The sequence below is a fragment of the Podarcis muralis genome, chromosome 2 (assembly GCF_964188315.1).
Source record: "Podarcis muralis chromosome 2, rPodMur119.hap1.1, whole genome shotgun sequence".
Taxonomy (NCBI): domain Eukaryota; kingdom Metazoa; phylum Chordata; class Lepidosauria; order Squamata; family Lacertidae; genus Podarcis; species Podarcis muralis.
This window is the reverse complement of record NC_135656.1, coordinates 109,331,170-109,474,991: the sequence shown is the minus strand read 5'-3', so window position 1 is coordinate 109,474,991 and position 143,822 is coordinate 109,331,170. Positions and strand designations below refer to the sequence as shown.

The 143,822-nt window shown below is 47.5% G+C and overlaps 3 protein-coding genes across 3 annotated transcripts; 1 reads left to right on the top strand and 2 right to left on the bottom strand.

The window, feature by feature from the left end:
• Positions 1-33,805: 33,805 nt before the first annotated feature.
• Positions 33,806-39,429, bottom strand: LOC114591963 (uncharacterized). Its single transcript, XM_077923533.1, has 3 exons — positions 39,423-39,429; positions 38,960-39,274; positions 33,806-34,159 (listed from the first exon to the last, which is right to left on the bottom strand). The coding sequence occupies exons 1-3, from the start codon at positions 39,427-39,429 to the stop codon at positions 33,900-33,902; spliced, it is 582 nt and encodes a 193-aa protein (XP_077779659.1). The 3' UTR covers positions 33,806-33,899.
• A 22,176-nt stretch (positions 39,430-61,605) lies between these two features.
• LOC114592787 (uncharacterized) lies at positions 61,606-130,583 on the top strand. The gene is made up of 7 exons (XM_077925200.1): positions 61,606-65,039; positions 67,754-67,858; positions 117,419-117,586; positions 119,864-120,013; positions 124,757-124,935; positions 126,358-126,455; positions 128,017-130,583. The coding sequence occupies exons 2-7, from the start codon at positions 67,762-67,764 to the stop codon at positions 128,126-128,128; spliced, it is 804 nt and encodes a 267-aa protein (XP_077781326.1). The 5' UTR covers positions 61,606-65,039; positions 67,754-67,761; the 3' UTR covers positions 128,129-130,583.
• Positions 76,282-87,535, bottom strand: LOC114590946 (killer cell lectin-like receptor subfamily B member 1B allele B). Its single transcript, XM_077925201.1, has 5 exons — positions 87,203-87,535; positions 83,220-83,360; positions 82,510-82,664; positions 78,787-78,899; positions 76,282-77,319 (listed from the first exon to the last, which is right to left on the bottom strand). The coding sequence occupies exons 1-5, from the start codon at positions 87,366-87,368 to the stop codon at positions 77,196-77,198; spliced, it is 699 nt and encodes a 232-aa protein (XP_077781327.1). The 5' UTR covers positions 87,369-87,535; the 3' UTR covers positions 76,282-77,195.
• Positions 130,584-143,822: the final 13,239 nt, after the last annotated feature.

The following is a 143,822-nucleotide window of genomic DNA, read 5'->3' as shown; positions in this document are numbered from 1 at the left end:
AGACCCTGTGTGAGCAGAATGCTGTCCAGTCTAGACACTGTACCATGGCGTCCAGATTGGAATGTATGGCTGGTGTCTCCTGGGTTTTGCTCACCCCAAATGTCTTGGGGCCCCCTGTTTTTTAGCATTTTTAGTAACTTGTAAGAGTCCCTAGTTGTTGGGGGTTTCCTTCCGAGGAATGTTGCCCATGGGGTTGTAGGGTGGATGTCTTTCAGGGATATACCTTTCATATTTAGATTGAGGTCCCCTCCTAGGATTGCTTCCCCTTCGGAGAAGGAGAGGAACTTGTTTAGTGTTTTCTGGGTGAATTCTAATTGTTTTGAGTTTGGGGCATATATGGAGCCGATTGTCAGTTTAATTTTGCCATCTAGTGTCCCTTTAGCAAAATTGAATCTGCCTCTTTCATCTTTTAGGACTGTCGTGGCTTTGAAGTTCAGGTCTCTACTAACTATTATGGCTACTCCCTGAGCCTGCTACAGCCCAATGTTGACTGAAGAGGGGGTCGCTCAGGAATTCGCTTCCTTTGGGTGGGTTGTCTATCTCTTGTAGGAAGCTGATGTGTGGTTTCATGGTGTTTATGTATGAGGTGATGCGTTTTCTTTTGATGGGGTTTCCCAGCCCCCTCACATTCAGTGTAATTGCTTTTAGGCTAGCCATCTTGCTTATCTATTATGTAGGGTGATTCCTTGCCAACCCATCGAGGTTGTCCTGTGTCTCTCACGTTGTGTTGTTTAACAAACCAATGAGGTTGCGCTGACCTAGCGTGTGATGGGTGGGGGATTAGTGGGATTAGGATCAGATTTGGGTTAAAGAGCAGGGGATAGATTATAGAGAGTATCCTATATGTAATCATATAAATGTTTGTTATGGGTATTTTGGGCCATCTGGCGTTTAGCCAGTTGGTCCTAGGTCTCAGCTGGTGTGGATGGCCTTGTTCAGGGGCAGACCATCCTCCCTGTCATTTGCGATAGGGGGTGGTCAGTGAGACGGTGTTAAGCATCTTTGTGAAGCCAATGTCGGGTATAGGGCTCATAAGCAGTGTTGCCAGTGATATTAGCAACATGATTGGTAAGAAAGAAAGAGAGAGAGAGAGAGAGAGAGAGAGAGAGAGAGAGAGAGAGAGAAGGAAGGAAGGAAGGAAGGAAGGAAGGAAGGAAGGAAGGAAGGAAGGAAGGAAGGAAGGAAGGAAGGAAGGGGGGGAGACAAAGAAAGATGAAAATGCTTGGTTGCAGTGGTGGTTCTAGTTATAGTATGAGGTAAAAGACCACTGGAGAGGGGGGATTGCTAATGAAAGTGTGTGGGGAGGCATGTGTATGTAGATTTTAGGGTTAGGAGGGTAAGAGGGACTAGAAAAGCAGACTAAATCAAAGAAGGAAAGGGGGGAGAGATGAGGGACCTGAAGAGGTCGAAGTTGTGGTGCCTGGCAGTAGTATTTGTATATCAAATGCCAAAAGTAAAAATAATGTAGAAATGAAAATATGTATAGAGCCCTTTTGAGAGGGGCAAATATAATATAATAATGTGTGTGTGTGTTTGTGTGAGTGTATGTATGTGTTCTTTTAAACAGAAGGAGGAGGGAAAGGGGGAGAGAAAAAGAAAGGGGGAGAGGGAAGGAGGAAAGGAAAGGAAAGGAAAGGAAAGGAAAGGAAAGGAAAGGAAAAGGGGGGAAGGGCACCACTAGCAATAGCACTGATATGGGGGGAATATTATTTTTAAAAATTTTTTTAGAGAGGATGGTAATAGTAGCAGGACGATGGAGGGAGGTAAGGCTCCCCCCTCAAAAACAGACAAACTAAGAAACAAAAGGTGGACTAAAAGGAAAAGAGAAATAATAATGATAATAATAATGAAAAGGATTAAAATATATAAAATAATTGTAATAATAATGATAAAAAATAGTAATTAAAAAAAAGAATTTCCCCCTTTTTTAAAAATAGAAATGAGAGTAGAAAATGGGATAAAAATAAAACAAAATAGGGAAAATAAGCTAGAGAGGGGCAGCTTGTCTGGTAAAAATAAAGTTAAAAATATTGGGAAGGAAGGAAAGAGGACAACAGCAACAAAAAGCCTCCCCCCCCTTTTTTTGGCGGGATGGAAAATGTGTTTTTAAGTAATATACGGATGTATTTTTAAAATGGTAGTAATAGTAATTTAGTGAAAGGGCTGAAGACTTAGGGAAGGGGGAAAGGTGAGTGGGGTAAAGGGGGGTTTAAAAAGGGGGTTAAAATATATGAAAGGGGGGGAGTTTTATATATTAAAACATAGAGGATAGAGTTAATGATAATAATATAATATTATAAATATATATACGTGTATTTTTTTTAAAAAAATAGAAGTAGAAAAAACAGAATTTAAAAAATAAAGGAAATAAAGAATAAAAAAATAGAAAAGGGTGAGGTCTTTTCCCAGTGGGTTTCCCACTGGCTTCAGCCTGCTTCTGGTGCACTAGCCATCCGGATGGCCGGGCGTCCCTCTCCTCCGTTTCCTCAGCACGGAGGCAGTGACAGGGTTTGCGCAACCTTCCTCTTGCTTCCTCTGCCTGCTTTTAGCCACAGCTGGGGAGGGGAGGCTGAGGTGGGGCTCAGACGCGTGTCTTTTCACGGCTTCCCTTTCCCTTCACAGCAGCAGCGCTGGCCATAGCAGCAGCAAGGTCTTTCTTTGCTCAGTGTTTCTCTCTCCTCTCTCCTCTTCTCCCCTGCGCCAGCTTCGGGATCCTCTTGGTCCCAGATCGTCGCTGGGCAGTCAGCAGGGTGGCTGGGTGTCCTTGCTTTCTTTCCCGGCTCGGCCTGGGAGGAGGGGTCGCCGGCTCCCTCAGTTGGTCCGCCGGGTGCACCCGGTTCCCTGTTGGTTGTGGCGGCGGCAGCAGCAATCCCAGCGGTCCGGGAGCCAGCCAAGGAGCCCAATTGGTTCTGGCCGGCATCAGGAGCTGCTCACTGCCATCATTGCCTCAACTTTCTAAGCATTTGGGTAGGCTTGTCTTATCAAGAATGTTTTTAGCTGGCGCTGAAAAGTGTACAGTGAAGGCATCTGCTTCATCTCAAAAGGCAGGGAGTTCCATAGTCTGCCGCATTAAATAATGGAGTTATTACAGATGCAGAATGGATATTATGTAGCACTAGTGATACCAGGAAGGCAGCTTCCCTGTATTCTTTACAGCACCTTCTGAAGATATTTGTACTTAGACAATCCTACATATCTAAATGTGTATTCATATTTAGGCAAGTGTACTTGGTTGTTTAGGCAAACATACTTGGTTGTTTCTTAAACCCTAAAAGCCTTCCGCCGGAAAGCATATTTTGCCCAAGGCAGCCACAAAACTCTGTGAGTTAGCTGGAGTGTGAACTTGGCTTTTTCTGGGCTACATGCCATGCTCAATTGTGGGAGTGGGAAAGTATTTACGAGGACTGTTGTGAATCTGAATAGCTTAACAGCCATAGAGCTCTGCTGTTTACTCACTAGCATGAGTAAGGAGGGATAATATCAAAACAATATATCCTCTCCTACCTTCTTTAACATCCTCACATGTTCAGGATGCTGAGAATTGTTAGGAGAGCCCTCCTATCACCCTCACAAGAACTACCGTTTCCAGAATTCTCTGGGAAGAAGAATTGATCATCAAGCCCCTTTAAAACTGTGGTATGGACACCCTAGTACACTCCCCGCCGTCTTAACACCGGCCTCTTCGTCTGTCCAGCACTGGTTTGGACACTAAAATACGTGGACAACTTGCCAGGGAAGACAGAGCAAAACCTGTGAGAGATTCGGGATTGTAGAAACTCTGAGTTACATATCTTGCTGAACGAATATCGCGTAGCTCTTTCCCATCTCTCTCTTTCCCTCTTTCCACTCCCTGGGCGTTTAATCCCCTCGTCTTTGTCAGCCCACAAGGACACCCTCCGCGCCACGGCCCCCTCGGGAGCGCATAGGCTCCGCCGCTGCAGTCCAGCGCTGGCTCCCTTGGAACAAGCATAGCTGTAACTTCCCAGCCACGTGTTTTACGCAGTGGGTTTTCTTTCTAAAGGCTGTTTTTCGTGCCTTCCCGCGGCTGTGTGCCTGGGTGGCCAGTCTCGCCAGCAAGCCCCCAAGCTTGCAAATCGCCCACTGCAGTGAGAGCAAGGCAGAGCGAGAGCGAGCGAGCGAGCGAGCGAGCGAGAGAGAGAGAGAGAGAGAGAGAGAGAGATCACCAACCTGCTTTTGCCTCCTTAGTCCCTGACGCGCAGGGCACGAGCCACCCCAGCCACAGAACGCCGAAGAATCCGGCGGCGAGCGCTTTCCTTGTGCCTCGCTCCCAGCCAGCCCGTCGCAGCAGCGTCGCCGGCATCCTTCTTCCAAAGTCCTTAAACTAGCAACAGGTAGCAAGCGGGGAGAGCCGGGAGAAGAGGAGGATGAGTAAGAGGCGAGAGTATTTAAGCGCATTCGAGAAGAAAAAAATTCACTTCCGGATTTCCGGCTTCATCTTCTGAAACCTTTGGCATCCGTGACGCTCAAAGCCGAGGTTTAACTGTACGGTGCAAGAAATAATGTATTTTTGTTGTTGTTGTAAACTGCCCTGAGATCTGTACTCTTACATTACCATATATTAATATACAGATGTGTATATTCTTAAAATCTTATTACTTTTTTTCTTTTTCATTTCAACTTCCTTTCTTTCTCACTCTATATTTTTAATAAATGAAATTCTTATAACAGAATATTAATTTTTATTTTTATTTTTTTAAAAAAACCCTACCCTGAGATCTTACAGAGAAGTGTAGGTAGTAAATTCGATTATTAAGAATAATAACTAATAGGAACAAATGCAAACCAAAAATAAATTAATGCAAGCAGCCCTCCACACCCCCTCATTAATATATTAAAAAATAATGTTAATTAATACAATGTGCAATTATATTTGGAGTTTGGTGATAAAGATAGAATATAGCTTGATGTAGATAGGGTCAAATAAATTCATCTCCTTTACAGTTGGTGGCTATCTTGGCTATATAATTTGCTCTAATTTTCCTAGCGGCAGTTGCAAAGAGTGCTACACGCCAGGTCACATACTTATCTGTGTCTGCAAGGAGTTATAAAATCGTGTCAGAGAGGTTCTGGCCAGGGGACTTTGTCATTATAGGTGCTAAAAATCATTCTCTTGCTTCATTATATAAGGGGCAGCGCAAGATATAATGCATAAGGGCCTCTACTTCATGACATCCCCTAATGCAAACACGTTCGTTTGTTGGTATGGCTCTGTGTCTCCCATCTCTATAAGCAGAGTTTATTGTATTTAATCGTAACTCCGTAAAAGCTTTCTGAAGTTGTACAAAAGTCAATTCATTGAAATAAGGTGTATGTTCGTGGGCCTCTCTAAGCTTAAAATATAATGGGCCGCATGTGGATGTGTAGAGTTTAGGTCATTTTTAATTGCCACTGCCCTTATGGTTTGTTTGAAAATATTTTTCCGGGAATATAAGGGAAGTCCTTTGATCTCGGTCACTGAGAGGTCATATTTGCCCATCAGTTGGGCAGCGTGATGTACCCAGTTTTTAAGAAGTAATCCATCTGAGAGCTCAATCAGGCATTTTTTTTGTTAGCCTAGTGTTGTCCATCTGTTGAATTCTAATCCAGTAGCAGAGGATTCTTTTATCTATTTCGCTCTCTATGCTCAACATGTGAGTTTCCAAACTGACCATGGCAGATTGCAAGTCTTTGGGTAAACCTAAAAGGACTCTTAAAAATAATTCTGTGGGAGTTCCAAACCAGAGACTTTTGAGGTACCCCAAACCTCTGCACCATATAAAATCTGAGCCATTGATTTTGCTTTATACACAGAGAGGTAAAGGTAAAGGGACCCCTGACCATTAGGTCCAGTCGTGGCTGACTCTGGGGTTGCGGCGCTCATCTCGCTTTATTGGCCGAGGGAGCCGGCGTACAGCTTCCGGGTCATGTGGCCAGCATGACTAAGCCGCTTCTGGCAAACCAGAGCAGCTGTTTATCTACTTGCACTTTGACATGCTTTCGAACTGCTAGGTTGGCAGGAGCAGGGACTGAGCAACGGGAGCTCACCCCATTGCAGGGATTCGAACCGCCGACCCTCTGATCAGCAAGTCCTAGGCTCTGTGGTTTAACACACAGCACCACCCGTGTCCCATTTATACACAGATAGAGCTGGGTTAACCAGATTTCCACCTTTACAAGCAGCACATTTCAAAATAGCTTTTGCTGATTTAAAGGCTTGCAATTTAAGTGCCTGGCGTGCTCTGGTCCATGGGGTCATGAATAGTCGGACATGACTAAACAACTAAACAACAACAACAAAATTTAATATTGGATAGCTGTATATTCCAAGATGCCGTTTCTGAATAAACCAGTCCCAGATACTTAAATGCACCATATTTTCCGCTCTATAGGACGCACCGGACCACAAGATGCACCTAGTTTTTAGAGAGGGAAATCAAGAAATCAAGAAAAAAAATATTATTCTCCCCCCCCCCCCCAGCCCCAAAGAGCAAAGAAGCCAAGACAGCGAGCGTGATCCATCCCGCTGGCTGTCTTGGCTTCTGCCATAGCCTCACAACCTCTCCAGCTGGGAGCTAAAACTCTCCAGGGCAGCTAAAGAAGAGTAGCTAAAGAAGCCAAGGCATCAAGCGCGATCCATTCTGCTCGCTACCTTGGCTTCCTCTTTAGCCTTGCGCAGCCTCTCCCGGCTGGAGAGGCTGGTCGCGGCTATGGCAATTCCTCCACCTCCCGCAAAAGCCCACAGGAGCTGTGCACCCTTTAAGGAGTGCGTGGCTCCTGCAGGCTTTTCTATGAGGAGGGAGAAGGGACTGACTGGCCTCGTCAGTCCCTTCTCCCTCCTGGGGAAAAGCCCACAAGAGCGAAGCTTGTGTGCGGCTCTTGGGGGCTTTTCCTGCCTGCCTCCCCCCTGCATTCGCTCCATAGGACGCACAGACTTTTCCCCTTAGTTTTTAAGAAGGAAAAAGTGTGTCCTATGGAGTGAAAAATATGGTATTTACTTGGTTTATGATATGTTGATCCAGGTGCCAAATATGCTTTTGAGGGTGCTTCCCAAATACAATGACCTGCGTCTTATTGTAGTTTATAGATAAAGCATTCCTCGTGCAATATGAACTTAATTTTGCAAGCAGCCGTCTCAGGCCCACCTGGGTTCTAGATACAAGTACTAGGTCATCAGCATACATTAAGACTGAGAGTTTTTGGTCAAGAATTGTGACAGGAGCAAAGTGTAGGCCCTCCAGTTCTTTAACCAACAAGAAAGGCACCAAAATGCATCCCTGTTTGACTCCAGTAATGTCTTAATTCTAGTAGTAAGATGGCCAGCCAGATTCACCTTTACTTGTATTGATGTGTCAGTATATAATGTTTTGATGAGAAATAATAGACGGCGGTCTATATTTGTCTTTTCCAATTTCTGCCACAATGCGTGTCTAGGGACCATATTGAAAGCTGACTTTAGATCAATAAAAGCAACTGTCAGAGACTTCCTCCAGGTCCCAGCTCACAGAAGACCAACGCTAGCCAGCAGAACTGTACAAAAGTCTTTATTGAAGTTTAGTTCCCATTTTCAAGCTCTAGCGTGCGTCTCTACGTCTAGACCCTAGACCAGCGAAGCCTCGTCTGAGTCTCCGCCCCCTGTACACCAGTTTAAGACTCTAGCCTTACTCCACCTTCTTCGTTTCTCCTTCCGCCTCTGGGTCCTACTACCCCCCGGGGTGCCTTCCTTCCTGGACGCCTCGGATGCGGACCCCTCGGACTCCTCCCCCTCTCTTCGGCGGGCTTTGGGACCCGGCTCCCTCTCCGGGCTGCTCATTGCGCCACCCTCTTGTACATTTGAACTTGGCGCGCGCGCGCTGCCCCTGACCTTCCTTCTGACCGTTTCCCCGCTCTCTGATGCAGGCGTGGCTAGCCCTGACTCATGTTCTTCCGCTGACGGAAAGCTGCCTGCTGCCGATGCCTGGGGCTCCTCCCCCCTACTGCTCTCCGGTGGGGAAGCTGGTCCCGATTTCCAGCTGCTGCTCTCTGAGTCCCCTCTGGCCCCTCCTTCCTGAGGTGTTCCCTCTGGCAACCCCCTAGCTCTGACCACGGGAGCCCCTTTCTGTGAATCCTCTGATTCGCTGGAGAGACTTAGAGACCTCGGACGGCTATCATCGCTGACCTCTCCCTCGGATTCCTCTCCCTCGGTCTCTAATTCCTCCCTTTCCTGTCCCTCTGCTCCTGAACCCCTGACATCCATCCCCCCCTCGAAGCCCCCCCTTCCCCCCTCCCCTCCTTCCGGTGTGGGTACTGGGTGCTCCGTCGTAGCGGGGGTGCGTGCAGGATACAGTTCGTCCCCCATGTACTCGTCGACGTCGCTCTCCTCTGCTTCCATCTCTCTGTCTCCGTGCTCGAACCCCACGTCTTCCCCCAACACGTCCATGTCCGTCTCGCCCCCCTCCCCCTCTTCGGGTGGTCCCAGCCAAGGACCCCTCAGCCACTTCTTGCGCCACTGCTCCTCTTGTCGATCGTCCCACCAATAAGAGCTGTCTGAGGCAGACCCCGGTGGCGAACCCACCTGGGAGCTCGTGACTGGGGCCTGTTCTTCGTCCGAGGCGAACCCCTGGAATCTGCTGGCCGAAAGAGTGGGTGTGAAGAGCCAGTCGTCGAAATACTCGGCTGGCATGGGCCTGTGTGGGAAGAGGGCATGAAACTCCTCTTTGAGCAGAGGCTCCTCCAAAGCATAGTCCGGTACCCAGCTGTTGGCACTGGCCGGGGTACCCTCTCTGGCTAGGAGATATTCTACTCCCTCTTCCCCCCATCTCGAGTCTAAAATCTCTGTGACCTCGTTGATGTGCCCCCTCCTTGGCGACCCCCCCTTCCTGGGCCCTTCTCTGAGCGGGTCTGGTGCTGTGTCTGGCTCCTGAAATCTATGAGGTGCTTTGTAGGGCGTGAGCACCGATCTATGGAACACCGGATGCATTCTGGAACCCTCCGGAAGAGCCAACCGGAAGGCCACTGGATTGACCTGTGCCTGGACTTGGTAAGGTCCTATCTGCTTATGCCCTAGCTTCTTCTTCACTAACGATCTGGTCGGCACTGCTTGCGCTGCTAACCAGACCCAGTCTCCCACCTGTATGTCTTCCCCAACTCTTCTGTGTCTATCGGCCTGCACTTTGTATGCGTGTTTTGCTAGTTCTAACTGCCTCCTGAGCTGTTCGTGGACTTCCTGCAACTCCGACGCTAAGGCTTCCGCTGCCTGTGGCTCCCCCTCCCCCACTCTCTCTAAACTCGGGAAGGTTCTGGGATGCCTCCCGTTGTTGGCGAAGAACGGCGTCACCCCCGTCGACACGTGCTTCGTATTGTTGTAAGCGAATTCGGCGAGTGGCAGGTAGTCCACCCATGTCGTGGGCTGCTGATTGGTGTAGCATCTCAGGTACTGTTGCATGATGGCGTTGACCCTCTCCGCTTGCCCGTTGGTCTGTGGGTGTCTCGCCGACGCCAAATTGACTTTGACATTCAGAATGCCCATCAGCTTCTGCCAGAAGTTCGAGATGAACTGTCGCCCCCGGTCGGAGAGAATAGACCGTGGCAGACCGTGGACTTTGAACACGTGGTCTATGAACAGTTTGGCGGTCTGCTCTGCCGTGGCTACCTTCGCACACGGAATGAAGTGTGCCATTTTAGTAAACATGTCCACCACTACTAGCACTGCTGTCTTTCCCCTCGAACTGGGCAGATCCGTGACGAAGTCCAGGGCTACCCTCTCCCACGGTTCAGACGGTGTCTGCAGCGGTTCCAGCAGTCCCGCCGGCGGTTTGTGAACTGACTTGGCCCTCTGGCAGGTGTCACATCTCGAGACGTAATCCGCTACTTCCCCCCGCATCTTGGGCATGGGGAAGGCTGAGGGCTTGGTTTTCGAGTTTAAAATTCGATAGTCCACGACCAGCCTCCTTTGGGGCGTGTCCCGCTTCTTCACAAAGAATACTGGACTGCCTCCCACCGCTTTTGACTCCCGGATGAACCCACGCTTCAAATTGTGATCTATGAACTCCCTGAGTTCCTGCAGTTCATCCTCAGACATGGAGTACAGTTTCCCAGTTGGCAGCGTCGCCCCCGGCAGGAGGTCAATCTTGCAGTCATAGGGCCTGTGAGGAGGTAGCTTGTCCGCCTCCTTCTCGCAGAATACCTCCAAAAACTCCGCATACTTGAGGGGTACTGCTTGCAGCGTGCCCAACTGTAACCGCGGGTCTTCCTCTTCCCCTTCTGGGCTGGGTATAATACAGTGTTCCGCACAGTAGGAGGAGCCAAAAGTCAGTTGGCGCTGGTACCAAGCCAATGCTGGGCTGTGCCTGTGCAGCCAACTCATGCCTAATACTACAGGCGTGTCTGACAGTTGGGTGACATTGAAGCTGATGACCTCCCGGTGATTCCCAATTTGCATCACCATTGGCGGCGTCTGCTGTACCACTTGCCCCCCTAGCAGTTCCCTGCCATCCACCGTGACAACCTTCAGGGGCAGCGTAGCTGGCAGTAACGCTACGTTGTGTTGTTGGATGAACTCCAGTCCTATAAAGTCTGCATTACTGCCAGAGTCAATTGTAATAGGCACTTCTAAGGTGAGTCCATTGGGCAGCTGGAGCGATGCGGTGAGCTGCACCACTGGTTTGGGTGGGAGGGGGTCTGTGGGCTGCAAAATCTCTGGGGACTTCCTCACTGACTCGTCTGGCTGGGCCCCAGTGCCTCCGTTTCCAGCCAGACTCCGTCGTTTCCCTGCTGTGGTTCTCTCTGCTGAGTTTTTTCCAGTACTGTCACTGAAGCTGCAGTGTGCTTGTGGAGCCTCTGGGGACACTCTTTCGCCATGTGCTGTCCACTATCACATATATAGCACTTCCTGTTCCCTCTAGGCAGCTTCGGTTTGACTGCTCCCGGTGTTAAGGCTCTGGTAGCTGAGTGAGCCCTAGCACCGCCAATTTCCATCTGCTCTTCGCCCCCTCCCTGTGGAGGCGTGGACTGCGCACGCGCTGCATCTCTGGGCAAGAGGGGGGGCACTCTCCCTGGTGTGCGTCCCCAACGCCCTTCTTCTTTGCTCCATGGCCGTTCTTCCTGCCTCACCCCAATCGATAGCACTCTTTCCACCACTTGCTGAGTGGTTGTGGGTCTCTCTCCCCGTGCCATCTCATCCTTGATCTGTGGGCTCAATCCCTCCAAAAAAGGGTCTCTAACTGGCGGAGAATCCTTATCCCAATTCAGCGCGTTGACCAATGCAAAAAACCGGGAATGATACTGCCTGACGCTGGCTTTCCCTTGTCTTAGCCCAAATATGTCTTTCCGGGCAATGTCAATGTCTATGTTTGATAAGAAACAGGAATCCATTGCCTTAATGAATGCATTTGCGCTTTGGAGCGCTGGATCCTTATCCCTCCACAGATTGCGCAGCCATGCTTTCGCGTCCCCATGCAAATGGGACAGGATGAACCCCACTTTCTCTTGCTCATCTCTAAAGTCTCTATCCAACAGCTGCAGCGCAAACAGCACGTCTGCTCGGAAATTGGGGTACTGCTGCAAATTCCCATCAAAATGAGATACAATGCTGCCTCCTCTCTTCCCCAACCCAATCCCCTCGGATCTGGGTCCCGGTAGCCCCTGCTTCGCAAGCCCTTCCAACCTGGCTTGAAGATCTTTGCAGGCAGCCGCCGCTTCTTCCTCTCTCTTCCTGGATGCGACTATCTCAGCGCTGAGTTGTGTCACCGCTTCTTGCAGGGCAGCTATTTTCTGTTCTGTAGTCATCTCGCCTGACTTTTGTGAGCTCGCAAGGCACCAGTCTTCTGCCCTCCCTGCCTCGCTCCCGTAGCGATGCTTGAGGCGAAGAAAACCGATGAAAAACTGAGACGAGGCTTACTGTCAGAGACTGCCTCCAGGTCCCAGCTCACAGAAGACCAATGCTAGCCAGCAGAACTGTACAAAAGTCTTTATTGAAGTTTAGTTCCCATTTTCAAGCTCTAGCGTGCGTCTCTACGTCTAGACCCTAGACCAGCGAAGCCTCGTCTGAGTCTCCGCCCCCTGTACACCAGTTTAAGACTCTAGCCTTACTCCACCTTCTTCGTTTCTCCTTCCGCCTCTGGGTCCTACTACCCCCCGGGGTGCCTTCCTTCCTGGACGCCTCGGATGCGGACCCCTCGGACTCCTCCCCCTCTCTTCGGCGGGCTTTGGGACCCGGCTCCCTCTCCGGGCTGCTCATTGCGCCACCCTCTTGTACATTTGAACTTGGCGCGCGCGCGCTGCCCCTGACCTTCCTTCTGACCGTTTCCTCGCTCTCTGATGCAGGCGTGGCTAGCCCTGACTCATGTTCTTCCGCTGACGGAAAGCTGCCTGCTGCCGATGCCTGGGGCTCCTCCCCCCTACTGCTCTCCGGTGGGGAAGCTGGTCCCGATTTCCAGCTGCTGCTCTCTGAGTCCCCTCTGGCCCCTCCTTCCTGAGGTGTTCCCTCTGGCAACCCCCTAGCTCTGACCACGGGAGCCCCTTTCTGTGAATCCTCTGATTCGCTGGAGAGACTTAGAGACCTCGGACGGCTATCATCGCTGACCTCTCCCTCGGATTCCTCTCCCTCGGTCTCTAATTCCTCCCTTTCCTGTCCCTCTGCTCCTGAACCCCTGACAGCAACATATAGTTTTTGCGTCAAATTATGGATGTATTTACACAGCAGAAAGTTCATCACAAGGCACTGGTCCAATGCGGATTTCCCTCTTTGGAAACCAGCCTGGACTTCATATATTGCCTTATTTGTATCTGCCCATTCTTCCAATCTCCCAAGGAGGAGCCTGGCATATAGTTCAGAGGCTACATCTAACAAACTAATGGGTCTATAATTAGCAGGATTTTTCTTCTCACGCTTTTTATATATCAGGGCAAATGTACTCAGCTTCCACCCTTCTGGTATGCAACCTGAGCTGTTAATGTATGAAAACAGTTTTGCAAAAATGGGTGACCAGAAGTCCAGTCTCATCTCCATTGGGTGAGGGGGATTGGATATGTGGGTGAATGTTGAAGCACATAGCCTCAGATTTTGCAAAGTTTACTTGCAGGCCGGCTACCATTGCAAATGTGTTGAGTTCATTGGTTAGGATGGTTGCTGTATTTATGGGGTCTGGTGTTGTGGCCTTTAGGTCATTTGTAATTTGTAAGTTCTGCCTTTTATTTCCACTCCCTTGATGTCTGTGGCTGCTTGGATTTCGACTGCTAGAGGTTCCAGAGCCAGGATAAATAGAAAGGGAGACACTGGGCATCCTTGTTTTGAGCCTCTCTGGATTGCTATGGTATTAGAGTCTTGCATTTTGCTGACGCTTGGGAGTAGATTTGTTTGAGGGTTTGTAAGAAGTTGGGACCAAATTTCATGCTAGTTAGTACTGGGAATAGGTATTTCCATTCTAGGAAATCAAAAGATTTGAGGGTGTCTAGGGACATAATTAAGGGGACGCAGGTGGCGCTGTGGGTTAAACCACAGAGCCTAGGACTTGCAGATCAGAAGGTCGGTGGTTCGAATCCCTGTGACGGGTGAGCTCCCGTTGCTCAGTCCCAGCTCCTGCCAACCTAGCAGTTCAAAAGCAAGTGAAAGTGCAAGTAGATAAATAGGTACTGCTCCAGCAGGAAGGTAAACGACGTTTCTGTGCACTGCTCTGGTTTTGACAGAAGTGACTTAGTCATGCTGGCCACATGACCTAGAAAAACTATCTGCCGACAAACGCCAGCTGCTTCGGCCAGTAAAGGGAGATGAGCGCACAACCCCAGAGTTGTCCGCAACTGGACCTAACTGTCAGGGGTACATTTACCTTTACTAAGGGACATAATTGTCAGTGGGAGTTTAGTTGCTCCGCTGCTGTTGCTGCACCGTGAGTTGGGAAGGCCGCTCCCTCCTCAGGCTAATGCCACCTGGCCCAGGGGGCAGGGCCCAGACTGACTCACCACCACCATACCTTAAGAGGCCTCATTGAGGCACTGGGACACCGCTGCTGCTGCTGAACTGTGAGTTGGGGAAGGCCGCTCCCTCCTCAGGCTAATTCCACCTGGCCCAGGGGGCGGGGCCCAGACTGACTCACCACCAACATACCTTAAGAGGCCTCATTGAGGCACTGGGACACCGCTGCTGTTGCTTCACCGTGAGTTGGGAAGGCCGCTCCCTCCTCAGGCTAATTCCACGTGGCCCAGGGGGCAGGGCCCAGACTGACTCACCACCGCCACAGCTTAAGAGGCCTCATTGAGGCACTGGGACACCGCTGCTGCTGCTGAACTGTGAGTTGGGGCAGGCCACTCCCACCTCAGGCTAATTCCACCTGGCCCAGGGGGCGGGGACCAGACTGACTCACCAACACCATACCTTAAGAGGCCTCATTGAGGCACTGGGACACCGCTGCTGTTGCTTCACCGTGAGTTGGGAAGGCCGCTCACTCCTCAGGCTAATTCCACCTGGCTCAGGGGGCGGGGCCCAGACTGACTCACCACCGCCACACCTTAAGAGGCCTCATTGAGGCACTGGGACACCGCTGCTGCTGATGCACCATGAGTTAGGAAGGCCGCTCCCTCCTCAGGCTAATTCCACCTGGCCTAGGGGGCGGGGCCTAGACTGACTCACCACCACCATATCTTAAGAGACCTCATTGAGGTACTGGGACACCGCTGCTGTTGCTTCACTGTGAGTTGGGAAGGCCGCTCCCTCCTCAGGCTAATTCCACCTGGCCCAGGGGGCAGGGCCCAGACTGACTCACCACCGCCACAGCTTAAGAGGCCTCATTGAGGCACTGGGACACCGCTGCTGTTGCTTCACTGTGAGTTGGGAAAGGCCGCTCCCTCCTCAGGCTAATTCCACCTGGCCCAGGGGGCAGGGCCCAGACTGACTCACCACCGCCACAGCTTAAGAGGCCTCATTGAGGCACTGGGACACCGCTGCTGTTGCTGCACCCTGAGTTGGGAAGGCCGCTCCCTCCTCTGGCTAATTCCACCTGGCCCAGGGGGCGGGGCCCAGACTGACTCACCACCGCCACAGCTTAAGAGGCCTCATTGAGGCACCGGGACACCGCTGCTGCTGCTGCACCCTGAGTTGGGAAGGCCGCTCCCTCCTCAGGCTAATTCCACCTGGCCCAGGGGGCGGGGCCCAGACTGACTCACCACCGCCACAGCTTAAGAGGCCTCATTGAGGCACTGGGACACCGCTGCTGCTGCTGCACCGAGAGTTGGGGAAGGCCGCTCCCTCCTTAGGCCAATGCCACCTGGCCCAGGGGACGGGGCCCAGACTGACTCATCACCGCCACACCTTAAGAGGCCTCATTGAGGCACTGGGACACAGCTGCTGTTGCTGCACTGTGTGTTGGGGAAGGCCGCTCCCTCCTCAGGCTAATTCCACCTGGCTCAGGGGGCGGGGTCTAGACTGACTCATCACCGCCACACCTTAAGAGGCCTCATTGAGGCACTGGGACACCGCTGCTGTTGCTACACTGTGTGTTGGGGAAGGCCGCTCCCTCCTTAGGCCAATGCCACCTGGCTCAGGGGGCGGGGCCCAGACTGACTCACCACCGCCACAGCTTAAGAGCCCTCATTGAGGCACTGGGACACCGCTGCTGTTGCTTCACCGTGAGTTGGAAAGGCCGCTCCCTCCTCAGGCTAATTCCACCTGGCTCAGGTGGCGGGGCCCAGACTGACTCACCACCGCCACAGCTTAAGAGGCCTCATTGAGGCAGTGGGACACCGCTGCTGTTGCTGCACTGTGTGTTGGGGAAGGCCGCTCCCTCCTCAGGCTAATTCCACCTGGCTCAGGGGGCGGGGCCTAGACTGACTCATCACCGCCACACCTTAAGAGGCCTCATTGAGGCACTGGGACACCGCTGCTGTTGCTGAACTGTGTGTTGGGGAAGGCCGCTCCCTCCTTAGGCCAATGCCACCTGGCTCAGGGGGCGGGGCCCAGACTGACTCACCACCGCCACAGCTTAAGAGCCCTCATTGAGGCACTGGGACACCGCTGCTGTTGCTTCACTGTGAGTTGGGGAAGGCCACTCGCTCCTCAGGCTAATTCCACCTGGCCCAGGGGGCGGGGCCCAGACTGACACACCACCGCCACACCTTAAGAGGCCTCATTGAGGCACTGGGACACCGCTGCTGTTCCTTCACTGTGAGTTGGGAAGGCTGCTCCCTCCTCAGGCTAATTCCACCTGGCTCAGGGGGCGGGGCCCAGACTGACTCACCACCGCCACAGCGTAAGAGGCCTCATTGAGGCACTGGGACACCACTGCTGTTGCTTCACTGTGAGTTGGGAAGGCCACTCCCTCCTCAGGCTAATTCCACCTGCCCCAGGGGGCGGGGCCCAGACTGACTCACCACCGCCACAGCTTAAGAGGCCTCATTGAGGCACTGGGACACCGCTGCTGCTGCTGAACTGTGAGTTGGGGCAGGCCGCTCCCTCCTCAGGCTAATTCCACCTGGCCCAGGGGGCGGGGACCAGACTGACTCACCACCACCATACCTTAAGAGGCCTCATTGAGGCACTGGGACACCGCTGCTGTTGCTTCACTGTGAGTTGGAAAGGCCGCTCCCTCCTCAGGCTAATTCCACCTGGCTCAGGTGGCGGGGCCCAGACTGACTCACCACCGCCACACCTTAAGAGGCCTCATTGAGGCACTGGGATACCGCTGCTGCTGCTGCACCATGAGTTGGGAAGGCCGCTCCCTCCTCAGGCTAATTCCACCTGGCTCAGGTGGCGGGGCCCAGACTGACTCACCACCGCCACACCTTAAGAGGCCTCATTGAGGCACTGGGATACCGCTGCTGCTGCTGCACCATGAGTTGGGAAGGCCGCTCCCTCCTCAGGCTAATTCCACCTGGCCCAGGGGGCGGGGACCAGACTGACTCACCACCACCATACCTTAAGTGGCCTCATTGAGGTACTGGGACACCGCTGCTGTTGCTTCACTGTGAGTTGGGAAGGCCGCTCCCTCCTCAGGCTAATTCCCCCTGGCCCAGGGGGCAGGGCCCAGACTGACTCACCACCGCCACAGCTTAAGAGGCCTCATTGAGGCACTGGGACACCGCTGCTGTTGCTGCACTGTGTGTTGGGGAAGGCCGCTCCCTCCTCAGGCTAATTCCACCTGGCCCAGGGGGCGGGACCCAGACTGACTCACCACCGCCACAGCTTAAGAAGCCTCATTGAGGCACTGGGACACCGCTGCTGCTGCTGCTGCTGAACTGTGAGTTGGGGCAGGCCGCTCCCTCCTCAGGCTAATTCCACCTGGCCCAGGGGGCGGGGACCAGACTGACTCACCACCACCATACCTTAAGAGGCCTCATTGAGGCACTGGGACACCACTGCTGTTGCTTCACCGTGAGTTGGAAAGGCCGCTCCCTCCTCAGGCTAATTCCACCTGGCTCAGGTGGCGGGGCCCAGACTGACTCACCACCGCCACACCTTAAGAGGCCTCATTGAGGCACTGGGACACCGCTGCTGTTGCTTCACTGTGAGTTGGGAAGGCCACTCCCTCCTCAGGCTAATTCCACCTGCCCCAGGGGGCGGGGACCAGACTGACTCACCACCACCATACCTTAAGAGGCCTCATTGAGGCCCTGGGACACCGCTGCTGTTGCTTCACTGTGAGTTCGAAAGGCCGCTCCCTCCTCAGGCTAATTCCACCTGGCTCAGGTGGCGGGGCCCAGACTGACTCACCACCGCCACACCTTAAGAGGCCTCATTGAGGCACTGGGATACCGCTGCTGCTGCTGCACCATGAGTTGGGAAGGCCGCTCCCTCCTCAGGCTAATTCCACCTGGCCCAGGGGGCGGGGACCAGACTGACTCACCACCACCATACCTTAAGAGGCCTCATTGAGGTACTGGGACACCGCTGCTGTTGCTTCACTGTGAGTTGGGAAGGCCGCTCCCTCCTCAGGCTAATTCCCCCTGGCCCAGGGGGCAGGGCCCAGACTGACTCACCACCGCCACAGCTTAAGAGGCCTCATTGAGGCACTGGGACACCGCTGCTGTTGCTGCACCCTGAGTTGGGAAGGCTGCTCCCTCCTCAGGCTAATTCCACCTGGCCCAGGGGGCGGGGCCCAGACTGACTCACCACCGCCACAGCTTAAGAAGCCTCATTGAGGCACTGGGACACCGCTGCTGCTGCTGCTGCTGAACTGTGAGTTGGGGCAGGCCGCTCCCTCCTCAGGCTAATTCCACCTGGCCCAGGGGGCGGGGACCAGACTGACTCACCACCACCATACCTTAAGAGGCCTCATTGAGGCACTGGGACACCACTGCTGTTGCTTCACCGTGAGTTGGAAAGGCCGCTCCCTCCTCAGGCTAATTCCACCTGGCTCAGGTGGCGGGGCCCAGACTGACTCACCACCGCCACACCTTAAGAGGCCTCATTGAGGCACTGGGACACCGCTGCTGTTGCTGCACTGTGTGTTGGGGAAGGCAGCTCCCTCCTTAGGCCAATGCCACCTGGCTCAGGGGGCGGGGCCCAGACTGACTCACCACCGCCACAGCTTAAGAGCCCTCATTGAGGCACTGGGACACCGCTGCTGTTGCTTCACTGTGAGTTGGGGAAGGCCACTCCCTCCTCAGGCTAATTCCACCTGGCCCAGGGGGCAGGGCCCAGACTGACTCACCACCGCCACAGCTTAAGAGGCCTCATTGAGGCACTGGGACACCGCTGCTGTTGCTGCACCCTGAGTTGGGAAGGCCGCTCCCTCCTCAGGCTAATTCCACCTGGCCCAGGGGGCGGGGCCCAGACTGACTCACCACCGCCACAGCTTAAGAGGCCTCATTGAGGCACTGGGCCACCGCTGCTGCTGCTGCTGCTGAACTGTGAGTTGGGGCAGGCCGCTCCCTCCTCAGGCTAATTCCACCTGGCCCACGGGGCGGGGACCAGACTGACTCACCACCACCATACCTTAAGAGGCCTCATTGAGGCACTGGGACACCGCTGCTGTTGCTTCACTGTGAGTTGGAAAGGCCGCTCCCTCCTCAGGCTAATTCCACCTGGCTCAGGTGGCGGGGCCCAGACTGACTCACCACCGCCACACCTTAAGAGGCCTCATTGAGGCACTGGGATACCGCTGCTGCTGCTGCACCATGAGTTGGGAAGGCCGCTCCCTCCTCAGGCTAATTCCACCTGGCCCAGGGGGCGGGGACCAGACTGACTCACCACCACCATACCTTAAGAGGCCTCATTGAGGTACTGGGACACCGCTGCTGTTGCTTCACTGTGAGTTGGGAAGGCCGCTCCCTCCTCAGGCTAATTCCCCCTGGCCCAGGGGGCAGGGCCCAGACTGACTCACCACCGCCACAGCTTAAGAGGCCTCATTGAGGCACTGGGACACCGCTGCTGTTGCTGCACCCTGAGTTGGGAAGGCCGCTCCCTCCTCAGGCTAATTCCACCTGGCCCAGGGGGCGGGGCCCAGACTGACTCACCACCGCCACAGCTTAAGAAGCCTCATTGAGGCACTGGGACACCGCTGCTGCTGCTGCTGCTGAACTGTGAGTTGGGGCAGGCCGCTCCCTCCTCAGGCTAATTCCACCTGGCCCAGGGGGCGGGGACCAGACTGACTCACCACCACCATACCTTAAGAGGCCTCATTGAGGCACTGGGACACCACTGCTGTTGCTTCACCGTGAGTTGGAAAGGCCGCTCCCTCCTCAGGCTAATTCCACCTGGCTCAGGTGGCGGGGCCCAGACTGACTCACCACCGCCACACCTTAAGAGGCCTCATTGAGGCACTGGGACACCGCTGCTGTTGCTGCACTGTGTGTTGGGGAAGGCAGCTCCCTCCTTAGGCCAATGCCACCTGGCTCAGGGGGCGGGGCCCAGACTGACTCACCACCGCCACAGCTTAAGAGCCCTCATTGAGGCACTGGGACACCGCTGCTGTTGCTTCACTGTGAGTTGGGGAAGGCCACTCCCTCCTCAGGCTAATTCCACCTGGCCCAGGGGGCAGGGCCCAGACTGACTCACCACCGCCACAGCTTAAGAGGCCTCATTGAGGCACTGGGACACCGCTGCTGTTGCTGCACCCTGAGTTGGGAAGGCCGCTCCCTCCTCAGGCTAATTCCACCTGGCCCAGGGGGCGGGGCCCAGACTGACTCACCACCGCCACAGCTTAAGAGGCCTCATTGAGGCACTGGGACACCGCTGCTGCTGCTGCTGCTGCTGAACTGTGAGTTGGGGCAGGCCGCTCCCTCCTCAGGCTAATTCCACCTGGCCCAGGGGGCGGGGACCAGACTGACTCACCACCACCATACCTTAAGAGGCCTCATTGAGGCACTGGGACACCGCTGCTGTTGCTTCACTGTGAGTTGGGGCAGGCCGCTCCCTCCTCAGGCTAATTCCACCTGGCCCAGGGGGCGGGGCCCAGACTGACTCACCACCGCCACAGCTTAAGAAGCCTCATTGAGGCACTGGGACACCGCTGCTGCTGCTGCTGCTGCTGAACTGTGAGTTGGGGCAGGCCGCTCCCTCCTCAGGCTAATTCCACCTGGCCCAGGGGGCGGGGACCAGACTGACTCACCACCACCATACCTTAAGAGGCCTCATTGAGGCACTGGGACACCGCTGCTGTTGCTTCACTGTGAGTTGGGAAGGCCACTCCCTCCTCAGGCTAATTCCACCTGGCCCAGGGGGCGGGGCCCAGACTGACTCACCACCGCCACAGCTTAAGAGGCCTCATTGAGGCACTGGGACACAGCTGCTGTTGCTGAACTGTGAGTTGGGGAAGGCCGCTACCTCCTCAGGCTAATTCCACCTGGCCCAGGGGGCGGGGACCAGACTGACTCACCACCACCATACCTTAAGAGGCCTCATTGAGGCACTGGGACACCGCTGCTGTTGCTTCACTGTGAGTTGGGGAAGGCCACTCCCTCCTCAGGCTAATTCCACCTGGCCCAGGGGGCAGGGCCCAGACTGACTCACCACCGCCACAGCTTAAGAGGCCTCTTTGAGGCACTGGGACACCGCTGCTGTTGCTGCACCCTGAGTTGGGAAGGCCGCTCCCTCCTCAGGCTAATTCCACCTGGCCCAGGGGGCGGGGCCCAGACTGACTCACCACCGCCACAGCTTAAGAGGCCTCATTGAGGCACTGGGACACCGCTGCTGCTGCTGCTGCTGAACTGTGAGTTGGGGCAGGCCGCTCCCTCCTCAGGCTAATTCCACCTGGCCCGGGGGCGGGGACCAGACTGACTCACCACCACCATACCTTAAGAGGCCTCATTGAGGCACTGGGACACCGCTGCTGTTGCTTCACTGTGAGTTGGGAAGGCCACTCCCTCCTCAGGCTAATTCCACCTGGCCCAGGGGGCGGGGCCCAGACTGACTCACCACCGCCACAGCTTAAGAGGCCTCATTGAGGCACTGGGACACCGCTGCTGCTGCTGAACTGTGAGTTGGGGAAGGCCGCTCCCTCCTCAGGCTAATTCCACCTGGCCCAGGGGGCGGGGACCAGACTGACTCACCACCACCATACCTTAAGAGGCCTCATTGAGGCACTGGGACACCGCTGCTGTTGCTTCACCGTGAGTTGGAAAGGCCGCTCCCTCCTCAGGCTAATTCCACCTGGCTCAGGTGGCGGGGCCCAGACTGACTCACCACCGCCACACCTTAAGAGGCCTCATTGAGGCACTGGGATACCGCTGCTGCTGCTGCACCATGAGTTGGGAAGGCCGCTCCCTCCTCAGGCTAATTCCACCTGGCCCAGGGGGCGGGGCCCAGACTGACTCACCACCACCATACCTTGAGAGGCCTCATTGAGGTACTGGGACACCGCTGCTGTTGCTTCACTGTGAGTTGGGAAGGCCGCTCCCTCCTCAGGCTAATTCCCCCTGGCCCAGGGGGCAGGGCCCAGACTGACTCACCACCGCCACAGCTTAAGAGGCCTCATTGAGGCACTGGGACACCGCTGCTGTTGATGCACCCTGAGTTGGGAAGGCCGCTCCCTCCTCAGGCTAATTCCACCTGGCCCAGGGGGCGGGGCCCAGACTGACTCACCACCGCCACAGCTTAAGAGGCCTCATTGAGGCACTGGGACACCGCTGCTGCTGCTGCTGCTGAACTGTGAGTTGGGGCAGGCCGCTCCCTCCTCAGGCTAATTCCACCTGGCTCAGGTGGCGGGGCCCAGACTGACTCACCACCGCCACACCTTAAGAGGCCTCATTGAGGCACCGGGATACCGCTGCTGCTGCTGCACCATGAGTTGGGAAGGCCGCTCCCTCCTCAGGCTAATTCCACCTGGCCCAGGGGGCGGGGCCCAGACTGACTCACCACCACCATACCTTAAGAGGCCTCATTGAGGTACTGGGACACCGCTGCTGTTGCTTCACTGTGAGTTGGGAAGGCCGCTCCCTCCTCAGGCTAATTCCACCTGGCCCAGGGGGCAGGGCCCAGACTGACTCACCACCGCCACAGCTTAAGAGGCCCCATTGAGGCACTGGGACACCGCTGCTGCTGCTGCACCGAGAGTTGGGGAAGGCCGCTCCCTCCTTAGGCCAATGCCACCTGGCCCAGGGGACGGGGCCCAGACTGACTCATCACCGCCACACCTTAAGAGGCCTCATTGAGGCACTGGGACACCGCTGCTGTTGCTTCACTGTGAGTTGGGAAGGCCTCTCCCTCCTCAGGCTAATTCCACCTGGCCCAGGGGGTGGGGCCCAGATTGACTCACCACCGCCACAGCTTAAGAGGCCTCATTGAGGCACTGGGACACCGCTGCTGTTGCTTCAATGAGTGCCTCAATGGGATGGCCACTCCCTTCTCAGGCTAGTTCCACCTGGCCCAGGGGGCGGGACCCAGACTGACTCACCACCGCCACAGCTTAAGAGGCCTCATTGAGGCACTGGGACACCGCTGCTGTTGCTGCACCGTGAGTGGGGAAGGCCGCTCCCTCCTCAGGCTAATTCCACCTGGCCCAGGGGGCGAGGCCCAGACTGACACACCTCTGCCACAGCTTAAGAGTCCTCATTGAGGCACTGGGACACCACTTCTGTTGCTGCACCGAGAGTTGGGAAGGCCGCTCCCTCCTCAGGCTAAATCCACCTGGCCCAGGGGCGGGGCCCAGACTGACTCACCACCGCCACAGCTTAAGAGCCCTCATTGAGGCACTGGGACACCGCTGCTGTTGCTGCACCGTGAGTTGGGAAGGCCGTTCCCTCCTCAGGCTAATTCCACCTGGCTCAGGGGGCGGGGCCCAGACTGACTCACCACCACCGTACCTTAAGAGGCCTCATTGAGGCACTGGGACACCGCTGCTGTTGCTGCACCCTGAGTTGGGAAGGCCGCTACCTCCTCAGGCTAATTCCACCTGGCCCAGGGGGCGGGGCCCAGACTGACTCACCACCGCCACAGCTTAAGAGGCCTCATTGAGGCACTGGGACACCGCTGCTGCTGCTGCACTGTGAGTTGGGGAAGGCCGCTCCTTCCTCAGGCTAATGTCACCGGGCTTAGGGGGCGGTGCCCAGACTTACTCATCACCGCCGCACCTTAAGAGGCCTCATTGAGGCACTGGGACACTGCTGCTGCTGCTGCTGCACTGTGAGTTGGGGAAGGCCGCTCCCTCCTCAGGCTAATGCCACCTGGCTCAGGGGGCGGGGCCTAGACTGACTCATCACCGCCGCAGCTTAAGAGGCCTCATTCAGGCACTGGGACACCGCTGCTGTTGCTGCACCCTGAGTTGGGAAGGCCGCTCCCTCCTCAGGCTAATTCCACCTGGCCCAGGGGGTGGGGCCCAGACTGACTCACCACCGCCACAGCTTAAGAGGCCTCATTGAGGCACTGGGACACCGCTGCTGCTGCTGCACTGTGAGTTGGGGAAGGCCCCTCCCTCCTCAGGCTAATTCCACCTGGCCCAAGGGGCGGGGCCCAGACTGACTCATCACCGCCACAGCTTAAGAGGCCTCATTGAGGCACTGGGACACCGCTGCTGTTGCTGCACCCTGAGTTGGGAAGGCCGCTCCCTCCTCAGGCTAATTCCACCTGGCCCATTGGGCGGGGCCGAGATTGACTCACCAGCACCATACATTAAGAGGCCTCATTGAGGCACTGGGACACCGCTGCTGCTGCTGCACTGTGAGTTGGGGAAGGCCGCTCTTCTCAGGCTAATTCCACCTGGCCCAGGGGGCGGGGCCCAGACTGACTCATCACCGCCACACCTTAATAGGCCTCATTGAGGCACTGGGACACCGCTGCTGTTGCTGCACTGTGAGTTGGGGAAGGCTGCTCCCTCCTCAGGCTAATTCCACCTGGCCCAGGGGGCGGGGCCCAGACTGACTCACCACCGCCACAGCCTAAGAGGCCTCATTGAGGCACTGGGACACCGCTGCTGTTGCTGCACCGTGAGTTGGGAAGGCCTCTCCCTCCTCAGGCTAATTCCACCTGGCCCAGGGGGTGGGGCCCAGATTGACTCACCACCGCCACAGCTTAAGAGGCCTCATTGAGGCACTGGGACACCGCTGCTGTTGCTTCAATGAGTGCCTCAATGGGATGGCCGCTCCCTCCTCAGGCTAGTTCCACCTGGCCCAGGGGGCGGGACCCAGACTGACTCACCACCGCCACAGCTTAAGAGGCCTCATTGAGGCACTGGGACACCGCTGCTGTTGCTGCACCCTGAGTTGGGAAGGCCGCTCCCTCCTCAGGCTAATTCCACCTGGCCCAGGGGCGGGGCCCAGACTGACACACCACCACCGTGCCTTAAGAGGCCTCATTGAGGCACTGGGACACCGCTGCTGTTGCTGCACCCTGAGTTGGGAAGGCCGCTCCCTCCTCAGGCAAATTCCACCTGGCCCATTGGGCGGAGCCGAGACTGACTCATCACCGCCACACCTTAAGAGGCCTCATTGAGGCACAGGGACACCGTTGCTGTTGCTGCACTGTGAGTTGGGGAAGGCCGCTCCCTCCTCAGGCTAATGCCACCTGGCTCAGGGGGCGGGGCCCAGACTGACTCATCACCGCCACAGCTTAAGAGGCCTCATTGAGGCACTGGGACACCGCTGCTGTTGCTTCACTGTGAGTTGGGAAGGCCGCTCCCTCCTCAGGCTAATTCCACCTGGCCCAGGGGGCGGGGCCCAGACTGACTCACCACCGCCACAGCTTAAGAGGCCTCATTGAGGCACTGGGACACCGCTGCTGCTGCTGTACTGTGAGTTGGGGAAGGCCGCTCCTTCCTCAGGCTAATGTCACCTGGCTTAGGGGGCGGTGCCCAGACTTACTCATCACCGCCGCACCTTAAGAGGCCACATTGAGGCACTGGGACACTGCTGCTGCTGCTGCTGCACTGTGGGTTGGGGAAGGCCGCTCCCTCCTCAGGCTAATGCCACCTGGCTCAGGGGGCGGGGCCTAGACTGACTCATCACCGCCGCAGCTTAAGAGGCCTCATTGAGGCTCTGGGACACCGCTGCTGTTGCTGCACCCTGAGTTGGGAAGGCCGCTCCCTCCTCAGGCTAATTCCACCTGGCCCAGGGGGTGGGGCCCAGACTGACTCACCACCGCCACAGCTTAAGAGGCCTCATTGAGGCACTGGGACACTGCTGCTGCTGCTGCACTGTGAGTTGGGGAAGGCCCCTCCCTCCTCAGGCTAATTCCACCTGGCCCAAGGGGCGGGGCCCAGACTGACTCATCACCGCCACAGCTTAAGAGGCCTCATTGAGGCACTGGGACACCGCTGCTGTTGCTGCACCCTGAGTTGGGAAGGCCGCTCCCTCCTCAGGCTAATTCCACCTGGCCCAGGGGGCGGCGCCAAGACTGACTCACCACCGCCACAGCTTAAGAGGCCTCATTGAGGCACTGGGACACCGCTGCTGTTGCTGCACCCTGAGTTGGGAAAGCCGCTCCCTCCTCAGGCTAATTCCACTTGGCTCAGGGGGCGGGGCCCAGACTGACTCACCACCGCCACAGCTTAAGAGGCCTCATTGAGGCACTGGGACACCGCTGCTGTTGCTGCACCCTGAGTTGGGAAGGCCGCTCCCTCCTCAGGCTAATTCCACCTGGCTCAGGGGGCGGGGCCCAGACTGACTCACCACCACCACAGCTTAAGAGGCCTCATTGAGGCACTGGGACACCGCTGCTGTTGCTGCACCGTGTGTTGGGAAGTCCGCTCCCTCCTCAGGCTAATTCCACCTGGCCCAGGGGGCAGGGCCCAGACTGACTCACCACCGCCACACCTTAAGAGGCCTCATTGAGGCACTGGGACACCACTGCTGTTGCTGCACTGTGAGTTGGGGAAGGCCGCTCCCTCCTCAGGCTAATGCCACCTGACCCAGGGGGCAGGGCCCAGACTGACTCACCACCGCCATGGCTTTGGGAGGCTGCTGACACTGCTTTGACACTGCTGCTGCTGCTGCACCGTGGGTGTTGAGGAAGGCCACTCCCTCCTGTAGGCCCACTCCACCAGGCCTAGGGGGCAGGGCCCACACTCGCCACCGCTACAATTTTAAGGACACTGGTGTTGCTGCAGCAAATGTTAAAAATGTTTTTATATATTTTAAAGTGTTTTCAAGGGGTTTTTACTTTTTACTTTGTTGTACCACCGTGAACGGTGGCTTTTATTTTGTTCCGTTTTATTTTGGTTTGGGGTTGTATATTGAGTGGGGTGGGGATTTGTTTTGTTTGGTACAATTGTTTTTGGTTTGATTTGTTTTTCTATTTTGTAAATGGAGGTTGGTTTGAGGCCGTAGTGGGGCGAGGGAGGTATGGCGGTGGGGGCAGATGTCATAGGCGAAGGGGATCGAGATACAGATATGCTCGTACCCCTTCCAATCTTCACCCCATTCCGAGGGACGAAGGTAGGGTGAGCAAGGATTACTCACCTCCGTCACTGGTGTTGTGCAATGCCAGGTCTATAGGCAACAAAACCGCCACCCTGCGAGATTTCTTTATCTCTCAGGGGGTCGACCTGGCCTGTGTGACGGAGACCTGGGTGCGCGAAGGGGAAACTGTTACCTTACGAGAGATGGCGCCCCTGGGTTTCTCCGTCCTCCACCAGTCGCAGACTGTGGGCCGGGGGGGAGGGGTGGCATTATTAATCCGGGAAGATTGTTCTTTCAGGGCTCTACCATCGCCATCGATCCCTGGCATTGAATGTGTTGGCCTGGTGTGGGGCTCCGAGGTGAGCTTGGCTGTCTGGCTGGTGTACCAGCGGGCTCGCCCGCAGAGGCTGATGGACCCTGATAGATTCCGTCAGGCCTTGCGGGACCTTGCTCCCCCTGGCGACTCATTGACTGAGCTTGTTGAGGGCTGGAATATCCAGCTCCTAGCAGCCATCGATGAGATCGCACCTAAGCGCCCTCTGCGACCCCGCAGAAACCAGGCTCCCTGGTTTACCGAGGAGCTCCGGAAAATGAAGCGGGACCTCAGACAGCTAAAGCGAGTATTGCGGGGTGCCCGTGACGGAGCCTCAAGAACATCTTATACGGTTTTTATGAAAACCTACGAGATGGCAGTGAAGGCCGCTAAGAAGTCCTACTTCTCGGCCTCCATTGCCTCCGCTAGCTCTCGCCCAGCGCAATTATTTAGTATAATTAGGTCTTTAACGTCCCTTGAAGGACAGCCAAATTTAAATAATAATTTGACACACAGCTGTGAAGCATTTGCGAGCTTTTTTGCAGAGAAGGTCCTGTTGCTCCGCCATGACCTCCCTGCCAATTTGGATACAATAAAGGAACTGGAGGCCCCTCGACTGTCCTCGGGTCCAGTATTGGACCACTTCGACCGGATATCCCCAGCCGATGTGGACAGACTCCTCCGAGCTGGAAAGCCCACCACCTGTCCTCTTGACCCGTGCCCGTCTTGGCTGATTAGAGCGTGTCCAGATGAGGTGCAGGCCCCCCTGGGTGATATCATCAATTTGTCCCTTGGCACCGGGATATTCCCAGGGGAACTGAAGGAGGCAGTGTTGTGCCCACTCTTAAAGAAAACATCATTAGATCCCTTAGATCTATCCAATTACCGCCCGGTTTCGAATCTGGGTAAGGTGATTGAGAGAGCGGTTGCTGAACAGCTTGGTAGGTTTCTCGATGAAACATCGGCTCTGGATCCATTCCAGTCCGGCTTCCGCGCTGGTCATGGGACCAAGACGGCTCTGGTGGCCCTAACAGATGATCTCCGCAGGCAGCTGGATCGAGGCGGGTTGGGGCTGCTGATTCTTCTAGACCTGTCAGCAGCCTTCGACATGGTCAATCACAAACTCCTGGACCACCGCCTTGCTGACGTGGGGATCCAGGGCACAGTCCTTCAATGGCTGTGCTCGTTTCTCTCTGGTCGGGGACAGAGGGTGGCACTTGGGGGGGAATTGTCATCGCGCCACTCCTTGGTGTGTGGAGTGCCTCAGGGTGCGATTCTCTCCCTGATGCTTTTTAATATCTTTATGCGCCCCCTCGCCCAGCTTGTCCGGAGTTTTGGGCTGGGTTGCCATCTGTATGCCGATGACACCCAACTCTATCTGTTGATGTATGGCCATCCTGACTCGGCCCCAGACACACTGACCAGATGTCTGGAGGCTGTGGCTGGATGGTTACGTGGGAGCCGGTTGAAGTTAAATCCTTCGAAGACAGAGGTCCTCTGTCTGGGACGGGGCAATATAGGATTGAGGGGGCAACTCCCATCTCTTGTGGGGGTGCAATTAGTGCCAGCATCATTCGTTAAGAGTTTGGGTGTAATCTTCAATACCTCCCTCTCTATGGAGGCACAGATTACAGCTATAACAAAGGCGGCATTTTTTCATCTCCGCCAAGCTAAGCAGTTGGCTCCATATGTCTCTCGCCCTGACCTAGCCACTGTGATCCACGTGACGGTCACCTCCAGACTGGATTATTGTAACTCGCTCTACGTGGTGCTGCCCTTGAGACTGACCCAGAAACTCCAGCGGGTGCAGAATGCTGCAGCGAGACTCCTTACAGTGCTATACCAGCTGCACTGGCTCCCGGTGGAGTACAGGATCAGGTTTAAGGTGCTGGTTTTAACCTTTAATGCCCTATATGGTCTAGGATCCTCATACCTACGGGACCGCCACTCCTGGTATGTCCCACAGAGACATTTACGGTCTGTAAATAAAAACATCTTGAAGATCCCAGGCCACAGAGAGGTTAGGCTGGCCTCAACTAGAGCCAGGGCTTTCTCGGCTGCGGCTCCAATCTGGTGGAACGCTCTGTCACAAGAGACTAGGGCCCTGCAGGACCTGACATCTTTCCGCAGGGCCTGCTAGACAGAGCTGTTCCACCAGGCCTTTGGTCAGGGCGCAGCCTGACCCCCTCCTCTGGCAATCTGCACAGAATGTTGCTTAATGGTTGCCATTAATTTGATTTTAATTAATTTTATAATGAATGTTTTTAGAATGTTGGATTATTTTGATTGTTGTTAGCCGCCCTGAGCCCAGCTTCGGCTGGGGAGGGCGGGATATAAATAAAAATTTATTTTTATTATTATTATTATTATTATTTATTATAGTTGCCTTGCTGTGTTCAATCAGTTTCAGTTGTTTCCTGATGGGGTCTGTTTTATTGCGACCAGGGACGAAGGCCGTCTGGTCTAGGACTATTAATTTGTACAGGACTTTAGGAAAAATTTTAGGCGGTTAGCCGAGATTGATGTGAAAATCTTGTAGTCTTGGTTTATTAGTGAGATCAGGCGGTATGATTCTACTTTGAGTTTGTCTTTGAGTGGTTTGGGAATAGACATTGCTTTGATGTTGTTAAATAGGCAGGTCATGTAAGGCATTAGAGGTTTGTAGTGATCAGGTGGGATTGCTGTGAGGAATTATAACAAACATAGAGTAAGCCATCTGTGTCAGCATTGCGTTGGCTGGGTTTAAACTATGGTATTTTGATATGATTTTTGATCAATCCATACTTCTGCATCCCTGTTCCATTTCTCTTTCTTGACAAGTCATGTACACAGCCCAGCTGCCAGTTGCTGCATCAGGCATCCTGGGTCATAAAGATGATACTTAGCTTTGACGTAGCCTTCCTGATTTTGTTAATCTTAGGGCCAGGAAACAGACTTTCAAATGAAGGTGATAAAGATCCCTATCCTCCTTGCCATCCTTCTTATCATGTATATTGCTTGTTTATGACCTCCGGGGGTTGCCAAATGCACTCCTTTGTAGTTTTGTTTTATTTACCCCAGAAGTATGTATGCTTAATTAGCTTTTGTAGTGTAACTTTGTCCCCACGTGGGGTTTGTTGAAATGCTCAGAGGAAATCTGATTCGTTCTTACGAACATGGTGTAAAAAGTTCTTTTGTGAATAAAACGACCTGGGCCGACTGGCTCATACATACTGTTGCTGTATGTAGGTTTTATTTTATTTGTTTTTTATCCTATATTTTTTATCCTATATTTTGGAAATGTACATCCAGGGGTTTTTTTTTCCCTTTAAATTTTTTGGGTCTCCTAAGAGAGTGGGGCCCTAAGCTACAGCTTGTTTTGCTTATATGGTGGTACCTCGGGTTAAGAACTTAATTCATTCTGGAGGTCTGTTCTTAACCTGAAACTGTTCTTAACCTGAAGCACCACTTTAGCTAATGGGGGCCTCCCCCTGCTGCCACACCGCTGCTGCGCGATTTCTCTCATCCTGAAGCAAAGTTCTTAACGTGTCGTAATATTTCTGGGTTAGCGGAGTTTGTAACCTGCAGCGTATGTAACTTGGGCCAGCGAGGAGGCCAGGGGAGAATTAGCTGTAGGGTCTCAAAACGGGTGATCTTCATAAAAATGGAGGGGGAGGGAAGAGAAGGGAAATAAAAGAACAGGCTGAATTCAAATTAAAGGTCAGTCGCAATAGCTCTGTCTTACAGGCCTGGTGGAAGGAGGTTAAATCCTGCAGGGCCCTAGTCTCATGGGCCAGAGCATTCCACCAGGTCGGAGCCATCACTGAAAAGGCCCTGGTGGAGGATAGTCTGACTTCCTTAGGGCCCGGGACCTCTAAACTATGGTTATTCATGGACCTTAAGGTCCTCTGTGGGGCATACCAGGAGAGGTGTTCCTGTAAATATGAGGGCCATAATAATAATAATAATAATAATAATAATAATAATAATAATAATAATAGTGATAATGATGATGAAACTCAAAAAAGGGAGGGGAGGGAAGTTGAGGGGAAAGTACAGTAGATTTGTACTGGCTAAAATGTTTGTAAAAGTTGGAGGGGTACATTTTGGTGCACGTCCAGCCTCTGTTAGAGGAATTTCCTCACTTGGAGCTTCCTGTGTTGTTGGCCTACTTCACTGGCTCTTGCTGGATTAAAACATGACTGAGATGCGAGGGACCATGCAGTTGTTTGGACACAAGAGCCACCTTGAACTCTGAGAATCCTCAGTTTAGAAGCCTGCTGGACCATCTCAAAACATCTATTGCAAAGGAAACTTCTGTCATTTTATTAATGGTAAATGCATTACTATTTCTTCTCAGCTTTTCCAGTCCAAATAAAAATTCCAGGTCTCAACCCAGAGATAAAAAAGGGGGTTGCAAACATCGTGCAAAGCAAAGGGAATGTTATTTTCAGACTAATAGTAATTTTATTATTTATACCCTGCCCATCTGGCTGGGTTTCCCTAGCCACTCTGGGTCGCTTACAACATATCTAAAAACATAATAAAAACATTAATCTTCCCTAAACAGGGCTGCCTTCAGATGTCTTCTAAAATAAGATAGTTGTTTATTTCCTTGACATCTGATGGGAGGGCGTTCCACAGGGCGGGCACCACTACCGAGAAGGCCCTCTGCCTGGTTCCCTGCAACCTTACATCTTGCAGTGAGGGAACTGCCAGAAGGCCCTCGGAGCTGGACCTCAGTGTCCGGGCAGAATGCTGGGGGTGGAGATGCACTTTGGGTATACTGGGCAGAGGCCGTTTAGGGCTTTAAAAGTCAGACCCAACACTTTGATTTGTGCTCGGAAATGTACGGGGAGCCAGGTAAGATAATAATAATAATAATAATAATAATAATAATAATAATAATAATAATAAATTTTATTTATATCCCGCCCTCCCCAGCCAAAGCCAGGCTCAGGGCGGCTAACAACAATAAAAACAGTACAACAGTACAACACAACACTCTAAAATCATTCATTATAAAATTAATTCAAAACAAACCACTGACAACCATTGGGCCAGAGCTCCGCGAAGATTGCCAAAGGAGGGAGTCAGACTGTGCCCTGGCCAAAGGCCTGGTGGAACAACTCTGTCTTGCAGGCCCTGCGGAAAGATGTCAAGTCCCGCAGGGCCCTAGTCTCTTGTGACAGAGTGTTCCACCAGATCAGAGCCACAGCCGAAAAAGCCCTGGCTCTAGTTGAGGCCAGCCTAACCTCTCTGTGGCCTGGGACCTTCAAGATGTTTTTATTTGAAGACTGTAAGTTTCTCTGTGGGACATACCAGGAGAGGCGGTCCCGTAGGTACGAGGGTCCTAGGCCGTATAGGGCTTTAAAGGTTAAAACCAGCACCTTAAACCTGATCCTGTACTCCAGAGAGAGAGCCAGTGTGGTGTAGTGGTTAAGAGCGGTAGTCTCCTAATCTGGGGAACCGGGTTCACGTCTCCGCTCCTCCACTTGCAGCTGCTGGGTGACCTTGGGCCAGTCACACTTCCCCACTCACCTCACAGAGTGTTTGTTGTGGGGGAGGAAGGGAAAGGAGAATGTTAGCCGCTTTGAGACTCCTTAAAGGGAGTGAAAGGCGGGATATCAAATCCAAACTCTTCTTCTTCTTCTTCTTCCACCGGGAGCCAGTGCAGCTGGTATAGCACAGGATGAATGTGATCTCGCAGCGAGGACCCCGTAAGGAATCTCGCTGCAGCATTCTGCACCCGCTGGAGTTTCTGGGTCAGTCTCAAGGGCAGCCCCACGTAGAGCGAGTTACAATAATCCAGTCTGGAGGTGACCGTTGCATGGATCACAGTGGCTAGGTCAGGGCGAGAGATCCTTTAAGACCGGTGCTATATAGTCCCAGTGGCCACTCCCAGACACTAGTCTAGCTGCTGCATTCTGGATTAGTTGTAGTTTCCAGGTCACCTTCAAAGGTAGCCCCATGTAGAGCACATTGCAGTAGTCCAAGCAGGAGATAACCAGAGCATGCACCCCTCTGGCGAGAAAGTCTGCGGGCAGGTAGGGTCTCAGCCTGCATACCAGATGGAGTTGGTAGACAGCTGCCCTGGACACAGAATCGACCTGTGCCTCCACGGAAAGCTGTGAGTTCAGAATGACTCCCAGGCTGCGCACCTGGTCCTTCAGGTCCTTTCTGTTGGGATGCATCCGGGGAGATGGGGGCAATTGGCAGAGCTCCAGCTGGCTCCAGCAGCCGGGTGAACCAGAGTTCTTGGAACAACATTAAAACTGTGACTCAAGCCTCAGAAACCTTTAGAGACTGAGCACACAAGCCAGCAGAGATAAGAACTCTTTGCAACGGAAGGGCAGACAGAGGCATATGTAAGCATATTTACAAGCATTTAATTCAGCATTAGGACAAAGGAAAAACATGTCCGCTTCCCTTCATGTCCAAGCAAAAGCTTCCAGCAGGCTGTGCTGGAAGTAAACAGACATGTGACATACAACAACTCCACATGCCTGTTCTAAATGTGGAACAGAACAATAGCATAACACTTTCTGTTTGAGTCAGTGTCTCATAGGAGCAGGCTCTGCATGAGTTGGCACCAGGGTCTCCTCCAACGGGAGAGCGTGAGGCTTCCTTGCTTGGGGGAAATGAACTCAAATGCTGGTCTTTCAACAGAGCTGATGCCCTCAAACTGCTTCCCATCGTTTTGTGCAATTCACAAGAAAATAGACTTCAAGGCCACTTGGTTTTTTTAAAAAAAATGGTACAGGCAGGAGGGTGAAGGTTTCCTTTGGGGGGGGTGATATCAGAGTATGTACATTGCACATGGCCACCATCTTAAAGAGCATATGGCTAGAAAAATGAAAGGAGCAGTCCTTCAAGGCAGAAAGGCATTTGTTTCAGGGTTGCATTCATGAGGAAAAGAGTTCCCATTTTCTCTCCTGGGTGGGTCTGCGCTGCTTTCTTGCACCTCTGGTGACCCAGGAGGCAGAAATCCATTTGCCAAGCCACCAGCAAGTTGAGTAATGTCATTGACTCTCCTTTTCCGTTTCCGACATATACACACTGTGAAACAGAGCACCAAAAAGATGGCAAGCCCTACTGCGGCGTAAGCACAATCATGTCTGCGTCCTGAAACTGGAAAATAGAAAAAGTCAGCGGTCATGCTTCTGACACCCTTTAAGTGCAGCTGTACCGTGGAAAGAGCTATGTGTGGCATCATTCCACACCAAGAAGGCTAGATAGAACCAGACCTATGTGCCTTAAAATCATAGATCTGTAGAGTTGGAAGGGACCACAGAGGTCATCTAGCCCAACCTCATGCAAAGTAGGAGTCTTTGGCCCAACTTTAACCCGTGACCCTGACATCAAGAGTCTCATACTCTACCATATGAGCTTTCAGCCATTATGGCAGGAGGCACAACAAACCTGTTTTAATGTCTACTGGTATGAGTCTATGATTTATTTTGTGTTGCCTTTATAGCATGCCTCTCCTTCAAAGGTTAGGTTTAGGTTTATATGTCACTTCCCATGACAACAAGCCCCCAAAGGATTTACAGCTAAAGTAAAAATACAATAAAAATACACAGACATATTACTAATAGGGCTGACTTCCCACCTCACACTCCATTCCCAAGTAAGACAGATGCTGGTGCCAGGAGCCAGGGCCGAATTTAGGTTTGATGAGGCCCAAAGCTACTGAAGGTAATGGGGTCCTTTATATGTCCAGCTGCCCTTTGTCAACAACAAATTGTTGCTGATTTTTGTGTTGAATATATGCTATATGGTAATTTATGTTCCTAATAGGTCCACACAACAAAAAAAACACTGTTGCTGTATGTAGGTTTTATTTTATTGGTTTTTTATCTTATATGTTGGAAATGTACATCCAGGTTCTTTTTCCTTTAAGTTGTTTTGGAGGCCCCCAAGTGAGTGGGGCGTAAATCCGGCACTGACCAGGAGGCCCAGTGGAATGCTAAGCTCCTTCCCACCAGTGTCTCCTGCATACAGGGCAACCAAGGCCATCTCAGGGCCAGAAATGGGCCTAAGTACAACATTAATCTCATCCAAGTAGTCTGGAGTTCAGGAACCGCCTGCTCAAAAACCTTGCCTAGGAAGAGACATTTGCAAGCAGGCTATCATGATTCAGATCTTCTGAGCTCAGGGAGGGTTTCTTAAGGGGTGGTCTCTCCTGTCAGAGAGGCATTTGTTTACTTCCTTGGCATCACTAGTGTCCCATCCCTGTCAGATATGATGAGCCATGAAGCGTTGTAGCCACCATCCAAGCACCTTGTCCACATCCTTGAGCCTTATCAATGGGGAATCGCCCATTAACACCCGGCCAGAATACTGCCTGGACACCTCAAAGTGACTTGCTATAATAGCAGAATCTGGGTCCCTACAAGTGATTGTATCCTCAATATTACTGAGAGAACTACTGGGGGATCCACCTTTCGGCCAGCATATAAAAAGGTCTCACACTGCCTGTAAGGTGTGCTAGACATCAAGGACACAACTGAAGAAGAGAAGGAAGTCTTTTTCATTGCCTTTGCCACCACAAAATAGGCTTGACAGTGAGCACACAATTGGGTTTGATTGTATTTACTGGGAGTCTTCGCCCACTTGCATTATTGCCATCTTCCTGCTTGTTCCATTGCCCTCAGCTATTGGGTTCAGCGGGACGCAGGTGGCGCTGTGGGTTAAAGCCTCAGCACCTAGGACTTGCCGATTGAAAGGTTGGCGGTTTGAATCCCCGCGGCGGGGTGCGCTCCCGTTGCTCGGTCCCAGCGCCTGCCAACCTAGCAGTTCAAAAGCACCTTCGGGTGCAAGTAGATAAATAGGGACCGCTTACTAGCGGGAAGGTAAACGGCGTTCCGTGTGCTGCGCTGGCTTGCCAGATGCAGCTTGTCACGCTGGCCACATGACCCGGAAGTGTCTCCGGACAGCGCTGGCCCCCGGCCTATAGAGTGAGATGGGCGCACAACCCTAGAGTCTGGCAAGACTGGCCCGTACGGGCAGGGGTACCTTTACCTTTTTATTGGGTTCAGCAAGCTGGAAGCCTTGAGAGGAAGACTGGATTTCTATGGACTACAGCAACTTCCCCACCCTGATCCTCCAGGTCTGCTCTAATGCTGCACTGAAAACCCAGAAGGAATTAAGTGGGACAGGCAAATTCTCCTTGTTGCCCCACTCAGGTCTCAGTTATAGATGGCGCGTAAGAGAGCAAGCATGCCTCCCTCCAAGATCCATTTTATTATTCCTACAACAATGTGAGGTGGGCTGAAGAGTTAGTGACTAGCTAAGGATCACACAATGATCTTCATGTCTGAGCAGGGATTTGAACCTTGATTTTCTCAGTTCTAGTGTGACATTCTGACCACTTATCCACCCTGGCTTTTAAAAGTAAAGGTAAAGGGACCCCTGACCGTTAGGTCCAGTCATGGACGATTCTGGGGTTGTGGCGCTCATCTCGCTTTACTGGCCGAGGGAGCCAGCATACAGCTTCCAGGTCATGTGGCCAGCATCTGGCAAACCAGAGCAGCGCACGGAAATGCCATTTACCTTCCCGCCAGAGCGGTACCTATTTATCTATTTGCACTTCATGCTTTCAAACTGCTAGGTGGGTAGGAGCAGGGACTGAGGAACGGGAGCTCACCCCGTCGTGGGGATTCGAACTGCCAACCTTTCGATCGGCAAGACCCAGGCTCTGCGGTTTAGAGCACAGCGCCACCCGCATTCCCTACAAAAACTGACAACCACCCCAAATGCCTGCCAGACCATAGAGTTCCTTCCAATGCTAGTCATAGCAGACCCATTCAAATGAACAGAAGTGATTAACATAGGTCCATTCATTTCAGTGAGTCTATCTGAGTAAAAAGTATTTTGATGCAGTCCGTAATACATCGCTAGTGATCTGTGGTTCATCTTTTCATCTTTTAATAAATAAAATTCTTATAATAGAATACTGTTATTTTAAAAAAAACCTGCCCTGAGATTTTATGGAGAAGTGTGGGTAGTAAATTCTATTATTAATAATAAAACTGATAGGAACAAATGCAAACCAAAAAGAAATTCATGCAAGCAGCCGTCCTCACCCCGACCTCTTCCCCCACCCTCAACCCCAGTGGTGAATCCATTTGACAGTAACTTCAGAACCTCACCAGGTACGCTAAGGAAGACTCGATGGAAACAAATGTTTCCCATGAAATCTTCAAGTTGGTATACTCCAGCAAGCTGTTTGTTGGTGTCATTATAATAATAATATAGTCTCTCTTTTTTTAGGGACTTCTCTTGTTAACATTCCCAAGAAGAACGTCTCAGCCTTTTTTGAGGAAGGTTTTCTTTTTTAATATCTTTTTAAATTTAGCGTGGCAACATCAACACATTGGAAGTTGCTGCTGCTTGATTGTTAAAAACATGCAATCCCGCAAAGCGGTTTACAAAAGATTAAACTGGTAAAAGCAAGCAATACTTGAAAACATACAAAAGTTAAAATACTCAAGCAGATCAAAATTACCTCAGCTTTCTAAGCAATTGGGTAGGCTTGTCTAATCAAGAAAGTGTACAGTGAAGGCATGTGCTTCATCTCAAAAGGCAGGGAGTTCCAAAGTCTAAGTAAGTGCTGCCACAATAAATGATGGAGTTATTACAGATGCAGAACGGATATTATGTAGCACTAGTGATACCAGGAAGGCAGCTTCCCTGTATTCTTTTCAGCACCTTCTGAAGATATTGGTACTTTGACAATCCTACACATCTAAATGTGCATTCATATTTAGGCAAACATACTTGATTGTTTAGGCAAGCATACTTGGTTGCTTCTTAATCCCTAAAAACCTTCCACCTGTAAGAATATTTTGCCTAGGGTAGCCACACAACTCTGTGAGTTAGTTGTGGTGTGAACTTGGTTTTTTCTGGGCTACATGCCATGCTCAGTTGTGGAAGTGGCAAAGTATTTAAGAGAACGGACATGTTCTGTACTGTGATCAGAATAGTTTAATAGCCCTACAGCTCTGCTGTTTACTCACTAGCATGAGTGAGGAGGGATAATATCAAAACAATATACCCTCTCCTACCTTCTTTAACATCCTCATATGTTCAGGATGCTGAGAATTGTTAGGAGAGCCCTCCTATCACCCACACAAGAACTACCATTTCCAGAATTCTCCGGAATTATCTCTAGGCAGATTCCTTCCATGTTCTGTATTCCCATGCTGTGGAGACTCTAATTGCAAACTTGCAAAGCTGCCTGCAAATCATGGATTCCAACACAACCACCTGCCAGACCATAGAGTTGGGTCCAATGCTAGTCATAGCAGACCCGTTCAAAAAAACAGATGTGATTAACATAGGTCCATTCATTTCAGTGAGCCTACTCTGAGTAAAAGGTATTTGGATACAGTTCATAATACGTCGCTGGTGATCTGTGGTTCATCTTGGTGGGTCACAAGTTATTTGCAAGCCTATGTAATCAACTGCTGACCTTTATAGCAGGTTTTACTTTTGTATTTGTTTTTTAAGAAAAATATTTGTACCATGAATTAGGGGCTGAATTATATCAGATATGGGGAGTTTGTAGCAGGGAATGGATTGATATATTAGAAATGATCATCCTAGAGGAACCTTCTAGTATGGAGAAGTTTTCAGAAGGACAAATCATGGAAAGTGCAGATAGAAGGCAACTTATTAATGGTATTCATATGAAACTATGAATAGGACAAAGTGGATCACATCTTAAGAGATACATGATTTTATTGCACTATGAAGGGCACCTTTGTCCAGAAACAAAAACTCTAGGAGCATCCTTCCTTGAATCTAGGAAACCTCTAAAGCTCCTTGAACAGAACAAATATATAACAAACAGAAATGAATAAAAGGAACCAGTGTCTCCTCCCCCAGTGGCTGTGAATCTAGATGTCAATCACATCAGAAACTTACCAGGTATATTAAGGAAGAACTGAAGCACACAGGATCCATTTTGCTGATGAACAAGCTGGTACTCTCCAGCGAGTCCTTCATAAGCATATTTGATAGTAAGGCCACTGTCAGATATATAGAATTGCTCTGCATCCGGGTTGACACTGTGATTCAGGTGCCCCTTGTCTGTGCTCAAGATGTATTGCCAAGAAGAGGAGGAATGGTTCTTCTTGGATAAAGCAAGACTATTGGAATGGTTCAATATATTATTAGGAATGATCGTCCCAGAGGCACCTTCTGGTATGGAAAGATTAGCTGAAGGGCACTGCCCAGGGTCTAGAAATAAAAAAAAAAAGATGCATTTATTTAAAATAGGGCAAGAGTAGCTATCAAAATAGTAGGGAAGCATGATGTGAAAATACGATGCAAGAAATGTATTTTTGTTTTATTGCAAACTATCCTGAGATCTGTGCTCTTACCTTACCGTACATCAGTATACAGGTAGGTGTATTCCTACTATCTTGTTACTTTTTTGTTTTTCTTTTCAACTCTCTTTCTTTCTTTCTTTCTCACTCTGTCTTTGAATAAATGAAATTCTTATAATAGAATATTGTTATTTTTAAAAAAAACCCTGCCCTGAGATTTTATGGAGAAGTGTGGGTAGTAAATTCTATTATTAATAATGATAACTGATAGGAACAAATGCAAACCAAAAAGAAATTCATGCAAGCAGCCGTCCTCACCCCGAACTCTTCCCCCACCCAAACCCCCAGTGGTGAATCCATTTGACAGTAACTTCAGAACCTCACCACGTTGGAAGTTCCTGCCTATTTATTTATATACCGCTTGATTGTTAAAAACAAACAATCCCACAAAGCGGTTTACAAAAGATAAACCGGTAAAAGCAAGGAATACTTGAAAACATACATAAGTCAAAATACTCAAGCAGATCAAAATTACCTCAACTATCTAAGCATTTGGGTAGGCTTGTCTAATCAAGAATGTTTTTAGTGTACAAGAATGTTTTGAAAAGTGTACAGTGAAGGCATCGGCTTCATCTCAACAGGCAGGGAGTTCCAAAGTCTAAGGAAGTGCTGCCACACTAAATGATTGAGTTATTACAGATGCAGAATGGATATTATGTAGCACTAGTGTACCATAGCATACCATAGCAGACCCGTTGAAATTAACAGATGTGATTAACATAGGTCCATTCATTTCAGTGAGTCTACTCTGAGTAAAAAGTATTTGGATACAGTCCATAATACATCGCTAGTGTTCTGTGGTTCTTCTTGGTGGGTCACAAGTTATTTGCAAGCCTATGGATTCAACTGCTGGCCTTTATAGCAGGTTTTAGTTTTGTATTTGCTTTTTAAGAAAAATATCCATGCCATGAATTAGGGGCTGAATTATATCAGATATGGGGAGCTTGTAGCAGGGAATGGATTGATATCTTAGAAATGATCATCCTAGAGGAACCTTCTAGTATGGAGAAGTTTTCAGAAGGACAAATCATGGAAAGTGCAGATAGAAGGCAACTTATTAATGGTATTCATATGAAACTATGAATAGGACAAAGTGGATCACATCTTAAGAGATACATGATTTTATTGCACTATGAAGGGCACCTTTGTCCAGAAACAAAAACTCTAGGAGCATCCTTCCTTGAATCTAGGAAACCTCTAAAGCTCCTTGAACAGAACAAATATATAACAAACAGAAATGAATAAAAGGAACCAGTGTCTCCTCCCCCAGTGGCTGTGAATCTAGATGTCAATCACATCAGAAACTTACCAGGTATATTAAGGAAGAACTGAAGCACACAGGATCCATTTTGCTGATGAACAAGCTGGTACTCTCCAGCAAGTCCTTCATAAGCATATTTGATAGTAAGGCCACTGTCAGATATATAGAATTGCTCTTCATACGGGTTGACACTGTGATTCAGGTGCCCCTTGTCTGTGCTCAAGATGTATTGCCAAGAAGAGGAGGAATGGTTCTTCTTGGATAAAGCAAGACTATTGGAATGGTTCAATATATTATTAGGAATGATCGTCCCAGAGGCACCTTCTGGTATGGAAAGATTAGCTGAAGGGCAGTGCCAAGGGTCTAGAAATAAAAAAAAGATGCATTTATTTAAAATAGGGCAAGAGTAGCTATCAAAATAGTAGGGAAGCATGATATGAAAATACGATGCAAGAAATGTATTTTTGTTTTATTGCAAACTATCCTGAGATCTGTGCTCTTACCTTACCATACATCAGTATACAGGTGTGTGTATTCCTACTATCTTGTTACTTCTTTGTTTTTGTTTTCAACTCTCTTTCTTTCTTTCTTTCTTTCTTTCTTTCTTTCTTTCTCACTTTGTCTTTGAATAAATGAAATTCTTATAATAGAATATTGTTATTTTAAAAAAAAACCCTGCCCTGAGATTTTATGGAGAAGTGTGGGTAGTAAATTCTATTATTAATAATGATAACTGATAGGAACAAATGCAAACCAAAAAGAAATTCATGCAAGCAGCCGTCCTCACCCCGACCTCTTCCCCCCACCCCCAGTGGTGAATCCATTTGACAGTAACTTCAGAACCTCACCAGGTATGCTAAGGAAGACTCGATGGAAACATTTTTTTATCAAAGTATCTTTAAGTTGGTATTCTCCAGCAAGTTGTTTGTTGGTGTTCTTGATAAAGAGGTCATTTCCCCATAGATAGAAGTGTTTCTTGAATGAGCTCTTGTAGAATTGCAGTTCTCCTCCAGTTATGAGTAAAATGTCAACATCAGGATCAGATGAACGTCTCTTATGAATTAAAATTGAAATGTTGGCATAACTGGAAACTTTAGCAAAGATCATCCCGGATGAACCTTCTGCTATGGAGACGTTAGCAGAAGGGCAGTGTGTGGAACCTGGAAGAAAATGAGGGCAACTCATTAATGGAATTCTACCACCAACCAGACAGATTAGATCTCACATCTTAAGAGAGGCAGGATATCATTACACCATACAAAAAATGGCACCTTTGCAATTGCACATTTGGTAAAGGTCATATTACACTTGTTGAAGGCAGTTTGGAAGCTTACAGGATCCCATCATCTTTGGGGGGCAGACTATGCTCATTGGCATGGCAGGTTCGGTTCACCCTCTGAGCCCCAGGTGCTGGCAAATGCCACATCACATACAACATTTTACAAACTTGTCTTAAGAGACCTTACACTTTGAGGCATATACTTGCAACACTGAACAAGCAAATCTAGTTCCACACTTTTCCTGGTTTCTTTACTTTTCTACTAAATCGCATATTCCAAAATTTGTAATCTTCAAATTTCTTCCTCTGTTCATTTCTGTTAGCTGCTATTCTGCAGGATTTACTCAAGACCTGCTAGGTTATTTACTTGTTTATAAAAGTAAAGGTAAAGGGTCATGTTCTGTACTGTGATCTGAATAGTTTAATAGCCCTACAGCTCTGCTGTTTACTCACTAGCATGAGTGAGGAGGAATAAAATCAAAACAATATACCCTCTCCTACCTTCTTTAACATCCTCACATGTTCAGGATGCTGAGAATTGTTAGGAGAGCTCTCCTGTCACCCTCACAAGAACTACCATTTCCAGAATTCTCCGGAATTATCTCTAGGCAGATTCCTTCCATGTTCTGTATTCCCATGCTGTGGAGACTCTAATTGCAAACTTGCAAAGCTGCCTGCAAATCATGGATTCCAACACAACCACCTGCCAGACCATAGAGTTGGGTCCAATGCTAGTCATAGCAGACCCGTTCAAAAAAACAGATGTGATTAACATAGGTCCATTCATTTCAGTGAGCCTACTCTGAGTAAAAGGTATTTGGATACAGTTCATAATACGTCGCTGGTGATCTGTGGTTCATCTTGGTGGGTCACAAGTTATTTGCAAGCCTATGTAATCAACTGCTGACCTTTATAGCAGGTTTTACTTTTGTATTTGCTTTTTAAGAAAAATATTTGTACCATGAATTAGGGGCTGAATTATATCAGATATGGGGAGTTTGTAGCAGGGAATGGATTGATATATTAGAAATGATCATCCTAGAGGAACTTTCTAGTATGGAGAAGTTTTCAGAAGGACAAATCATGGAAAGTGCAGATAGAAGGCAACTTATTAATGGTATTCATATGAAACTATGAATAGGACAAAGTGGATCACATCTTAAGAGATACATGATTTTATTGCACTATGAAGGGCACCTTTGTCCAGAAACAAAAACTCTAGGAGCATCCTTCCTTGAATCTAGGAAACCTCTAAAGCCCCTTGAACAGAACAAATATATAACAAACAGAAATGAATAAAAGGAACCAGTGTCTCCTCCCCCAGTGGCTGTGAATCTAGATGTCAGTCACATCAGAAACTTACCAGGTATATTAAGGAAGAACTGAAGCACACAGGATCCATTTTGCTGATGAACAAGCTGGTACTCTCCAGCGAGTCCTTCATAAGCATATTTGATAGTAAGGCCACTGTCAGATATATAGAATTGCTCTGCATCCAGGTTGACACTGTGGTTCAGGTGCCCCTTGTCTGTGCTCAAGATGTATTGCCAAGAAGAGGAGGAATGGTTCTTCTTGGATAAAGCAAGACTATTGGAATGGTTCAATATATGATTAGGAATGATCGTCCCAGAGGCACCTTCTGGTATGGAAAGATTAGCTGAAGGGCACTGCCCAGGGTCTAGAAATAAAAAAAAAAAGATGCATTTATTTAAAATAGGGCAAGAGTAGCTATCAAAATAGTAGGGAAGCATGATATGAAAATACGATGCAAGAAATGTATTTTTGTTTTGTTGTAAACTACCCTGAGATCTGTACTCTTACCTTACCATACATCAGTATACAGGTGTGTGTATTCCTACTATCTTGTTACTTCTTTGTTTTTGTTTTCAACTCTCTTTCTTTCTTTCTTTCTTTCTTTCTCACTTTGTCTTTTAATAAATGAAATTCTTATAATAGAATATTTTTATATTTTTAAAAAACCTACCCTGAGATTTTATGGAGAAGTGTGGGTAGTAAATTCTATTATTAATAATGATAACTGATAGGAACAAATGCAAACCAAAAAGAAATTCATGCAAGCAGCCGTCCTCACCCCGAACTCTTCCCCCACCCAAACCCCCAGTGGTGAATCCATTTGACAGTAACTTCAGAACCTCACCAGGTATGCTAAGGAAGACTCGATGGAAACAAATGTTTCCCAAGAAATCTTCAACTTGGTATTCTCCAGCAAGCTGTTTGTTGGTGTTATTGATAAAGAGGTCATTTCCCCATAGATAGAAGTATATATTGTTTGTGCTGTTGTAGATTCTCAGTTTTCCTCCAGTTATGGCTAATATGGCATCATCATGATCAGATGAACTGCTCTTATGTAATAAACGAATGTTGGGATAACTGGAAACATTAGCAAAGATCATCCCAGATGAACCTTCTGCTATGGAGACGTTAGCAGAAGGGCAGTGTGTGGAACCTGGAAGAAAATGAGGGCAACTCATTAATAGAATTCTACCACCAGCCAGACAGATTAGATCTCACATCTTAAGAGAGGCAGGATATCATTACACCATACAAAAAATGGCACCTTTGCAATTCCACATTTGGTAAAGGTCATATTACACTTGTTGAAGGCAGTTTGGAAGCTTACAGGATCCGGTCATCTTTGGGGGGCAGACTATGCTCATTGACATGGCAGGTTTGGTTCACGCTCTGTGCCCCAGGTGCCGTCAAATGCCACATCGCTCCTGCTACTGGGTTGAATACAACATTTTACAAACTTGTCTTAAGAGACCTTACACTTTGAGGCATATACTTGCAACATCGAACTAGCAAATCTAGTTCCACACTTTTCCTGGTTTCTTTACTTTTCTACTGAATCACGTATTCCAAAATTTGTAATCGTCAAATTTCTTCCTCTGTTAATTTCTATTAGCTGCTATTCTGCAGGATTTACTCAAGACCTGCTAGGTTATTTACTTGTTTATAAAAGTAAAGGTAAAGGTACCCCTGACTATTAGGTTCAGTCGTAGCCGACTCTGGGGTTTTGGCGCTCATCTCGCTTTATTGGCCGAGGGAGCCAGCGTACAGCTTTCGGGTCATGTAGCCAGCTTGACTAAGCCGCTTCTGGCAAACCAGAGCAGCGGAAACGCCGTTTACCTTCCCTCCGGAGCGGTACCTATTTATCTACTTGCACTTTGACGTGCTTTCGAACTGCTAGGTTGGCAGGAGCAGGGACCGAGCAATGGGAGCTCACCCCGTTGCAAGGATTCAAACCACCGACCTTCTAATCGGCAAGTCCTAGGCTCTGAGGTTTAACCCACAGCACCACCCACGTCCCTTACTTGTTTATACTGGTTCTTAAAATCTTCAATAAACATTTTCCAGTCCTTCTTATTTTCTTGATCATCCTTTTCTCTTACCCTGTTTGTTATGCCTGCCAATTCAGCATATTCAAGCATTTTAAACAGCCACTTTTCCTTAGTTGGCACCATACCCACAGCGGCAGAGCAAGCCGATCGGGCGCCTGGGACTGTGCACATGCCCTGCACCCAGGGGCAGGGCCAGCCGCCTGTGTGGGTGGGGCCAGACTCCCACAGGATGGGGTGAGCCGGGGCAGGAGGCTCCGTGGGGCCTCCAAGGAGCCTGCCTGCCTCCTCACATTCAGCCACCCTACAGCTGAGGGCAAGGCAGCAGGCGGACCATTTGGGGCAGCGTGGAGCCTGCGGGCGCCCAAGCCACCGCATCTCTCCTGGACGCACTGGAGGTCCCGCCGTGAGTGGCGCCAGGCATTTTGTCACCCCCCCTTAGTGGTGACAGCCAGGGCAGCCCACCCCCACTGCACCCCCTTCCTATGCCCCTTCTTACTCATTCTCCACCTTGTGTAAATAAGACTCTAGCCACAGTGGTGGCATATAATAATAAATTATTTTGCTTTTTAGGGACTTCTGTTGTTACCATTCCCAAGAAGAATGCCTCAGCCTTTTTTGAGGAAGGTTTTCTTTTTTAATATCTTTTTTAATTTAGCGGGGCAACATCAACACGTTGGAAGTTCCTGCCTATACACACACACACACACACACGCACACATATATACACACAACTTGATTGTTAAAAACAAACAATCCCGCAAAGCGGTTCACAAAAGATTAAGCCGGTAAAAGCAAGCAATACTTAAAAACATACAAAAGTCAAAATACTTAAGCAGATCAAAATTACCACCACTATCTAAGCATTTGGGTAGGCTTGTCTAATCAAGAATGTTTTTAGCTGGCGCTGAAAAGTGTACAGTGAAGGCATCTGCTTCATCTCAACAGGCAGGGAGTTCCAAAGTCTAAATAAGTCCTGCCACACTAAATGATTGAGTTATTACAGATGCATATTATGTAACACTAGTGCAGGGGTCGTTTAACTAGCCCACGAGCCGTTCCCAAACTGAGCCGCCCACTCGGCGAGTTCCCGCGCGCTGTGCTAAACCAGTGCAGCACAGCGCGGGGACTCACTTCCGTGGCACAGGAAATTGCATCTGTGCATGTGCATATGCCGGAAATTGCATCGGCACAGACACAAATGCCAAAAATTGTGGGCATGCGCACTTATGTGTGCGCACAATCCGGCCCACAGAGGGATCTCCACTGGAGTGAACCGGCCCACCCCTGCACTAGTGATATCAGGCAGGCAGCTTCCCTGTATTTTTTCCAGCACCTTCTGAAGATATTCATACTTAGACATATTAGGGAAGCGTACTTGGTTGCTTGAGGGATGCGGGTGGCGCTGTGGGTTAAACCACAGGGCCTAGGGCTTGCCGATGGCGGTTTGAATCCCTGCGGCGGGGTGAGCTCCCGTTGCTCAGTCCCTGCTCCTGACAACCCTGACAACCAGAGCTGGTCACATGACCCAGAAGCTGTACGCCAGCTCCCTCGGCCAGTAAAGCGAAATGAGCGCTGCAACCCCAGAGTCAGTCACGACTGGACCTAATGGTCAGGGGTCCCTTTACCTTTACCTTTACTTAGTTGTTTAGGATGTTTTATGAGTTTTAATTTGCTCCAGTCTCATCTTATTGCACTTTTAAATGGTTGTAACTTTTTAGTGATAATATTATTGTTCTATCTTTTTTATAAGGTTTTAGGAAGCTTTTTTTTCTACAATCCAGTGGTATATGAATTTTACGAAGTAAATAAGTAAATTCAGCGCAACACACCCGCGAGTAAACTGTAACTGTTTTTCTTATTCCTGCTATTTCTTAATCCCTAAAAACCTTCCACCTGAAAGTGTTTTTTGCCCAGGGCAGCCACACAACTGTGAGTTAGCTGGGGTGTGAACTCAGCTTTTTCTGGGCTGCATGCCATGCTCAGCTGTGGAAGTGGAAAAGTATTTAAGAGAACGGTCATATTCTGTAATGTGATCTGAATATCTTAATAGCCCTACAGCTCTGCTGTTTACTCACTAGCATGAGCGAGGAGGGATAATATTAAAACAATATATTCTCTCCTACCTTCCTTAACATTCTCACATGTTCAGGATGCTGAGAATTGTTAGGAGAGTCCTCCTATCACGCGCACAAGAACTACCATTTCCAGAATTCTCTGGGAAGAAGAATTGATCATCAAGCCCCTTTAAAACTGTGGTATGGATACCCTGCACTCCCCACCTTCTAACGACAGCCTCTTCGTCTGTCCTACACTGGTCTAGACACTAAAATATGTTGACAACTTGCCAAGGAAGACATAGCAAAAACCTGTGAGAGATTCAGGATTGTGGAAACTCAGAGTTCCATATCTTGCTGAACGGATTTCTCTTGCCAAAAGGCTTGTTTCTTGCAAAAGAAAATCTTATCCCAAGGCGAGTTGGCTTCCACAAGAAAGACAGCGGAGTTCCCAGTTTATCATGCAAGCGATTCACAGATAGTTCTTGAATATCCCATAGTTCTTTCCCATGGGTCTTAATAGCTCTGTTGATTAGAATGTGGCGCTGATAACACCAAAGCAGCCTGCAGGTTGAATACCCATAGAGGACAGCTACGAATTTCTGCCTTGCAGTGCAGCTGGACTTAGGTGATCCTCAGGGTTCTTTCCAACCCTACATACAAGTCTATGATTATATGAACATTTGCACACCTCTCCTGATGAAATCAGCTGCCAACGGTTCTCCCTCTCCCCACATTCACCCCATCAGAGTTTTGCTCTTGCTTACCCATTTGTTGTCTCTGGGCAAGGTGGGGAGAATACACCGAACCACACAGCTGATGTCTAAGCACCTGACCTCGGCTTAATGTGGACCCTAAGCCCCTCCTTTGGGACGCAGGTGGCACTGTGGGTTAAACCACAGGGCCTAGGGCTTGCCGATCAGAAGGTCGGCGGTTCGAATCCCTGTGACGGGGTGAGCTCCCGTTGCTCAGTCCCTGCTCCTGCCAACCTAGCAGTTCAAAAGCACGTCAAAGTGCAAGTAGATCAATAGGTACCATTCTGGCGGGAAGGTAAATGGCGTTTCCGTGCGCTGCTCTGGTTCGCCAGAAGCGGCTTAGTCATGCTGGCCACATGACCTGGAAGCTGTACGCCGGCTCCCTTGGCCAATAAAGCGAGATGAGCGCCACAACCCCAGAGTCGGTCACAACTGGACCTTTACCTTTAAGCCCCTCCTTCCTCCTTTAATTCCCCTGTGCACATGAGGTGTTCCTCCATCAACTTCTGCTCTCCCACATCTCCTCCTCCCTAAATCCAGTCAGATATCCCCTATGAGGTTGATGTAGCTCCCTAAGTCAGATTTTTCAAAGCATAGCACAGGAGGAGAATGCTTGAAGGACAAGGGGGGATTTAAGACAGGAGCTTGCCAGCGCCGTGGTTCAAAGATCCCTCTGCCCCCCCCTTTCCCAGAGTTGACGACCTTTTTCAAGGGGGGGGGGACCCCAAAGTTGTTGACCTTTTTAGTAAAGGTTCACCAGAGTTGCTGACCTTTTTTTAAGGGAGCTGGCACCACGCTTACACATTATCTCTAACAAGCCCCTAGAACAAAATAAAATGGAAAAGCAGAAGAAAATCTAATGAAGTCCTCAATTCCAATGCGAAACACATTCAAGACTGAGCAGTTCTTCCAATTCATCCTCATGATTCAAATCACTACATATCAAAAAGTTAAAGCAATCACCAGTTTGTTGTTCTTTAAATAAATTAATAAAGTCACAGACAATGAAGTTCCCGGCCAATTTGTGTTTAAGTACGAAGCTGACGTTTTCAAATATTGGGGTGTGTGTGTGTGTGTGTAAAGCAGTGACACCCTGAACCTAAAAAGGACCCAAAACTTGGGTCACAAAGGCTGCAGGCCTAACTGCACTTACCTGAGAGTAAGCCCTGCTGAATCAAATAGGACCTTACTTCTGAGTAGACTGTAGGACTGCAGCAAGAAACACAGTTGGGAATTAGGGCCTTCTGTTTTAAGTCTCATCCAGAGGAAAATGTAATATTGGAGATTAGGGAGAAAGGAATATGAATAGATTGGGGGGAGGGGGCTGAAGAGAGACCAGAAACCACAGGTAGCAAGACAAGGCACACTTTCTGGGGAGCAAGTCTCACACACAGTTGCTTGGGGCAAGGACTGCAGAGGGACCATAGTTGGGTTGTGCGTGTGTGTTTTTCAGAAAAACGTAGAATTGGAAGGGACCCTGCGGGTCATCTAGCCCAACGCCCTGCGACGCTTTTTAGCTTGCATTGATCTCAAAAACCTTCAGTGCCTTTTTTTTTTTTTTTTTTTTTTTAGTTAAATAGGCAGTTAACAGGTTTGTTTCACAAATAAGGGAGAAGGAGGGTTGCTGGCTTGGTTTGGTTTGCCTTTGTTCTAGTTTTTAGCATGTGCTTAGTACCGTAGTTTCAGGCTGTGAGCCGCCCTGATATCTATGGGTGGAGGGCAGTAGTAGTAGTAGTAATGGTGATGATGATGATATTTTTCGCAGGGCTTAGAGTGAGCGCGTGATGGCCAGCTGCTGGAATGAATGGGGTTGGTGCTAAATGGTCTGGCTTGCTTTACAACCCCTAGGGACCTTGTTGGGGGCGGGCGGAGAAGGAGCCCACCGAAGAAGGAGGAGGAGGAGGAGGAGGAGGAGGAGGAGGAAGGGGGCTTTCCTGCCCGGGATAGAGTTGCCCTTAACATTAAGCACATGGCAGGATTCCAGGGAGAGAAACCAGGGCAGCTGCTGCTGCTACTACTCATGGCTTGGGCTAGATGTAGCTGAACAGGACAGGGCAGCGGGTGCCTGCAGGCTAAATGGGAAAAAACCAAGGCAACTCTCCGCAGGAGCGGCTCCTATGAGCAAGACGTCCCTGCCTCTGTCTCGAGAGACGATGAAGTGTGCCTCCAGGGAGAAGTCAAACAGTTGCATTAGCAACTTCCTATGTAAAGCACATCCCAACACTCCACCCTAACCTGCCAAGGGAGACAAGGCAAATCCTTGATAAGTTCGAGGAGGGGGGCTGGGTTGGACCCAAGACTACCAATCTTGCCCAGTTACAGCGCCATAAAAAATGGCCACGTGGTGATGGTGGGGGCAGTATATTTCTAGGTAGTCGAGTTGTGTCCCGCATGTTGAGATCTCTGAAAGCAGGGGTGGTAAACTTGAATAAAATTGGGGGGGGGGGGAATCGATCGCATGACCAGGTGCACAGACACCATTTGAATGGCAATGCCGATCAACTTTGGGAGTGCCGGCCCCTCAAATATTTTATTGGGGGCGGGGGCAAAGGGACCTCGGCCCCTAGGAGTTTGTTCTATGGCTTAAAGTAACGGCATATCTTAATGACAGGAGTTCAGCAGTGGAGGGGTAAGGGGGGGAGTGTTTTGCAGCGCGGGTGAGTCATCCTCGCCCTCTAACTCCCACAGGAGGGAAGCATCCGATCAGGAGTACGAAGGGAGTACGAAGGGAGCTTTAAAGAGTCCCCCCCCCCCATGCCCACGCCACCGTCCCAACCGTCCAGTTCCCAACCTGACCCTGGGGCCCCTCACATCTCACTCGGCCGTCGGCAATTGCCTACGAACCCGAAACGTCCGCCAGCCTCGACGGGCAGGATAGCAGCAGCAGGAGCAGGGCTGGGAGAAGGCCTTCGCCCCCGGCTCCTTCTCGCACCAGCACTGCCGCCATCGCCCGCTCCTTCCGACACACTCTTCACCACTGATACCACGAACTACCGTAACCTCCGACGAGGCCCCGAGGAAAGGAAAAGGGAGGGCAGAAGTTGCCGGAAAAGGGGCGGGAGCGGGAGCCCGTGAAGCCGTGGCAGCCCGCTGGGCTATGCGCAGAAGCGGTGCCTGCTCTGTTGGCGGCATATGTGCCAACTCCCTGGGGGACATGGGTCCCCAAGCACCCGCAAAACTCCCCATGAAGGAGCTGGGCACCCACAAATTTCGGGGCACGCTCCATGGCATCCACAACCCCCGGCACCTACGGTAGCCTAGGGAACAGCATCCCAAGTTGCGCTTAAAGAAGTTGCGCCCAATCGAAAACAGCAACTGATCTTAAATACAATAAACGACTTGTTCGTTTATTATATTTTAGAATAGAATAGATGGGAAGTGACGCTGACATAAAACCCCCCACAAATGCACTAAGTATTACCCTCCCTCTCCACCCCACTTCTTCTTCCACAACCTTATTCAGGATATAACACTATTGTCTCACTTCAGATGTAAAAAAAAAAAAAAAAAGACTCTACAACCTGAAAAGAGATAGAATGCATGTACTTTCATAAACCAAGAAAATCTTTCATAAAATTATTTAATAAAGGAGTCCCTGGGAATGGATCACCAATGGGTCATCAATGGCTACCACATGAAGTTCACATCCCAGCTAACTTTGCTGCGCTGGTATAAAGTGTGATGAGTGGAGAAAGGGGGGGTTACAATTAGATTTGGATTAAAGAGTGGGAGGTAGGATCCAGAAAGTAGCCTATATGTAGTCCTATAGGTGTTTACTTGGGGCGTTTTGGACCATCTGACTTAAGCACCTTTGTGGCGCTTGTGTTGGGTATAAATGTTTATAAGCAATGTTGTCAGTGTTGTTCACAACATTCTGGATTTGTTGGGGTAGACATATGGGTATTGGCACGCTCTGGCGCCAACATTGTGCTGGTTGTGTGTCAAAGTCTAGCCTGCTGAGTTGGCCATGCATACCAAGTTAACAACAACAACAACAACAAAGTTATTTATACCCTGCCCATCTGGCTGGGTTTCCCCAGCCACTCTGAGCAGCTCCCAACAGAATGAAAAAGTGATAAAATATCAAACAATACAAACTTCCCTAAACAGTTACCAACTTTGGGGCTTCAAAGCGCCAAATCACCGAGAGTTGGCTGCACCAGCCTATCAGGTAGGGATGCTAGGCCAATCCTGATAAGAATCTGGCCTTTGGAGCCAAAAAGGTTTTCTAGTCCACATTTAGAGAAAGCAGCTTTTCTGTCTCTGCTTGTTTTATTCAGCGTCTTACAGACTATCTGTAGCACAGTGGTACCTCAGGTCACCTCTTCAGATTACATAGGCTTCAGGTTACAGACTCCGCTAACCCAGAAATAGTACCTCGGGTTAAGAACTTTGCTTCAGGATGAGAACAGAAATCGTGCGGTGGCGGTGCGGCAGCAGCGGGAGGCGCCATTAGCTAAAGTGGTGCTTCAGGTTAAGAACAGTTTCAGGTTAAGAACGGACTTCCGGAACGAATTAAGTACTTAACCCGAGGTACCACTGTATTGACTAAGTGATTAAGATCTATAGCAGGAATGGTGAAATTCTCTTAATATCAGTTTGTAAATCCCTTAACAAACTTTTTTAAAAAAATTGCATTTTTAATACAGAAACAAAAAACTGATGGGGGTGGTGGAACCCAAGGCTACCAATTTCGCCCAGTTACAGCACCAAACAAAATAGTGAACTGGTGGGGGGGCAGAAAGGGCAAAATATATTTCTAGGTGGTCGAGTTGTGTCCCGCATGTTGAGATCTCTGAAAGCAGGGGTGGAAACTTGAATAAAATATTGGGGGGGGGGATCGATCACATGACCAGGGGCACAGACACCATTTGAATGGCAAAGGCGATCAACTTTGAGAGTGTCGGCCCCTCAAATATTTTATTGGGGGCGGGGGCAAAGGGACCTCGGGCTCCTAGGAGTTTGTTCTATGGCTTAAAGAAACAGCACATCTCCATTGACAGGAGTCCAGCAGTGGAGGGGGAGGGGCAAGCGGGGGAGGCATCCTCGCCCTCTAACGCCCACAGGAGGGAAGCTTCCGATCAGGACTGCCCCCCCCCCCGAAGGCGGGCAGGGTTTTTAAGAGCCCCCCCCCCTCTGCCCACGCCACAGTCCCAACCGGCCAGTTCCTATCCTGGGACACACACACACCCCACATCTCACTCGGCCGTCGGCAATCGGCTACGAACCCGAAATGTCCGCCAGCCTCAACGGGCAGAATAGCAGCAGCCGCTGCAGCAGCAGCAGGGCTCGGATGAAGCCTCCACCTCGCCGTGCGCCCCCGGCTCCCTCTCGGACCAGCACTGCCGCCATCTCCTCGCCTTCCGACACGCTCTTCACCAATGAAGCCGCGACAAAGGGAAGGAGGAAGTGGCGGGAGCCGGTGAAGCCCGCTGGGCTCTGCCAAGAGAGGCGGTGCCTACTCTGTTGCAACATAGAAAGCGGCGTGGGTCCCGGTGCAACAACAAATTTCGGTGCCAGGGCCATGGATGCCCGGGCACCTACGGTGGGGGGGGGGGCGGTGCGGCCAAGCTGCCGCACCTGGACATCGGAATGCAGTGCAGGTGCGTTTTGGAGAATGGAAACTCGCCGGGACGGACGGCACCGCCGCGCGCCTCTGTGCCTATCCTTAGTCATAGCCCAGGGAACAGCATCCCAAGTTGCGCTTAAAGAAGTCCATCTATCCAAACGAAAACAGCAATTGATCTTCTTTCGTTTGTGAATTGTTCGTTTATTGTATTAAAGAACAGAATAGAAAAGAGAGGCAATGCATGTACAGCGGTGCCTCAGGTTACATACGCTTCAGGTAACAGACTCCGCTAACCCAGAAATAGTACCTCGGGTTAAGAACTTTGCTTCAGGATGAGAACAGAAATCGTGCGGCGGCAGCGGGAGGCCCCCATTAGCTAAAGTGGTACCTCAGGTTAAGAACAGTTTCAGGTTAAGAACGGACCTCTGTACTTTCTTAAACCAAGAAAATATGTAATAAAATTACTTTATAAAGGAGCCCCTAGCCTGGGAACGGATCATCGATTGCTTTGAAGAGGACGCACACACTTGTTTGGAACTTTCCAAGGGAGGTATCCTGAGGGAGCTATTTTCTTTTGATAGGGTTTCCCAACCCCTTCACGTTTAGTGTACAATTTCTTTTAAGCTAGCCATTCTGCGTGTCTGCTTTATAGGATGATTCCCTGCCAACCCGCCTGGGTTGCCCTTTGTCTCTCCCCTTAGATTGTCTATCAAACCTATATTGTTGCACTGGAATAAAGTGTGATGGGTGGGGAAAGAGGGGGGTTAGAATTAGATTTGGGTTAAAGAGCAGGGGTAGCCTATATAGGTGTTTGTCTGGGGTAATTTGGAGCATCTAATTTGGCCAGTTAGTCCTGGGTCTCAGCTGGCATGGGAGACCTTGTTTAAGAACAGGCCATTCGCTCTGTGGCTTGTGATAGGGAATGGTCATCGAGACGTGTTAAGCACCTTTGTGATGCTAGTATTGGGCAAAAGGTTTATAAGCAATGTTGTCAGTGTTGTTACAACCTTATTGGTTTGTTAGGTTAGGGATTGTGCTGGTTGTGTGTCAGATTCTAGCCTGTTTGTGAATTGTTTTATTGAGATCGGGAGTTTCGTTTTAGTAGGTATGGGTCCCCCCCCCCTTGTTTTCCTTTTATTTACCCACTGATTTTATTTGTTGCTTTTGTGTGGTGAAGAAAGAGACGGTGAGGTTGGCGGGGGTGTTTGTCTATCATTGTTTGTGTGATGGTTCCTTTTGAAATACTTTATTGTCACTTGTAGAACTTGTATACAGTGAGATTACACGAGCAGCCCCCACTCAGCTCTCTTAGTCAAAATTAATTCCCCTCGTTTACTGACGCACACCCACCAAACCCAAAAGTCAGTTGCCCTGTTGTGATCTTTTCATTCAGCAGCCTAACAGCCCACGGATAGAAGCTGTTCTTTACCCTGTTGGTGCGACTAATCATGCTTCTATATCTTCTGCCCGAGGGCAGGAGATCAAGAAAGTGCCGGCCAGGGTGTGAACCATCCCTGAGAATTTTCCTCACTCTCCTGAGGCAACGTGCTATGGGTAGAGTCCTTGGGAGGGGGGCTGAGAGGGGGGGTTGTTGGGGTGATTGGGGAGTGGAGAGGGTGAATTGTTGTCATCTGGGTTGGGATTGAGGTGGGACAGTCATCTTGAACAGTCATGTGGGCTCCTTTGCAACCAGCAATGGGGTCTGGGTAACCGCGGTTCTCTTCTTCAGTGAGGTTGCTCCATGACTGATCATCACACTTTTACAACATCGGTGCTGCTGAGTCTCAAACTTTGGGATGATTGAAATATACACAACAACAAAAACGATCAATTTGAGTTGTGCTATTCAAATTGGGTCTACTAGACCCATTTTTTTAAAAAAGCAATGTGGACTTAAGTCACTTCTGTGGCCCCGAAGCTTATGCTTCATTAGTTTCATAGTAGAGCCATCCCTGTGCACACCTACATTGGAAGACATGCCGGAGAGTAACGCAGGAGTTACTGCTTCTTCTGAGAGGAGTACGGCAGCTTCAGGAACTGATTCCAGAGCCTTCCTTGTACACAGATCGCTTCTGTGTAATATATACCCAGATACATGCATCTATTAATTTTCACAATTCTCTTTTCATGTATCTTCGTGAGTATGGGTCTTCATAACACATTTAGCTTAAAATGAAAATCAGCTCTCATCCTGTAAATACTTAAGCAAGATAGGAAGGTGACAGCGGGGAGGAAGAATCAATTGTGAGGCTGTTTGTTTCATTGCCTATCTTGAGAGCACAAAACCACCCCATGGAGGAGGTAAAGTGTCCAGGCTGTACCTCAGGGTTGGGTTTGGGATTTGGGTTTGGGATTGGGGGGTCTCTATGAAGGGGCAGAGTGGGGGGGGGATAGTGGTAATGCTGGCAATATTAATGTCATGGGGGGACAGGTGAAAGGGAAGGGGGTCATCCATTCGAGGTGATTTCCGGATACACAACAAACACTCTGTGAGGTGAGTGGGGCTGAGAGACTTCAAAGAAGTGTGACTAGCCCAAGGTCACCCAGCAGCTGCATGTGGAGGAGCGGAGACGCGAACCCGGTTCCCCAGATTACTTGACTACCACTCTTAACCACTACACCACACTGGTTCCCAGAGAGAGAAACAGAATCCGTGTAGAAGGGAAAATAAAATAAATATAAACTGTATATTTTGCAAGGTTGTTACTGTCCTTCACCAAATCATAACCTGTTGCAATATTTTTAAGAATGGCTTTATGACTAACAACAATGGGAAGTGAAGTGTGGCGAGGTGACTAATCCTGGAAGCTTTGCTTATCTCTTTTAAGAAAAGGTTGGTTTGGGGTTTAATTTGTTTTGATTTGTTGGAAGCAGCTCAGAGAGGATGAGGGTCCCTGATTTTGCATGCCAAACCCCTGCTCTGACTGTTGCCGTTCGTAATTCTACGACTGAGCTGAGACCTGAACCCAGATTTCCAGGCTAACATAGACTCTCACATGCGGATCTGTTATTTTTGGATAACAGATTGGCAAATTAAATTACAGGAATTTGTGGAGATGGCTCAATTGACTAGCAAACTCAGAGGAAACACAAAGCAAAAATTTGCGGGAAAATGGGATGGTTATAAAAGATATGTTCAAATGTACAATAATAGTTTTGACTCCGTGCTAGCGTTTGAGTGACAAAGGAAGTAAAAGCAGGTGGATAACAATTAAGGATTTATTATGTTTTCTGGATGTATTGGAAAATTTATATAGAAAGGTTTATTCATGATAACGAATGGGCGTAGGGAAGGGAGAAAGGCACTTTTATTTATGGGGCTTGGGGTTAAGTGTGGTCCTTGTGCAACGGTGTGGGGGCTGAGGGGTCCATGTAGGGCCGGGTGCCCTTGAGGTCATCGCCTCGGACCCTCTGGTGACCGTCGGAAGGGGTGAAGAAGACATGCCCTCCCTTCCGTATCAGAAGCATTGTAAAAATGGATAAGGGTATGTTCGTAGCAAAAGGAAGAACAAAGAAACAGTGGGGTCACTCAAAGGAGAAGATGATGAAATGCAAACAGGGGACACAGAAAGGGCTGAACTCCTCAATGCCTTCTTTGCCTCAGTCTTCTTCTTCTTCTTCTTCTTCTTCTTCTTCTTCTTCTTCTTCTTCTTCTTCTTCTTGCACTTGTTGACCAAAGTCCCTGAAGGCAGTTTGGAAACTTACTGGATCCCATCATCCTTTGGCCACAGACCATCCCCATGTGGACTCAACCCTACAGAATCCCAAAGATGCCAGGATTCCAAAACTCCTTGGGACAGGACACGAGTCACCAAGGCAGTGAACGTGGATACATGGAAGCCCTGAAGGGTTCCAGTGAGCAGGTTCCCTGGATTCTGGACCATTTTTAAAAAAGAAAAACCCTCTATCCCTCCTAGAAAGATGGTTATGCTGCTGGTAATGTCTAAGAGGTTTCTGAGAAGCAAGAGTGGCTTCCTCGTGCATTTTTTCTGGTATCGAGTTATGCTTCATGTTGCTATTCGACAGTAACGACATCGGTGTGTGTGAGGGAGAGATGGCTACTATTAGGACGAGCAGGGCATAGTTAACGTCCCATGGTATGCATCCGTTTTTTGGTGGGGTGGGGTTCTCTCTCTTTAATTTGGTGTTATGCCACACTTTTCATGGCAGCCACTTTTGTGTTAAGCCGTTGCCTGTGCATGACAGCCGCTCCAGAAGAGTCTAGCACTGGAGGGGGCGGGGCAAGTGGGGGAGAGTTTTCTTTGGGGCGGGGGAAGACATCCTCGATCTCGTAGGAGGGAAGCTTCCGATCAGGACTACGAAGGGCGGCAGGGATTAAAGAACCCCCCCCCCCCGCCCACGCCACGGTCCCAAACGGACACTTCCCAACCTGACCCCCACCCTGGGGCCCCTCACATCTCAATCGGCTACGAACCCGAACCGTCCGCCAGCGTCGACGGGCAGGACAGCAGCAGGAGGAGGAGGAGGAAGGCTTGGGAGAAGCCTCCTCGTCGCCGTGCGCCCCCGTTGCCTTCACGTCCGGATCCTTCTCGCACCAGCACTGCCGCCATCGCCCGCTCCTTCCGACGCGATCTTGTACTTCCCACTGACAGGAGAGGATCAAGCCCCACCCCCAATCTCACCCAGGGGCAGAGCCGGTCCCACGCCTCCCACACGGGGGCGGAGCCAGCCCAACCCCCGTGGAGGCGGAGCCGGAGCCGGAGCCGGTCCCACCCCGTGCAGAGGCGGAGCCAGTCACACCCCTCCCACACTGGGCGGAGCCAGTCCTACTCCCGTTCAGAGGCGGTGCCAGTCTCACCCCTCCAACATGTGGGCGGAGCTAGTCCCACCCCCGAAAGAGACGGTGAGGTTGGCGGGGGTGTATGTCTATTTTTGTTTGTGCGGTGCTTCTTTTTGAAATACTTTATTGTCACTTGTAGAACTTGTATACAGTGAGATTACACGAGCACCCCCCACTCAGCTCTCTTAGTCAAAATTAATTCCCCTCGTTTACTGACGCACACCCACCAAACCCAAAAGTCAGTTGCCCTGTTGTGATCTTTTCATTCAGCAGCCTAACAGCCCACGGATAGAAGCTGTTCTTTACCCTGTTGGTGTGACTAATCACGCTTCTATGTCTTCTGCCCGAGGGCAGGAGATCAAGAAAGTGCCGGCCAGGGTGTGAACCATCCCTGAGAATTTTCCTCACTCTCCTGAGGCAACGTGCTATGGGTAGAGTCCTTGGGAGGGGGGCTGAGAGGGGGGGTTGTTGGGGTGATTGGGGAGTAGAGAGGGTGAATTGTTGTCATCTGGGTTGGGATTGGGGTGGGACAGTCATCTTGAACAGTCATGTGGGCTCCTTTGCAACCAGCAATGGGGTCTGGGTAACCGCGGTTCTCTTCTTCAGTGGGGTTGCTCCATGACTGATCATCACACTTTTACAACATCTGTGCTGCTGAGTCTCAAACTTTGGGATGATTGAAATATACACAACAACAAAAACGATCAATTTCAGTTGTGCTATTCAAATTGGGTCTACTAGACCCATTTTTTAAAAAAAGCAATGTGGACTTAAGTCACTTCTGTGGCCCCGAAGCTTATGCTTCATTAGTTTCATAGTAGAGCCATCCCTGTGCACACCTACATTGGAAGACATGCCGGAGAGTAACGCAGGAGTTTCTGCTTCTTCTGAGAGAAGTACGGCAGCTTCAGGAACTGATTCCAGAGCCTTCCTTGTACACAGATCGCTTCTGTGTAATATATACCCAGATACATGCATCTATTAATTTTCACAATTCTCTTTTCATGTATCTTCGTGAGTGTGGGTCTTCATAACACATTTAGCTTAAAATGAAAAACAGCTCTCATCCTGTAAATACTTAAGCAAGATAGGAAGGTGACAGCGGGGAGGAAGAATCAATTGTGAGGCTGTTTGTTTCATTGCCTATCTTGCGAGCACAAAACCACCCCATGGAGGAGGTAAAGTGTCCAGGATGTACCTCAGGTTTGGGATTGGGGGGTCTCTATGGAGGGGCAGAGTGGGGGGGGGATAGTGGTAATGCTGGCAATATTAATGTCATGGGGGGACAGGTGAAAGGGAAGGGGGTCACCAGTCCATCCATTCGAGGTGATTTCCGGATACTTCATTCAGCTCATCACATGCCAGTTGGGTTGTTTTCCATACCGTATCAGAAAAGCGGCAGTGTGGCTAGGAAACAAAGAAACTTTCAACTGTAACATTTTAAACAGCTCTTAGCTTTCCCTTCCCAAACGTGGTCTCAAACGGCAGATACAACGGCAGAGTGAACCTTCCCTCCCCCCCCATTAAAAAGTATCTTCCCTCCCCCCCATTAAAAAGGCAGAATGGCTCCCCCCACTTTATCGAAAGTTCAAAAAATACATAATTATATGTGCACTAAACATGGCCAGACGTAAATAAAAGAGAGAGAAACAAAACCCGTGTAGAAGGGAAAATAATATAAATATAAACTGTATATTTTGCAAGGTTGTTACTGTCCTTCACCAAATCATAACCTGTTGCAATATTTGTAAGAATGGCTTTATGACTAACAACAATGGGAAGTGAAGTGTGGCGAGGTGACTAATCCTGGAAGCTTTGCTGATCTCTTTTAAGAAAAGGTTGGTTTGGGGTTTGATTCGTTTTGATTTGTTGGAAGCAGCTTAGAGAGGATGAGGGTCCCTGATTTTGCATGCCCAACCCCTGCTCTGACTGTTGCCGGTCGTAATTCTACGACTGAGCTGGGACGTGAACCCAGATTTCCAGGCTAACATAGACTCTCACATGCGGATCTGTTATTTTTCGAAAACAGATTGGCAAATTTAATTACAGGAAGTTGTGGAGATTGCTCAATTGACTAGCAAACTCAAAGGAAACTCACAGCAAAAATTTGGGGGAAAATGGGATGGTTATAGAAGATATGTTCAAATATACAATAATAGTTTTGACTCCGTGCTAGCGTTTGAGTGACAAAGGAAGTAAAAGCAGGTGGATAACAATTAAGGATTTATTATGTTTTCTGGATGTATTGGAAAATTTATATAGAAAGGTTTATTGTTTTGTGTACGTTCAATTGTAAGTTAAAACATATGCGAAGGGACTTGACAGGAATTCAAAAATGAAGAAAAGATTTTGTAAGATATAAGGGGGGAAATATTTATTTTCATTATTTTCATTATTAGTATTATTATTTTCTGTGTGTGTGCCGAGGTGTGTTTCGTATGGAATGTTTGGGAGGAAAGAAGACCGTAAATAACAAACAAAATATTGATGTATGCAATTTTTATTTCTCAATTATATTTTGTGGTAGTATGGTTGTAATGCTTTTTGTGACATAAAATCACTCAATAAAAATTATTTTTTAAAAAAGACTCTCACATGCGGAAGTGGTTTTTTACTGTACTATATACTCTTAGATAAACTGCCACCACTCTTTATTGGGGTTATAGCTGCTGCCGATAGTAATGGGGTTTCCTCCTTCCTTTCCTTGTTCTGCTGCTGTCGTAAATTATGTAAACCCGCAGCGCACGGCTCGCACCAACCTCTTTAGCCGCTCAGCAGTCATTTTAAACACACCGCCTGTACAAATCTTACCCCCAGAAAAGCCGCCGCCCCGATCCTTAAAAACTCATTGGCTTTTTTTTTCTTTTTCTTTTTGTTCTATGCATTGGACCTTATTTTATTATACCCCGCCTTTTCCCCTGATGGACCAAAGGACCAACAGTGAAATAATTAAGTCTCTAAAAATGTTTTCAGCAGATGACCAAACATCACTGTAGGTGCCTGTCTAATTGAAATAGGAACATTGTTAAAAAGTACTTGCTGAAACCATAGACTCTAGTTCTTTCCTTCTTTTCCCCCCCCCCCCAACTTTAATATTTTATTTAGGATTTTCTTGTTTTACAGAAGTGTAATGCCTCGTATTTTTTTTTTCCCATGTAACATTTTTACAAATCCGTTTCATTTGTCGAGGCATTAGGGGGAGAAGAAAAAAAAAAGGAAAAAGAAAGGGGGTGGAAGGAGACAATGACAATAATCCACCAACAGCATACAAATCAATATGGCTAACCTGATCCAAAACACCCACCCACCCCACTCACACACGAAAACAAAGATCACCACAGCCAATCACAAACAAACAATCACACCCTAGGCCAACCCCAAACTCTCTCACCACCAAAGGAACACAAGTGAACAACTCATTGGCTTTTCAGGTTAGTTACCTTCTGCAGGAAGAATAGTGAGAGCGATCATTCCTCCGCAGCCATTCCTGAGATTTTGAGTCCCTATGAATTTGTACTGGGTTGTATTAATGGTTTGATGAGTTTGCTTATTTGGCCTGATTATTCTGCTGTTGTGCTTTTAACCTGATTCCAGGTATTGCGACGTTTGTTACTTTTTTAAATGCACTTGTTGTTATGAGCCACTTTGAGCTCAAATTTGGGGTTGGAAAAGGGGAATGCAAATATTGAATCAAATCGGTAGTTCATGCGTTGGTAGTTCGTGTAAGTCTGGATTTGACGCCTGAGAGAGACGTTTTTAGGACCCACCCTATTCCGTGATAGTAATTTGTTTTCAGGATTGAATTTTAAATTGTTGCAACGCTCCCTAGGATCTTAGGGTTTGGGTGGAGTGAATAAGAACAGTCTCAGGTTTGCAAAATAGATGGAGCCTTAACAAAAGATCTTCAGTCTGGCGAAATGTAACCTGGACCTTTTTGTTAAAAAAAAAATCAGACAATCTTGCAGTACAGTGGTACCTCGGGTTACATACACTTCAGGTTACATACGCTTCAGGTTACAGACTCCGCTAACCCAGAAATAGTGCTTCAGGTTAAGAACTTTGCTTCAGGATGAGAACAGAAATTGTGCTCCGGCGGCTTGGCAGCAGCGGGAGGCCCCATTAGCTAAAGTGGTGCTTCAGGTTAAGAACAGTTTCCTGTTAAGAACGGACCTCCGGAACGAATTAAGTACTTAACCCGAGGTAGCACTGTACTCCAGAAAAGGGAGGGATCCTGTAAGTTTCTTTATTTGCTTTTAAACGATGGAACTATACAGTCAGACATAAGCACAATCGCAGAATTCGTTGGGGCCAGTGGGCAGAATTGCAAGCACGGCGTTCCCAATTAGCTCAATATTGTCGTTTGTGCTGTGAAGTGCTGCTATTTGGAGTGTGAAAGTGTATTTGTCAATCAACCAGCAGCTGCCTGCATTTTGGGACTCGTTTTCCAGTGTCACAAACTCTTGCGCGGGCGGGGAGGCGGCTATGGAATCTTTCACGATGAGCTGGCGCACTTCAGGTTTCACGACACCACTTCGCCACTTAGCGGGACTTAACAACAGAGACAAGAGAATATTAACCCAGTAAATTTAGGGGAAGAGTAGGCACAGAGAGCTACAGACCTTTTCAACCTCACATCCATTGATCGCTTTTTGCAGACTGCCGGAGCTTCATTGACATGTGACCCCCAAATTTTGGGTCCCCTCCAAACCAAAGTTTGGTGCTATTTTTATTCCTCGCCAGAGTTTCAGACCAGAGGCTTTCTCTGGGATTGGAACTGCGGTTTGCTGCATGTAAACCGTGTTATCCGCCACTGAAATGTAGGTCTCAGACCTCATGCGATTTTTCCGTTTCCACCACCTCCGAATATTATGAAAAATAAAAGCAGTGGTCGTTTCTTGGGTTCAAGTTCCCGGCCCCTGAGTCTGAGTGCCTTTGAGAACGTGCAAAAATGCCCTCTCTCTAGGGGAGCAAATTTTTTCTTTATTCTTAAAAGGTTCTAGGGACAAAATGCCTCTGAACAGGCGCGGCGAGTCTTTGTAAAGTAAATGCTTCCTTCTCCGGTGAGAGATTGGCTCAGTGCTGGTACCCTAGAAGCCTGATTATCCTTGGCAAAAACACCAACCACCCCATGGGAAATGAATTTGCATATGCATGCACTCTCCCCAAATGCAAATAACTTCCATAGCCTTCTAGTTATAAGACGCATTTCCCCACGCAATACAAATACAGCAGCTAACCTTCATTAACGTGTAACCCCGAAATTTTGGACCCCCTCCAAACTGATGCCAAAGTTTTGTGCTCATTTTTGCGCGGTGTTGTGTCAATTACTCCGTTGGGGAGCAGCTCAAAAACACGGGGTCTCCCCCCCCCTTCTCGTTTTGCAAACTAATTGCAAAATTGTTTGAGCATCTTGTAAACGGTATGGCTGTGCTATAAGTCATCTGCTACAGGTGTCATTTTACTTGCTGGTCAGACTTGCTTTGAACAGTTTAATACAGACTGTAGGACAAATAATATAATTTATTTCACACACACACACACTTCCCATTAAATATATTTAAGTGTTTTGACAATTAAAAACACCAGCAACGAACACAACTAAATATACAAAACAAAGCAATTTGTTATATTTAAAAAAATCAGGTCCAATACAGATGTACCTCCAGATGACATGGGGTCTGTGGTGTGTGCCCCCCCCCCCCGCAGCGAAAAACGCAGTACATGACTGAGTATATAAGGAGTGCTACCAACATGAGTGTGACCAAACTGCGGGAGGCAGTGGAAGACAGAAGTGCCTGGCGTGCTCTGGTCCATGGGGTCACGAAGAGTCGGACACAACTAAACGACTAAACAACAACAAGAGTTTTCAGCAACTTTGAGCACAGGCGACCCCACTCGACGAACTAGACTAAGTTGGGGGTTTCCGTTCCGAGCACGGACCACCGAACAGAACTGCACCACCTACTCCCTCAAATTGGATGGGCTGTGACTTTCCACCATCTTTTCTTTCTTTCTTTCTTTCTTTCTTTCTTTCTTTCTTTCTTTCTTTCTTTCTTTCTTTCTTTCTTTCTTTCTTTCTTTCTTTCTCTCTCTCTCTCTCTCTCTCTCTGCCCCTCCTTCCCACACCTCTAAAGGAGCTGCCCCCATGCTGGTCTTGCCAGCCAGTCGCCCTTCAGTCCCGGAATCAGGAGAGGCTGACTGTCAAGGCACCTGCACCACCTCTCTCCCGACGTGAACCACGGGGTTGCGCTACGGCTCCGGTTCCGGGTTCGAGAGAAGCCTCCGGTCCCCGCCCCGCCGCCCCAATGGCTGAGCGTCATCGTCTGAAAGCGAAACCTCTCTGTCACTTTTCTGTGCGCTTCACCGCGGGTGGATGTAACCGGCGCGCTGCTTCTGCAGGCTTCGAGGGACGCGGGCCTAACTCTGCTAAGGACGAGCTCGGCTCGGCGGAGGAAGACGAGGGATCTCAGAGCGAAGACTCCGCTTGCAGAAAGAACCGACCCGCTTCAGTTGCGCAGAGCGAGCGAAAGTTCAGGTATGCGGTGGAATCCCTCGCGCAAAATCCCGGAGGCGGGCGACCCCGAGGTGTCAAGCGCACCTTCAGGCTCGGAAGCGGGGGCTGGAGGGAAGAAGGTTTCCTTCTGATTTTTTTTCTGCTTTCTCTGGTCGCTGTTGCATTTTAGGTGCTGGTTCTTGCACGCGCGTCCATGTCTCCCGACTGCTGTTTCCTAACTAGTTTTCATTTTATTGCTTTGCATTTTATATTCGTGTTTTGAGATGTTGGGAGCCGCCTTGAATCCCAACTTGGGAGAAAGGCGGGATACTCTGGAGACACCAGGGGTTGTTCCAGAGATCTCCAGTCTGTATAGCATGGCGGGCTGTTTCTTTAAAGAAGCTGGATGTGTGCCAAGGTGGCGGCTAACCCTTAACCCATACTGTTTTCCTCACTGTCAATCATGGAATTGTAGAGTTGGAAGGGACCCCGCAGGACATCAACCTCCTGAATTGCAGAAATCTCAACACGTGGTCCCTCGACCAATTTCAAACAGGCTTGGACGCTGCTTAGCTTTGCAGATATGCTAGTAGTTTTATTGCTGCTTCACCGCTAGGAAGCCTTCATCCCCTTCTCTGCTTTCTTTGATTCACTTAACTGAAATTGCCATGTGGGGTAAACTGGTATAAGGGACTGTAAAATCAAGGCAGGTGTCAACACTGATAGCAAGGCTTTTTTTCAGCCAGAACTCAGTTCCGGCACCTCTTAGGTTGGTGCCATTATAAGAGAACATGGGAGGGTTGGTTTTTTGTTTTGGTATTTTATTTATTTATTAACGTTCTTATGTTACATGGGTAAAGAATATCATATTACAATACAATGCTTATGATCATATAATTTTCAACATGTATACAAAATTTATATACAAAGTTTATATACCTAAGGATAACAAAAAAAGGGGGGGACAAGGACAAAAAACTATTCCAAAGTCATATCTGTACCAACACTTTGGACCTTCAGGAACTTAGGGCCTCATCAAACCTAAATCCGACATAGACTGGATGCATTTTGAACACAGTTCTGGCTCCTCTCAGGTGGGTGCCATTGCCAGTTCCAAGAGAACGAGGGAGGTGTTCATGGTGAGCTCTGGCACTTGTTTTTCTAGAAAAATAGGACTGGTTTTATGGTGTGAATTTGCCCACGGGGCTAAAATTGGAAAGTCCCTTGTAGTTCATGTTGAGGCATGCCCTTGCCACAGTGTAGCTGCTACCTTAAGCAGCTTCCCATCCCATGCCACATCCTGCCTCACCTGCAATAAAGACTTTAAACAAGCCTTCAGGAGTGGTTTTTTATTGTTATTATCTTGTTCAGCATCTGGGTTTGTGTTTTAAATTGTGTTGTGCAGAGGCACAAGGATACATTACCTCCACCCACACATACAACAACTCCAAGCCGCTTCCTTCTTTGCTTCAGACTTCTCCAACTCCTTTACTTAATATTTCTTGCTGTTTGTCTCCTTGCTTTAATTCCTTATTTTGAATCTCTTAAATCCTGTATATATCTTTAACAATTTCAGTTAATACCCCCATCTCCCTCCTCCAAAACCCATTGCTTCCCTCCACCCGTGTGTGATCTTATTTACCTAATATTATTTTTGTTATTGTTGCATTACTTACTGTTTATATTTGTTGTTATCCTATCTCCTTGCGCCCTTTAAGCTATTGCATATTAATTTTTAAGCTCCAGCAGCTTACCTATAGAGGCTAGTGACATGGGGTGCCGGGGTGCCAAGTTCTGGAGAGCGCCAGGGAAGAGGTGGAGGCTGGACATGGCGCCTCCCGGCCCCAGTTTGCCACCCTCACCCACCTCCGCCATGCCTCGCCAAAGCAGGGCAGCGCCCAGAGCCTCCATCTGCTGTGGCCACCGCAGCCAGGCCCAGATGGGGGGGGGCATATGGGCCACTTGGCCCGGGCCTCCGATTCCAAAGGGGGCCTCGGTCAGCATATTTATCTATATTTTCCATTTTGTCTTTATATGCAGATACGGTCAATCATTGAAATAAAATTATTTGTCAGCATAACTTTTCTGAAAATTTTTTATATACTTATTTATAAGACTTCAGTTATCCCCAGGGTAAAAAAAGGGGGCACATTATCTACCTGGCCTGGACCTCTGCCTGGCTCTGCAAGGCCTGACCACAGCATGAAGCTGCCAGCTGAGCCAGGAGGCACTGCATCCAGCCCCCTCTTCCCCGCTGGAGAAGCAGGCCTCCAGACACTGGCCGCCTCCTCCAGCCCCGCCAGCAGCACCCTCCTCCCTAAAAAACTCTGGGAAACAGGGTGGGGGCAGGCGCCTGAGGGAGCTTTGCACCACAACGCCGGATATGCTTAAGATGGCCCTTTGTGGACTCAACAAGGTTGAAAACCTTTGGGCTAAGAGATGGTGACTGGCTCAAGGTCACCCAGTGAGCTTTATGGCTGAGTGAGGATTTGACCCCTAGTCTCCCAGATCAGTCCAACACTCTAACCATTATGCCACACTGGCATCACTCAGACACAGATTTCTCCCTTGTCTATCACTGCCCTCCCTTCCCCCTCCAGTTCCACTGGCTGAAATGGATTTCTTCACCTTTGGTTCTTGGTAGGGCTTTGATGAATAGGGTGGTGGGTTGGTGGAGACCCTGACAAGACTTACATCTCCTTTCCTTTCCTTGGCTCAGGAGCACTCATAGGATTGTGCTTGTTTTTCCCTTGTAGTTAACAAGATGAGCTGCAAATGTCCATCAGGTAATAAAAAAGCATTCGTTGTTTTTTCTGTCATTGCTGCCCTTGGAATCGGAATCGGAATTGGTGTTGGAATTGGTAAGTTGTCCAAACTGTTGCTACCTTAAATGAACAAACAAAATGAGCTGTGTTAGATGGGTTTCCCTTTCCCCCAGCAAGTTGCCTCCCTCTTCCTTGGTGTGTGTGTGTGGGGAGGGAAGCTTTGGAAAGGGCAAAATAGGGGAAATGATAATGACAATAATTTTATTATTTGTACCCACCTGAATGTGTGTTCGCCTTTAGCATGGGTTTAGCTGTGGGTGCACAGATAAACAATGGCCTTGGGTAGGGATTTTTCAGGGAAGTGTCAGCAGGGAAAGGGTTGTGTCCCCCTAACTCATGGGTAGGCAAACTAAGGCCCGGGGGCCGGATCTGGCCCAAGAGCCTTCTCAATCAGGCCCAGTGTTATTTAGGCAGTCTGAGATGGTTGTCTCAGGTGGCAGAATCCTGGGGGGATCCAGGAACAGTAGATCCTGCTGCTGCACCCGCTGCTTCTGAGGTGCCAGCTTTGGAGGCAGCTGAGATCTGCACCTGCTTCTCTTCTCTGCCCTTGGTGGCAGGACTGAGGACAGAGAACAGCAGCAGCTGGAGAAGCAGCCCAAAGACCAAACTACAGTTTCTTCAATAGTCTTCGGGCTTCCGACTCACCTGATTGGTTTGCCTCTTCTTTCTGGCTCCTCTGATTGTTTCTTTTTTTCCTGGGCTTCCATTCATTTTGTGTCTGCTGCTTCCGGAAGCAACAAGGAGTTACTTTTCCCTGCTGCGCTGAGAGGTGCAGGTATATTGATGCTTTTAAGAAAACTATGCATTTACTCAGAAGTAAGCCCAGCTGATTGCACTGAAATTTGTTTTCCACTCCCAGTAAAAGTGCATGATCATCATCATTTTATTACCTCACCCCTCTGACTGGGTTGCCCCAGCCACTCCGGGTGGCTTCCAGCAGAAGGTTAAAGCTTGACTTGGGGGCATGTATAGACATGTATAGGACTGGGATGATGCAAGGCTCCACTCTGGTCCCAGTACAATACAAACACACTTCTTATTCTTGTGGTTCTGACTGTAGCAGATGTATGTTCCCCTGGGTTGTGTGGGTGGGTGTGCTCAGTATTTTAGAAATAACGAAAAGTATGTCCCCCCCCTGACTTAATGTATTCCACGGCCAGAGCTGGTGAGTAACTATGTGCTATGGACAAATTTGGTGGGGGCAATTTAGTGTCCGTTAAGCATTCAATGTCCTTCTCAGGTCAGGTTATATTATTTTGTGAGGTTTATGGGGGGGCACTACAGAGTGGTGTGTTTTGGAGGGTTTTTGTTGTTTTAGAAGCCTTGTACTTTTTCCAGATAAGCAAAACAACAAGTCTATGGTTACGTGAAACATACTCAATAAACACACAAGACGTAACTGGCTGTACTTTTGAATAAATAAGGTATGCTATTCATTGTATCAAATTGTAGGTTACAACGGAAGTCTCATAAAATTCAACGAAAAAAGCAGAAGACCCAGTGGATTGGTTCATTCTCTAGTCAATTCATGAATAAGGTCCATACATGTATAAGTGTCTATTCCACCTGTCTGTTCATAGAATCCAATAATCCACATGAAGAGTTGTTACAGTTCCACAGAATCCTTTCACAGAGTCTAAGACAAGGATTTCCGGAATATTAGCCTTGTTTCCCCATCCTAGGTTTCATCAGTAGTACAGGCTCATGTGTAATATTACAGGATAGTGGATCTTATAGCATAGTAGTGGCTATAAATTTTCAATTTTACGTTCGCACATATCAACGAAAATGTGGGTTTAACATCGACTTCCCTTCCCCCTCCCTTCCGTATTCCTGCTGCCATGCTTTAGCAAATATATCATTGGAAGAAAATACTAAACCACATTGTTTGCTTTCTGGAATGCATCGAAGCTCATTCAGATAGCCCTTACAGCAACAGCTAATCTTATCCCCTCTGTTTTTCATCAGAGAGGTCCAACGAGAGAAAATGCAATGAGACAGGTTCTGAACTAAAATCTGCTCTGCCTGCACACAGCATCCCACCATGTCCACCTTTGTGGTTTGGGTATGAGGGAATATGCTATTTCTTCTCCAATAAAGAAAAGAGCTGGATGTCTAGCCAGGAATACTGCTTGTCATTTAATGCTTCCTTGGCTGTTATTCCAAACAATGAAAAGGTGAGAGGTGTAACTGATTATATTTTCTGGGGTGACATGCAAAGCAAGGCATGGGCGGATCATGTTGAGTTTAGGACCCCCTGCGGCAAACATTTGCCATGCTATAAAATTGTTGGCTAATTCTAAACGCCTGTGAGTGAGTTACAGTTAACTAGCATAAAGGGTGTGTGTGTGTGTGTGTGTGTGTGTGTGTGTGTGTGTGTGTGTTAAAATGACATTTATTTATTTATTTAATTAAACAATCAATCTATATGCCGTGTGACTGCAATAGTCTCTAAGCAGTTTACAAGGATACAATACGAAAAATGAAGATCAGGTCAAACTATAAAATCTAACATCAATTAAAATGCCTACCGGAAAAAGAAAAAAAGTCTCCAGCAGGCAACAGAAATATAGATAGATAGAACTGGGTGAGAAATATTGCAAGTCAGGGCTCTAACATCTATCTCTTCTGGTATTTGAAGGACATTGTCAAGCATTTGAAAGGCACAAATTCCTACTGGATTGGCCTGAGGAGAGACCCTGGTCAGCCCTGGAAATGGACAAATGGAGAAAATTCCACGTGCGTCCTTCTCCTCTTCCTCCTCCTCTTCCTCCTCCTCCTCCTCCCCCTCCTCTGGCCTGGTTGTCTGTTAGGAGATTTCAACACAGGTGCCACTTCCCATTTTGCCACTTGAGGTAGAACAGGAAGTGCCGCCCTGCACTGCCACTGCTGCCTGCCGCCTCTGCCACTGGCAGAGAAGCATCATCATCACCCCAAACTACCAGTAGTGTTCACCAAATGCTAACCTGGGCCACACCTGCAACCTCACCCGTTTCAGCTGCTCCTTGCCTTTCTTGAGTTCTGTTGCACTCCTCCATTTCTTTTTCCATGTGGAATCAAGCATATCCATACATGTTAATCCTTTTATGTTCCAGTTAAGATCGGTGCCAATAGGACTAATGCTCTTTCTGAAGGGTGAAGGGTGCTGAGAACTATAGCTCTCTGTGGGGTAAACGACACTTCCCAAAATGCTTTGGGGGAAGCCATGGGGTTTAAACGTTGTTGTTGTCATCTGACAGGGTTGACCCAGACACTCTGGGCGGCTTCTAACATATATAAAAACATAAGAAAACATTAATTTTTTTTTTTAAAAAAACCTTCAGATGTCTTCTAAAGGTTGAATAGTTACTTATCTCCTTGGCTTAGGGGTCGCATAACTCCATACCCTCCAACATTTCTCCAGTGAAAACAGGGACGTTCTAAGGAAAAGTGGGACATTCCGGGATCAAATCAGAAACTGGGGCGGCTTCTGTAAATCTGGGTCTGTCCCTGGAAACTACGGACACTTGGAGGGTCTAAATGTGGGGCAAACAACAAATGTGAGTTCCACATTGTAGAATAAGATAGTTGCTACACACACATGCACACTTTTTTCTATCTTCCATGCAGGGAATCAAGAGATATTATTGGGGGGCAAGGACACATTCAAGCCAAGGAAAAAATAAAACAAAAGGGAGGGTGCAAAGCAGGGCTAGTGAGGAGTATGATTTGGAATGAGTCCCAAGTGTGGTGTAGTGGTTAAGAGTGGTGGACTCGTAATCTGGGGAACCGGGTTCGCGTCTCCGCTCCGCCACATGCAGCTGCTGGGTGACCTTGGGCCAGTCACACTTCTCTGAAGTCTCTCAGCCCCACTCACCTCACAGAGTGTTTGTTGTGGGGGAGGAAGGGAAAGGAGATTGTTAGTCGCTTTGAGACTCCTTTGGGTAGTGATAAAGCGGGATATCAAATCCAAACTCTTCTTCCCAAGGGACAGAGAGAGCCCCAAAGGCCCATAATTGGCTCTTGAACCTGAGTTTTCCCACCTGTGGTCTAGAGTCCCCACTCTAGAGGCCACACATGGCCTATCTGTTTGAAACAAATTTGCCTATTTCCTATGTGATTCTACTGCTATAACCTCTCTTATCAGTTGCTGTCGGAGAAATGCTCAGCCCTTACTTGACACCGGCTTCGTTGACCTTGTGTTTCAGGTTAGAGGTACTTGGCGATGGAGGGGACTGTGCATATCTGGGTGATAAGGGCCAAGCATATGTTTCAAGGTGCAACATGGAGCATCACTGGATGTGCCGCAAACCGAGTCCTCCTGCAAGCGCAGACGTTGCGGGGAAGGGGTATAACCCCCACACAACTGAAACTGAAATGTGAAACTTTATGTAACCAATACTTTACTTTTTGTAAGCACCTTACCGTTATTAATGTATTATTTTAATATAATACATTATATTAAAATGTATTAAACCAAAAACATCTGTTTAGGGGGTTTTTTAGGTCACAAATAAGCAATCAATTGAAATGGAGTTATCTCTTTCTTTGAAATACATTGTGTTGCATCCTTCGGTGCAACAGTTCGATGGATGGTGTTGACAGGAATGAAGTGTCTGTTATCTGCTAGGGAATTTTGTGGCAAATATTCCCATTTTGGGTGGTTCTGGAGATGTTGGTGTGGGAATGTTCTGGGGTGCAGGAGAGGATATATTGACTAATTATATCCTTATCCAACTTGTGCTAACAAGTTCCTAAAATATCAGCAGAGTTTATAGACATTCCCCTTTAAGTTCGCAACGGTAACGCTTGCACAGGTTCGCTAGAACCTCTATAATAATTACTCTGGTAATTTCCCCTTTGTTCCCTCTTAAAATACAAGACACGACACAGTCTTTATAAAAGTATAAAAGAGTTTACTCACGTTCTGTTCACAACATGATCCCAGAAGGCAGACAGGCTTAAAAAGTTACATATACTTAGAATCTATCTTGTTGCAAGATAGACCTTATCTCCTCTCTTGGCTGAGAGCCAAGAGGGCATCTTTACATGCTTCCTCATCGAAGGAAAATGGCAGAGAGAGAGAGATGGCTGCCTGCCCTGTGCTTTTGTCATTACCTGCACAGGTGAGGCCACACCCACCTCTGGTCACATGTGGAGGAATCCGTCCCCAGGAAGTTTACCTGCTTGCTGGACAGACATCCCTCCCCATGTTCTAACACGTACACTCTAGGAATGTTGTCATTGACTGCTCCTGTGTTTACATCCGACAGTTGGAACAGGCCCTACAGTTGATTTCCTTTACCCCAATGCAGCACAACTAAACTTACTGAAATGGGAACAGGGTTGTATTAAGCCAGTGTATAGATTTCAGAAACTCCTTGCTGGAGTAAATAAGCTTCTGAATCTACAGTTCTATGATTCTAACTGCCCCATTATTTGTTCAGTGTTAAGTCAAATATGAGAAACAGTCATTAACTTGACCATCTTTATATGTTAACTCGCTTTATTCTAAAACTAGATTTGACACACAGTTCAGGGCAAACTGTTTTTAGATGGCTAGCATATTGTTACATGTGTCCCGCTTCTAGTAGTGAGACTTCCAGGTACAGTGGTACCTCGGGTTACATACGCTTCAGGTTACATACACGTCAGGTTACAGACTCCGCTAACCCAGAAATAGTGCTTCAGGTTAAGAACTTTGCTTCAGGATGAGAACAGAAATCGTGGTCTGGCGGCGCGGCGGCAGCAAGAGGCCCCATTAGCTAAAGTGGTGCTTCAGGTTAAGAACAGTTTCAGGTTAAGAACGGACCTCCAGAATGAATTAAGTACTTAACCCGAGGTACCACTGTACGTAAATCTGGCACTGCATTCAATGCATGTTTAAAGCATATTCTTGGGAACTGTAGTTTCACTCTTACAGAGCTGTAATTCCCAGCAACCTTAACATGTTGTACTTGACTGCTACTTATGTATCACATCCCGCAATAACAAGATCCCAGGGGGTTCCAGGCACTCACCCAAGGTCTGTGTTCCTTTAGAGAATTGAGACACAGTGGAGACTGTCATAGCTTTAAGAAATAGGGTTTATTCACCTATTTACACCTTCAGTATACAGTGGTACCTCGGGTTACATACGCTTCAAGTTACATATGCTTCAGGTTTTCTTATAGAAAGTAATGCAAAATTGATTAATCCGTTCCAGACTTTTAAAGGCAACCCCTAAAACAGCAATTTAACATGAATTTTACTAACAAGACCATTGATCCATAAAATGAAAGCAATAATCCATGTACTGTACTATAAAATAAATAAGACAGTATTGTAGATGATAAAAATAATAAAAAAAAATTCTTCTTACCTGCACTGATGATAGTCATCATTTATCCATTTCTGCAGTCACATAATCAATCAACCAGTAGCTGAACTCGGTTCCACACAGTCACGAAAACAAATTAACTGAAAAAACCTCAAAAAGAGAAACGCAAAATAAATAGCAAAAACAAGAGTGCCAAACTTAATCCATTCTGGAAGTCCGTTTGACTTCTGAAATGTTTGAAAACCAAGGCGCAGCTTCTGATTGGTGCAGTAAACAATATCTGACAATCGCATCAGACTTCAGCTTCTGAAAAACGTTTGTAAACTGGAACACTTACTTCCGAGTTTTCAGCATTTGGGAACCAAGGTGTTTAAGAACCATGGTACCACTGTATATTATTTTCTATGCACATTTACCCCTAATAAGTGCATTTTTGTAAACACTGCTTGGCTGAATAATGGCATCACAAAATTTGGTTAACTGTGAATTTTGAAGGCATCCTGTTTTGTTTCTCATATTGTTTCAGAAAGTACAATTTATCCCACCCCTCCAACTCTTCCCCCTTTTCTTCCTAATGTAACACTAATGTCTCCCAACAAATGAAACTGATCTGTAGAAAATGCAACTGGGAAAAGCAACATACTTTTGTAAACTAATAAATCTTTAATAACCTGCCAAGGAAAAAAAAGAATTTACTTATGTATGCTACAACAGTGGCAAGAGTCTTGATAGCACAAGGATGGAAGAATGAGGAAACCTGAACAAAAGAAGAGTGGCAAGAGAAATTGATGAACTATGCAGAACTGGCCAAACTGACATACAAACCGCGAGATAAGGACAACTGTGACTTCAAAGAAGAATGGGAACTTTTTACAAATTATTTAAAAAGACAACAAAATGAACTGGACTCCTTGGCAGGTTTTGAATAAACATACACAAATTTATTGAGGGTTAATAGAATAGATAGATAATAAAAGGATATGTACAATTTTACAATATGCAGAGTATAACATGAGTTGAGAAATCAGAGAGAGGAGCTGAGGGAAGACTTGGGGGGAGGGTTCTTTGGGAAGAGGGGAGGAAAAAAGGGGGGAAATAATTAAGATTATTTGTTTTGATGATTTGTTATGTTGAAATTGTTAATATTTTTTTTTTAAAAAAGAAATCTTTAATAAAAATAAATTTTAAAAAAGAGAAAAAGGAAGTGCAACTTATACAGTGGTTACATACGCTTCAGGTAACATACACTTCAGGTTACAGACTCCGCTAACCCAGAAATAGTTCCTCGGGTTAAGAACTTTGCTTCTGGATGAGAACAGAAATAATGCTCTGGCGGCGCAGCAGCAGCAGGAGGCCCCATTAGCTAAAGTGGTGCTTCAGGTTAAGAACAGTTTCAGATTAAGAACGGACCTCCGGAACGAAAATGGAATACACAGGACGAGACGGTCAAATCAGCTATGATTAAATGGACACAGGACATTGGGCATAATATCATGTTTGCTGACTGGGAACGTTTGTGGACCACCGGTGTTAAATTTACGGCATGCAATGCCTTGAAAGAAAATATTATGAAAATGATATACTGGTGGTACATGACTCCAGTCAAGCTAGCAAAAATATACCATTTGCCTGATAATAAATGTTGGAAATGTAAGGAAGCTGAGGGGACTTTTTTCCACCTCTGGTGGACGTGCCCAAGGGTTAAGGCCTTCTGGGAAATGATTTATAATGAGCTGAAAAAGGTATTTAAGTATACCTTTCCTAAGAAACCAGAGGCTTTCCTTTTGGGCATAGTTGGCCAGAGGGTGTTAAAGAAGGACCAAACTTTCTTTTTGTATGCAACAACAGCAGCAAGAATTCTTATTGCAAAATATTGGAAGACCCAGGATTTGCCCACGCTGGAAGAATGGCAGACGCAACTGATAGATTACATGGAACTGGCAGAAATGACTGGCAGAATTCGAGACTTGGGAGAAGAGACAGTGGAAGAGGACTGGAGAAAGTTTAAGGACTATTTGCAAAAACACTATAAGCTGTATGAATGTTAAGAAGATGCAGGATAGAAAATAACACGGCACCAATAACTGAACTGTAAGAAATATGAGAATAAGTGATATCTAAGAAAAAAGAAGTAATTTGGAGTAATATTATGTCTAAATTAGGTTCTTATGTATATGATAAAAAAATGTAAAGATGGTTACATAATATTTGAAAATTACATTATAAGTATTGAAACAAGGTGATAAATTGCTGTTTATAAATTTAAAATTGGGAACGCAGGAAAGGGAGATGTGAGGAGGTCCAAAAAGTTATGAAAATCTGATATATAGACAGTGGATATTGTGTTATCTTTCTTCTTTTTCATTCTTTATCTTATGTTTTGTTCGTCTGTTTTGTATCTTTATCTTTGTTTGTTTATTCCTTAAAATTTTCAATAAATATTATTATGGGGGGGGGGGAGAACGGACCTCCGGAACGAATTAAGTACTTAACCTGAGGTACCACTGTATTACTTTGGTTGTAAATGAGAATTTAATTGGATTACTCACTCATGACATGAGCTACACCTGTCAGAAAAGGGGTAGGGTGAAGTTAAAGGGGGACTGTGTCTTTTACGTGATCCATTAATTTGTCTGTCCAGCTCCAGAAGGTGGGCAGCTTTTAGCATTTTCTAAGAACCCCCCAGACCAGCAAGAAACAACTGCACTAACATTACTATTTCCACTTTGCAAAGGGTATCCAAGGATTTCAGATGTAACTTAGGGTATGGAAATTCTCACTTTCCATGTTCCACCTCTTCCAAGCTAAGTGGGTGAGTCACTGTGGCCAGTCCTGGACTTCAACACTGTCTCCAGCATTTCTGGGAAAGAATCACACCCAACAGGGACATTTCTGCAAAGTATTAAGAGGCCCACTGATTTTGACATAGAAGCGCTTTTCACAAAGAACAAGCATTGTCTCAAAAGCAATCTTTTCCCCCTTTGATTCGGCTGCACGTGTCAGGACAATCGTCGCAGGATCTTGCCATTGTTCTTGCATGGGCCCACGTCTTCTCTTTCCCTCCTTTGTTATTATTTACACCAGACGAACTTCCGTCTCACAGATCCACTTGGCTATGGCACTGCAGGCTTCGGAATTAACTCTGTTCCCCTTCAGCATCCCACAGCTGTTGGCTTCAGCAAGACCTGTGACTTGCAATCTGCAGAACAGAGGAGAAAGTCAAGCAAAGAGAATTTGTCACAGGAAGGCCAAAGCTGCTTTTTCACCTTGACAGTGATGGCATCTCTCCCTGCCCCCTTTATACTCCTAAGCTGAGTTTTCAAATGTGCACTGTCCATTTTTAGCTATCATAAACAATGCTTCTAGAATTGAACATCAGTTCCATTCTCTTTAATTATTATTATTTTTACTTATTGCCTTTCCTTCAAAGAGCTCAAGGTGGTGTATATTAGGGAGGTTCATAAATTTATTTATTTATTAAAATGCCTGCTCCAAAGGTCTTATCTTACTACACTAGGGATTATATAAGCTATATCTGAAGTTTCATGCATATCAGTTAATATCTTGATCCTGCTCCACTGAATTGAAATTTCAACCTTCACGACATAGGAAAATGGCCAAGTAAACAGCTATTTTTGTGGAGGAGGGTTAAGATATTAACTTATATGCATGAAATTTCAGATATAGCTATATAATCTCTAGTGTAGTAAGATAAGACCTTTGGAGTAAGCATTTTTTTAAAAAAAGTTTTTTATGAATCACCCTAGTGTACATGGTTCTTGCCCACACAATACCCCTGTGAGGCAGACAGAGACTGGCCCAAATTCACCCAGGGAACTTCATGGCCAAGAGGGGATTGAACTCTGGTCTCCCAGGTCCCAGTCCAACATTCTAACCACTACACTACAGCGGCTCTCTCAGTGCTGATGTGCAGGTGTGTTGCAGATATAAATGGCTCACTCTGATGCTTGGAGTTTTTTCTGTGCCTGTTTCTTTCTGTTGAAGTGGGGGTGGTGGTTTCCCCTGTTGGAGTTTTCTTGTTTGCTTTATGTATGGTTTATGGCTGGCTTACTGTGTAATGTGTGTTTTCGTGCATCTGTTTCTCACTCTTGATGTGGCACTTTTTTGATGATGTTGTTCTACTCCTCTTTATCGGTCTTTTAGAATGTATGGAAGACATCGCAATTTGACTGGAGAGTGTAATTGACCGATTGGCTCCCCACACAGTGAAATCGTTACATGTATTGTGAATTCATGTATTGTGAATTCCACAGATGAGCAAGCCAGGATATTAGCAATATAACAAGAACAAGAACATCCCATTTCAATGGCAATCAGAAAAGGAAGGAAGGAAGGAAGGAAGGAAGGAAGGAAGGAAGGAAGGAAGGAAGGAAGGAAGGAAGGAAAAGGAGAAAATGAGAGAGAGAGAGAGAGAGAGAGAGAATTAACTGCTCTTATCATGTTTTGAGCCTTTGATGTCTGCATATTTAAAGATAAGTCAGCACAACCAAGTGTCATGAAGCAGATAATGATCTCAAAGGGTAGATAACTGTACAGTAAAATGGAAGAAAACTGTAGAGGAGGTGCAGAATAACACTGCGGGTAGAAGAACCAACACACATTTCCAGCCAAAACCAGTATGAAACTGTAGGATGGAAATACTCACAGTGTGTCATTTAGTGGGGAGCCATCAACCCAAGACCATTCATGAGCAGGAGGTATGGTGGTCACTCCAATCCACAGAAGCTGCCCTCCATCAGTTTTATGACGTATGAAATCCTGTCAAGGATACGAGAAGGACGTCGTAGGGTTGGCACATGTCCTCTTTCTCCCAGACATACCCTATTTTTCAGGATTAAAATTTCTGTCTGGGCAATTTTTTTAAAATTTACCCAAATGTCTGGGTGTTTTATTTGTTTGTTTACAGTAACCCAAGAATTTTTTTAAAAAAAATAAAACAATTTTAAAAACCCCAAGTGTCGCACTCCCATCCCTCACCATTTTTCATGAATGGAACGTGAGCATTCCACAGCATGCACACGCCCTCTTCTCCAGGGCCAATGAGGATCAGCAGCTGTAGGCCAGCATTGTGGTCACATGGGCATTTTTAGTTACAGTCAGTGGCAGAGCTTCATGTTCTGGCGCCGGGGGGCCGGGGAAGAAGAGCAGGTGGCGGCAGGGTTGGCATGCATCTCAGAGGCAGGGCACACATCCTGGGGGCATGGCGCACCGCCCACAGGGACGTGGCATGCGTCCTGGGAGCATGGCACCCAATGCAGGCGGGGGGCAGCCGCGATAGCACCCCACCGGGATCGTACTACTCTTCCTCTGCCAGTGGTTACAGTGCCCGTGGCTCTACTCTGGCAGGCCCTTTAAAGTTAAGAACATTGCTACCAGCAATATAGGGACGTGGGTGGCACTGTGGTCTAAACCACAGAGCCTAGGACTTGCCGATCAGAAGGTCGGCAGTTCGAATCCCCGTGATGGGGTGAACTCCCATTGCTCGGTCCCTGCTCCTTCCCACCTAGCAGTTCGAAAGCACATCAAAGTGCAAGTAGAGAAATAGGTACCGCTCTGGTGGGAAGGTAAACGGCGTTTCCGTGCACTGCTCTGGTTCGCCAGAAGCGGCTTAGTCATGCTGGCCACATGACCCGGAAGCTGTACGCCGGCTCCCTCGGCCAATAAAGCGAGATGAGCGCCACAACCCCAGAGTCGGTCATGACTGGACCTAATGGTCAGAGGTCCCTTTACCTTTACCTTTACCTTTACCAGCAATATATCACAACTTCTAGAGCCTACATATACTAGGGGTGTTAAAAATGAGAGTCATCACAGTGATCCGTATTTAGGCAAAGGTGTCCTCCCTTTTTGCTCTTCCGAATATAGCAACCCTAGAAATATGCATTTATAGATTGACCTTTAAGGCAGCTGGTTCTGAGGTTAGATAGACCTCACATTTAAGCTCTGCTTCTGAACAATGGCAGGGACACGGGTGGTGCTGTGGGTTAAACCACAGAGCCTAGGACTTGCCGGTCAGAAGGTTGGCGGTTCGAATCCCTGCGACAGGGTGAGCTCCCGTTGCTCGGTCCCTGTTCCTGCCAACCTAGCAGTTTGAAAGCACGTCAAAGTACAAGTAGATAAATAGGTACTGCTCCAGTGGGAAGGTAAATGGTGTTCCTGTACGCTGCTCTGGTTCGCCAGAAGCAGCTTAGTCATGCTGGCCACATGACCCGGAAGCTGTACACCGGCTCCCTCGGCCAATAAAGCGAGATGAGTTCTGCAACGCCAGAGTCGGCCATGATTGGACCTAATGGTCAGGGGTCCCTTTACCTTTACCTTTTCTGAACAATGGCATATTTCACAACACGCACCCCCAACTCTGCCCAGCTGTTTGGAGTGACCTCTCATGGGAAGATAGGGCCACCATTGTGACTCTGTGAACCACATGCTGCATTACCCCTTACCAGCTACGACCTTCATTCCAAAATTGCCCCTCCCCAGGTGCAATTAGGCTTGGGAGGAAAAGGCCTCCTTGTAGCAACAACTGAAGGCTTTTTAAAAGCCTGGTTGCTTGTGTGAACTTCTTGGAGATTGCACCTTGGGAGGGGAAAAGCTCTGGCCTCTGCAATATTCTTGGAAAAGCAGAGCCGCCAAGCAGAGCAGTCATGTGTCTTCTTGACACGAACAGAAAACTTTCTGGAAATGATGCAATAATCACTGCAGTGGCATCATGCTTTAATCAGACTTTATTTTTGAGCACAGGAACCAACTTCTCTCCCTATGAATAACCCTCTGACAAAAGAAGAATTATCCGCAGCCAAGATTCTCTTAAAATGAAGCAACACAAATATCTTTCAAAGGAATTTCCCAGCCGTGACTTTTGCCAACTTCCTGACACTGCAGGTTTTTGTGTCGACATTTTCCATTCTAACTCAGTTGCAGAGACTCTTAATAATCCACAAGAGATTGGCAAATTTGAGGGGTGCAGTTTGCATTTGAAAAAGAAAGGAGAGGTAACAACTTTTTTAATCTTTTTACATTACTCTAATTTTAGGAAAACCTGAAAACCTTGAGAATGGGGCTATTTCTCTCTCAGAAAAGATGTATTGTGAGCCTACCAGTCAGAAAGCGTTCAAGCATTTTTGTAAGCTTGTAAGTCTATTATGCAGTGAACATTTTACAAAGCTATGGACTGGATCCCATTGACTTCAACAAGAAAGTTGTACCTATTATTCTCAGCACCACTCCTAAAGGCTTGATATGGCTGTCTTGTAATGTGCACTTACTCTTTCTCAAACCTTTTTTTTGTATTGGTGTGGTGATACTAGATTAAAAGATGATTATTTTGGGGAAACAAAAGCTCCACACTAGTTTTCAACTTCTTAGTTACAGCGTAAGCTATTTTGTTTGTTTTAGACCTTTCAGCATTCCCTTGTTCACTGTATCCTTATCATCCTTTTTTCTCATGCAGCACAAAAATATCCAGTCGTTTAATTCCTGGTGTTCATACTAAATTGTCTGATAGCTTGACCTTTTCATAACCCAATATATAAGGTAACGTGCTCTGAAGAAAAGGTCACTGCCTTTCCATTTCCGTGGCCTGGCCTTCACATCCTCTCAACCAGTAAGTAGAGTGCATGGACTGGCCGGCGCTATGTGCCTCCCCCATCCTACCCCAGCCAAAAGATGCCCCACTAGAAATGCAGCTGGCTACAGGGCCGAGGCATTCCATTCCATATGACGTCAGGGACTAAAATTACCTCAGTTTACAGAGTCTTGAAATAACCCTTTGGAAGTCCCTCCTATTACACCTTGGAGCAGGCTTCCTCAAACTTGGCCCTCCAGATGTTTTGAGACTATAATTCCCATCATCCCTGACCACTGGTCCTGCTAGCTAGGGATCATGGCAGTTGTAGGCCAAAAACATCTGGAGGACCTAGTTTGAATAAGCCTGCCTTAGAGAGGCATCATTTTTACGTTCTTCAGGGCACCTGAGAGATACTTTCTACCTTTAACAAATCTTCTAAGTGGAGATATTTTTCTCACTCGGCATCTATATTGAGTTTAAAACTATTTTTATACATGCAATTGGTCTTTTATAAGTTTTAACTGTGTGACGAAATCACGTTGAAGCGCTTCACAGGAAGCGACTGAAATCAAATAAATAAAAGAGCAGAAAACCCAGCTTGACTGTGATAAAAAGAAAAATAAAGAGGTGTCGGTACTTGTATCATGATGAATGGGCTGTGGATGGCAGCACAAAATGGCTGCCACCCACAGCCACAGCAAAAAAATGAGGCGAGCGTACGCCATACCAGTAACTACGGCCACAACAAACAAAGCACTGACTACACGCATCAACAAAAGAAAGTTATTAGTCAGAACTTACCAATTCCACCTGTTTTTGTATCACAGCAAGTTGAGAGTCTTTTGCTGCACAGTCACTCTGGCTCTTGTTCCAGGTTCCCTTCTCTCCGGAAATCCAGTAGCACTTGTCTCCATGGCGCTGCCAGTTTTCTGGGCAGAGCCTGCAATCTGAATTCTCTGGAAGAAGAAAAAAACCACGAAGCCAGGCGTGCTGTTAGAGGGCATCCCTTAGGCTCTGAACCTCCACCTCCTCTTTCAAAAGCAGTTTTCTATACTGCTATTTACTCTGCCTACAAGATGGCTGTCTCTCTGAAAGCATACCTAAATCTGCATCTTTACATATGTTAGCACCTGCAGATTTTATGCAAAATTGTACAATGGGCTTGTGTCCTGAGGGTTTTTTTTTTACACAGCTAGCATAGCCAACCCGATGCCCGCCAGATGTTGAAAACTACAACTTCCATTATCCATGACCATTGGCCATGCGAGCTGATGGGTGCTGTGCTCCAAAACATCTGGAGGGCACCATGTTGGCGACCCCTAATTTAGCACCACCTGCCCCCAGGCAGAAGCTCATATTGGTTTACTTGAACCAGTTCTTTTGTTATACACATGTTTTGCAACCTTTTCATTGGAATCAATGGGATCTGCAAGCATTTGACTTTAGCTGGATCATCATTGTGCCGGCATTCCTGTTTATCAGCCAAAGGCTACTGAAAGCTCAGGTGTTACCTGCTACGTGATTGTCGTGTGGCTTGCACAGAAACTGCCGCAAAGTCTGACACTGCTCTGGGGTGGTCCTGGTCTGCTGTGTTCCATTGCTGGGTCCTGGGCAGGTTTGTGCCTTCGCCAGAGCTTGTTTCATCTGAAAAACTTTAAAAGGCATGACTATTTAGGCGATCAGCAAGATGAGGGTAATGGTATGCTTAAGATTTATTTGAAAAGAAAATGTGTTGTTGGAAATACAGAAAAGTTGCTGCCACACTGGTCCTTTTCTCTGGAATTACGATGGGTTGAAGAAGAGTTTGGATTTGATATCCCGCCTTTCACTCCCCTTCGGGAGTCTCAAAACGGCTAACATTCTCCTTTCCCTTCCTCCCCCACAACAAACACCCTGTGAGGTGAGTGGGGCTGAGAGACTTCAGAGAAGTGTGACTGGCCCAAGGTCACTCAGCAGCTGCATGTGGAGGAGTGTGGGTTGCTCTCTTTTATGCAACAATATGGGCTGGCTTGTTCCATTTGAGTGTTTTCTCTTTTGTCCTCCAATGTTTCCTAGACCAGATTTCTGGCGTCGTGCGTGTTGCAGTTCCAGTCTCTCCAGTATGGACAGGCAGACCCAGTATCAGCAGCTGCAATGGGCTTGATACTGACACTGTTGCCCTGGGATCCCTTTTTGGGTGCTCCTTCAATGAGCACTGTGGGGAGGGTGGCTGCCATTGTAATTGCCCATCGTTCCTGTGGGATGTAATCCACTGGGAGCAGTCAAGTATAACATTCCTTGTTTTGCTAGAGTGGACATGTAAGGGAATGTTTGGTCCAGTCAGTTGAAACTTCCTGTTCCTCCTGGCCTTCCTTCCTTGCATGTGACTACTAGGTGGGTGTCACCTTTCCAGACCTGGTAAAAGGCCAAGTCACACTGCTACCTTCCTCTTTTTGAGCTTCCTGTTTGTCCTGCCTGCTTCCTGCATCACCTGGACTGTACTGCTGGCTGCCACAGCAGTTCCCCAGGTTATCTCCCATATGGGGGTAAACTTGTTTGTACATGTTTGTAACTTTAAGCCTTAAGCCTGCCTTCAGGGATCACACTGTGCTCTGCCTAATCATAAGTAACACTATTTTTTTGTTACTTATGAATAAGTCTGTGGTGTCTTTATTCTTTTGTTCATATCTCAGTCTGAACAATCCAGCTGAATTGCTTATTGTCTTAAGAAATTCAGACGAGTTTGCAACCAGCTTTCTATTGTGTAAGAAGGGGAATGCACTCTGCTAAGTGAATGGGAGAAAAGCAATGACAAACCTAGACAGCATCTTAAAAGCAGAGACATCACCTTGCCGACAAAGGCCCGTATAGTTAAAGCTATGGTTTTTCCAGTAGTGATGTATGGAAGTGAGAGCTGTATCATAAAGAAGGCTGATCCCCGAAGAATTGATGCTTTTGAATTATGGTGCTGGAGGAGACTCTTGAGAGTCCCATGGACTGCAAGAATATCAAACCTCTCCATTCTGAAGGAAATCAGCCCTGAGTGCTCACTGAAAGGACAGATTGTGAAGCTGAGGCTCCAATACTTTGGCCACCTCATGAGAAGACTCCCTGGAAAAGACCCTGATGTTGGGAAAGATGGAGGGCACAAGGAGAAGGGGACGACAGAGGAAGAGATGGTTGGACAGTGTTCTCGAAGCTACCAGCATGAGTTTGACCAAACTGCAGGAGGCAGTGGAAGACAGGAGTGCCTGGCATGCTCTGGTCCATGGGGTCATGAAGAGTTGGACACGACTAAATGACTAAACAACAAAACAAACCCTTGTTTGGGGCCTCTGGCCGCTTCGTCTTTGTGGTAGTGGGAAGTCTTGTTGCAACAATAAATATCAGGCCTACAGGCCGCTGTTTTGCTTCTATCTCCTGGCTGAAGTCTCTTGCTTGTGACCCCCGACTTGAACCTATGGGAGTCAAGGTTAAGTGATTGTGGGGTGCTCCAAGGACTCCCTGCTAGAATATGCTTTCCGTTTTTTTTTTAAAAAAATGCAATGAATTTAAGCTTTTATGCATGAAGACTTGGTTACTGGTTGCCTGGTAGTTCCACAGCCTGCAGAACAGAATATTTATAAGAGGACGGAGTCGAAACCAGTTGAAGTATCATATCTGAACAAATGTGAAAAGATAGTGAAGGTTTGCTTTGAGAGGCTGAGCTATTTTGCTTAAGAACAAGAGGCTATTTCCCATAATTTATATTTGGGTGCCTAATTGAAACCTCTTTGACTGTGTTCTGCACTGCTCTTTGGTTTCATAACCAAACACACCCGGCACTTCTACAAGAGATTTTTCCCCCCTGTGCATTCTTGTGGTTTGACTATTTTAGGACCTATGAGCTGACAGTGATGGTGATGACCGTGCTATCTAACACATTATCTTTCCCCTTCCTGCTCAGATTAGTTTTGACGCTTAAAAAAACAAACCAAGGGGCTTGTTTATCATATAAAAAGAAATACAAGGCTTTCTTTGAGGTCCTTAAGAACAATTTCCCCAACACAACCACCAGTTTTCCTCATGAGTGAAATTTGCTGCTTGCTTTCTGAACCAGTCGTTTCCACAACTACATAAGTTGCAGACGCCACAACAGAATGTCCAGTTGCAATTTTTCTTTGGGGGGGGGGCATTTTAAAAAAAAGCAATTTTACTCGTAAGTCGCACAGGGCACTATTTTCACTCTAGCGCCGCCCACAGTGCCAGCCAGGTGACTCATGCTGCGGTGCACAGGGCAGCAGTTTTATTCTCGAGTCCCATTCACCACACATCTCAAACTGGTCACAATTAGACCAGGCCAAGCTGCAAAATTTCTGTGCAGTGGGGTGGGAGAGAACGCCTAGGAAAACAACCCCCTTTATTCAAATTGGTAAGGTTACAGTTCAGTCCTATATATGTCTACTCAGAAGTGTGTCCCATGGAGTTTAATGGGGGCTTACTTCCAGGTAAGAAGGTAACTCCACTTACCTTGGAGTAAGCCTCAATGAATTTAATAGGACTCCTGAGTAGACATGATTAGTCCTGCACTGTTTGTTCTCAACTCTCCGGATGCTGGATCAGGAAGCTATGTCCAGATGGAGGCATTGTCTTGCAAACAGAGTCATGTGCAGAATTGACACATGAAGGGTCCTCTCTCCCTCTCTCTCTCTCTCCCTCCCTCCCTCCCTCCCATGTGGCCAGCATGACTTCTGGCATAAGGGAACACCGTGATGGAAACCAGAGCACATGGAAATCCCATTTACCTTCCCATCTCAGCGGTACCTATTTATCTACTTGCACCGGTGTGTTTTTGAACTGCTAGGTTAGCAGGAGCTGGGACAGAGCAACAGGAGCTCACCCCATCGAGGGGATTCAAACTGCCGACCTTCCATTCAGAGGTGTTCGAAAAGAGTACAGTTGGCACTTTTTGACTCTTGCCGTTTTCTGTTGCCAAAAAGTGGTATGTTCAAAGTGCTGGCTTTTTGATGCAAATGACAAATAGGGAGCAGACACTTTTCTTTTTAGCTACAGCTTTAGAAATTAAAGTTGCAACTTGAACTTTTCTCTCCCTGGCATAGTATATGATGTCAAATCCGAGAAAGATGTGTGTGGTTTGACCAGAGTGGCTCTGGTGCTCCCCTACCTCTGATCTGAGTGGATATACACTGGTACCTCGGGTTACAGACACTTCAGGTTACAGATGCTTCAGGTTACAGACTCTGCTAACCCAGAAATAGTACCTCGGGTTAAGAACTTTGCTTTAGGATGAGAACAGAAATCGCGCAGCGGCAGCGGCAGCGGGAGACCCCATTAGCTAAAGTGGTACCTCAGGTTAAGAACAATTTTAGCTTAAGAACGGACCTCCAGAACGAATTACGTTCTTAACCCAAGGTACCACTGTAGAGCCTCACTGTGGCAGTAAAAGACAATTCGTGGTGCTCCATTAAGTACAGTTTGTGGGCACGTGGGTAATTTTAGGCCTTAAGGTACTTACCCCAAAAGCCGAGCGCTATCACAGCTCCCACTAGAATGAGGATTGCAACACATCCAGACCCAATGATGAAGCGATGCCGTCGAGCTTGTCTGAGCAGGTCATCTACAAGAGCCAGCGATAGGAGAACAAGCTTAGTATGAGGGCATCTGAACAAAGGCCTATCCATCCTGTTTCCCACAGTGCCCGATACCAGCTGTATTGCGTCCTTCACTGGTGCCTAGGGTGTGAGTGCACACGCAATATGTAGGACCAGGTGCTGGGCATTGAGGGTAAACAAAACCTGCTGCACAAGGCCAACCCTCGCTGACATGTGGGCACAGAGGGTTCATGGGGCTGCACTGTGCCACTACCTGCTTGCCCCCCCCCACAGGGGGGAGTCTGGCTGGCTGATCTGGCTCTTAGTAGGTGCATCGCTCCAACTCTGGCCAGGCAGCTATTCAGCGAGGGGGACGGGCGCATGGGTGCAAGGCAAGGCTGGGCTCTGGGGACCAGAGACCCCAAGTAGCAGAAAGGGGGGGATCCCTGTGTGGGAGTGCCTCGCTTGTGCTCCCTCAAAATTATGAAGAAGAAGAAGAAGAAGAAGAAGAAGAAGAAGAAGAAGAAGAAGAAGAAGAAGAAGAAGAGTTTGGATTTGATATCCCACTTTATCAGTACCCTAAGGAGTCTCAAAGCGGCAAACATTCTCCTTTCCCTTCCTCCCCCACAACAAACACCTTGTGAGGTGAGTGAGGCTGAGAGATTTCAGAGAAGTGTGACTAGCCCAAGGTCACCCAGCAGCTGCATGTGGAGAAGCGGGGAAGCGAACCCGGTTCACCAGATTACGAGTCCGCCGCTCTTAACCACTACACCACACTGGCTCATGAGCCTTGCTCATCCCCTTTCTAACTAAAAAACTGAAAATGTGTAATCTTTCTGCACTGAGGAATTGCTCCAGCCCTACCCCTTGATCATTTCAGTTGCCCCTTTCTAGATCTACATTATCGTATTTGAGGTTTTTAAGTAGAGGTTGGATGGATACTTTAGTTGAGATTCTCGCATTGCAGGGGGTTGGGCTAGATGACCCTCAGGGTCCCTTCCAACTCTACAATTTTATGATTCTAACCAGGGCTTGGGCCCTCTGAGCTGCCCCCTAACAATGCCCCTGAATGAACGATAGTCCCACATTCTGATCCATTTCTAAACCTACATCAGAAACTGCCAAAAATGAGCTCCAGACAGGGCTGCCAGATATCCTGGAATGGCATCGACAATAAAGGTCAACAACTTTGCCCACATTTTCACTTTTGGAAAAGCCCTAGTGCCCTGTGGAATGCCCTCCCATCAGATGTCAAGGAAATAAGCAGCTATCCTATTTTAAAAAGAGATCTGAAGGCAGCCCTGTTTAGGGAAGTTTTTAATATTTAATGCTGTATTGTTTTTAACACTCGATTGGGAGCCACCCAGAGTGGCTGGGGAAACTCAGCCAGATGGGTGGGGTATAAATAATAAATAATAAATTGTTGTTGTTGTTGTTAATCTAGTCACACCATAGATTTATGTAAGACAGGGATGTGGAACTCATGCCACTCCAAGTTGTCATTGGACTCCTGCTCACATCATCCCCAGCCAGTGTGGCTGAAGGTCATTACTGTCCCCTGGAATCATAGTTCAGTGACAGTGCTGCCAAGAAGGAACCACATAGTCTTAAAGTATGGCTTTCATGGCAGAATACATCTTAAAGAGAACTAGGGTTGTGAATCCTGGGAACTGTGTTTTGTCAAGGAGGTAAACTAATGTGCCCATGATTCTTTGGGGGAAGTAATATGCTATCACATGGAACAGACCCTCGGCTCCCAGAAACATTATTGCCCTGGTTATAAGGTGCTAAAACTACTGATCAAGAGACAGAGATATTTCCTGGGGAATCAGTGGATATAGGAATTGTTGCTGGTGTGATTAAATGGGATTGTAAGCAAAGATGAGTTGAAAGATGACTTGGCCAACACAGGACTGATCTTAACCACTTCCTGTGAACTTAAGAACAGGCAATTAAAAACAGCAATATCTTATCACCCCAGACAGATTTATTGTCAGATAAGCTTCCTGCAAGTGGCCAGCCAGCCCAATACATTTTCTTGAGTAAACAAGCCAAACCCTGTGTTGCAAAATATAAGTCAGCAACATCAAAAGCAACACTGTACTTTTGATATTGCTGACCCAAAACATTTTCTTGCCTGAACAAGATGACTCTGCTCTGATATTCCACATACTGGTCAAAAGAAATGGCAGTTGATTCTCACTTCAACCTGGGCATTAGGGCAATCTCCTCCACACATGGAGATAGCAGGCAGCAAAAAGTAGAAATAATTTCTAAAAACAGTGAAACTATCAAAAAACAGAGAGCTTCTTTTGACTCAGAAGGAGATCAAAACACAGACTGAAAGGTGAGAGTACAGAGTGACTCATAAAGGGATCAGACGGTTGTGTGCGCATGAATCTTAGAGGCTGTAGACAATCCTAACACATTCAAATGTCATAATAAAAAAAAGATAAATGTGTGGTAAAAATAGGGTTGTGGGAGAATGCATCTCTTGAGAAAAGATGGTTCCCAAATTAGACAGATACAGGGGGGGAAAGTCCTCTTTCATGCTTCAACCAGCCATGCTTTGATCACAGAGGAGACACAAAAAAGACCCTCCCTAGCAGATCTCAGGAGGCAACAGTTTCCATTCCATCCTGCGTTGTTGCAATCAGCATTGTGCAATCATTTTGCTACTGTTGCCTCCTTACATCCCCAGTCTCTTGCCCTGCCAGACTGTTTGCTACTGTTCAGATTTCACTAAAACCTACATCGTTCATCTCACTATGGCTAAAACTAAAACACGATTAATTGCACACCCATCTGCAAAGCTGGATATATTTGCACACCCATCTGCAAAGCTGGATACAGGAGTACACCAAAACTGCTTTCTCAAGGTGAGCGCTCAAGGTCATAAATCCCTGTGCTTCACATGTCAATCCTGAAATCCCAAACAAAGTTGGCAAATGTCTGAAAACCCAAAGGCCTATCAGAGCATGTTGGCAAAACATCTAAATGTGACTGTAAGTATCGTTGCCAGTATACAGTCAAACCTCAGTTCCTGAACACCTCCGTTTTGGAATGTTTTGGCTCCAGAATGCCCAGAAGTAACTGCTCCACTTTTTGAACAATTTTCGGAAACCGAACATGCTACACGGCTTCTGTTTAGAATTTCACTATTGTGTTGAGGCTTTCGCTTTCAGTTTTCAGTTGTCGAACGTTTCGGAAGTCGAACTGTCTTCTGGAAGGAATTACGTTCGACAACCGAAGTTTAACTGTATGTCTGAAAAGTGGTAAAACGGTTATGCTATGTTATAAGAAAAAAACCTGCTCTTTTCCCCTTATGGGTTACCCAACAGCCCATATAGAGTCCTTTTGTAGGTTCTCTATCGGTAGGAGAAAATAACAGAGACCAAGCAGAGAATATTGAGAAGCAAAGCAGCTCATAAGCCTGATCTTTATTAACTGTTGCAACAGGGTGCTCCCCCACACGCAGGAGAGAGGAGGAGGACCCATAACAAAGGTGTGCCTGCCCTTATATAGACATTTTAAATTGCCTGTCCAAGACTACCCCCAGAAACATCATACATACATCACAGAAAAGGCGGTCTACAACAGAAATCTGAGTGCGTTGTTTCTCTCCTGTCTGGCAAGTTACCTGTTTGCATTATCTGGGTTTTGGCCACTCTTTTGTTATTAGTTCCTGAATCTAGGTCACAGGCTGACACCCTGTTCATATCTTGAATGTGCCCTTAAGACAGGATTTGTGAGGACAGGATTTGTGAGGAAAGAGACAATGGGGAGGTTTCCCACTTTGACCTTGCAGAGAAATATTTGAGGTCAATTTGTTCAGGACCTAATCTGTGAGGTTTCAGACGTGTGGTTTATATATACAGTTATGAACATTTATTTTTTTTGTATATGACCTTAAAATTCTTATAACAATCCCCCCCCCCCATTTGTGGCTATAATTTTTCTTAAAAATTGTTGCCCCACAGAATAATAACCAGGTATGTTGTAAATGGATGACTTGCATGTTAGGCGTCTTAAGGTTATTCACAAGTGTAGCAGTGCATATAGCTGGACATAGGATATCACCTAAAAATAACACATGTTGCATTTTGTTACTAAAATTACTTGCAGCATTCTAGCATTTTGGGAGAAACGTTTTCTCAGTAGTGGTCTATGCTTAACACTTAGCAGGAAGTTCAAATAATAACTGAAAAAAGCAGTTTGTTTTGTTTCTGCCTTTTTCGTGTGTTCCCAGGTATCAAAGCTAGCTCTCCTCTGGTCTCACACCACCATCACACCACAGCAGCAACAATCCCTGGTGAATTCCCTTATGGCTTTCATTTTGACCATGTCGCCCTGCACCCGCCACAGCCGCCACAGGTTTGGACATGTCATGTCAGGTGCTGGGCAGAGGAGGAGGAGTGGTGGAGGCCGCCTCCCCATCCTGACCCTTCCAGGGAGGAGGAAGAGGAAGATAGTATAGATTTACAACAGTGGTTTGTGGGAAGTCACAGTACAGAGGCAAATGGGGGAGAAAGTTGGAAAATAATGGGAGAGGAGGAGCAGGCAGATTTGGAGCAGCAGCTGGCTGACATGTGGTCACTAGAAAGCATTCCAGACCCACCATCTCCCAAAACCCATAAAGGACCTCTGACCATTAGGTCCAGTCGTGGCCGACTCTGGGGTTGCTGCACTCATCTCGCTTTACTGGCCGAGGGAGCCGGCGTACAGCTTCCGGGTCATGTGGCCAGCATGACTAAGCCGCTTCTGGCGAACCAGAGCAGCGCACGGAAACACCGTTTACCTTCCCGCCGGAGCGGTACCTATTTATCTACTTGCACTTTTACGTGCTTTCAAACTGCTAGGTTGGCAGGAGCAGGGACCAAGCAACAGGAGCTCACCCCGACGCAGGGATTCGAACCGTGACCTTCTGATCGGCAAGTCCTAGGCTCTGTGGTTTAACTCACAGCGCCACCCGCATCCCTCAAGCAACCAAGTACGCTTCCCTAATATGTCTAAGTATGAATATCTTCAGAAGGTGCTGAAAAGAATACAGGGAAGCTGCCTGCCTGATATCACTATTGCGGGGATGGGCAAGGTTTACCTTGCCTGGGCCAGTTCACTCCAGTGGAGATCCCTCTGTGGGCCGGATTGTGCGCACACATAAGTGCGCATGTCCATAATTTTTGGCATCTATGTTTGTGCCCATGCAATTTCCGGCATATGCACATGCACAGATGCAATTTCCTGTGCTGCGGAAGTGAGTCCCCGCGCCATGCTGCACTGGTTTAGCACAGAGCGCGGGAACTCGCCGAGTGGGCGGCTCAGTTTGGGAACGGCTCGTGGGCTAGTTAAACGACCCCTGCACTAGTGTTACATAATATCCATTCTGCATCTGTAATAACTCAATCGTTTAGTGTGGCAGGACTTATTTAGACTTTGGAACTCCCTGCCTGTTGAGATGAAGCAGATGCCTTCACTGTAAACTTTTCAGCGCCAGCTAAAAACATTCTTGATTAGACAAGCCTACCCAAATGCTTAGAAAGCTGAGGTAATTTTGATCTGCTTGAGTACTTCTGGTGAACCAGAGCAGTGAACGGAAACACCGTTTACCTTCCCGCCGGAGCTGTACCTATTTATCTACTTGCACTTTGACGTGCTTTCGAACTGCTAGGTTGGCAGGAGCAGGGACCAAGCAACGGGAGCTCACCCCGTCACAGGGATTCAAACTGCCGACCTTCTGATCGGCAAGTCCTAGGCTCTGTGGTTTAACACACAGCGCCACCCATGTCCCAGAACCCAGCAAGCCTTAAAAGTAGGAGAGCAAAGAGCTTGAAGACAGAAGGCACATAGCAGCACCAGTAGAGGATGTGATGGCAACAACAAATAAGGAAGTGGGAGAGAAGGGGGATGGAGATTCACCCAAGAGAATGCCATTATCCAAGAGGCTGGGTTCTATAGCCTCTCTGTTTAAAGTTTGGAGGAAAAGAAAGGAAAAGAAACTTTTCCTTGTCTTTATATTTTCCTGGGCAACTGGCCGGAAGCCACTGACAGCACCCTGACACCTTATTATTGTTTTTTGAACATACAGAAAATGCATCCATAATTGCTAACCTACTCGTGAGGACATGCGCCTACACCTGTTAAAACAGATAAACTGAAATGACAGAATTGATGCAGGTTCCACAGGAAATAGCAAAACCCTCACAGTCTAGTCAGTTTTATCAGGGGGCAAATTATTTTCCAATTCTCATATGTGTCAATTCGTCATGTCGCGTGCGTGCATCACAACCCAACCACAGAGTCTTCTAAAAGGAAACAGGGAGGTGTTGGCAATTAAGTATTGTTAATACAGTGGTACCTCGGGTTAAGTACTTAATTCGTTCCGGAGGTCTGTTCTTAACCTGAAACTGTTCTTAACCTGAAGCACCACTTTAGCTAGTGGGGCCTCCTGCTGCCACCGCGCCGGTGGAGCACAATTTCTGTTCTTATCCTGAAGCAAAGTTCTTAACCCGAGGTACTATTTCTGGTTTAGCGGAGTCTGTAACCTGAAGCGTATGTAACCTGAAGCGTATGTAACCCAAGGTATCACTGTATATATGTCTAATAAATAAATAAATAATAAAACATATATTTTTCCTATCTAAATTTGTATTCCATCTTCACTCCAAGAAGCTCAAGATGACAAACATACAGTAAAAAGTTAGGGGTTGAACTAAACAGGGTTATTTGTGTATGTTTTTCCCCCCAGTTTCCTCCAAGCCTGTGATTTTATAGCTGTAAAATGAGATTACTGCAGAGGCAGGGACTGCCAAACTCGACTTGATGGCACATTGAGGGTCTCTCCTGACTAAAACTGCATCTCCCCATGCCGCAGTGGACTTTGGGGTCTCCAATATTAGCGGTGCCCTGTGAGGCGCCAAAATTCAGTGCCCCCCTACCTCACCTTCCATTCTACACAATAGTTGCTGAGCCCCCTGCGGCCCCCCCCTGAAGCTCCCCACCCAATGTGGCCAAACTGGTCACGTTCCCCTAAATCTGCCTCTGCCCCATGTCTTTCTACCCAAAATACATTGGTCCTGTCCACACCACATTCCTTTACCACTTTAGCAGTCATGGAGAATCCTGGGAATGGTTGTTTGTTAAGGGTGCAGAGGTTTGTAATTCTGGAGGGTCACACCCTTACCAAACTACCTTTCCCAAGGCTCTTCATGACGGTCAAGGGGTGTAAGAGTGCTTTAAATGTATGGTGTGACTATTGTTTAACTTAGCCGAGAGGTATGAATGCTGCCGTAGTGTGTCTTTCTCTTCCTCTCCCCCAGTCCTTGGTTACTGATGGTGACAGCTCACCATCTGTGAAATGCAACGAGCGATAAGGCCACATCACAGGTATGTGAAGCTGCACATTATGCACCAAGAGACCAAACAAAGGGCAAATCTTTTGTAACACGTACAGTGGTACCTCGGGTTACATATGCTTCAGGTTACATACGCTTCAGGTTACAGACTCCGCTAACCCAGAAATAGTGCTTCAGGTTAAGAACTTCGCTTCAGGATGAAAACAGAAATCGTGCTCCGGAGGCGCGGCGGCAGCAGGAGGCCCCATTAGCTAAAGTGGTGCTTCAGGTTAAGAACAGTTTCAGGTTAAGTACAGACCTCCGGAATGAATTAAGTACTTAACCCGAGGTACCACTGTACTCTCATCTTACCATCTTTCCAGTGCCAGGTAAAAATTCACTTCTCCCAGAGGTTTGATGGATTACGGCTGCGTACCCACCATGTAGTTAAAGCACATTTACAGCACATGTCTTCCCCCAAGGAATCCTGCAAACTGTAATTTGTTAAAGGCGCTGGGAATTGTAGCTCTGTGGGGTATAGACTACAGTCCCCAGTATTCTTTGGGGGTAAGTCATGTGCTTCCATCTCTAGAAGAAGACTTGCCACTTGGAAGAAGGATGTCAATAACAGAAGGCACTCAACATTTAACACACATTTGAACGCATGGCAGGAAAGTGGGGAAGCGCATACCTTATTCACATTAATGCAGAAACCAAGTAGTGAAGACTGGTCACTTGAACACTCCCTACAATGTCTGTGACATGCGAGATCCCCACAGTTGCTTTCCTTAACAGCTTAGAAAACTCCCAATTTGTACAGGTAAGCCGTTATTTACCTTGCAGCGGGAATTTGGGCCTGTGTCTTCCTTGATTCTCCCTCGGTCGAAAGTTAAAGTAGCAGGGCGCATTTTCCACCTGGCAATGTGCCCGAGTCGGATGTGATCCCTTGTTCATGATCGCATGAGGCAGAGCAGCCCTCTGATCATCAGGCTCAACTCTGAGGGGGAAGCAGCTCTTGACAGCTTGTCAGAGGCAGCAGAGAGAAGGTTGCACAGGAAATGGCGCCTCATCAAACTTGACCAACCTTCAACACCTCTGCTAATATGTCTTTTGATTACTCAATGCTGCCTATAGTCTTTAATAACAAAACAAAAAAAAGACAGAAAAGGGGAAAAAACCAGTTTCCGTTGCAAGTTAGGGGGCCCAGTTTCAGAAGAAGAAAAAATCTTGCTCATCCTTTGCACCACCCATCCCTTGGTTGTCTCTCTCCCTATTGTATTGCCTTTGGAGCATGGACCTTGGGCAGTGCTGTGTACATCAAGGGCGGGGGACTGGGTGCCCTCTCCATGTTGTTGTGCTCCTTATTCTCATCAGCCCTATCCAGAGTGAGCAATGGTCAGGGAAGATGGGAGTTGTAGTTCAGCAATGTCTGGAGGATGTTGTGCCTGGTGGTACATGAATAATTAGTCAAGGTCTCCTAGGCTGCAGTCCTAATCTCACATAAAGGTAAAGGGACCCCTGACCATTAGGTCCAGTCGCAGACGACTCTGGGGTTGCGATGCTCATCTTGCTTTATTGGCCGAGGGAGCTGGCGTACAGCTTCCGGGTCATGTGGCCAGCATGACTAAGCCGCTTCTGACCAATTCAAACTGCTGACCTTCTGATCGGCAAGTCCTAGGCTTTGTGGTTTAACCCACAGCGCCACCCGCGTCCCTAATCTCACATACCTGGAAGTAATTGAGCTCACTGAATACAATAGGAGTTATTTCTGAGTACAATGTTTAGGATTTGCACCGCAAGTCTCTACTCTGTCAACGTACTTGAGTTGAATGCGATCCCCTAATCATGATCAAAACTGGTGAGGTGGAGCAGATCTCCAATTGTCAGGCTCAGCTCTGGAGGAGGAGCTCTTCATAGCTTCTCAGAGGCAGGCAAGATGCCTCAGAAAATCTCTGACAAGCTAGGCCCTGAGAGACCAGGGCTCAAATCCCCTAATCAGCCATGAAACTCAGTGGGTGACCTTGGAACAGGCATAATAATAATAATAATAATAATAATAATAATAATAATAATATTATTTATTTATACGCCGCCCTCCCCAGCCAGAGCAGGGCTTAGGGTGGCTAACACCAATAAAATCACTGTAAAAACATAATAGGGAAAAAAGGAAAAAAACAGGGGGGGGGGGACAATTTAAAATACAGGTTAAAATGCCATTTAAAATGCAGCCTCATTTTAAAAGTAGCCGATAAATCAAGACCATAAGGGGAAGGAAACATAAGGGTCAGACTGAGTCCAAACCAAAGGCCAGGTGGAACAGCTCTGCCTTGCAGGCCCTGAGGAAAGATGTCAAGTCCTGCAGGGCCCTAGTTTCTTGTGGCAGAACGTTCCACCAAGTCAGGGCCAGTACTGAAAAGGCCCTGGCCCTAGTTGAGACCAATCTAACCACCTTGCAACATGGGACCTCCAAAATGTTGTCATTTGTGGACCTTAAGGTCCTCCGCGGGGCATACCAGGAGAGGCGGTCCCGTAGGTACGTGGGTCCTAGGTCGCACAAGATTTTAAAGGTCAAAACCAGCACCTTACAGCTGACCCTGTACTCCACCGGGAGCCAGTGCAGTTGGTAAAGCACTGGATGAATGTGATCCCATGGCAAGGACCCTGTAAGGAGCCTCGCAGCGGCATTCTGTGAAAGGAGAGTGTTAGCCACTTTGAGACTCCTTAAGGGGAGTGTAAGGAGGAATATCAAGTCGAAACTCCTCCTCCTCCTCCTCCTTCCCAGCAGCCCTTGCAGAGGACTTTCCCCTTTGTGTCTGCTTGCTCCATCTTTTCTACAATTCTTCTCTGACATCATGCCTGGTTGCCCCAGCAACCTTCTTCTCTGTGCTCTGTGCTCAGAGCCACTCCCTTTGTCTCAGTGACTCATTTTTGTTCCATAATGGCTGATCTCTACTATCCCTGCTGAGTCCACAGGGTTCAGTTTTCAACTAAATTTGATTTTCTAACTTTTACCAAGTCTAAGGGTTTGAGGAGGTCTTGCTTCCCACCCACCCACCCACCCAAAACTTGTAATAATAGGAAGCTTCAGTCATGTATTGATACTGGGTACCATCTCATAGCTCACAAGCAATAATAAAAACATGTTGAATGATACCAACTTAAAAACAAAATTAAAATACATTAAAATATTGAAACATTAAAATATTAAAATGTAGCCTCATCACAGGAGGAGAAAGGAAAAGAAAAAAGAAAGAGAGGGAGGGAATCAAATTGGCTCCAAGCCAAAAGCCAGGCGGAACAGCTCTGTCTTACAGGCCCTGAGGAAAGAAATCAGATCCTGCAGGGCCCTGGTCTCATGAGCCAGAGCATTCCACCAGGCCAGAGCCAGTGTTGAAAAGGCCCTAGCTCTGGTTGAAGCTAATCTAACTTCCTTAGGGCCCAGGACCACTAGGGTGTTGCTATTTATGGACCTTGAGGCTCTCCATGGGGCATACCGGGAGAGGCGGTCCCGTAGGTACGAGGGTCCTAGGCCGTGAAGGGCTTTAAAAGTCAAAAGCAGCACCTTAAATCTGACCCTGTACTTCACCGGGAGCCAGTGCAGCTGGAAAAGCACTGGGTGAATATGCTCCCCTGGCAGAGACCCCGTGAGGAGCCTCGCTGCAGCATTCTGCACCTGCTGGAGTTTCTGGAACAGCTTCAAGGGCAGTCCTGCATAGAGCGACTTACAGTAGTCAAGCCTGGAGGTGACCGTTGCATGGATCACTGTGGCATAGGCAAACTCGGCCCTCCAGATGTTTTGGGACTACAATTCCCATCATCCCTGACCACTGGTCCTGTTAGCTAGGGATGATGGGAGTTATAGGCCCAAAACACGCACCAGAGGCATGCGGAGGCAGTGGGAAACCCCATTAGCGAAAGCGTGCCTCAGGATAAGAACGGTTTCAGTTTAAGAACGGACCTCTGGAATGAATTACAGTGGTACCTCTGGTTGCGAACGGGATCCATTCTGGAGGCCCGTTCGCAACATGAAAAGAATGCAACCCGCGCCTGCGCGTCTGTGCACGCACGGGTTGCGATTCGCCATTTCTGCACATGCGCGTGACATCATTTTGTGCTTCTGCACATGCGCAAGCGGCGAAACCCAGAAGTAACCCTTTCCGTTACTTCCAGGTTGCTGCAGGACGTAACCTGAAAGAACGTAACATGAAGCAAATATAACATGAGGTATGACTGTAAGTTCGTAACCAGAGGTACCACTGTATACTCTTTTTAAAACATACACACATTTGCACAATTGATAATGTTATAGTGCCACTGTACATCTAACCTCTATGTGCAAGGAGTGATAGCCCAAGCTTTATTATGAATGATTTTTTTCACATTTTAATAGAAACATAGAATTGTATGGAAGGAACCCAGCTATCCAGTTCAACCCCTTGCAATGCAGAAATCTTGACTAAAACATCCATGACCAGGGGTGCCAACTTGAATATTATAGGGGCGCAGGTAAGGCCCCCCCCCCACATAATTGATCACATGATACGGCATATACACACCATTTGAATGGCAATGCCCATTAACATGGGGGGCAGCCGCCTCAAATATTTTATTGGGGGGGGGGTGAAGGGACCTCAGCCCCTAGAAGTTGGCTCATATTTCCATGACAGATGGCAATCACCCTTTGTTTAAAAACCTCCAATGAAAGCAGTGCTGGATTTACTTATAAGCTAAAAAAGCTATAGCTTAGGGCCCCACACTCTTGGGCCCCCCCAAAAAAAAGAATAAAGGGGGGAAAACTGGATGTACATTTCCAAAATATAAGATAAAAAACAAATAAAATAAAACCTACATACAGCAAGTATTTTGTGTTGTGTATGGACCTATTAGGTCCATAAATTACCATATAGCATATATTCAACACAAAACACAGCAACAATTTGTTGTTGACAAAGGACAGTTGGGCATATAAAGGGCCCCATTACCTTCAGTAGCTTAGGGCCTCATCAAACCTAAATCCAGCCCTGTAACACTGGCCTCTGTAACACAGAATACAAGGCCACCTTGTTCTTGGCTTGTGACAGAATTACAGAATTGGGGAGTCACATATCCAACATACAACATAGAAACAAGATTCCAGACAATCTCCTGGACTTCCCTCCTCCATTGTATCCAAAAATTCACCATTAAATTACAAGTGTTATTCCAATCCTATTAATGATTGTAATGGTTTACAATGGTTTTTAAGGTAAGTTTAAAAAATTTCCCATTTCCTATTAAAATTTTGGTCTTCCCAATTTCTGATTCTTCCGGTCATTTTAGCCATTTCGGCATAATTCATCAACTTGGTCTGCCATTCTTCTCTGGTAGGGATTTCATCTTCTTTCCATCTCTGAAGATCTCTGCTCTTTTTGTCATAGCCTTTTAGCCTCTCCTCACAGCAACTGCATGCCAACCATCTTAAGCTGTAGGAAGGCAGCTAGGGGAAAAAATAGCACAATAAATGCAGCCACGTCTAGGATCTCTCCCACAAGTGCCCTCAGCCAAGCGATGCTGTTCATCAGACCAACACAAAAAAACAGTGACAATTTGTTGCTGACAAAGGACAGCTGGACATATACCCATTACCTTCAGGAGCTTAGGGCCTCATCGAACCTAAATCCGGCCCTGCTTATGGCATATATGCCTTATGCCTTGATTTATGGCATATATGCTTAATTTCTTATGCTTATGGCATATTTGCCTAATCCCTTATGCCTTATGGCATATATGCCTTATATCTATTAGCCTTATGCCTTAAACACACCATGATTGTGTTTTGCTTTGTATCTGGTGATCAGTACCCATTGTTTGTGTTGTTTCATGTTATCCTTAATGAAAACGATACTGTTTTTTAGAATTGCATAATATTATTTAAGAGATTTGCGCTTTCTACTGAAACTTGCAATTTCTCAGTGATGCGTTACAGTAATGAGCAGTCTTTCGTGTAATGAAAGTTAGCGGTGGTTACTTCAAGGATGTGGTAAAGAGGAGGGGAATTCCAAACTCCGCTTACCTGCTCAATTCCTTGGGTGACCTTGGGCCAGTCACTGTCTCTCAGTTTCAGCCCCGCCAACCTCAGAGTCGGTTGCCAAAGTTCAGTAGGCAGGGAAGTTGCGCTGAACTCCATGGAATAACTTGGGGTGGGAAAGCAGTATATGAACATCTGGACAATTTGTGAGGTTCTGTTGCTGTGAAGGTTTTATTATTGGTTTTTTATTGTTCATTGCAGTTTTGAAAGGGGGGGGGGAGCTACCCTTAACCAAGACTTAGGAGCAACAGGGGCAACCTCACAAGTGATGGCCATCTGTCATGGAAGCTTTTTAGCTGAGATTCCTGCATTGCAGGGGGTTGGACTAGATGACCCTTGGGTCCCTTCCAACTCTAAGATTCTTTGATTCTGCTCTTGGTTAACTGAGGAGGCCAGTTAACCATGCAGGCTTTCTATGCCTCAGCTGTTTTGTGACAAGCAGATATTCAACAGGTTCAGCTTCCTCATCTATTGATTGCCTGTCTTCCTAACCCAAGGAAATGATGGACCATCACTGAGAGCCAGTGTGGTGTAGTGGTTAAGAGCGGTAGTCTCGTAATCTGGGGAACCGGGTTCGTATCTCCGCTCCTCCACATGCAGCTGCTGGGTGACCTTGGGCCAGTCACACTTCTCTGAAGTCTCTCAGCCTCACTCACCTCACAGAGTGTTTGTTGTGGGGGAGGAAGGGAAAGGAGAATGTTAGCCGCTTTGAGACTCCTTAAAAGGGAGTGAAAGGGGGGATATCAAATCCAAACTCTTCTTCTTCTTCTTCAAAGCAGCTGCTGCCCATTCCTTCTTGCAAATAGGAGGCCTAATTCCTTATACTTTGTGTCATGTATGCCTAATCCCTAATGCTTTACGGTTTATATGCCTTATCCCTTATGGCATATACTGTATGCTGAATTCCTTATGCCTTACTGCTTATATGCCTTATGCTTTATATACTGTATGCCTAATCCCTTATACTTTATGGCATATATGCCTTATGCCTTATGGCATATATGCCAAATACATTATACCTTATTGCATATATGCCTAATTCCTTATATTTATGTGATATATGGCTAATCCATTATCCCTTACTGCATATCTACCTAATCCCTTCTGCTTTATGGTATATATGCCTCATGCCTCACGTCTTATATGCCTTATGGCATATAAAGGTAAAGGTAAAGGGACCCCTGACCATTAGGTCCAGTCATGGCCGACTCTGGGGTTGCAGCGTTCATCTCGATTTATTGGCCAAGGGAGTCGGCATACAGCTTCCAGGTCATGTGGCCAGCATGACAAAGCCACTTCTGGCGAACCAGAGCAGCACATGCAAACGCCGTTTACCTTCCCGCCAGAGCAGTACCTATTTATGTACTTGCAGTTTGACGTGCTTTCGAACTGCTAGGTTGGCAGGAGCAGGGACCAAGCAATTGTTTATGGCATATACTGTATGCCTAATGCCTTATGCCTTACGGTTTATATACCTTATGCCTTATGGCATATACTGTATGCCTAATCCCTTATGCCTTATGGTTTATATGCCTTATGCCTTATGGCATATACTGTATGCCTAATCCCTTATGCCTTATGGTTTATATGCCTTATGCCTTATGGCATATACTGTATGCCTAATCCCATATGCCTTATGGTTTATATGCCTTATGCCTTATGGCATATACTGTATGCCTAATCCCTTATGCCTTATGGTTTTTATGCCTTATGGCATATACTGTATGCCTAATCCCATATGCCTTATGGTTTATATGCCTTATGCCTTATGGCATATACTGTATGCCTAATCCCATATGCCTTACGGTTTATATGCCTTCTGCCTTGTGGCATATACTGTATGCCTAATCCCTTATGCTTTACGGTTTATATGCCTTATGCCTTATGGCATATACTGTATGCCTAATCCCTTATGCCTTATGGTTTATATGCCTTATGGCATATACTGTATGCCTAATCCCATATGCCTTATGGTTTTTATGCCTTATGGCATATACTGTATGCCTAATCCCATATGCCTTATGGTTTATATGCCTTATGCCTTGTGGCATATACTGTATGCCTAATCCCTTATGCCTTACGGTTTATATGCCTTATGCCTTATGGCATATACTGTATGCCTAATCCCTTATGCTTTACGGTTTATATGCCTTCTGCCTTGTGGCATATACTGTATGCCTAATCCCTTATGCTTTACGGTTTATATGCCTTATGCCTTATGGCATATACTGTATGCCTAATCCCTTACGGTTTATATGCCTTATGCCTTATGGCATATACTGTATGCCTAATCCCTTATGCCTTACGGTTTATATGCCTTATGCCTTATGGCATATACTGTATGCCTAATCCCTTACGGTTTATATGCCTTATGCCTTATGGCATATACTGCATGCCTAATCCCTTACGGTTTATATGCCTTATGCCTTATGGCATATACTGTATGCCTAATCCCTTACGGTTTATATGCTTTATGCCTTATGGCATATACTGTATGCCTAATCCCTTATGCCTTACGGTTTATATGCCTTATGCCTTATGGCATATACTGTATGCCTAATCCCTTACGGTTTATATGCCTTATGCCTTATGGCATATACTGTATGCCTAATCCCTTATGCTTTATGGTTTATATGCCTTATGCCTTGTGGCATATACTGTATGCCTAATCCCTTATGCCTTGCGGTTTATATGCCTTATGCCTTGTGGCATATACTGTATGCCTAATCCCTTATGCCTTACGGTTTATATGCCTTATGCCTTATGGCATATACTGTATGCCTAATGCCTTGTGCCTTATGGTTTATATGCCTTGTGCCTTATGGCATATACTGTATGCCTAATCCCTTATGCCTTACGGTTTATATGCCTTAGGCCTTATGGCATATACTGTATGCCTAATCCCTTATGCCTTACGGTTTATATGCCTTAGGCCTTATGGCATATACTGTATGCCTAATTCCGTATGCCTTATGGCATTTATGCCTTATACTTTATTGCATGTATGCCTAATCCCTTATTCCATATGGCATATATGCCTATTGCCTTACGGCATATATGCTTTATGCCTTATGGCCAGTGCCGTATTTATGTATAAGCTAAACAGGCTATATTTCCACAATATAAGATAGAAACAAGTAAAATAAAACCTACATACAGCAACAGTGTTTTGTGTTGTGTTGGACCTATTAGTTCCATAAATTACCATATAGCATATACTCAACACAAAAAACAGTGACAATTTGTTGTTGACGAAGGACAGCAGGACATATAAAGGGCCCCATTACCTTCTGTATCTTAGGGCCTCATCAAACCTAAATCCAGCCCTGAATGAGGGAGAGTCTACCACCTTTTTGAGGGAGTCCCTCCCACTGTTAAATAGTTCTAACTGTCAGAAAGTTCTTCCTAATGTTTCATCAGAATCTACCCCTCCAAAGCAGGGGAAAGCAAGTTTGCTCCCTTTCCCATGTGACAGCCCTTAAAACATTTGAAGATGCCTATCATATCTCCTCTCGCTCTCCTCTTTTCCAGGCTAAACATGCCCTGCTCCTTCAACCGTTCCTCACAAGGCTTGGTTTCCAGACCCTTGATCATCTTGGTTGCCCTCCTCTGCCCGTGTTCCAGCTTGCAAACACCCTTCTTAAACTGTGGCACCCAGAGCTGGACACAGTACTCCAGGTGTGGTCTGCCCAAGGCATAATAGAGCAATACTATTTGGGGGCTATCAGAGTATCGCCCGATAGGAAGGGAGAGTACTCTTCTGCCTGGACCCTGCTTGCAAGTTTCCCACAGACATCTGGTTGGCCACTGTGAGAAAAGGAAGCTGGGACTAGATGGGCTGTTGGCTTGGCCTGGCAGGCTGCTCTTACATGAATAGTCGTCACCACCATAATTTCACTTCTCCTTTATACAGCTGCCAGCATTCTTTGAGTCAATTGCGGAGTGTGTGTGGTTTGTGGGGGTTCTTATGTGGCTGCCCTGACAAGCCCCTGCATGTTGATGTATCACCACATCACTGCACACCAGGTGGAAACTCTCACCAAAATCCCCAGAGACAAGGGGAAAGGACCCAGCAGATTGATTTTGTGTAATACGTGATAAAAGCAGTTTTCTATAAATAATACCCATGTGGCGTTTAGTTTAAACAAGTACAGCAGTTTGTTCTAGGGCAGGAATGTATAAATTCTAGCCTGGATTTGGCTGAGAGAAGGCCAATTGTTAAAAGTAAATAAATGATGATAACAATGAAATAATGGTTTTTAATGATGTTATTTTAATGATGTGTTTGCTGCCCGCGGCTCCCTTGGGAGGAAGGGCACAATGTCAACTGAATGAATAAGAAATGGGAGGATATTAAAGGGGCAAATTTAACAGCACTGTGCAGTTAGCCCTGATACAGAAACCTTACATGAAAGCCAAGATTATTGGGAGGAAATAAACATGTAGAGAGATATGACTGCAAAAAACCAGATAAGAGCTGAATTGCCTCTATACATTCTTCAGGCAACAAAAGCAAAGTCCCTAGGACAGCGGTTCTCAAAGGGCCTGCCATGCCATGGGAAGTGTTGGAGGAAGAATCAAGGACAATCAAAGGAACATTTCAACATTTCAATGTAACATAGTATAGTATAGCTCTCATACTTAGTACAGAATACAGGGGTACCTCGGGTTAAGTACTTAATTTTTTCCAGAGGTCCGCTCTTAACCTGAAACTGTTCTTAACCTGAAGCACCACTTTAGCAAATGGGGCCTCCTGCTGCTGCCACGCCGCCAGAGCACGATTTCTGTTCTCATCCTGAAGCAAAGTTCTTAACCCGAAGCACTATTTCTGGGTTAGCGGAGTCTGTAACCTGAAGCATTTGTAACCTGAAGTGTATGTAACCCGAGGTACCACTGTATAGAATAAATCTCATGCTTATACATACTTAGGGTATATTTTGGGGATTATTCCTGTTCTTATGAACTTATACTTTCTGGATGTCCCACCATCATATTATAAAGTAGTTGTGTTCTATGTTATAAATCAAGCACTGCTAATTGTTGTCCCCCATCCCTGGCCATGTTGTTGTTGTTGTTCTTGTTGTTTAGTCGTGTCCGACTCTTCGTGACCCCCTGGACCAGAGCACGCCAGGCACTCCTGTCTTCCACTGTCTCCCGCAGTTTGGTCAAACTCATAATGGTAGCTTCGAGAACACTGTCCAACCACCTCGTCCTCTGTCGTCCCCTTCTCCTTGTGCCCTCCATCTTTCCCAACATCAGGGTCTTTTCCAGAGAGTCTTCTCTTCTCATGAGGTGGCCAAAGTATTGGAGCCTTAGTATTGGAGGCCATGTATTTCTTATCAATAAAAAATTCAGTATGGCCCATGTAAGTTTTTATTCTTAGCCTGTGGCCCAGAGGAAAAGAAAGAGAACCACTGCTCTAGGGTACAGTCCAATGTATGGATATGTTAAAAGTTAAATATTGGTTTCTCTTCAAATGCTGTATCTCTGCTTATTAGAAAACTTTCTGCAGTGGTGTCTGCACACAGAAGCCCCTCAGTATTTTCATTTCTCATTCTGCTTAGCCGGTTATAGTTTAGATTTTGTTAACATTTCTTTTCTCACATTTTTGACTGGCTGTTTTCATTACGCAACTTAAAAAAATAATTAGAAAGTAAATAAATTAATAAAAAGATTCCAAAACCCAGTTGGGAAGGTCCTTAACTCAGTAGTATAGCAAATACTCAACCTGCAAAAAAAAGAAGTCCCATTTTCAATCCTAGGACAAGGGAGGACAACAAGGACAAATTTTTGCTGGGCATCCAGCCCAGTGAACTATTATGGAGGAGTTAAAAGGTTGCTTGTTATTTTGTGACATTTTGGATTGTATCCTGTTGCTTTTTTTTCTTTATTTGAATATATCTGGGTGACATCTGACTGGCTGCTGCAAAAACAGGGTGTTAGTAGACTTGCTTGGCCTCCAGCAGGTTCCTTTCAAGTTCATATTTTTGTCTGCTGCAGAAGATGGCTCATTTCCTGAGCACTTGCAGACATTAAGAGGGTTTGTGCTGTGTGTGGTTTCTGCAGGCAAGTGAAGGCCTCTTTAGGCAGGTTTCGAACACAACAAAAAGTGGTCATTAACTGGTGAGAAGGGGAACGCCCCTCGCAACAGGAGCAAAGCCCAGGGGTCCATCCATGACATGAAATAAAAATCTGCATAGCTGGAACAATGAAGGTGGTTCTTGCCTGCCTGGAGGGAAGATGGAGAGATGGGTGGGTGTGTAGAAACCAATGAATAATTTTTTTGGGGGGGTCATTTGAATGTAGCCTACTGAACAAAGGTAGGAGTCACATCCCTAGTTTTGCCTCTGACTCACCTGCCCTGGCATACAGATCCAGGAATGCTCTCCATGAAGGGATCCCCACACACCCCAGCTGAAAATGGATTCCTACTCCCTGTTTAATGACACCTAGGGGTGGTGCTGTGGGTTAAACCATAGAGCCTAGGACGGGGTGAGCTCCCATTGCTCGTTCCCTGCTCCTGCTAACCTAGCAGTTTGAAAGCACATCAAAGTGCAAGTAGATAAATAGGTACCACTCCGGCAGGAAGGTAAACGCGTTTCCGTGCGCTGCTCTGGTTCGCCAGAAGCGGCTTAGTCATGCTGGCCACATGGCCCGGAAGCTGTATGCTGGCTCCCTCTGCCAATAAAGCGAGATGAGCGCCGCAACCCCAGAGTCAGCCACGACCAGACCTAATGGTCAGGGGTCCCTTTACCTTTACCTTTAGGGGTGCCTCCAGGCTCTCAGTATTTTGCATGCCTGGAAATTTAGGTTTGCACAATCAACGGATTAAAGGGGTTAAATTAGGAAGACAAGTCTACTTTTAAAAAGGAACAATATCTTTTTTTTTATTACATGAGGGAAATGAGCAAAGGAAGATTTTTTTTATAGTGGTTCAGCCTAACCTGACCCCTAACCTGACTCCCCCGCCCACCAACCAATTTCATCAAGAAGTTTCTTCTAACCCATAGGTAGGCAAACTAAGGCCCAGGGGCCGGATCTGGCCCAATTGCCTTCTAAATTCGGCCCACGGACGGTCTGGGAATCAGCATGTTTTTACATGAGTAGAATGTGCCCTTTTATTTAAAATGCATCTCTGGGTTATTTGTGGGGCATAGGAATTCATTCTTTCCCCCCAAAAAAATATAGTGCGGCCCCCAACAAGGTCTGAGGGACAGTGGAATGGCCCCCTGCTGAAAAAGTTTGCTGACCCCTGTTCTAAAACTATCCCCTGCTGTATCAGAATCCCATTTGATCAAAGGCGGTTAACCTTTTTGGTTAAATCTTTCGGGCAGCAGGTGTGTGTGTTTGAATTATCAGACGAGGGAAGACCTTTTGTGAAGGGAGATTCAGGCTGAATAGCATAACTGTAAAGAAAGCAGCAACCACCACCACCACAACACACACACAGCTTTTCAAAATCACGACCATTTCATTAGATTTAGCTTAACTTTTGAATGAAAGTTAGCTCCCTCCACAACTCCAATGTAGTTTTGTAGAAGTCTGTTAATTAACTTCAGAAGTGCAACTGCGCCTTAGTTTAATAAACTTTCTCCTTTGGCTGAGAAATTGATCTTTTGGTAGGTATCATTCATTTGGCAGAAAAAGCCTATATAAGGGATTTGTATAATATATGTACAGTGGTACCTCGGGTTAAGAACTTAATTCGTTCTGGAGGTCCGTTCTTAAACCGAAACTGTTCTTAACCTGAAGCACCACTTTAGCTAATGGGGCCTCCTGCTGCCGCTGCACTGTGGGAACACGTTTTCTGTTCTCATCCTGAAGCAAAGTTCTTAACCTGAAGCACTATTTCTGGGTTAGCGGAGTCTGTAACTTGATGCGTATGTAACCTGAAGCGTACGTAACCCAAGGTACCACTGTATATTTCTAATGTTAAAAATGACCCCCCTTAAGATTATTTCTTAGAGGGCAGGGGAAAATTCTATGAAACTTTTTTAAAAATGCACCCATGAAAGTTCCTTTTCTCTGTCTGCCTCCCGTCTTCCAGACTCTTCTTGAAGAGCAAATCAGCATGTGATCTTGGAGCATGGATGGCCACAGAGAAGAGAGGATTATGTATGTTTATTTAATGCAGACGCCTGTGCCGTTCTTGTTTGGTTTTGTGGTTTTTACACACAGGGAGCCAGAGGGATTTTCCACTCTTTTTCCTAGTGACTGAGGAATGTTGTGCAATATTTTGGAACAGGACAAGAGGTTGTTTATAGATTTGGGGAAGGGAATTTGCAAAAGCTTTGCTGTTCACTCCTTGTTTCAATGTGTGGTCACTCTGTTCCAGGGCACCTCCAGGAAATAGGCCTTACCTCTGAGTAGGAGGAGGCAGTGTGTGAGCAAAGTTCCCTCACAGCCACATCAATCGTCGCCCCACAACTGACTGCACAGAGGTGGTTTTACCATCACCAAGCATGGTTTGAACACAGCAAAGAATGCGTGCGGAGGGCTGAATGGGAGCACTTTTTCTGTATGTGCGACTGTACTGCAAACTTTAATGAGAGAGAGCTGAACCAGGGGTAGGCAACCCAAGGCCCGTGGGCCACAAGCAGCCCACGGAGGTCATTTAACCGAGCCGCCCCCGAACCAAGCTGCCTGCTTGGCGAGTTCCCACACGTTGCACTAAACAGGTGCAGCGCGGTGCAGGGACTCACTTCTGTGTCACCAAAAATCTCATCTGCGCAGAAACCGAAAATCTTGAGCATGCACACTCATGCGAACACGTGATCCAGCCCATGGAGGGATCTCCGTTGCAGTGAACCAGCCCAGGCGAGGTAAACCTTGCCGACCCCTGGCTGAAACAAACACCACCGTTGGATAAGTCGTAACCATATCTACTCATAGGTTAGTCCAATGGGACTTACCTCCAGATAAATGAGGCTAGGCCCATGGACTGCAAGAAGATCAAACCTATCCATTCTTAAGGAAATCAACCCTGGGTGCTCACTGGAAGGACACATACTGAAGCTGAGGCGCCAATACTTTGGCCACCTCATGAGAAGAGAAGACTCCCTGGAAAAGACCCTGATGTTGGGAAAGATGGAGGGCACAAGGAGAAGGGGACGGCAGAGGACGAGATGGTTGGACAGTGTTCTCGAAGCTACTAGCATGAGTCTGACCAAACTGCGGGAGGCAGTGGAAGACAGGCGTGCCTGGCGTGCTCTGGTCCATGGGGTCACGAAGAGTCGGACACGACTAAACGACTAAACAACAACAGTCTCTGCCATGTCTCAATTTTCCAGAAGAACAGAGACCCTGGGTGAGTGCCTGGAACCCCCTTGGACCTTGCTACTGCTCAGAAGAGAGTAGGGGTGGGGTTGGCACCCAACTTTTGTAACAATACGAAGGATTGCCTGGAGCAGATCTGTAATCCTTGACAGATTACAAACTGTATTTTAGGGGATTTCCTCCCCCCTCCCAACCACTGCTTTGTTTTTTCTAACCACTGCTTTAGGTATTTTTTTCCCAACCACAATTTTGCATGCTATTCAGAGGTTTCCATTATTTGTTTAGGGGGGTTTTGTTGTGTAGGGGAGATGATGCTCTGGGGCCACCAGGTGTGGGAGGTGAGGAGCTCCTAGTCAAAAGCTCAGCTGGGAAGAGAAGACTCCCTGGAAAAGACCCTGATGTTGGGAAAGATGGAGGGCACAAGGAGAAGGGGACGACAGAGGAGGAGATGGTTGGACAGTGTTCTCGAAGCTACTAATATGAGTTTGACCAAACTGTGGGAGGCAGTGGAAGACAGGAGTGCCTGGCGTGCTCTGGTCCATGGGGTCACGAAGAGTCGGACACAACTAAATGACTAAAAAACAACAAATGAGGCTAGGATGCCAGTCAAAGCAAGCAAAGTAAAAGCTGGACTGCCTCTTCCCAATTTTCCAATGGGTCTCCGGGGCAAACAGACTTAAGGGTGACCAGGGCAGCCACCCACACACCGCACCACTACCCAAATATATTGGGGGCATAAATATGTCTACTTAGAATTAAGTCCTATTGAATTCAGTGGCACTTACTTCCATGCAACTTGGGTTCCTTCTTCAATGGAATTTCTTTCCCAGGGGCCCTTCTTCTTCTCTTCCTGCTGCCACTCGTTTCCCCTCCTGGATTTGCTCTTTCCCTTCTATGCCTTTTCAGCAGGCAGAAAACCAAGAGGCGCAGCTTCTCCCCACCACCACCAAATGGGAGAAGGCAGCAGCAGCAGTTTGATTTCTGCTTGGGGAGCGATGTGATGGCTGGGCGAGCCCCTTCTCCTTAGCAGAGAAAGCAGCAAAGAGGAGCGGCTTCAGACAAGAGGCCTGGGGGTTCTTACAGGGTCCAGAGTCCACCCAAAGTGAACTCGGCCTCTAGGCTAGGAGTTGGCTCCTATGCTCCTTAAAGGTAAAGGGACCCCTGACCATTAGGTCCAGTCGTGGCCGACTCTGGGGTTGTGGCGCTCATCTCGCTTTATTGGCCGAGGGAGCCGGCGTACAGCTTCCAGGTCATGTGACCAGCAGCTTCTGGCGAACCAGAGCAGTGCACGGAAACGCCATTTACCTTCCTGCCGGAGTGGTACCTATTGATCTACTTGCACTTTGGCGTGCTTTCGAACTGCTAGGTTGGCAGGAGCAGGGACCGAGCAACCGGAGCTCACCCCGTCTTGGGGATTCGAACCGCCGACCTTCTGATCGGCAAGTGCTAGGCTCTGTTGTTTAACCCACAGCACCACCGGCGTCCCCCTATGCTCCTTACCAAAGCCTAAAAAGCATTAACTAGGCTTTTGGAAGGAGCAATGCCACAGCTGCGCGTGAAAATGGGGGCAGTCAAGGCAGAACCCCGAGGCGCCTTTACAGAAATAGAATTGTAGAATTGGAAAGGGCCCTAGGGTCATCTAGTCCAACCCCCGGTGATGCAGGAATCTCAGCTAAAGCATCCATGGCAGGTGGCCACCCAACCTCTGCTGAAAAACCTCCCAAGGAAGGAGAGCCCACCGCCTCTACTGTCTTTCACTTTCTGAACAGTTCTTTCTGATATTTCATCACAGGAGCGCAAAAGCCCAAGTAACATTTTCACCAAAGACTTCAGGCTGTTTTGTTTGGGCGGCTGCCCAGTCCAGAAAAACCACAGAAAGGAAAAAGGCGTGGGCCTGGGTTTCCCGAATCACAGCAGTCCACCCGTTTACGCTAACTTGTCTCCGTATGGGGTGAGTTGAAGGCGGGGACAGGACGGGGGGGGGGGAGTGTTGCTACCCCATCCCGGGTCACGTTTCTTTCCTCGCTGCAAAGCGGCTGTTGGATGGGGAATAGAAGGAAGGCTGCGCTCCAACCAAGTAAGTCAGGGTCTTTTCCCATAACCGAACGTAGTGAAGGGACAGGCGAGTCTGAATCTCCGCGTGCTTTCCCGGTCGGGGGGGGGGGGCGGCGGCCGGGGAGAAGCAAAAGTCGGTGGCTGTTTGCGACGAGGCTTGTCCCAGAGGAAAGCCTGGCTGCAGCAGCTCTGCGCGCCGTTGCTGGGATAACGAGAAGTCCCATGCTGGCGTGGCGATGGGACTTCTGAGTAGTCCTGCGGAACGCTAGTCCACTGGGTCTATTCTGGAGTAGGTCTGGCATAGCAGCCAACTGCTGGGGGGCAGCTGACCCCCAAAGCAAGTAAATAAAAATACTCAAGTAACTGGCCAATTGCGCTGCAGATAACTCGGTTCTTTTCCCTCCGCCAGCATAAAGCCTGCCTTTTCCATGGGTCGAGGCCCCTTGCTCCCCCCATAAAATATTTGAGGGGGCTGGGTTCCCCCCAAAATGGATGAGCATTGCCATTCAAATGGTGTGTATGTCTTGTGATTATTTTTGTGCCCCCCCCCCCAATATTTTATTCAAGTCAGCATCCTTACATAGGACTCTGCATCTAGCTCAGTCTTGTTCAAACCGGCTGGCAGCAGCTCTTCAGAGTTTCAGAGGTGTGGGGGGGGGAGGTATTCCCGGCCCTACTTTTGTTGCTGGGGGTCGCATCTGGGCCCTTGTGCGTGCAAAGCTGGTGCTCCGCTGCTGAGCTAAGGCCCTGCCCAGTTCACATGTTCCAGGAAGGTCTCCATTTCCAAATTCAGGAAGAGAGGTTGATTCAAATGTTAAGGGCAAATGTCAGCGGACTTTGGGCAAAGAGAACCGAGGAACCCCGCGTCCCTTTCGCCTCCTCCTTGATAGGAAGTTTAGCGTAGGCGCTGCGGGTTCTGGGCTCCCCAACTCCTTTCCACATCTTTCTCTATCTCGATTTGTGTGTGCAAACTATAATAATAGTAGTAGTAGTAGTAGTAGTAGTAGTAGTAGTAATAACAATAATAATAACAATAATAATAATAATAATTTATTATTTATACCCCACCCATTCCCAGCCACTCTGGGCAGCTTCCAACAGAATATTAAAATACAATAACCCATTAAACATTAAAAGCTTCCCTAAACAGGGTTGCCTTTAGATGTCTTCTAAAAGTCTGGTAGTTGTTTTTCTCTTTGACATCTGGTGGGAGGGCGTTTCACAGGGCGGGTGCCACTACCGAGAAGGCCCGCTGCCTGGTTCCCTGTAACTTGGCTTCTTGCAATGAGGGAACCGCCAGAAGGCCCTCAGTACTGGACCTCAGATGGGGGTGGATATGCTCCTTCAGGTATACTGGACCGAGGCCGTTTAGGGCTTTAAAGGTCAGCACCAACACTTTGAATTGTGCTCGGAAACATACTGGGAGCCAGTCTTTCAAGACCGGTGTTATATGGTCTCAGCGGCCGCTCCCAGTCACCAGTCTAGCTGCCGCGTTCTGGGTTAGTTGTAGTTTCCGGGTCACCTTCAAAGGTAGCCCCACGTAGAGCGCATTGCAGTAATCCAAGCGGGAGATAACCAGAGCATGCACCACTCTGGCGAGGCAGTCCGCAGGCAGATAGGGTCTCAGCCTGCGTACCAGATGGAGCTGATAAACAGCTGCCCTGGACACAGAATTGACCTGCGCCTCCATGGACAGCTGTGTGTCCAGAATGACTCCCCGGCTGTGCACCTGGTCCTTCAGGGGCACAGTGACCCCATTCAGGACCAGGGAGTCCTCCACACCAGCCCGCCCCCTGTCCCCCAAGAACAGTACTTCTGTCTTGTCAGGATTCGACCTCAATCTGTTAGCTGCCATCCATCCTCCAACTGCCTCCAGACACTCACACAAGACCTTCACCGCCTTCACTGGTTCTGATTTGAAAGAGAATAAAATATTGGGGGGGTGGGAGGTAAGCCCCGCTCCACATAATCAATCACATGATTGGGTACACCCACACTATTTGAATTGCAATGCCCATCAACTTGGGGGAGTTGCGGCCCTCTAAAATATTCCAGGGGGTGGGGTGGGGGACGAAGACCCCTCTGCCCCTAGGAGTTTGCTCCTGTGTGTGCGTGTAGATTCCAGGTCAGCTCTTCTTACACCTGTCATTCATTCATTCATTTTCCCCCTGTGAACTAAAGGCGGAGTGGAAATAGCGCTCCCCGCGACATTATTCTCCTTAAAGAAGTTTGAAGTTTCCGGTTTTCTGCACACACGCGCGCTTGCGCCCAGGCGTACACTCCGCGCCGCCTCCCTCCCTCCCTTTCCTTTCCTACCCGAGGCAGAGCGCCATCGAGCCGAGTAGCTGCAAAAGCAGCCGTCTTCTACCCAGGTCGGTAGGTGATGAGCCTGTGCGCGGGGCCGGGGCGGGTCTCTTTTCTCTTAACTTGAAAATCTCCTCTAGCTGCTAATTGCTTCAACTACTTTCTTCCTTTCTGAACTTTTATCCGGGATGGGAGGTGGGGAGAAGTCTTGTTCAAAACGATGGGGATTTCCGAGCAAATATTCGAGCAGGAGGAACATTAAGAGGAATGCCATTTAAGAAGAGAATTTTTTTTAAAAAAAGTTTCGTGCATTTGATGCCAATTGGTTTATGTTCATTTCTTTTATTAACTCTCACCCAGAGGAACCTACACCCTCTGTAACGCATACATATTTGGTGCTTAACTGAACATGCTGCTATAATCTTCTGCCTTAAACACATCGTCATTGTATTTTGCTTTGTATCTGGTGATCGGCACCCATTGTTTGTGTTGTTTCGTGTTATTCTGAATGAAAACGATATTGTTTTTAGAATTGCATAATATTATTTCAGAGATTTGCACTTTCTGCTGAAACTTGCAATTTCTCACAATAGAGTAACGAGCAGCCTTTCCTGTAATGAAAGTTAGCGGTGATTAAAAGGTGGGGAATTCCAAACTTCACTTACCTGCTCAATTCCTTGAGTAACCTTGGGCCAATCACTGTCTCTCAGTTTCAGCCCCGCCAACCTCAAAGTCGGTTGCCAAAGTTCAGTAGGTAGGGAAGTTGCACTGAACTCCATGGAATAACTTGGGGTGGGAAAGCAGTATATGAACATCTGGACAATTCGTGAGGTTCTGTTGCTGTGAAGGTTTTATTATTGGTTTTTTATTGTTGGTTGCAGTTTTGAAAGGGGGGGGGAGCTACCCTTAACCAAGACTTAGGAGCAACAGGGGCAACCTCACAAGTGATGGTCATCTGTCATAGATGCTTTTTAGCCGCGATTCCTGCATTGCAGGGGGTTGGACTAGATGACCCTTGGGTCCCTTCCAACTAAGATTCTTCAATTCTGCTCTTGGTTAACTGAGGAGGCCAGTTAACCATGCAGGCTTTCTATGCCTCAGTTGTTTGTGACAAGCAGATGTTCAACAGGTTCAGCTTCCTCACCTGTTGATTGGCTGTCTTTCTAACCCAAGGAAATGATGCACCAGTTGTAAAAAGGAAGACAAGCCTACTATTCTGCCTGCTTTCAATATGCTGCTAGGTGCACCATCGCCAAAAGGAGCTGCTGCCCATTCCTTCTTGCAAATCATGATGTCTCTGTGTTATTTGAAAGTACAGTGGTACCTCGGGTTACAGACGCTTCAGGTTACAGACTCTGCTAACTCAGAAATAGTACCTTGGGTTAAGAACTTTGCTTCAGGATGAGAACAGAAATCACTCGGCAGCAGCGGGAAGCCCCATTAGCTAAAGTGGTGCTTCAGGTTAAGAACAGTTTCAGGTTCAGAACAGACCTCCGGTACAAATTAAGTTCTTAACCTGGGGTACCACTGTACTTGTCACTGAGGTAGCTTGAAGGATCGCAGCACAGCAAGATGTCTTCTTCTGAGACAGACTGTTGGCCCTGTTAGCTTTGTATCGTCTACACTGGCTCTCAAATTTGTCATCGCACGATCCCTGTGAGAGTGTTTGGCTGAGAATGAGTGACTGGCCAGAGGGAACATTGTGAGTTTGTTGCTGAGTGGGGATTTGAGTCTGACACTCTGAACACACCAGTATCTGATGGGCTCTGCTGGCTTGTCGCCCCAGCCCTGGCCTCACCACTGCCCTGCTTTGCCCAAACACCACCCAGGTAGGCTGGGTCATAGGCCAACACTCTGACCACTATGCAAAAGTTCAGTTTTACAAAGTATACCAGGAAGATCTGAAGCATTTTGTATTGACTATCTTTTAATTTAATAGCATGCTCAACATATTATATCGTGTTTTATGTGCTCTGGTTTTTTCCTATCTTCTCTACTGGTTATTGACTGAAATAGAAGGATAGATATAGATGATAGATGATAGATAGATAGATAGATAGATAGATAGATAGATAGATAGATGATAGATAGATAGATAGATAGATAGATAGATAGATAGATAGATATAGATAGATAGATGATAGATAGATAGAGATAGATAGAGATATAGATGATATAGATGATATAGATATAGATTTATAAAGAAATATTATTTCCATTCTTTAATTTTGCAAAATTAAAAGGGTTAACCAATTAATGATGAAATAATGAAAACAAAAAAAAGGAACACAGGTGGTGCTGTGGGTTAAACCAGAGAGCCTAGGGCTTGCCGTTCCGAAGGTCAGGGGTTCGAATCCCCAAGACGGGGTGAGCTCCTGTTGTTCAGTCCCTGCTCCTGCCAACCTAGCAGTTCGAAAGCATGTCAAAGTGCAAGTAGATGAATAGGTACCACTCTGGCGGGAAGGTAAATGGCGTTTCCGTGTGCTGCTCTGGTTCGCCAGAAGCGGCTTAGTCATGCTGGCCACATGACTCGGAAGCTGTATGCCAATAAAGCAAGATGAGCGCTGCAACCCCAGAGTCGGTCACGACTGGCCCTAATGGTCAGGGGTCCCTTTACCCTTTACCTTACAGAAAGCAAAACCCACACTGACCCATCTCAAATCACTGCTGATAATGTGTCAATGGTGGATTTGCTGAATAAATACTCTGTGTTTCTGAACTGCCAGAATAGCACCCTCTCAAGTAGCAGGGCATTGACCCACTCGGCAGGCCAGTATCTGCTAATAAGAGCCTAAGAAGATGAGCCCCGCCAGACCAGATCAGTGACCCATGTGGTCTAGCATCCTCTTGTCCCAGCCAGCAGCCAGATGTTTGTGGGAAGCCCACATGCAAGATGGGAATGCAACACCCCAACTCCCCACTAGTGCTCCCCAGCAACTCATCTTCCTCAGCAATGAGCTACCAGTTGGCCATCAATGAAGTTAAGGTGAAATCAGAATCATAGGATACCTGATTTTGGATCCAATATCTGGAAAGTGTGTGTGTGTTGGTGGCCTCAGTTCACAAGCCAGTTCCTTTCTGATGGCTTCATTTTGTTTCTGTTTCAGGTGACCTAAGACCAGAAGCTTTGTGCGCAACCAGAATTGCCCCTGGAGTGCAATTTTTCTCAGAAATGTCTGTGTGTGAAAGAGCTCACATGACAGTCCAAGACGATCACGACCAGGTGGAGTCTCCCTTTGTCTCCAATGGACCCACCGCGGAAAGGCAAAAAGCAGGTAACTGTGGCCTCACTATTAGGCAGTAAGGCATTTGGAGTGGAGATGAGGAACTGGTGGCCTTCCAGATGTTGTCAGACCACAGCTCCCAACCAACCCCAGCCCATTGGCCATGCTGGCTGGGGATGCTGGCAGTCTAACAACATCTAAAGGGGCACAGATTCTCCATCCCTGATTTGGAGCAACCAGCAGCTGCCTGTGCGAAAAGATTCTGCTCTAGGAAATAACAGCTGGATTTAGGAGTGCAGTGGTACTTATTTTTCTGATATCAGTCCTAACCCTGGAGAGCTGCAGCCAGTAGACCATTCTCAGCGGGGTGGGCCAAGGGATTGACTCGGTATAAGGCAGATTCCCAAGTTCTACTGCCATTGGAGGCAGCTGGAGACTTGGGAGCGTAGCAATCTGCCTTCTACAAGCATTGGCCATTAGTTCAGTGCTGATACACCTCGGATGCAAAGAAAGCCATTATAGCAGAAATTCTGGTCATACTCTTGCATGTAAGCCTTAGGCCAATTAAGCTCAAATAACACTCAGCTACAGTATTTGGGCCTGGAATGGAAACCATCAAAACGCAACGCAGTCGTACACCACACACTATTCATTGGATTAAGGTGGTGATAGAGTGGATTGAGTTGCCATCTGATCCCTCAATGGCAAAAAATAACTGGCGTCTTACAAACTTGCAAACTTTCCAGCAAGTATAAACCTCCATGCTCCAGCTAATCACTAAACTTTTCCAGGACAAGGAACAGGGGTATCTTAAGCATATGCGGCGCTGGGGTGCAAAGATCTGCCTAGCGCCCCTAGGTTGCCCAGAGATGTCAACCTTTTTTAGGGGTGGACCCCAAAGTTGTTCACCTTTTTTAAGGAAATGGTTGTTTACCTTTAGAACAGTTGCAGGACACAGGGACTCACAGCACCAACCAATGGGGGTGCCAGCACCCCACACACATGGGCATACGAAGGTGGGCGCAGGTTCCATGCTGGAGGGGGACAAAATGTTGGGCGGCACAGTCGCCGCACTGTCCACCCGTTCTCCCCCTCCCCCGCTGCATGGTGGCTAACTGTTGATTTCTGAACTTTGAATTTTATTGTTATTCTTTTTTTATACTGTATTTTATGCTGCTTTTACAATGAAGTGTTTTAAATTTGTTGCTATCCGCCCTGAGCACAGTTTTTGAACTGGGAAGGGTGGGGTATAAATTATTATTATTATTATTATTATTATTATTATTATGGAAAAATTTAGTGAGTAGCTGGAGCATGGAGTGGATGTCTCTACAGTAAAAATGTGTTTATACTTGTGGGAAAGCTTGCATTTTGCTCACCATAAGATGCCAACTATTGCTCCTGGTAAGTTTCCCCTTATGTTTCCGGCTTAAAATAATAATACAACACTCTTCATTAAAAGTAACAGGAAATGTTGTATTTGACTGCTTCAGTGATGTTAGATTCGACAACCAGCAGCCTCTGCACCCTGCCGCCCACCCCCCCGCCCCCGGGCATGTGACCACCTGTCTGTCAGCATCAGAGACTGGGTGAGCATGGAGGGCTCCCTCAATGCGCTCATGCACTGCCAGGGTAGAACATGAAGCAAAAATTATTTCCCCCCCCGTTAAATGCACTTGATTTCTTTTTAAAGGGGCCAGCCCTAGCAATTGGACTATGCCTTAAGCAGCAAAATGTCTTGGGCTGACACAGTGACCCTGACTCTGGTGGCTGGGTGTCCTACTTGGCAGAGTACAGTCCTCTACTTCGTAATGGCTGCTGTTCACCAGGGTTGGGTTAAAGACAAGAGTGAAGACTAGAAAAGTTTGAAACTCTTGCCACTTCCCCACCCTTTGGGTATAAGCTAATGCAACATATCCCCCAACCCACCCACCCAATCCCTTTCACTGGAGCAGGCAAGGAGTGCTGATGTGTCTTCTTCTCCCCCACGCCTTTTGTGGTTAGGACACAATGAGTATGCAGCTGTTCTATGCCGGCACCGCGGCGTAGCTTGCTGCTCAGGTGCCTGACACGGGGGCATGTCCTGCAGCCAGGGGCGAAGCGAGCCACCCCTGGGGGCAGGGTGAGCCTCTCCGATGCTTGGAGCCTCTCCGCCGCCTCCCCCTCAGCTGTTAGGTGGCTGAGGGAGAGGCAGTAGGCAGACGCAAGTCCCACGCTGCCATTTTAGGCAGCGCGGAACCTGCAGGCGCCTAAGCCACCACATCACTCCTAAAAAGTTCCCTGAGCCCAATTTTTTAAAAATACTCATTTTGTCACACACCCTCCCAGTGACGACACCTGGAGTGGACTGCACCCCCTGCACCCCCTCTCTTCTGCCACTGCGCCGGCAGACCATCTGCATCATCATCCTTCTTGTCATTATGGTCATCCTCATCATTGTCATTGTCATCCTCAGCATTCTCCTTGGCGCTGGAGCTGGTAAGTAGTCCAACTGTCCATGCTGCTGCCTTGATACATTTTTCCTTTGACCTCCCCCCCCCCATTCCCTTAGCCAGGTATCTTCCGCTACTAGGTCTGAATTACAGATTTGGCTGGATTTCAGCCATTGCCACAGCCTTGCTGCCTGCCAGTCTCTGTGCTACGGCCAGCCTGCCACCAGCTTTCCATAGTGCAGCTATGAGATGGTACCCAGTATCAATACATGACTGAATTTTCCTAGTGTTACAGATTTGGGTGGGTGGGTGGGTGGGTGGGAAGCAAGACCTCCTCAAACCCTTAGACTTGGTAAAAGTTAGAAAATCAAATTTAGTTGAAAACTGAACCCTGTGGACTCAGCAGGGATAGTGGAGATCAGCCATTACGGAACAAAAATGAGTCACTGAGACAAAGGGAGTGGCTCTGACCACAGAGCACAGAGAAGAAGGTTGCTGGGGCAACCAGGCATGATGTCAGAGAAGAATTGTAGGAAAGATGGAGCAAGCAGACACAAAGGGGAAAGTCCTCTGCAAGGGCTGCTGGGAAGCAGGAGGAGGAGGAGTTTCGACTTGATATTCCTCCTTACACTCCCCTTAAGGCACGGGTGTCAAACACAAGGCCCACGGGCCAAATCCGGCCCGCCAGACCTCGTCATGTGGCCCGTGTAGCCGCCGCCGGCCGCCAGCCTTCACCTTTTATTCTTGTTTTTTTTTGTGACACAAGAAAGCCGCCTCTTCAGCGCATGTGCGGCAGCCTACAAGCCAGAGAACGTCTGCCCTCTAGCAGCGCCGGCCGTTCTACACAGGAAACCTCCACTTTACATGCATTCAGGAAACCTCCACTTGTTTTTATATTGAGCGCATGCCATCCTGTGATGTGACAGATCCAACGGCTGCCTGAACCCTTCTCTCCTGTACTGTAAGTCCTACAGATACAACCGGCCCTTTGAGGGTGACCAAACTGCTTATGCAGCCCCCGATGAATTTGAGTTTGACACCCCTGCCTTAAGGAGTCTCAAAGTGGCTAACAATCTCCTTTCACAGAATGCCGCTGCAAGGCTCCTTACAGGGTCCTTGCCATGGGATCACATTCATCCAGTGCTTTACCAACTGCACTGGCTCCCGGTGGAGTACAGGGTCAGCTGTAAGGTGCTGGTTTTGACATTTAAAGTCCTGTGCGACCTAGGACCCACATACCTACGGGACCGCCTCTCCTGGTATGCCCCGCGGAGGACCTTAAGGTCCACAAATGACAACATTTTGGAGGTCCCAGGTCGCAAGGTGGTTAGATTGGTCTCAACTAGGGCCAGGGCCTTTTCAGTACTGGCCCTGACTTGGTGGAATGCTCTGTCACAAGAGACTAGGGCCCTGCGGGACTTGACATCTTTCCACAGGGCCTGCAAGACAGAGCTGTTCCGCCTGGCCTTTGGTTTGGACTCAGTCTGACCCTTATGTTTCCCTCCCCTTATGGTCTTGATTTATCGGCTACTTTTAAAATGAGGCTGCATTTTTAAATTGCATTTTAACCTGTATTTTAAATTTTTGTTTGTTTGTTTGTTTTTGTTTTGTTTTGTTTTTTTTCTTTTTTCCCTATTATGTTTTTACTGTGATTTTATTGGTGTTAGCTGCCCTGAGCCCTGCTCTGGCTGGGGAGGGCGGGGTATAAATAAAAAATTTTATTATTATTATTTTCCCTTTCTCCCACACAACAAACACTCTGTGAGGTGAGTGAGGCTGAGAGACTTCAGAGAAGTGTGACTAGCCCAAGATCACCCAGCAGCTGCATGTGGAGGAGCTGGGAAGCGAACCTAGTTCACCAGATTACGAGTCCACCGTTCTTAATCACTACACCACGCTGGCTCTCACACTGGAGGAGGAGAAAGGCAGAATCTTCTGGGCTGGTGGGCTGGCCGGTTGAAGGCAGTTTGGGAGAGATGCCTTGGCCTCCAGAGCGGCCCTGCTGTGGGGGACAAGTCTCTCTTGAGATAGCCATGCTGTAAGATCTGGACTCCCTCCATCCAAACTCAGCTGTAAAGATGTGAATAAAACATACTTCTTAAAGCCACTATGGCCTCTGCTGCACCTTCATTTCCCCAGACCCTGGAAGAAGGCCAAGACCCCTGGAATCTTGTGCACTACTGGGCAGAGATTGGGGTGGCCTCTAACAGTATTCCACAAAAGGCAGGAAATGGCTAAGGTCAGCACTGGGTGACTTTCCTTGTGGTAAGCGTTGCTTTGATAGACATGGCAAAAAAATGAATTATAACTTTGGGCCCATGTAGACTACTGTTTTATTCTGGGCTTATTCTGATTCATTCATTCATTCATTCATTCATTCATTCATTCATTCAGCCTTGCTTCCCCAATGCTCCCACATTGCCGCAGCAGAAGGAGGTGAGTGGGAGGCAGCTTCATTGGGGCAGTAGAGGCAGAGAATCTATCCTCAGCCCCCCCCCCTGCCAGCCACAAGCTGAGCTTTTGACTAGGAGCTCCTCACCTCCCACACCTGGTGGCCCCAGAGCATCATCTCCCCTACACAACAAAACCCCCTAAACAAATAATGGAAACCTCTGAATAGCATGCAAAATTGTGGTTGGGGAAAAATACCTAAAGCAGTGGTTAGAAAAAAACAAAGCAGTGGTTGGGAGAGGGGGGAGGAAATCCCCTAAAATACAGTTTGTAATCTGTCAAGGATTACAGATTTGCTCCAGGCAATCCTTTGTATTGTTACAAAAGTTGGGTGCCAACCCCACCCCCACTCTCTACTGAGCAGTAGCAAGATCCAAGGGGGTTCCAGGCATTCACCCAGGGTCTCTGTTCTTCTGGAAAATTGAGACATGGCAGAGACTGTTGTTGTTTAGTCGTTTAGTCGTGTCTGACTCTTCGTGACCCCATGGACCAGAGCACGCCAGGCACTCCTGTCTTCTACTGCCTCCCGCAGTTTGGTCAAACTCATGCTTCGAGAACACTGTCCAACCATCTCGTCCTCTGTCGTTTTTTCTCCTTGTGCCCTCAGTCTTACCCAACATCAGAGTTTTTTCCAGAGAGTATTTTCTTCTCATGAGGTGGCCAAAGTATTGGAGACTCAGCTTCACAATCTGTCCTTCCAGTGAGCACTCAGGGCTGATTTCCTTCAGAATGGAGAGGTTTGATCTTCTTGCAGTCCATGGGACTCTCAAGAGTCTCCTCCGGCACCACAATTCAAAAGCATCGATTCTTCGGCGATCAGCCTTCTTTACGGTCCAGCTCTCACTTACAACAGAGACTGTTGTAGCTTTAAGAAATATGGTTCATTCACCTACAGTATTTGCACCTTCAGTCGGCATCTAGGGAGTTCAGATCTTACAGCATAGTCATTTTAAGAGGGGTTTGTCCCCTACAGCAGGGCAGCTCTGGAGTCTAAGGCATCTCTATCATCTCTTCAACCACTCTGCCCAAGATGGATAATAATAATGAATAATGAATAATAAATAATAATGAATAATAATAATAATAATAATAATAATAATAATAATAATAATAATAATTTATTTATACCCTGCCCATCTGGCTGAGTTTCCCCAGCCACTCTGGGCAGCTCCCAATCAAGCGTTAAAAACAATACAGCATTAAATATTAAAAACTTCCCTAAACAGGGCTGCCTTCAGATGTCTTTTAAAGATAAGATAGCTGCTTATTTCCTTCACATCTGAGGGGAGGGCGTTCCACAGGGCGGGCGCCACTACCGAGAAGGCCCTCTGCCTGGTTCCCTGTAACTTCGCTTCTCTCAATGAGGGAACCGCCAGAAGGCCCTTAGCACTGGATCTCAGTGTCCGGGCTAAACAATAGGGGTCTTTCTTTCTCCTCCTCCTCCTTCCCACAACACCTTACTAAAAGACTCCCATTTCCCCATCACCTCACGCCCAGCTACCCTGACACCATCTGCCTCCCCAGGCCAAAGGACCCCTTTTGTCATGTTAACAGGTTTCCTCTTTGCTAGGCTAGCCAGGCTGCTTTGCGTAAGCCAGCCCATTCCTTGTCTGGGCACAATTCTGCAGTAGGTACCGTACTTTCTCCCATATCCCAATTAATCAATTGATTAATCATAATCTAGGGTTTAGGTGGGTCCCCCCCCCCAAAAAAAATCTATAACGCCATGTTTATTCAGCAATAAGTCCCACCATGTTCAATACAGTGGTACCTCGGGTTACATACGCTTCAGGTTACATACGCTTCAGGTTACAGACTCCGCTAACCCAGAAATAGTACCTCGGGTTAAGAACTTTACCTCAGGATGAGAACAGAAATCGCACGGTGGCAGCACAGGAGGCCCCATTAGCTAAAGTGGTGCTTCAGGTTAAGACCAGTTTCAGGTTAAGAATGGACCTCCGGAACGAATTAAGTACGTAACCAGAGGTACCACTGTACAGGATTCAGTTCAAGGGAACACATTTCTGTATGAAACACTGTCCTGTTGCAAATGTCATCCCCCCACCCTACCCCAGGGCAAGGTGCCTGAGAGGGTTGGGTGACACAGCTGCAGGCATTCCTGGAGGAAGCTAACTGGGCGAGGCTGGGACATGAAGAGCACCCTCCATGACCCCCCCTGCTGGCCCCCCTCAATGTATTGGGGGGAGTCAGCCCCCTGAGCCTCAGGGTCCCTTTCAACTCTGTGATTCTAAGATTCTCTGATTCTGCCCATGGTATTCAAAAAGAGGAGGTTGGATAAGACAGCATCTAACTCTCTCTGTGTTTTTCTCCGGCCTAGGAAAAGCACCTGAGCAGCCAGTCTGTTCTTGTAAGGAGCATGCATGTCCATCTGGTTGGAAAGCCTATGAGCAGAAATGCTACTACTTTTCAGATGTGGAAAAGAACTGGACCCTCAGCCAGAGCTTCTGTGCTTCACAGAAGGCCTCCTTGGCTGTGTTGGAAAGCGAGGACGAAATGGTGAGAAGTGCCAATATTTTGGCTGCTGAACATGAATAGTGATAAAGCTGCTCAGCCATTAGGGGCTTTGGTGGACTTTATAAATGAAGTCTTTATCGGGCATAGGCAAACTCGGCCCTCCAGATGTTTTGGGACTACAACTCCCATGATCCCTAGTTAACAGGGCCAGCGGTCAGGGATGATGGGAATTGTAGTCTCAAAACATCTGGAGGGCCGAGTTTGCCTATGCCTGGTCTTTATAATAATATAAAGCCTCTTAGAATTTTACCCTCAAAACACAAATACATCATATAGATATTGGCAAAAGAGGTTTGCAATGCAATCCTAGCAATGCCTATGCATAATAATAATAATAATAAATTTTATTTATATCCCGCCCTCCCCAGCCGAAGCCGGGCTCAGAGCGGCTAACAACAATAAAACAGTACAAAAGTACAGCACAAACAACACTCTAAAATCATTCATTATAAAATTAATTCGTATCAAGCCACTAGCATAAGTAAGTCCTATTGAATTGAATGGGGCTTTCTGCCTGGTAACAAAACCATGTTTTCAAACTATGTTTGAAAAGCTAAGCAGGGTCCGCTTTGGTTTCAAAGTGGATTGGGACCATGTGTTGAGGTTCCTGCATTTCGGACTAGAGGGCCCTTGGGCTCACTTCCAGCTCTACGACTCTGTGATTCATTACCCACATTACGTATGTCTTTGAAATACTGTTACAAGGTAAGTAAGGTTAGGATTGCACCTTAAGTTTTATTATTTCTTAAATGGAGATCCTCCAGTCCTAGGCCAAAGTAGGCTGCAATAGATGGCAGGTCACAGCTGGTAACCTATCTAAGAAGGTAGGGGTTCACTCATTTATTTGAATGCTTAATAATAATAATAATAATAATTTATTATTTATACCCCACCCATCTGGATGGGCTTCCCCAGCCACTTCCAACAAAATATTAAAATACAGTAATGCATCAAACATTAAAAGCTTCCCTAATTTGTTCTCCTGGAACCTTCATTATACATCTTTAGCCACCAAGCAAAAACGTTCCTTTTTAACGAGGCCTTTGGTTGATTTGATTGACATCCTATGCTCTTTTTAAAATGTGCTTTTTGGGGGGAGAGCTATTGGGTTGTTGTTTATATTTTTATTATGTATTTTGTAGTTTTTTTATCTTGATACCTGAGACCCCTGGGTATAGGGCAGTATAGAAAATCAACAAACAAACAAATGAAGGGTGGTATATAAGTGTATTTTAATCCACATGTCAGGCAACAACAATGAAATTACCACGTGCAATATAAAAACAGAAAATTTGTATAGAGTCCAAGATATAAATCTCATTGCATATATTCAGCTGATGCACAATTTGCCTGTGATTCTAGCAACTCACATCCCTTAACATTCATTTATTCTGATCATTAAAGCTCTTTGTGATGGGTCTAAAAGGCAAGGATCCCTTTTGGATTGGTGTTAGCAGAGAGCCAGGACAGCGCTGGAATTGGCTCCATGGAAACAGCTCGGCGTAAGTCCTCTCCTTTCTCTTCAACGCTGAGACCACAAAACCAGATGCCTCCCCCTTGGGTAGTTGCACAGTTCATGACTGATGCCAGAAGAAGACTGGTAGCCTTAGTTCCCCCAGCGGTTTAGAAAACAAAACAAAAAAAACCACAACCCAATAGTAATATTCAAGGGTATGATGCAAACTTTCACTCAGATTTGCACCTGTAGCTGTGTCCTGTAAAGGTAAAGGGACCCCTGACCATTAGGTCCAGTCGTGACCGACTCTGGGGTTGCGGCACTCATCTCGCTTTATTGGCCAAGGGAGCCGGCGTACAGCTTCTGGGTCATGTGGCCAGCATGACTAAGCCGCTTCTGATGAAACACAGCAGCGCATGGAAACGCTGTTTACCTTCCCGCCAGAGTGATACCTATTTATCTACTTGCACTTTGAACTGCTAGGTTGGCAGGAGCAGGGACCGAACAACGGGAGCTCACCCCCTCGCAGGGATTCGAACCGCTGACCTTCTGATCGGCAAGCCCTAGGCTCTGTCGTTTAACCCACAGTGCCACCCGCATCCCAGCTGTGTCCTGTAGGTGCTCACAAAAAACAAGGTGGGGTTAAGTCAGCACCCATAAGCAGATCAGCTGAGCAAGAATCAGAATCCATTCTGTTATGCACCAGGCACAAATGTCTCTGTGCTATCTCTGTTCTTTGCGGGAACTTGGTCTATAAATAAGGGGGCTTTCAGCACCCTGGACAGGTCACTGGGAGCTGATTCTACATCCCACCTAGACTACCCCTCCTAGGCTCCCTCCAGCTAAACGCAAAGGCTTAAAGCAGCAACCCTCTGGCCATGGCCTCTCCATCTAATCTTGCTTATGTTGTAGAGAAGGAACTGAGAGGATCAAACACTTGACTATAGTTCCTTTGGGGAATCCAGCTAAGGGGCTGCTGTTTCTGGTGGAACAAGTTTGCATTGTTTTGGACTCCAGTACTACCGATGTACATAACTGTTATGTGCAAGTGATGGTAAGCCATCTTAGCAGGTCAATGTGTTGGCCAGGATCAGTTCCTGCATAACATTTTGCTTTGGTGTAATTACTTTCTGATGTAAAGCTATGAGAGTGTGACGGGGTGAGCTCCCGTTGCTCGGTCCCTGCTCCTGCCAACCTAGCAGTTCGAAAGCATGTAAATAGGTACCACTCCGGTGGGAAGGTAAACGGCGTTTCCATGCGCTGCTTTGGCTCACCAGAAGCAGCTTAGTCATGCTGACCACATGACCTGGAAGCTGTACGCCGGCTCCCTCGGCTTATAGAGCGAGATGAGCGCCGCAACCCCAGAGTCGTCCGCAATTGGACCTAACAGTCAGGGGTACCTTTACCTTTACCTTACATTTCTAGGAAAAATCCGTGGGCAATCTAGATGCTCAAGGATTTTCCCTGCCCATTTCTCTCCTCCCTGAAGGTTCACGGCTTACCAATCTAGATGAAATCTCCCTGTTAGTAACTGTGTTCTCAGAAGTTTTCTATTTACTGCTATCAGGGAAATACCAACTCTTGCATAACTCTTGCTTGTGTTGAAGGTTGGATGTCAGTGGAAACGGAGGAAACTGTGCCTATCTACATGACGAACACAAACCCAACTTCTTAAAATGCAGGAATGAACACCACTTCATCTGCACCAAAACTATGTAAGAGGCTGGAGAAGTGCCTGGTGTGAACCACATGGAGTGATAGTTATATAAACTATTTTCTGATTCACATTCTATAGCCTTTTAAATGTGTTTTCGTTTTTACATTCAGCCCTGTTCTTAAGGGTTTGGGGCCTTACGGAAAGAAAACAGCAGGCGTATCTCAAGCCGTTCTGAGGTGATGAGCTAGTAGTGCCTGTAGTTGCAGCTGCTTCCTGACTCAACTTGCCCATTGAGCAAGTGCTGACCTTTCAACAGTCATATGCAGCAGGAGGTGAAACCTGCAGTTCCCAGAATTGCTATCCTACACTTGCTAGAACAACTCGCATCTGAACGAGTGGCACGCCTTCCGTGGACCAGAGGGACTAGCTTAGTCCCCCGTGTTTCTGGTAAAATTAGACACACAAACATCTGTGCTTCATTTCCAGAAGAAACCCTTCCTCCTCCCTTCACCTTCTTGCTTCTCCTCTCCTCCCTCCTTCGACCTTACTTTCCTGAGCCTCTTCTTTAGCCCACTCTAGCCAAGTCGGAGGGGCTGCGCTCCTTGCACGGCAGATCCGAGGGCGCGTCCTCCTGGTGGCGCAGAGTAGCGGGCGCATACTCAGATGCAGAGGGAAGCGGCTCCTTCAACTGAGTTCCTCTACCACCGGTGCTATTATTCTGCCCTCTGCGTACTTTACAAGGCACAGAGGCAAGGCATGCTCTTTAGCAGGCTTCCTCAAACTCTGCCCTCCAGGTGTTTTGATTGTATTTACATTACAATTTACAGAGACTAGGGCTTGCCGATCAGAAGGTCAGCGGTTCGAATCCCTGTGATGGGGTGAGCTCCCATTTCTCGGTCCCAGCTCCTGCCAACCTAGCAGTTTGAAAGCACGTCAAAGTGCAAGTAGATAAATAGGTACCACTCCGGCAGGAAGGTAAACGGCGTTTTCGTGCACTGCTCTGGTTCGCCAGAAATGGCTTAGTCATGTTGGTCACGTGACCCGGAAGCTGCACACTGGCTCCCTCGGCCAATAAAGCGATATGAGCGCCGCAACCCCAGAGTCGTCTGCGACTGGACCTAATGGTCAGGGGTCCCTTTACCTTTACTGTTGTCCATAGAAGAGGATAGTGAAAGTTGATGCCTCTGAACATGTGCAGAGTGTGGCACCTTCCCAAGTACACTAGTGGCCAAAATTGTGGAAACCTTTTGGGGAAAGTGTATTTCCACGTTTTTTGGAGTAATACCATAAATTACATATCAATGGAAATATAATTTAATGAAGAATGTAATGCAACAAAGTTGGTTCAATTATCTGTATTCTCTCAAAAGTTATAGCCAAATAACCAGAAAAAGGAGTGTTTATAGAGAGGCAATCAAGTGTCATCTTGTTTTGGCAATGATGGCTCATAACACCACTTTTTCTTTCTTTTTCTTTTTAGTATTACCATAAAACTATACATCAGTGGAAAGATAATTGAACCATCAAACCTCGGAAATACACTTTTTCTAAGAGGTTTCCACAATTTTGGCCACTAGTGTAACTGCTCCCTGCTCAAGGCCATTCTAGAGTTAGGGGATAGGAGGGTGGGGAATTCCCATGTGTAGGATATCCGTGTGTGTGTGTTTTAAACAAATCAAGTGATTAAGTGCTGGGAAGGTGTGATCGCTCTGTTCTAATACTTTCCCCTGCCAAATATTGGACGCATTGGATGGTGTAAAAGCAGCTCCACTGAACGCTGACCATTGGGCAGAGCCTGCAACTATTCTAAAAAAATGGTGGCTACTGGCTACGGTGTAGTTTGCCAAGGCAACTGTTCCCCTACAAAAAAAAATGTCACCGCACGTCACTGGTCTAAACAAAATAAAGATGACTGGGTGTTTCACACACAACCTTGCTGTTATTTTTTGTTGTTACCCCACACTTCCTGTCTCAGAAGAGATGCTCAAGACGGCCACTGTAGTGGGACATTTACAGGCCTTTGGTTCTCAGGAGAACTATGGCTTGTTCTCTCAATAGGACAACAACTCAGACATTGTATATACTGGGGTAGCCAACACGGTGCCCTTAAAACGACATGGACTACAACACCCAATTGGCATGGGTGACTGGAGTTGTCATGTTGGCTTCCCATATGTGCATGTTGGCTACCCTGTGTTGATACGCACAGCAATTATCCCACTATCTTCCCTAGAACACTGGTGTTCCAAGCTGTTGTATGTTTCTTATTTATCAGGTAATTTATTAAACTGGTTAAAAAAAAAATATCAACTGGCTTCCTCATAACATCACATGAGTCACAACATTCAGCCACCAAAAGTATCTCTGGACTCTTCAGTTCTCAAAAACAGCAGGGTTTGCCTTCTCACCTGGTCTAAATGATGAGGTACCTTAAGCCAGTTTCCTCAGATCTGATGGGGAGGCCTTTCTCTATCTCCCACCTTGGAATGGGTGGATCAGTCAATGTATGTTTCTCTTACTTTCCCATTTTGTCCAGTTTAGTTTTCCCCATTTCCGTCTCAATTTGTGATATTATTATTATTATTATTATTACTGGTGTAGTGGTGCTAGACTCGTAATCTGGGGAACCGGGTTCGTGTCTCCACTCCTCCACATGCAGCTGCTGGGTGACCTTGGGCCAGTCACACTTCTCTGAAGTCTCTCAGCCCCACTCACCTCACAGAGTGTTTGTTGTGGGGGAGGAAGGGAAAGGAGAATGTTAGCAGCTTTGAGGCTCCTTTGGGTAGTGATAAAGCAGGATATCAAATCCAAACTCCTCCTCCTCCTCCTCCTCCTCTTTATTTTATAAACTCCTAATGGAAATGTATCAGCATTGTAGTGGGAATGTCTCATAATATATGCATTTGAATGCAAATTTCCCCTAATGTATCCATTTTTGTAAGGCAAATGTAGCAGACAGAATGGGTGGGATGCGAATGATCAGAATCTGCTCCTGGTGCCTGTTCACTATGGGCTGGCTTGCCTGCTTTCTTGCAGGCTACAGGAAACTACACAGACTCACCTACGTAAATGCTCAGCTACGCTAAAGGCATCCACACTTCTCCTTTTTACTTTCATGACATCATGTATGGACCTCATATTCAGCAGCAAGGATTTTGTAATGTCATTGCAAAATGGCTGTGTGCTTTTGAAAGAGGGGTGGGAAGCTGAATACTTGTGAGGGAAGGAACTGATGCGTGGGAAACAAAGGCTGGTGCTGTACACAAACAAACAAACAAACAAACACACACACACACACACTGTCATGTAATTCTACTCAATATTGATCCAGAGCAGAACTCTGACGTATAGTTAGTAGAGTAAAAACTTAAACACGTTGCAGAATTGCCAAAAAGTAGACCAGAGGCAATTAATATTTCATCCAGCTTTACTGAAGGCAAATGAGCATAATGGTCACATTCAGGATTGGCACAGTCCATAAGTCTAGCTGCAGCAGACTTAACTTAAACTTACAATAACTTATAATAAGTCTAAACCTTAACACTATAGCATGCTATGTACAGAACACCACACCAGAAGGAAGAGAGATGGAAAGAGGAAATAAAACCCAGGCCTCCTTCTGGCCTGACTTTGACAGCATGACCTTGACAGAAGAGATAACAAAACCAGTTTAAGCCAGCTGTACTCAGCTTCTCTGAAGGAATAACCCAAACATCATGAGCCAGTGTGGTGTAGTGGTTAAGAGCGGTAGTCTTGTAATCTGGTGAACTGGGTTCGTGTCTCCTCTCCTCCACATGCAGCTGCTGGGTGACCTTGGGCCAGTCACACTTCTCTGAAGTCTCTCAGCCCCACTCACCTCACAGAGTGTTTGTTGTGGGGGAGGAAGGGAAAGGAGAATGTTAGCCGCTTTGAGGCTCCTTTGGGAGTGATAAAGCGGGATATCAAATCCAAACTTTTCTTCTTCTGCTTGTTTCTTTCACAGAGAAGCTTCCAAAACTCTCTTGAATCAATTAGAACAGGAAAGATCTCTACGTATCAGATCAATAATTTCTGTACTAAGAAATAAATGCAAACTGACACAAACACACAAACTTCATCATCTGTGGATTTATTTAATTTTTTACAAGAAACACTGCATGGAACTAGATATTTCATCAGATGAGAAGCTGATGAATAGCACAGATAGCACAGAAACTATCTGTACTGCCTCTGGTTCCCGGCTCTTTTCTGTAGCACCCATCTTTCTGTTTTTGGAGGAAGCCATGTAACAGCCATTAAGTGGCAAGGTGGGAGGCACAGAAGGAGGCACTTTGTCTTGCAGCAGGATCCACAGGGGCAGCAGATTCTGACGTAGATCTTTATTCCCTCTCTTGTTCCTGATCAGATGCACTGACTTGGGAAAGAAATTGGGGGAAGGGGGCTGACGTGACTTGACGACATCACACCCAGGTGTCATGCGCAATGTTGCGACGCTGTGCATGACACCCAGATGTCATACATGTGGGAATGTTCAGGGAGGCAGGAGAGGATATATTGTTTAATTATATCCTTCCCAACTTATGTTAACACGTTGTATGATTTAGCAGAGTCACATTCCCCTTTTAAACTTACACATCGGATAATGTCTTTGCCAAGCTTGCATAAGCCTCTAAAATACGGTAAGTTTCCTGGTAATTCCCCTTTATTCCCTCTTAAAAGAATAGACACGACAAGTCTTGTATAAAAGTATATAAAATAGTTTACTCACATTCTGTTCACAGAAGGATCCCAGAAGGCAGACTTAGGTTACAAAATATATACACGTGGAATCTATCCCATTAGGAGATAGTTCCTTTGTCCTCTCTTGGCTGGAAGAGAGCATCTCAGGCCAAGGAGATGTTGCTTCTTCAAGGAATGGAGTCAGAGAGAGAGATGGCTGCCTCCCCTGTGCTATTTTGTTACCTGCACAGGTGAGGTCACGCCCACCTCTGGTCACATGTAGAGGAAGTTTGTCCCAGCCCAGGAGGAAACAGGAAGTTCCGACTGGCTGGTCCAGATATCCCCTTTTTATGTCCGCTCTAGGAATGTTGTATTTGACTGCTCTGTGTTTCACACCCCACAATACTCAGGGCCTGGACACAACGCCACCAGGCGTGATGTCTGAGTGTCACAAGGCAGCTCAACTTCCATGGCCAGTGGCTTCTCTGTCTCCTTTTCCTCCTCCTTCTGCCACCACCATGGGCCAGGGGTTCCTTCCCCACAAGAGGAGGAGGTGCCACCGCATTCCTGGCTCATGCAACCCCCAAACATCACACATGACTGTTGCATCTGGCTGTTGTGCACGACAGTGTCACATCCAGGCATTGCGGACAATGTCATGACATCATGCGTGATGCCTGGGCAAACATTGAGGGGGCCCAGCCTCCCACTAACAAATATTGTGGAGATGCCACGTGAGCAAGATGAATAAACACCCAGCAATAAAAGATAATGGAAGAGGATTTAGCCCAGCAAATTATTTGTCAAAATTACAAATGCCCAAATACAGATGGTCATTTACCCTTGCTAGATTGAACGTGCTGCCATCTGCCTTATTGCAGGGCAGATTCGAGGGTAAACCATACGTGGAACGAGTCTGCTCCTGCGGCTTGATGGAGGTAAAAACTGTCTCTCATGTCTTGTTATGCGGCCGTTTCCACAGGGATATACGCTCGGTATTTATCACTCTTGTTATACAAAATCTCCAGATGGGTCCAAACTTCAATGTCTAAAACTCCTGGTAGAGGACAAGGATCTAGAGATCACGCCAAGGGTGGCCAAATTCTGTGTGACTGCCATAAAACTTAGGGAACAAGCTGTACTACCAAAATGATTAAGGTTTTAAATGACAATTTTAGTTTATATTTTAGTGGTCAAGATTTAATATATATTTTTAACTGCCACTATATCTGTATTGTCTCTGTTATACCCAATTGCAAATCAATGTATTCCTGTTGTGTTTTATGATTTTCCTGATATTGTAAATGAGCCAGAACTGGTCTGTGACCGCAATAATAAAATTCAATTCAATATTGCGGAGGGGTTCAGTCCCTAGGAGTCAGCACCCGTATTCCTGAAGTAGTTGCTCCCTGGTGACAAGGGGTGAACCAGTTTCTAGTTCACCACAGGTGCCAAAATGTCTTGGGCCTGCCCTGCAACAAACTACCAATTCTTATTTTTATTATTAGCATCCTTTGTCTCTCTCTGTTTAATTTGGTTTATGCTTTACATTGTTTCTGCCTGACTGAAAAATACAATCAAACGCATTGGAAAAAAAGGGTAACAAAATAAAATGTAGAGATTTGGGGGGGGGGGGACCAAGAGCCAAGAGAACTGGTGTTGACAGTTTCACCCAGCTCAGGCTCCTCCTTTTTCTCTTTTTCCTTCTTAAAGTGGATGGGATAATTACTTTTTCCGGAGGGTGTCTAATGCAACATATTTTTGTTTTGGTTATAGCAGGCAGGAAATACATCTCTAGATTGCGTATGCTTGACAATGCATAGGAGCAGAAGAACCTCAGAGGCAAGACAGCAAACAAGGGCGTGTTCACAATATACTTCCTTCCCCTCTGCCTGAGAATGCCAAGAGCATGCTGCAGCTACTGCTGCCACTGTAGCAGAGGCAGAGGCCAAGGCGTTCATTGGAGGCCAAATCTGCTGCATCCTCAGTAGTCCCCTCCCTGCCCCCCCACCTGTGGATCCTTCCACCTGAAGCGGTCACCTCACCTTGGCTCATGCTCCCATCAGTCCCAGCCAGCATCATGGTCAGCAACGAAGGGAGCTGGAGTCTCTGGAGCATCTGCATCATAGAATCATAGAAGCATTGCATTATAGAGTTGGAAGGGACCCCAAGGGTCATCTAGTCCAACCTCCTGCAAGGAAGGAATCTTTTGCCCAAAGTGGGGCGCAAACCCATGACCCCGAGATTAAGTGTCTCGTGCTCTACTGGGTGTGCTATCCCAGGACCACTGGTTCCCCACCTCCCTCTGTAAAGGGCAGTGTACACTCATGCAAACAGAACAGACAGACAAACAAGTCCTGCAATCCCACACCCAGGGACCCTGAGGATCATCTAGTCCAACCCCCTGCAATGCAAGACTAAGCAGCTGCCCCGTACGGGGATCCAGCCTGGAGCCTCGGCGGTATCAGCACCATGCTCTAACCAAATGAGTAACAACAACAACCCATCTGATTGGCTTGCCCCAACCAGTCTTCCAACAAATTTAAACACAGGAAAACATCACACATTTTAAGCATCCCTCTACAGGGCTGCCTTCAGATGCCTTCTAAAAGTTTAATTCCTTGGCATCTAATGGAAGGGCCTTGCACTTCTACCGAGAAGGCCCTCTGCGTGGTGTTTGAAGGGCACACAAAATAAGATGGAAAGGGGAGGGACGCCTTGTCTTGCATGAGGGCTGAAGCAGAGTTGTGGCTAGGACACTTCTGAGAAGTTGCCTGAAAGAGAGTGGGGAGGGGGGAGGGGGAGGGAGGGAGGGAGGGAGAGGGGAGTGCCTACTGAGTTTCCTCTCCGAGAAGAGAAGCCGAGGCTTGATTTTCCGAGGGACTGCTTCTCTTTCGCGTTGAGGCTGAGAAATTGGCAGCGCCTCGCAGGACGGGAGCAGCGGGAAATTATTCGCCAAGTTCTTCCCGGAGCCTTGGAGCTGGCAAAGACCCCGAAAAAAGCTGGTCAGGATGGAAAGGGGGGAGGTCGAAGAGTCAATTCGCACCCTCTCCCCACCCCCCAGCTCCAGCGAAGAGAGAAGTGAGGGGAATGAAGTCAGTCCTCTTCGCAAATTCTCTTCGGAACAGCCAACAGGCAACGAGACTGGAACGAATGGACGGAGGTAGGTCGTGAGAAGCTTTTGTGGATTCACAGGGGTCAACATAAAGAGCCCGTGTCTAGGTGTGGTTCAAGGGCATAGCAAAGTGGGGAGGCTGGGAGGGACAGCTGTCCCCGCAATCAATAAAAATATATAAAAACACATAGCTAACTGAGGTTCTTCCCCCCCCCCCCCGCCCCAAACTAAAGACCTAACCCGCTCCAACAAAAATCTTGGCTACGCCCAAGGTGTGGTTGGAATTGACTCCGATTGTGGGTTTAGGAACGAGGAGACCACAGAAGAAAGGATGTTAGGGGATTGATTGGGGAAAGGGAAGCTGGAGGAAGCGAGAAGGAGAAGGAGACAGAGGCAAGGCTAGGGAGAGAAGCAAAAAGGACAGGAGACAAATGTAGCAGGAGATATAAATAAGGAAGGGAGGTTCTCTTGTGGAGCACTGGGGCTAGATCTCCCGGCACATGTAAATTCCACTGTGGGTTCAACCACAGAGCCTAGGGCTTGCCGATCAGAAGGTCGACGGTTCGAATCCCCGTGATGGGGTGAGCTCCCGTTGCTCGGTCCCTGCTCCTGCCAACCTAGCAGTTCGAAAGCACCCTTAGGTGCAAGTAGATTAATAGGGACCGTTTTATAGCAAGAAGGTAAATGGTGTTTCCGTGTGATGCAATGGTGCTGGCTCGCCAGAGCAGCTTCGTCACGCTGGCCACGTGACCCGGAAGTGTCTGCGGACAGCGCTGGCCCCCGGCCTCTTAAGTGAGATGGGCGCACAACCCTAGAGTCGGACACGACTGGCCTGTACGGGCAGGGGTACCTTTACCTTTACGTCTCTACTATAACCATCGCTGCAGCAGGCACCATTTTACAATCTCATTTATTTGTAAAATAGGCCTTATGGGCAGGACCTGACAAGAAGGAAGTGGAGAAGGTTAGGGTAGAGAAAGGTGGTGGAGAGTTTTAAAGGTAGGGGTGAAAAGTTTGCTATGGGTGCTGAAAGATGCGAAACGACAGCACAAAGATATGAGGAGAGTTTGGCTTGGCAACGGGGTGGCAAAAAATATTTTGATTATACAGTGGTACCTCGGGTTACAGACGCTTCAGGTTACAGACTGCGCTAACCCAGAAATAGTACCTCGGGTTAAGAACTTTGCTTCAGGATGAGAACAGAAATCGTGCTTTGGCAGCGTGGCGGCAGCAGGAGGCCCCATTAGCTAAAGTGGTGCCTCAGGTTAAGAACAGTTTCGGGTTAAGAACGGACCTCCGGAACAAATTAAGTTCTTAACCCGAGGTACCACTGTATTCAGGTAAGTAGCCATGTTGGTCTGATGCAGTAGAAATAATAATTAAAAAGTGTCCAGTAGCACCTTAGAGACCAACTAAGTTTGTTCTTGGTATGAGCTGAAGAAGTGTGCATGCACACAAAAGCGGGTGGCATGTGGTCTAAACCACAGAGCCTAGGGCTTGCCAATCAGAAGGTCGGCAGTTCGAATCCCCATGATGGGGTGAGCTCCCGTTGCTCGGTCCCTGCTCCTGCCAACCTAGCAGTTTGAAAGCACGTCAAAGTGCAAGTAGATAAATAAGTACCACTCCGGCGGGAAGGTAAATGGTGTTTCCGTGCGCTGCTCTGGCCACATGACCCGGAAGCTGTACGCCGGCTCCCTTGGCCAATAAAGCGAGATAAGCGCCACAACCCCAGGATCATCCATGACTGGACCTAATGGTCAGGGGTCCCTTTACCTTTAAGGTGTTACAGGACAATTTTTAAAATATATATATTTATAGTGGATTATACAGTGGTACCTCTGGTTGCAAATGGGATCCGTTCCAGAGGCCCGTTCACAACATGAAAAGCCCGCAACCTGAAGCACCATATCTGCACAGGTGCGCAGCGTGATTTGAAGCTTGTGCGCATGCGCGAAGTGCTATTTAGCGCTACTGCGAATGCACGAGCAGCGAAACCCAGAAGTAATCCTTTCCGGTACTTCCGTGTCGCCGCAGAATGCAACCTGAAAAAACATAACATGCAGCAAACGTAACATGAAGTATGACTGTATTGGCGTCGCTGAATCGCCCACCCTGTGGAACGCCCTCCCATCAGATGTCAAAGAGATAAACAGCTACCTAACATTTAGAAGACATCTGAAGGCAGCCCTGTTCAGGGAAGTTTTTAATGTGTGACATTTTAATATATTTTTAATCTTTGTAGGAAGCCGCCCAGAGTGGCTGGGGAAACCCAGCCAGACGGGCGGGGTTAAAATAAATTATTATTATTATTATTATTATTATTATTATTATTATTATTATTATTATTATTACATCACTGAAGGCAAACATAGAGATGTGGCACCAGAGCAAGAGACCTCCAACCTTGCTTTGGTGTTCCCCAAATCTGTGCTCTGCTGAAGATGAGTCGACTCTAGGCTCTCATTTAAGGAGAAATCCTTTCAGAAAGCCCAGTAAGGACCGAGCGATTGGTCCTGCCTGAGCTGCTTACTGCTTAGAGCAGAGTTTTCCAAACTGTGTTTTATGGGGTCTCACAGAGTCACGCCCGTCTACCTAGTCACACGCAGGAGGAGGATGCTCCAGACCAGGTGTGACAGGAAGTCCTCCTGGCTGGAGTAACATCCTCCTGTGTGTCCACTCTGGGCAAATAGGAATACTTGCCTGCTTATGTTACATCCCACATCCAGTTTGCTAGTAAAACTGTGTTGCGAAATGATGCATTTCTAAAAAGTGTGTCACCAGCACGAAAAGTTTGGAAAGCTCTGGCTTCGACTATTCTGCAGGAGGCCACAACCTGGAGGAGAGTCCTCCTGCTTTGTGGTGAGGATATTATACTGCAACATTTTGTTGCTGGTCCCACCAGTTCAATATTTGACTATTTTAAGCTGTCATACAGAACTGCCTTTGAGTTGTAGCATCCCACAAAGGTGTTAAACATAGAGTTCTCCAAAGCTCTGTTGCATCAGTCTCATGAGTGCTTATGGATATATGTTTTATTTGTTCCCTACCACACAGGCAATGTTTAGGGCTAAAGTGTTCCATTGTTCTCAGTGTTGTCTTCTTTATCTTCATCATCATTCTCCTTGCAGTAGGTAAGTTGCAGAAACTTGGGTGCTACTTTCCTTGTAGTTTCTCTTCAGCCACTTGGGATAGCTCAGTCAGTAGAACATGAAGCTCTTAATTTCAGGGTTGTGAGTTCAAGACCCGTGTTGGGCAAAAGTTTTCATCTTCAGCACTAAAGGGATTACAGTGGTACCTCAGGTTAAGTATTCAATTGGTTCCGGAAGTCCGTTCTTAACCTGAAGCGTTCTTAACCTGAAGCAGACTTTCCCACTGAAAGTAATGGAAAGTGGATTGATCTGTTCCAGATGGTTAAAAACACCCCCTAAAACAGCAATTTAACACGGATTTTACTGTTTCATGAGACCATTGATCCATAAAATGAAGGCAATAATCAATGTACTGTACTATAAAATAAATAAGACAGTATTTTAGATTTTTAAAAATAACATTTATTTCTTTTATTACGTGCACTCATTGTTTGGATGGGGGCTCAGGGTCCTCTTCCACAATCACAATCGGCTTGGCTCCCGGCATTTGCGAAGGCCTCAGAGAGCTCCTGCAGCTGGAGCCCAGTCGCAGAGCCTCTGCAGGCCCTGCAGGCACCGCAGATGTCGGGGCTTGGCTCCTGGCATTTGCAGAGCCTCTCTAGGCACTGCTGATGTCGGGGCTTGGTTCCTGGCATTCATGGAGGCCTCAGAGAGCTCCATAGTCCCCGTGGACGTCTGGGTTTGCCTCCAGGCAGCAGCAAGGCCTTCAAGAGCTCGGACAACTTACTTCCGGGTTACAATCGTTCGTAACCCGAAAAAACGTAAGTTGATGCGTTCGTAACCCAAGGTGCCACTGTATAACAGTTCCAGCAGAATTTGCTTTAGATCGGCAAATGCTATGGGACAGGGAGAACATAGGGATGACATCATACGTACAGCACCCCAAAAAGGCACCTACATCCAGCACTGGATGCCTATTATCACAGTGTGTACACAAAGGGAGCTTTTCCATAATTCCCAATTTTTCTTCCCTTGGTCTTGGAAATTGAGATTACCAAGCTCTCAGTTCTCCTGCTCCCCTTTGTCTTCCAGCAATGGCGCAAATTCCTGAGCTGTATCCTGCATGAGTGTTCCCTGCAGGGCCAGCCCTAGCATGAGGCAGCATGAAGCAGCTGCCTCAGGTAGCAGATGGGAGATGGGTGGGAGAAAGTAATGGTGAGCTGTTGGAGAAGAGAGCTCTCTGTGCTGCTATTATCTGCCCTGCGGCCCCATAGCTCCTGCCCTCAGATATGGTGGAGGACACTGTCTGGTTACAAGCGTAAGATTCAAGTGCCTATCTGTGCATGGAATTGAGAGTGAGTGCTTTCTTGTCTTTCACTTTAAACAGCAAGATATTTGGGCCAACTCCTGGCTTCCGGAGAGGCTTCCTGTAGGTGGGGTTGTCATCCTGCCCTTGGCAACAGAACGTTGTTTCTCTTCAGAGACTGTGTGCCTCACTTTTGTTACTTTCAGCTAATCTTCCAAGATGGCTGGTGGATGCAGTGTATTGTAGATGTATTGTAAAAAGGGATACAGTGGTACCTCGGGTTAAGTACTTAATTCGTTCTGGAGGTCTGTTCTGAACCTGAAGCACCACTTTAGCTAATGGGGCCTCCTGCTGCTGCCGCGCCACTGGAGCCCTATTTCTGTTCTTATCCTGAAGCAAAGCTCTTAACCCGAAGCACTATTTCTGGGTTAGCGGAGTCTGTAACCTGAAGCGTATGCAACCCGAGGTACCACTGTACATATGTGCTTAAGACATACAGGCAATTGACTTGTGTTTTGCACTTGAAATTGCAAAAGAATACAAAAAAGTTATGTTTTAAGGAGTTGTGAGGTAGGCTAGGCCCTATTCTGTTTCAGCCAAATGATCCCAGTAGAATCTGTCTGTGCTTCTCAGCGATAGCTGGATGAATAATCTGGTATCACTGAATTCTCTGTACCTATATTAGTTTTTTCTAACAGAGCAGAGCAACCAAGTTACAACCCTGTTTTTGCTGAATGTTGCCCATATAACTGGACTGGCTTTAGAAACAAATGCTACTACTTTTCGGAAGAAGAGGGGGATTGGAACTCCAGCTACGATTTTTGCGTCTCAAACAATGCGTCTCTTGCTAGGATTGAAGAGGATGAAAAGGTGAGGTGTGGAAACATTGTCTGTCTGTCCCAGTATGTTTCCGAGCACAATTCAAAGTGTTGGTGCTGACCTTTAAAGCCCTAAACGGCCTCGGTCCAGTATACCTGAAGGAGTGTCTCCACTCCCATCGTTCAGCCCGGACACTGAGGTCCAGCTCCGAGGGCCTCTGGCGGTTCCCTCGCTGTGAGAAGCCAAGTTACAGGGAAGCAGGCAGAGGGCCTTCTCGGTAGTGGCACCCGTCCTGTGGAACGCCCTCCCACCAGATGTCAAAGAGAACGACAACTACTGGACTTTTAGAAGACATCTGAAGGCAGCCCTGTTTAGGGAAGCTTTTAATGTTTAATAGGTTATTGTATTTTCAAAGCCATGGTTTGTTCGAGAAACCACAAGTTAACCATGAGTTGTCCTATGGGTGGTCAAAGAAACCATGGCTTTGGCTCATTTCCCAACTGCTTTTGCCTCATGCTTTTGTAGCTTGGTTAGTGGTCAGACAAACCATGGTTAAAGAAGGGCACTGGGTTAGCACATAACACTAAGTGATTGTTAAAAGAAACAAGCAATTGTAATTATTATTATTATTGTTATTATTCATACCCCATCCATCCAGTCAGGTCTCCCCAGCCACTCCAAGCAGCTCCCAACAGAATATTAATAATAATAATAAGTGCTTTTTTTCTTTAAAAATGTTTAGGGGTACTCTCGTTTTCCTACTCATATTGAAATACTGCCCCTCAATGAGGCCAAACTTAGATTCACAAAATGTTTAGAGGTATGCGTACCCCTGCCTTCCCCCAGAAAAAAAGCACTGATAATAATAATAAAGCGATAGAACATCAAACATTAAAAACTTCCCCAAACAGGGCTGCCTTCAGATGTCCTCTAAAAATCAGATAGTTGTTTATTTCCTTGACATCTGACAGGAGGACGTTCCAGAGGGCGGGTGCCACTACCGAGAAGGCCCTCTGCCTGCTTCCCTTTAACCTCACAGTAGGCAGTGAGGAAACCGCCAGAAGACCCTCAGCGCTGGACCTCAGTGTCCGGGTAGAATGATGGGGGTGGAGACGCTCCTTCAGGTATACTGGCCCGAGGCCATTTGGGGCTTTAAAGGTCAGCACCAATACTTTGAAGTGTGCTCAGAAACATACTGGGAGCCAATGTAGGTCTTTCAGGACCAGTGTTATATGGTCTCAGCGGCCACTCCCAGTCACCAGTCTAGCTGCCGCATTCTGGATTAGTTGTAGCCTGCAACAAACCATAGCTTCAGATCAGTAAGTAAACCACATAATTCTAACCCATAGTTTAATAAACAATAGTTTAATAAACCACGGCTTATGTGAACCAGGCTATATTGTACTTTAATCATTAAGTTCAACCATTATGTAGTACAAAGGAGCTGATTTAAATACAGAAATAATTGTAGGGTCATAGCAGTAAACACTGAGCACATAAAATATTTTTTGTTAAAAAGTATTTATTTAAAAGGGACGCGGGTGGCACTGTGGGTAAAACCTCAGCGCCTAGGACTTGCCTATCACATGGTCGGTGGTTCGAATCCCCACGGCGGGGTGCGCTCTCGTTGCTCGGTCCCAGCGCCTGCCAACCTAGCAGTTCGAAAGCACCCCCAGGTGCAAGTAGATAAATAGGGACTGCTTACTAGTGGGAAGGTAAACGGCGTTTCCGTGTGCTGCGCTGGCTCACCAGAGCAGCTTCGTCACGCTGGCCACGTGACCCGGAAGTGTCTGCGGACAGCGCTGGCTCCCGGCCTATAGAGTGAGATAAGCGCACAACCCTAGAGTCTGTCAAGACTGGCCCGTACGGGCAGGGGTACCTTTACCTTTACCTTTATTTATTTAAAACAAACACCCCACCCCACATTTGTATCCTGTGCTGGTAGCGGAACTGAGTTAAGAACTCCATCCAACATTCGCTATTAATGAAACAAATGCAGGAAATAGAATGAGGATGTTAAAATGATGAGAGAATAATAATTATGTTAAAAAATGTTGAAGAATAGTTCTTTTTAATATGTTTTTTTTTATTTTGTGTGTGTTATATTTGTTATAAACTTGGAAATTGTTTTGGGGGGGAATGTTAGAGAATAAGAATAACTAATAAGCAGATAAGATATATGTGTCAAATAAGATAATGTGTCAAAAAACCAGAATGGGAAACTGAGGGAAGTCGTGGGCGGAGGGGGAAATTGGGGAACAATATTTTTGTTAGAGAGCCAGTGTGGTGTAGTGGTTAAGAGCGGTAGTCTCGTAATCTGGGGAACTGGGTTCGCGTCTCCACTCCTCTACATGCAGCTGCTGGGTGACCTTGGGCCAGTCACACTTCTCTGAAGTCTCTCAGCCCCACTCACCTCACAGAGTGTTTGTTGTGGGGGAGGAAGGGAAAGGAGAATGTTAGCCGCTTTGAGATTCCTTAGGGTAGTGATAAAGCGAGATATCAAATCCAAACTCTTCTTCTTCTTCTTGTTATATATTATATGATATTCGGATGTAAAAAAATGGTAAAATGTTAATAAAAATTATTTATGTAAAAAAAGAACTCCATCCAACAAGTTGCTCTTTCTTTTTTAAAAAAAGAAACTGGTAAACATTTTAGATTTGTGTAATGTTTTCAGTTGCACTGTGAACATGGCGGTTCAAGGCTCTAATACCTTCTGGTCTTTTAAA

Bases quoted from the DNA above. Each gene is read 5' to 3' on its own strand.
- LOC114591963 (XM_077923533.1), bottom strand. The intron at 34,160-38,959 runs GTAAGTTTCTGA...TCTATTTTCCAG, and splicing joins GTTCTTCCTTAATATACCTG to TTTCAGGACGCAGACATGAT.
- LOC114592787 (XM_077925200.1), top strand. From the start codon at position 67,762: ATGAGCTGCAAATGTCCATCAGGTAATAAAAAAGCATTCGTTGTTTTT. The intron at 117,587-119,863 runs GTAACTGTGGCC...ACACCCTCCCAG, and splicing joins CGCGGAAAGGCAAAAAGCAG to TGACGACACCTGGAGTGGAC. The intron at 124,936-126,357 runs GTGAGAAGTGCC...TGATCATTAAAG, and splicing joins TGGAAAGCGAGGACGAAATG to CTCTTTGTGATGGGTCTAAA.
- LOC114590946 (XM_077925201.1), bottom strand. From the start codon at position 87,368: ATGGATAGGCCTTTGTTCAGATGCCCTCATACTAAGCTTGTTCTCCTA. The intron at 82,665-83,219 runs GTAACACCTGAG...TTCTTCTTCCAG, and splicing joins ACACGACAATCACGTAGCAG to AGAATTCAGATTGCAGGCTC. The intron at 77,320-78,786 runs GTGAGTATTTCC...TCTGTTCTGCAG, and splicing joins TCCCCACTAAATGACACACT to ATTGCAAGTCACAGGTCTTG.